Source organism: Sycon ciliatum, chromosome 13 (assembly GCF_964019385.1).
Source record: "Sycon ciliatum chromosome 13, ocSycCili1.1, whole genome shotgun sequence".
NCBI classification, from domain to species: domain Eukaryota; kingdom Metazoa; phylum Porifera; class Calcarea; order Leucosolenida; family Sycettidae; genus Sycon; species Sycon ciliatum.
This window is the reverse complement of record NC_088655.1, coordinates 4,563,995-4,708,173: the sequence shown is the minus strand read 5'-3', so window position 1 is coordinate 4,708,173 and position 144,179 is coordinate 4,563,995. Positions and strand designations below refer to the sequence as shown.

Sequence of the window (144,179 nt, the reverse complement as noted above, 5' to 3'; positions counted from 1 at the left end):
ACACGGAGACGAAAAACGAAACGGAACGAAATGGAACGAAAACGGGCTGGCCTCGAATCGTTTTCAAACCGTTTACACGAGAACGGCAAATCGTTTTGAACCGTTCACACGAAAACGGAAAACGGGCGAGCAGGCTGGAGTTAGTACGTGCTGGCTTGGCGCAAGGGCGGGAAGTAACACGTTAGTTGGAGTTGGTACGCGCTGGTGGTCGCAAAGGTCAGGTATTTCCCGCGAAATATAGTCCCGCGCGGAATGGTTTCCATGACCGCGCTCCGTTTCCAATCGTTTTCACTGTTTTCACCGTTTACACGAGAACGAAAACGTTTTGAAAACGTTTCAAAACACTTTGAAGTGCGTTTCCATTTCGTTCCGTTTAGGTATCGTTTTCGGGCGTTGTCGTGTAAACGATAGTAGTAAACACAACGATTTCGTTCCGTTTAGGTCCTACTTTGTTGTCGTGTAAACGCAAATCGTTTTCAATCGTTGTCGTGTAAACGCAGCCTTAGTCGATATGCAGCGTAGCACAGCAATAAAGCGGCCTGTGAAAAGTTTTCGAAGGCGCTGGACCATCCTTTAGTGGAGAGCACTGTGAGAAACTTCAAAAAGCGATACAGGTAGACTCCCTTTAATTCGAACCTCAAATTGCCAGGCACTTACTTCGAATTATCCAGAACTTCTAATTATCCAAATTCAGCCCCATGCACTGATATGTATGTCAAAATGCTTGAAATCGCATGCTGAATATTTTTTGCACATTTTTATTTGCATCAACGAAACATAGGCGGTCATACCGGTCATGTACAACGGATCGTCAAAACACTGGATCGACACAAAATCATTCCGACATTATCTTCATCTTCTAGTGAAGAAGTAACAGTCACTGCAGCTTTCCTGAAACAATTTCAACGGAAAAAAACTGAGCTGCCTAATCCTCGTCATGAAAGGCCGTCGGACAGCAGCACATCGTTCTGAAGAACGGAAGTGGAGCATAGGCATTGACAATATTTACGACAATCAGTGTTGTTGTGCGCCAACATCTCCGCGCACGAGCTGGCACGGCAAGAAAGGCCATCGAGATCCTCGAAGAGAGTCAGCCACCTGGAAGAAGTCGTCTTCAGTCAAACCTTTGCAATTTGCCTCGCACGGGCTTAATCAAATTTCGAGAGAAGGTGGGTTTCTTGAACGCTATAGTCGATCCTGCAGCGGAGCATCGATCGATTTTTGAGCTACTCTTGGCTAGAGAAGGAGAAAAGAATGAACTTCGAATTACAAGGATAGCAACTCAATCTCACTTCGAAATAAGCGTTCAAAGGATATAGCCAATGTACTGTAAACAGCTCTTCTGTATGAAGACTGAGTTCGAATTATCCAACCGGCGCACTTTTCGTACTTCGAATTATGCATTGGATTTTGACTTGAAGTGACTTGCAGAAGATCGGTACGACGAAAAAGTTCGAATTACACGGAATGTTCGAATTATACCGTATTCGAATTAGAGGGAGTCTACCTGTACTACGAAACGGTAAAACGAGTTCGAAATCCAGCGGCTATAACCTCCTTGCCTAGCTTACCGTCCGGGCGTCCGTCCGGATCTCCAACGATGGAAGTAGCACTGAAAGACAATCTCTGCAAATTTCGGCAAACCGTAGGTTTTCAGCAGTAGTTTGCGATTATTCCGACCGCGATGCGGCAAAAGAACATGGTTTACAGAGTGAAAAACGAATGCGTCGAATTCGACGCATTCGCATTATGTATGGCTGGTAAAGGGTTAAAATCGATTAAACGACGGGTTTCTCTTAAGCCCGCACAGTACAATACATTATACTATAATTAATTTTTGAATCCCCTTGCCCCCTCCCTTTCTCTGAAGGTTTTGATGTGTGATGTACGCCGGAAGCCATAAAGACATTATTGTGTTACATCGCTGTGCGCGCTTGCTGTTCCTGTTGTGTTTGCAGGAGAAGAATGCAACGGATTTCTAGTTGAAGTTCACAGCGATTTGCTGGGCTACACAGCTGCCAAAGAACAGTGCAGTTCTGGTTCACTATTCAATCCTGAGAATAGGTTCCACTCATCTTCATGTGCTTATAAGTACCTGGCATACAACACGATGAATAACAACAAACATTACCAGTACTGGACTGCTGATCCCAACAAGGTTTTGCACTTTCGACAAAACTCAAGTTGGTACGACGGCGTTTTGATCGACAGAAATGTTACTTTACGCTACTTGACAGCCTGTTATGGTAAGATTTAGATTGGGTGTGTTGGTTTCGGGGTGATGCAAATCGTAAACACCCCCTCCCCCCCCCCCCCCCCCCTCTCCCAGGCCATGCTCCTTCTTCTGGTTCACTTCCTGGGGTCCTCAGGGCGAGACAGCGATGATAACACCAATAATTATGGCCTCTAGTGACCCATCACATGCACATCCTCGCTGAACGATTGGGCGGTATGCAAAACAACACGAGGTGAATTTTGTTTCCAGGATGGCAGTGTGAGTGTGAGTGTGCTATCCGCGGCGTTGTGTGAGTGAATCGCTGGCTTTGCGTTTCATTCTGTACACGGCATACGGTGGGTTGTTGTTGTCATCTATCCGGCCTTTCTATTTTCTTCTCTCCCTCCTTTCACAGAGTGGCTGTTTGTTTCATATGCAATTGTTTATTTAGTATTTTAATTCCACGATGGCGTGATGCCAATAAGGAAGATTGATAAGTGTGATAAAACTGATACTAGCCAGAAACAGCTAGATGGAAATTAAGTTGATGTGATGAATTAACCCAGGGAGGCATTAACAATGGACATAACTTTTTTGCTTCCTCAGTATTTGTGGCCGTCCCGAAAATGCGCACTCATTTTCCAACATAACTTTGGTTCTACTTCACCGATTTTGAAGATATTGGGCTCGTTGGAAAGCTCTTGATGAGCGAAATACAATGAGCCCAAACTCGCCAATAGCACTACAGTCAGACCTCGCATAACCGCACACATCCGTTTTCCACAAAAATATCCGGATAGGCGAGGGAACCGGATAATCGAACACACATACTGTATGTAAGCATGGCATATGCTGTACATTTGTAACCAACTTTTTTCTTCCGGATGGCGAGGGATCCGGATAAACGAGGACCGGATAAGCGAGGTCTGACTGTACTCATTGTCCGCCAAACGCGTATCCAGCTCCAGATCTGAGACAAAATCAGTCTCCTGCAGCCATTTCACTGAATCTAGCTCGGAACTGTTCAAATTTTTTCGAGTAGCAGCTTACTTTGCCGTGATTTCGCGCCGCGCCGGTCCTGGCACGTGCCGCCAGTCCCGAAGCTGGGAAAATCCCTTTTTTCACGCACTACTGACTCGCAGCACGCAGCTCAGAAAATTCAAAATGTTCGATCGATCGCCGCTCACTCGAACTTCATCGGAGAGACTTCAAAGCTGTTTGAGGCGATAGCTGAGAGTTTTCTCTACCACCTAGACCCTTCGATTGTTGAATTTGGGCAAGATTTGGCAGAGAACCGAAAGTTTCCTGTGCCTGACTTGAAAGGGCGTGGAGTCGACAAGGGTCAGTCGGATTGTCCAGTCTATTGTCCACAAAACATACTATGCATTGAATGTACTATGCATTGAATGTAGTAACTGTCTTCACCACGATACGTTCTTTCACGGCGTAGAAGGACGTCCTGCCGACCCATCATTTGAGTCAGCTCATTAACCATTCTGAATGCCGACAGTGCGGTAGTCGGTATGTTGGCAGGATGCTTCAACACTTGTCCGAATGTATCAAACAATACGTCCCATTGTCCTTGTTGTCACAAGCGGCCAGGGCAAACAAGCCAAGCGTGGGAGGACACGAAAACACTGCTTGCCTACTGCTACACCTGCCAGTATTACAACACAACCAGGAACAGATACAACACCAGAATCGACAGGAGCGCAACACATGAATCTGGTACCACTCTTGACAACAACTGCGCGACATGGGAGACCGCCGGACCATCGTTCGTTATCAAACCTAACAGACGTGTTGAGTCGCTTATCTCAAAATTCAGTAGTCGTATCGCTTCGTCGATTGTTTTTATCGCCAGCTGAGAGTTTTCTCTTGCAGAAACATGTTTCGATTGTGGGAATCCACCGAGAACCGAGTTACGATAGTTTGAACGAGCCACTATGGACACGTTACTGACCGCAACTATGTGATTCAGGTTCACTGCACAGCATGGTACTAGGACGACGGCCATGGGACACACAACTCCTGTGAGTCGTACTAGTTTGATGCTCTAGTACGATGCTCTAGTACGACGCTCACGCTAAAGAGTTTAACCCTTTGCCGGTCTAACTCAATGCATGTGAGGGGTGGTCACGCAAATACATGTACACACAACCAGCAATAACTCAAGAACCATGTGATGTAGGTATGGGTAAACCATATATTTTCAAAATCTGTATGCCTGAACGCGTCCAGAAAATTCAAATATGACTAGGTCTAGGCAAGGATAGGGCCCATGGTAGCCTTTCAAGTTGAGAGAAAATACAATTGCGAATGGAATACACGAATATCACAGCACGAAGGGCATACCAAGTTCGTGATGGAGCTGAAGTCGTACGATAAACAATCAGGTAAGGGCTACGTCTTTACAAAAAATGTAGGCTCTCTACAATACCGGCATTGAACACCAACACCTCGCCATCGGCGATACGCCAGCAGCAGCAATTCCCATTCCACGATATCGCAGCTTCGGTTTGTTCATCTCAGGGCTGCTCGCGTCACATTCACTCTCGCTCAGATGAGCACTCAGGCGCGAGCTTACGCATGCCGTGATTCTCACGGCCAGGCGAATCAGCTGATCGCACCTGACGAGTCCTTGTGACAGTCGCTGTCGCCGTGTCGGCATCAAGAAGGCTTCCTCTCTGTTTGGAGAATTTTGTTTCTTCATTCGTGGACGATATATTTTTGAACTAGCAGGACTCAACAGAGCTCTTTTTCTCAACACACTACACTGCAAAACCTCCCGGGAGATCCAGCCGGGACTGGTGGTGTTACTGCTCTCAGAACGCTTGTCAAACACGGCCCCAAGAGATGCACTCGCATTCTCGAAATGCACGCATGGCGGATGGTCGTCTTTTCCAATTTCAACAAACTTCAGTCGATCGATTCGGCAAAATTTGTATGGTAAGCATGGTTGTTTTGTACATCGTCAGCAAGCCTTGGACCTCAGCTACGCGTAGAGCGCCATTTTAGCTGTCTCCTAGCAACAAGACCCCAAAAAATGAGGGCCAAACGTACCGATACTATAGTATCGGTTCGCTTATGGTAGACCGGTAAAGGGTTAAGAGAGCATGTCTGAGAAAACCAGAACATATGTGCAAGTCGGTCTCTCAGATTTTGCTCAAATTTTGCAGGTAGGTTTGCTTTGGGGTGTAGATCGACATTCCAAAGCCCGCGCAAAATATTTTGAAGGGAACCATGAGGTAATGTTGGCTTGATGGAGTTTTGTTCGTAGCTTGTTCTTGTAGGCTGTGCTGTGGCTCGTTTGTAGACCCATAAATCGTGCCAATATTGGGCCAATATTGAGGGGTATACCAATTTCATGGTTCCCTTCAAAGGATTTTGCGCGGGCTTTGGAATGTCGATGTACACCCCAAAGCCAACCTACCTGCAAAATTTGAGCGAAATCTGAGAGACCGACTTGCACATATGTTCTGGGTTTCTCTTAAGAGAGCATGTCTGAGGAAACCAGAACATATGTCCACACAGCTTTTTATTTATTTGTTTGTTTATGGCAGCCGGACCTCCGTCTGGCGCTATTCCGTATCTGTCCTGTAGCGTACCGTACCATCAAAGACAGCTGGCCACAAACAGCTGGCGACAATATTCAAATAGGGCTTTCAAATGCAAGATCATAATGTGAAGCAACTTGGGAGAATGAGTATGAATGCGAAGTGTATCGGGTAATGCATGTAGGGCGATTGTGCGGGTTCGAATCCCAGGTTATGCCTTAAAAAAAATAGGAGAATTGAAAAATTTATCACATCCCAATGCTTTTTGCCTAGGTCATTAAGGTGGTAGACGGTGTCGTATTATCCTTGACCATACCTGTCCTGTACCGTACCATACCATCAAAGACGGCTGGCCACAAACAGCTGACCACAATATTCAAATAGGGCTTTCAAATGCAAGATCATAACGTAAAGCAACTTGGAAGAATTAGTATGTATGTAAAGTGTACCGGGGATGTAGGGCGATTGTGCGGGTTCGAATCCCAGGTTGTGTCTTGAAAAAAAGGATAAATGAAAAAATTTACTATGCTTTTTTCCCTAGGTCATCAAGGCAAAAAAGCAGAGCGTAGTGCCCTGAGCTTCCAAGCTCTCTCGTTTATTTTCAGTCGGAGTGGAATAAAGAATCAGACTAGCAAGCCATGGCCTATATTTACACGATTTGCGGTTGCAAGCATTAGAATATGAAGCGGGACGTAATTGTGGTGGATGGAGTGAGCAAACACTATGTAGTTAATGGGTGTAGAGAGGGAGGTGGAGAGCGAGGCTATCGGCTGGATTCTTTCCAGCTTGTCTAAGCTGTTGTTATATCTGTTGCCGTCGCTGTGGCTGTTGCTGTTACCGATATTTTTTACAGAGGAGTATGATGAATGCGAGTATGGTTTTCATGACTGTGGAAAAAACCCTTGCATCAATACCGAGGGATCTTACCGCTGTGACTGCACTGATAACACAAACAACGAGTCATACCATGGTGCTCGCTGTGATGGTGGGTATTTTGCTGTGTGTGTGTGTGTGTGTGTGTGTGTGTGTGTGTGTGTGTGTGTGTGCGTGCGTGTGTGTGCGTGTGTGTGCGTGTGTGTGTGTGGATATATGTGTGGATATCTGTGTATGTGGTTTTTTTTGGGTTTTTTTCTAGAGCCACGTAAACCCGTCATGTGTGAGCCATGAATAAGGGGAGTGGTGGCGTGGTCTGGGATGCTCTGCCGACCTTGGGTCTCGGCTTCATCACAACCAGGTGTGCCAATAGCAGAGAGAGAAAGAGAAGGAGAGAGAGAGAGAGAGAGAGAGAGAGAGAGAGAGAGAGAGAGAGAGGAGAGAGGGAGAGGAGAGAGAGAGAGTGTGTGTGTGTGTGTTCTCTTCCCGAGTCAATGTCATTGTGTTCTACTTACATGTAGGGCCGCACCGAATAGGTCTTTGGTTTCAGGTAACATGGCCAGAAAAATACCGGTAGGTCGGCACGGCTGTCTTTTGTGCGATTTTACGCCACTTAACAATGTGGCCGCCGAAAATCTCGATTGGGCTTCAATGGCAAGAAAATTTGAATTTTCAAATCGTCAGAACACAAGTAGGCCATGGTTTCCCCTGGATTCTGGAGACGAGTCAGCCCGGACAGCCCGGGGAACACGCTGATCATCTGCGTCTTGTTTCAAGCTTTCCGCTCGTTCCTCACATGACTGCCTTTCCTTCAGAACATTTGTTCTGTGTTGTGCGACTTTGGCTTCGTTCTGGGATACTCCTTGTGTCGTCGCTGACAAACTCGGCTCCGCGTCAGGCGAAATTACTGGTCAGTCGGCGACAGGCATTTTTCACAAAAAAATTGCGCTTCACCTGCTGGGAGAGTATGCATGTACTCGAGTATCATCCTGAGCACGTTTTTTTCAGCTCCAGTAAAGCTGTATTTTTCATTGCAAAGCCGTCCTCGATTGTTGTGTTCATTGTTCAAACGAAGTGGACATTCAATCATGAAGGCAGAGGACATAGGAGCCTGATTGGAGTTTCTCCTGGCATAGGACGGCCACACAGAGACACTTTGGGATTTTTAGAATATAAAATACCGATGCTGAGATCAATTTGTGCGATATCAAATTGTTTGTGATCTACTACATCGAGCAGAACGGGATTCAAACACAAGCTTACCGACGGTTAGGCTGCCAACCTGACAGGACAAATGACACCATGTCCTTTGCCGCGACGTCCATCTCCAAAAAGAACTCCATCTTCGTCGTGAAAAGGCTTGAAATATTCAATATTCAACCGAGATTCGCGGTCTCACCCTTTCTCAGATCGAATAATATTTTGTTGTAGCAGTTGCAGGGCATATCCCCACCACTACTTCAACAGGGGATGGCTCCAAAGCATGCCTGGAACAAGCAATATCGAGGTTGCAAGCCACCCCTCTCAGCAAGAAATTCGAAATTTCAATGGTGGAAGATACACGGCCCAGTATCAGCGAGAATCGACCTTCGGGTGAAAATCATTTTTTCAGAATAAGTCATTTTCTGCAACGGCAAAAAACTCTTGCTTCGCGCTCTGCACATTCAAACAAAAAATTAGTTCATCGCAACAATGAATGCTTTTGATCGTCCCAGTAGCAGGAGAGTTCGCTCACGATGGCCAGCTAGCTACCGTCCGGCTCCGCCAGAAGTCATTGGATTTTCTAGGCAGGAATCGTCGCGCCTGATAGAGAACGACGACAGTTTCCAGAAGATGTTTTTGTCGACGCGCAATTCCTATTTAGCGACGAGAATTTCAACTTGATATAGGCGCTCCGCCAAAGGAGCTCTCTGCTGGCAAAAGTACTTTCTGACACCTGAAAATCGGCAACAGAGGTAGACGAACTGAAACGCCCTGGATCAACTCGAGTCAGGACGAAAGAGCGCTGCCGCTAGTGACATGGTCTGAATTTTCGCAGGCTCCCACACTGGACTCCGTGGTGAACACCAAACCCCTTGGACGGGGCAAGAGCTGAACATTGATTGATGAGCTATGAACTCTCTGCGCTCAGTGCTGGAATCATGGCGCACTGACTCGCATGCAGCCAGTTCCCACAGAGCTCAAATTTCACAGAGGTGCTGCAATGATGGACTTCCTCTAAATCGTGTATGACTATGAGATGAAGTGTGGGGTGTTAGAATGTTGTGCCTGTGTTGTATTCCCTGTGGGATGCACAGACTGGGACTCCAGGTGTAGTTGTAGCCACCCTCCCTCCTGTTCTGCACTTCTGTGGATTTTCAGCAGACTTGGGATGGCATTCAAACAGTTTTCATTGGTATGCAGTGATGAGGATTAAGGCCATCCATGCTCTATGCCAGAGGTTGCCCAAGAGTTGTTTTACAACAAAAACTGGATGGATGATTTATTACACTGTCCATTTTTTATTTATTTCACTGTAGGGGTGAAAGTTGGCACTGAGATCCCGAGTTCGAGTACTCTGATTTTCTCCGATCGAATATTCGAGTATTCGAGTATTTTTCATCTCCTAAAAATTGCACACCATGATACAACCCTGATTGAACCGAGTAGCAGTCATTTTTCTCGGGTATATTGGTTGGTGGGTCATTTGGGCTCTCTCTACTCGTGAACAAATGTTCACCACACAGCCTGCACATCACCATCTGCCGACTGCTGCCCTGAAACTGCAGATTTCTGTAGTAAATGCATGTACCATGTATGAACGAGTACTCTGATTTATTCCGAGTACGATTATTTTTGAAAAAACCGAGCGAGTACTCGAGTACTCGGTATAATTGGTTCACCCCCATTTCACTGTAACACATAGTATTCTGATTTGGAAAACACTGTGATAAATTGTTTTATCACATGGAACGTGATTGTTGCCCGTACTCCAGCGAATCAGCACCTTCTGCGCCGCGGGCAATAATACGCGATATTGCCTGCAAAAAAAGTTTATTTGCTCGCAAAAAAATAGTTTATTTCAGTGATCGCGTGACTACGAGTACGACGACTCTGTAGACTGTGCGACTCTACGACGAGTCGCAGTGCAGCATTGATATGAAGATGGAATTCTTTTTGGAGACGGACATCCCGGCAATGGACATGGCCTCGAACATCTGCCGTGTGGTGCTTGCAGGGATCAATTCTGTTCAGTCATGTTGGCAGCGTGACCGTCGGTAAGCTTGTGGATAAGATTCAGTTCTGCTCGAAGTGGTACTGTGATCACAAACAATTATTTGAAATAACACAAATTCATCTCAGCGTCGTGCGTTTTCGAATCCTCGCAAAGTCACTTCCTGTGTGTGGTCTTCATGTGCCACGCAAAACTCTTACCAGGCTCATCTGTCCTCTGCTTTCACCTTTGCTTGAACAACAAACACAACAATTCAAGAATGTTTTTGCAATGAAAAATATAGCTATCTGGAGCTGAAAAAAAGAAGAAAAATTGTCCTCAGAATTACACACCAGGGAGTCGTCAAATACTTGCACTTGTTGCAGTACTGTATTTGACAACTTCCTGATACACATGTAAACATGAAGTAACTCTTTGTGGTAGCACTCTTAATTTTTCAACTGAAATTATGATTCTGCTGTATTTTATTGTCGTTGCCATGTCTATTGCTATGACGATGCGGTGCCGGCACTTTTTTTTCTGTCTCCGTCTTTCAGTACTGTATACTCTCTGATGGCCTGTAGCAGACTTTTTGTTAGGGTGTAGGAGAAATATCTTCATTTTTCCTGTTTTGATAATGATAGCACATCAATATACATTGTGGTCATAATGTGTTGGCATTTGGGCAAATTTCAACAGCAGCCCAATGGTCTGCTCTGTGGGCCATGTGATAAATTTGTTATCGCATGGTTGCTGCGGGCCTTATGGCATATTATTGCCCCTCGAGGTTAGCCCTCGGGGCAATAATATGGCATAAGGCCCTTGCAACCATGCCATAACATATACGTATTTCCTGATATGTACCTATGCTTGTTTGAGAAGCTTCTGGGTCATCAATATTGCTTTGTTCGGTCTAATACTTTTGCCATGTGATCACAATGACAACAGCGGAAAAAAGTGATTTTGTGACAAATCACCCTAAGGTCCATTTCCGCAGATGCTGGGCCATACTATGAGGACAATTTCAAAAAGTATGTTTCGCGGAGCGATCGCTCAACCTACGTCATTCAAACTTTGCAGGATGGTCCAGACGTACATGCTAGGCATGGAACCACAGGGGATGATGCCATAGCTGACACACAGAGTCACACACGCAGCAGATTCGTGTGAACCGATACTAAATTAGTGGACGTCGTCATCGTCTTCCCGCTGATCTCAAATGTACTATGATGTGCTATTTCGCCTGACGAGAAGCCCGTCCCGATTTTGTCCCAGCTAAAATCGATATTTTCCCAAGCAGAGGACTATCCTCTGGTTGTATTCCCCAAGTGTCATTAGAATACGCGCGTGAACTTCTAAATACACGCGACGAGTCAGGAGCCTGTTTTCTCTTGATTTGGAAGACAAATGATGTGGCCCTTTAGTTGCTATTGAGTTTAGAAGGCTGCTTCCTGCTGTAAATTGCTAAGTCGGCATGTGGGATATTGTAGAAGAAGACAACAGCCGGCCAAGTGAGCTTGAAATTGTGATATCTACCCTATTTTGCGTTGAACGATTACGAAATGTCTAGCTTGAATGTTGTACACGCGAGCACGCCAAGCAGAGGCTGACAATTGCTGGCGAGATCAATCTCCAGACTGCCAGGAGTAGTTCGAGCAAGTTTGAAGTGGAAAGACAGCTAACTGGGCAGGCCAGGACACCTTTCCACCCTCTTTCTCTCTCTAATTGCCGAAAAGTCGAGTATCTTGCTCGAGCGCTTTCAAAACTTTTCTCTTGGTTTCGCGTCCCAAATCGTGGAACCACGCGAGAATCGACATGAGTTTCTTCCAAAAATGCAAACTCATTGGGTATTTGTACTATTCGCACAATGTTACATAAATCGCACTGAACGACGCCATATTTATAAGTGCCTGCGCATGAACAGCCGGGTCGGTGGGCTTCCCTTCTTTATTGCTGATATTTTTTATGCGTGTCAGACTGGTACTAGTACGAACATGTCAGTACACATCCCAGATGGAAAATGGGTGGTCGATAAATCAGGCACACTTCCTCTGTATACAAAAACTTCGTGACTTTTTTCTACGGTGTTTTTAGCAAGAACCCGCTCAACGAACGGTGCTGAAGGCTGCCATCGACAACCCGCATTCATGTCGAGGTAAGTTTAGTTGATCCCGAACAGATTCTCCAAGGAAGCCATGCGTGTGAGGTCATTGCCAACAGGAACTCACGAGTCAAGTAAAAAATGTTCTCGGTCGAAACTGACACAGTGACGCAGTGGTGCTCGCGGCTGGAACGTGGATTCATGCGGCACTCGCTGCCCTGAAGCTGGCTAGACTCTGTACTTACAGCACAACGGCGTGCGGCCTCATAGAATATATCTGATCTCTCTGCAGCATGAGAACATTAAGCTGTTGCGCTCACACAGCAAGATGAAACATTTCAGTCGCCGTGCAACCAGGCAGGCTGCGGATCGGAATGTTGACCTTGAAAGTTGGCATTCTTTGCTTCTCTCCAGTCAGACATCTCCTTTGTCGCGAAGGGGAATTGCAGGGGCCTCCTCGAAGCCGTTGTAGAATGCTGGGAGGAATATCACGCAGAGAAAATGTGAAGCGTGCGGATGTGCTTGTATGACCCATTTCACGGCATAGTGGTGGTCAAAGGTGGAAACGACTGAATATAGTGGACACCGAGGTGTACACAGCTCTGAAGACGAAGAGAAGGTAGGCAACGTCCCATGTCGGATCATCACTGCAGCTGATAAGAAGCTGAACTAAATGCGAGCGGAAGCAGCGACTTTTTCAGATGCAGAGTCAGCGTCATCAGGTGACAATGACACGAGCAAAGAAGACTCTGAATAAACTCAATCTCATTCTTCTGAGTTGCTTTTTTGTCTTTGTGTATGGCTTATAAATAGGTTAGATAATTCCACTAGTGTTATTCCAAGTCAAGCTGAACAATTCCAGAGCTGTGCGCGGCCTTAAAAAAAGTCACGAAGTTTTTGTATACGAAGGAAGTACATGTAGACTACATAGCAATCAACACCTCGATCAGATCGCCAGGAATAGTCAAACTGGTCATGCTCACACACCGAGCATAGCAGAGCTCCGAGACGTTGTGCATCAAAACATCGTTCAGCGATTGTTGCGGGGCAGGAACTACAGCTTGGCCTGTTGTCGAACGCAAAGAAAAAGAATAGGCGTCTGAATTAGAAATGAAGTCCAACATTATCACTCTTGCCATCACGGCTGTGGCTTGACCCGATTTCGGAAGCAAACACTGCTTTGAAGCGAGTGACGTGACGCCTTCTGGATGAAGAGTTTCAAACAAATTGCTCAGGGTACATGACTCGAACAATGCAGATGTTGACGACGGTTCAGCCGCCGTCAAGTGGCGGAACGTTTTGCCAGTAGAGTTTCTAAACTAAAACTTGTCAGTGTCAAAAATGTTACGTTTGGCAAATAGAACCACCCTGCAACGAATCCGACTCAATCGAGTCAACTCGAAACCGACCAGAGCCAGGAGAAGGAAGAAAGAGCCTCGGCCTTGGACATGTCATAAGGCGAAGTGCGAGAATGTAAATGTACGTGCATATGATGCACATATGCGTAAGTGCATACAAACAAACAAACAAAAACTGGATGGCGCTCAAAACATCGGTCGGTCGGGTTATCCGAAACCTAAAGCTTATTCGTTGCGGCCCACAGTCCATTTCAAAAAGATTAGCAATCAGGTTTTGGTCTTAAAATGTATGAAGACAAGGGAAATTTGGACAACAAAGTACATAGATTGGCTTGTTAGGACACGGCACATTGTTCTGTGAAGGTTTCGGAACAATTGGACCAACTGGAGTTAGAATTTCGGCCAGGTTTCCAGCCTTTTCCCATGGTTTACAATTTGCCCTGGAAGCCAGTATCGATTTGTTATCAAAACCCACGATTTCTCCTTTCCTTTTTGGCCTTGTGGTTATGAATGCTGTCTGGTGACCATGAAGTTGTGAGTTCAAAAATCCCAAACTATCTTCAAGTCAAACTTTTTTTCATTGTTTTGGTGATCACGCTGGTAGATCTACAAAAAGTACAAACCAACGAAAGTGGCTGCGCCAAACGACTTGTTGTTGGAGCTCGCTTTTCCTGCCGAACTTACTGACAATTGACTGGTTCACGCCATGTGAACACACCTACAACACTGAAACGGTGTGAGTGAACACGGAAGTCATTGCGCTGTGGCTACGTGTTGTTGAATACAACGGCCCATCGATCGATCGATTTCTTTTTGAGAATTATTTTAGTAATTCAAGATCGCCAATTTATTTGAATGCAGGAGTCAACGCCGTCTTCTATCAGCTTTCACAGGCGTCTGCTTTTCTCAAAATGCCGTCGAAGTCACACGGATAGCTTTGCCAAGTCATGGCCTTGGGAATGAGTCTGTGTCGATGTCGTTTTCGTCACGTGGTGAGAGTAAATTGCATCGCAGCTCAAATAAATTGGGCACGAAACGAATTGGGATCCATCCCGCGCGCCAATATTTACCACACTTTCGACATGTCCTCTCTGACTCCATATCGATACGAGGAAGAACTCGTTTGTTGTAAACCAGACATACATGCACCGACGTTAGTACGTTGTCATTTTTTATGCTTTCGTGCGGATTATTTCTTCGACTTCGACTTATAATGGAGATAATACGGTAAATGTAACATTTCTCTACATTGTTTTCTCTACATTGCAGGATGGACGACAATAGGTGACTTTGGCATTGCGGTGAAGGTTTTTCCAGTTAATCTCATTGTCCCAGTCGGGCCTCATACTTACAATGAAGCCGTTCACCGCTGCGATACTCTTTCTGGTGGATCAAGAGTATACTTCTACAATGGTATAGGGAATTTGGTGACGTCCTCCTTGAAAGCTCTACACGAAACTATTGACCTTGCTAATGACTCCAGTTCTTACTGGGTTAGGTACAATGGTATCGGTCAAGAATGCTTCGATATTCATGGTACAGATGCACCTAAACAATATAATTGTGAAACAAAAAGACAGGCAATGTGCAGTCGGCCTGCTAGTAAGTATAGACTTGGCAATGTATGTGTGTGTGTGTGAAAATATTCCTGAAGTCGTTAGCAGCTCAAATCAGTGACAGGAACCGTGATCTTCCCTACTCACTGATCATGCGCCAGCTTCGTGCCTGAATCAGTGTGTGCCTGATTCGCTGGAAAATTACTTGCCTGCGGGGGTCACGACACTTGTACCGCCGAAGGCTCATGGGTGCTGGTCATGGCGGTTTTGTGTTGGAGTGCAGAGCCCGTGCTCACCTGGCTGTTTAGCCTGACCTAACTGTTTCATGATAATATATATTATTGTCTGTATTTTTGTTGTAACAATTTTGCTATTATATATTGGTCATAAGTTGATGGTTGACTTACTCGTTTCCTTTGTGTGCCTTATCTGGTTTTCTCTTGTCTGGGTTGTTGGATGAGTTGGGTAAACGGTGCTGCTTGGATGATGTTTGCGGATGCGGGTTTACTCTTTGTTTTTGTTTTTGTTTTAGTTGACTTGATTCTTTTATTTTGTTTTCTAATTGGATTTTCCTATTTATTTGATTTGATTTTCCTATCTACAATATACTTGATTGGATTTATCACCATTGCCTTCTTTGCTTCCGCTTTTTGAATTCTTCATTCCGACACCCAGTTTGTTATCAAATAAAGTTAAAGTTCTCAGTAGTAGTAGTAGTAGTAGTAGTAGTAGTAGTAGTAGTAGTAGTAGTAGTAGTAGTAGTAGTAGTAGTTGTAGTAGTAGTAGTAGCAGCAGCAGCAGCAGCAGCAGCAGCAGCAGTAGTAGTCGTTACATAAAAATGTAATAACTTAAACACACATTCATATACATGTAGCTAATATGGTTTCAGGTAGAAATACAGCAAGAACAAAAAGCGAAGTTTGCACCTTTGCAATGTGTGAATATAGTGATGTGTGATAGTAATGTGGCGTGCTGGATGCTGAAATGATGTGTTGGCCAAGAATAGGTTGTTACATTCACACAAATCCAGGAGCAGCTGGAAAGCTTTATTCCGCTTTCCCCTGCCGTGACTGCCGATCGTAGTTTCCCTTGCTTTACGGGTGCCAGCCTTTGCATTGAAGTCACCCGTGATGTACAGCAAAGTGCTCGACTTGACTGTATCATATGCTTGCAAGAGTGCGTCATAGAATTTATCCAATTCATCCGCCGACTGTAAGCATCGCGAGCTCGCCGGTGCATACACGTTAATTATTGATAGTTCACCTCACGTCAACGAATAGAAAGACAATTTCATGGAGTCAGGAACACGCGGTTTATTTTATAGACATGCATGCGCAAATGATTGATAGATGAATGATAAGGTTGGAATTTATGGCAGACAATAAAAGTTTAACGAGGATATTCACAAAGTAAGTATATTAATGGCAGAAAGAGCTTTCCGGAAGGGACCAGGGACATCTATCACACTAAAATCAGAGGGGAGGGTGTATATATGTGTGTGTGTGTGTGTGTGTTTGTGTGTGTGTGTGTGTGTGTGTGTCCACAGCCACGACTCGCACTAAATATATCTGAAGCACCCAAACTACGGCTGCCACTAGCCACCGTTTCTCCCGGTTTACTCTGATTGATGACACGATAACACATAGTACTGTCTCTCTCGTTTGGGCTACGGCCATCGTGAGAATAAAGATAATATAATATAATGATATTATCTAGAAGAGAAAAGGACATATGGATACGAGATAAGAGTAACTGTCCATCACTGTAACATGATACTATATACAGTCAGAAAGTGCAATAACTAGGCACAACTGACAGAGTACTGAAACATTCGACGTCCTGACACCTAGCTTCAACACATCTCCGTAGCGCTAACCGACAGCCTTCCAACTTGGAAGGTTCAAGGTTATGGAAAGACCAAGATTGTCCAGTAACAATCGACATTCTTTGTTCCGTTGGGACTGTAGCTTTTGCTCGTTTTCGTTGCGCTTGCCGTCCCCTCTTTGGTCTTTCCATAACCTTGAACCTTCCAAGTTGGAAGGCTGTCGGTTAGCGCTACGGAGATGTGTTGAAGCTAGGTGTCAGGACGTCGAATGTTTCAGTTCTCTGTCAGTTGTGCCTAGTTATTGCACTTTCTGACTGTATCTAGTATCATGTTACAGTGATGGAGAGTTACTCTTAACTCGTATCCATATGTCCTTTTCTCTTCTACATTTATTTATGGCTCAACATCCGAGTTTCATAATGATATTATCTGTACATGTATGTGTATGCTGTTATGTTCGCAGTGTGGTACCGGAATGAGGATAATGTCGAGGAACAGGACACCACCCAGTCAGGTGTGGGCAATTCCAGGCTCAAGTGTATGCCAAATACATATTTTATAGAGTCAACCTGGTGGCAAAAAGACACGCTCAGTGCATACAATGAAACTGCTGGTCAATGCAAAAAAAACCTTGGACACACATTGCCAAGTGCAGGAAGTGTTCCGTGTCTGGTGGATTTCATGGAATTGCGAAATAAAACCAACGTCTGGACAGAAGGTGAAAGAGCTGTGCAAGCCAATGGAGAGTATCATACAACAACAACTGCTTCCATTGTTTGTGAGGGTAAGTTGAGTTAGCGTTCATGATGTAAGGCAACAGCCCAAAGAAGTAGGATTTTTACATTTTTTTATAAGAAAGTGTTTGGGCTGGCATCCCATTCCCGTAAGTCTGCACTGAACATGGGTGCCATCATCAGGTTGTAAGTATTTTGAGTAATACATGTTTTGCAATCTAGCTATACATCCGCATTCAAAGATGCAAACCCACACAATCAAGTAGTCACTTCCTTTCATCTATCTAACTTTTTCTTTCTCTTCTCTTCAGGATAGTACAGGGATAGTACAGGGAATGTTGGAAGTTTGGAAAAACACATAAGTATATGTTATCGCATGGTTGCAAGGGCCTTATGGCATATTATTGCCCCGAGAGGTTAGCCCGAGGGCCGTAGGCCCGAGGGCTAACCTCGAGGGGCAATAATATGCCATAAGGCCCGCAGCAACCATGCGATAACAAATTTATCACATGGCCCACAGAGCAGACCATTGGGCTGCTGTTGAAATAGCCCAAATGCCAACACATTATGACCACAATGTATATTGATGTGCTATCATTATCAAAACAGGAAAATGAAGATATTTCTCCTACACCCTAACAAAAAGTCTTCTACGGGCCATCAGAGAGTATACAGTACTGAAAGACGGAGACAGAAAAAAAGTGCCGGCACCGCATCGTCATAGCAATAGACATGGCAACGACAATAAAATACAGCAGAATCATAATTTCAATTGAAAAATTAAGAGTGCTACCACAAAGAGTTTCTTCATGTTTACATGTGTATCAGGAAGTTGTCAAATACAGTACTGCAACAAGTGCAAGTATTTGACGACTCCCTGGTGTGTAATTCTGAGGACAATTTTCTTCTTTTTTCAGCTCCAGATAGCTGTATTTTTCATTGCAAAACATTTCTGAATTGTTGTGTTTGTTGTTCAAGCAAAGGTGAGATGAGATGAGCCTGGTAAGAGTTTTGTGTGGCACATGAAGACCACACACAGGCAGTGACTTTGCGAGGATTTGAAAACGCACGACGCTGAGTTGAATTTGTGTTATTTCAAATAATTGTTTGTGATCACAGTACCACTTCGAGCAGAACTGAATCTTATCCACAAGCTTACCGACGGTCAGGCTGCCAACATGACTGAACAAATGATCCCTGCAAGCACCACACGGCAGACGTCCGAGGCCATGTCCATTGCCGGGATGTCCATCTCCAAAAAGAATTCCATCTTCGTCTCAATGACAATGCTACACTGCGACTCGTCGTAGAGTCGTACAGTCTACAGAGTCGTCGTACGATCGTAGTCACGCGATCACTGAAATAAACTATTTTTTTGCGGGCAAATGAACTATTTTTTTGTGGGCAATATCGCATATTATTGCCCGCGGCGCGAAAGGTGCTGATTCGCTGGAGTACGGGCAACAATCACGTGCCATGTGATAACTATAATTAGATTAAACTCGGATGGAGAGCCAATGATTAAATTTTATAAAGAGGACCATAAGTTTACAAGTTATCCGTTTTGTCCAACTCTAACGGTTATAAGCAGAATACTGTTGAGTCAATAATGTGCAACAATTAGCACAAAAACTGACTGACGAGATCCTGACATTCAAAGACCTGATGCTTAGCTGCATCACGTCTAGAATGCGCAAACCAGCAGCCTTCCAGCTTGGAAGGTTCTAAGTTATGAAGTAACGTAAGAAAGCGGAAGGTGAGCGCACTCTAGACGAAAACAAGCTAAGCACCACAGCGAACTAAGAATGTTAGCTGTGATGAATGATGAAGGACCACGGCACAGGACGGCCACAGCTCACTTCGAAAACGTGAAACGACCACCCAACTTGGGAGGCTCATGTTACAGTCGGCCTACCCTTATAACGATCACCTCTATAACCAGCCTACGTGATAAACTCCCTATTGCCATCGCTACTGCCTCAGCAAGCAGCTAAACTTTGATCTCTCTGTATCTGATCCCCGTGCCTGTAGTTATTTTTCTCTTATTGGCCACAGTTCATCGTGAGAATAAAAGATTTCAAACGATAATTATCACCCTTATAATGATATTTTCTGTGAAACCAAATCACTTCATTGACTTGTGTATACAATGCCTTACCTCTATAGCAATATTGCTATAACGATATTACCCCCATAACGATATAAAATGGGCTGACCAATCGACATTTTCCATTTTATAACAATGTCTAGCAGGGAATATGTAGAGCCCACTATCCAGGTAAGGCAAGCTTCACTTGATAAGTCGCTGAGACATGACGAAATGCAATGGTGGCACCAGTGGGCACCTTGCTGTGTACATAATGTGCATGCACATCAGTTTTTTTTAATGCCACGAAGAGTGTAAAAAATGAACAAAATCCAGGCATTATGACGCTGTGTCTGGGCTGTCAAGTAACATGCATACAGTGCAGTGTATGTGATGTGGGCACTCTCGATCTACTTGCACATGTATGATTAAGTCGGGTTTTTTTGTGATCGGCGTTCAGGCATCACTCTCAAGAAGGAAAATGCGTTAAACACCCAGCCTTCAAAGAAAAACGCTAATCAAAACCAAAGACTGCTACGCAATTGTGATTTTGTATAGCCGAAAGTGCGATGCAAAAACATGAGAATAAATTCATCCCTGTATGTACATGTGGAATGGAACTTGTGACGGACTAAAAAACATCGGCGCAAGCAAGGCAGAAAAGCTGGCAGACGCATTTGTAAGACAATTCTCGCCAAACCCTAGCTTCGACCTAGCTGCAGCTCTCCTGACGCCCTCGTTCTCCACACCTGACCATGAGTTTGATCTACCAAGAATAACTGAAGAAGAAGTCTTCCGAAAGCTCCGAACACTTCCGGCAAGAAAATCTACCGGAGGACTGATAACAAATAGAATCCTGAAAGAAACTGTGCCCGTGATCACGCAGTCCTTGTGTCAGCTTCTCAACCTCAGTCTTCGTCTCGGACAATACCAGTAGACTGGAAAAGCGCCACTGTTATCCCGATATTCAAGAATAATAGGCAACCGGCAGTACCCACCAGCTATAGACCAATATACCTCCCTCCGGCCATTGCCAAGCTCCTAGATTCGATCGTCGCGGAGCACCTGACGACGTGCCTATCCAGACATTACATAATCTCTGCCCACCAGTACGGTTTCGTCCGCCGGAGGTCAACACTGGATCAGCTCGAGATGCTGACATCTAAGATAGCCAAGGCGATGGACAAGCGCAGCACCTACCACACCCTGTTCCTTGACTTCGCTAAAGCGTTCGACAAAGTGCCGCATCCAGTCCTCCTCTACCATCTGGGCCCGTTTGCAACCCAGAACGCATCTTGGTGACCGGCAATTCACGGGCAAAGTCACTTCCTCCATATCCACAACCCACCCTATAGCCGCTGGCGTACCACAAGGATCCCATCTCGACCCTATCCTGTTCCTTCTGTACATCAACTCTCTCCCGCAGACCATCCCAGATGAGGATCACTGTCAAGTTTTTCTCTTTGCCGATGTGCGAGCACAACTGGTTGAAGTAATCCGCTTTGCTGTGCTTGAGGCTGCGAACCACCTTGTACACAACCCAATCCTGCACGGTGTTGGTTGCGCTTGGCTAGGGAAAGCCTCCTGTTTTGCTGTTTGTGCAGTCGCTTGTGGCTTGCCGTGAACCAGGGCTTTGCAGGCTGCTTTCTTTGTGGTCTGAGCAAACGTGTAGCCAAGTAAAGGTGGATGCTCTCGTGAGCGTAACTCTGCCATTAAAACCAAGCGCTCTCGATTGAGGTAGCTCCTTCTGAACATTCATACAGGGGCTGTGTCCAAAGGTCAGCGCGCATAGCTTCGAAGTTTGCACTTGCATAATCCGGAATAGATATGTCTATCTGGTGCTGCTCTCGAGGTTGGAGGAGTTTGACATTGCAGATGACTGGGCAATGGTCAGATAGTGGTGGGAGAACTGCAGGCTTAGTGACAAGATGGGGAGTGTTTGTGATGATGAGATCGAGAAGGGACGCGGAGAACCGGCCTGTTGGTAAGTAGCATGTCGGCGTGCCACTTACAATTTGGAGAACTCCCAGGTCATCTAGAATGGTCGAAAGCTGCCGACCTTCCGTGGAATCTGGATCTGATAGGAGCCAACTAGATAATTTACTTGGTCCGCATCAGCAATATCGTCGCTTATCGTTGGCAGCCATTTCATTCCAATTTTGGTTAGTAAGTTAGTTTACTAGTACCTGAAAGGTCTAGCTAGATTACGAGTGAATTTTGAGAGCGAAGGGGTGGGTGATTCTGATGGATACAGCACCGCACCAAAATAGATTATCTTGTCACACTGCGCAGGCAAGAGCAGCGCGAAGCACAAGAAAGTAACCGGCTACTCGGAATCAGTTCCATTTTGCAAAACGGCCGAGATCGCTCACCTCAGGGATCGCTCGCCAAGCTGAGATCGCAACTCCCTTACCTCCAGCTCAACGCTCGGAGTATCCTGCGCATCGTGGAGATTTGCAAGTACTGTAGCCGTCGTCATCGTTCAAAATAAATCTTGCAATAGAACGGCGACTGATTTGAACCAAACAGGCAGTCATGCTGCCCACGCGAAGTCCTATAGAGGTGATGGTCACGGTCGACTTTCCTTTAGAAAATAGCCAGGCAGTGGAGAGGAAGAGAGATGAGCTTGCGAAAGCGAGAGTGTCAATCCCGAGCAAAGATATGTGTCACCAGCGCTGAGAGCAGCGATGAAGAGGTCCAAATAGTATGAACCCTTTCTTGGACAATATAATTATTCCTCATGGCCAGTTGTCATTCTGTGCCTTACCTTCCATCGTACCAAGTTTTATCGTCTCAAGTGCACGTGTTGATGTCCAAAGTCTCAGTTCAAATTGTCGAAAGATAAGCGACAATATTGCTGACGCGAACCAAGTACAATTGAAGTCACCAAACAAGAGGAGTGGGACATGTGAATGGTCTAGGTGGTGAGTAACAGTGGCGTGAAAGACAGTAAAGAATGTATCTCGTACCGCAACGTTGCTATGTGGGGGTCTATAGAATGCATGGAAAACACATATAGGGTACTTAGAGTTGTCCCGTTTGTGGTAAATTAAACAGATGTCCTTTAGGGAGGAGGATTCAAGGTGAGGGCACCATGAGAAATACGGTATTAGAGTAGAACGAACGTAGATGGCTACCCCACCACCAGTAGACGAAAGTATTGAATTATTCCTATCGCGCCTATACAGATTGTAACCATTTAGTCTGAGCACAGTGTCCAGGAGGGACTGATGAAATCATGTTTCAGAGAGAAAAATGACATCTAGATTAGAATTATATAGCAGCTGTTCAATCACCGGCAGTTTGCTTACCGCACTTTGGCAGTTGAACTGGCCAACACGGAGACCCGAGAATTCCTATGCCTTGCTTTTTGCTTGCTCTTGCTGGGGAGTGGCGTCCCTGGCCAGCATCCTCTTCGCTTCAGCCTCAGAAACGGGCTTCCAGTCCTTCATGATGGTATCTCTTGGAAGACTACATGCAATGCCCATCTTTCTCAGGTCTTTGTACAACGGTAGTACTGCTCTTCGTGCTGCGCACTGCTTGGCAGTGAGATCGTGGTTTACATAGACGTTAGCATCGCCAATTTTTAGGCTACACCTTTGTTTCATTATCATGGTCTTTGTAGGAGCTGTTGTACGCACTCTAATAAGCCATAACTTGCCTCCTGTTACTGGTTGACCCAGTCTCTGTGCCTGCATGTCCGCTGCAGCAGCTCCTGGCACAAGGGACTGCAATGTCTTGGCAATATTCTCATCAGGTAGCTCAGCCATTCCGGAGATGATGACGTTGTTGCTGATCTCATCTTGCAGCTGCTGGTCTTGAATCAGCATGGGTTCTGCCTCGGTAGTGAGCCATCGGCTCAGGAATCGCCTGTGGGTTGGTCTGTCTGCTACGGTATCGCTTGCTGCATGCATACTACAGAGTGCGCGGGTTTCCAAGGCGTCCAGGCGCTGCTTGTGGTTGTACACATCAGTCTGCACAGTCGAGAGGTACGACTTGCTCTCTTCCTGCAGCTCGGTCAGTTTGACAACCCGCTTGACATTGTCCGCCAGGCGGGCAGACAGCGATGTACGGTTGCTCGAGTTCATCGTGCGTAGCTCTTCAAATTTATCTTCAAGGCCGTTCATACGGTGCTTCAAATCCGTGTATGCACTGTGCATTTCTTGCACCTCCTGTCTCACTGATCTCATTTCTCTCGTCATCTTTCTCCTCGAGGATTTCGGCCATTGCAGATTTGAACTAAGAAATTAAAACATCTATGTCAACAACACCGGTGGTGTTGATCACCTCAGCCGCCAAGTCTATGGACGGATCATCCACTTCAATCACTGCGGATGCTTCGATGGGATGCAGCTGGGCCGAGCAGCATGTAGCTTGACCAGGGCGCTTCTGGGTCGATAACCCTCCAGTGCGAATGTTGTCCGGTGGAGATCTCTCCGAAGCAGCACTTCTTCTACATGCGGGGGTAACGGGTTGACTAGTAGGCCTGCCCTGCATTGATACTGGAATTCTTGAAGCCATATTTGGTATTAGACACTGGTTACCGCTGAATTCTATCGGAGCTCAGAAACATGCAACCGTATTCAAACAAGTATTTATTGGTACCTTAGTTAGTTGGTGGACTCGATCGCAGAACTTGTGCCCACAATTTCCCATGTTATAGGGGAATCACACACACGGGTAAAATCACGGTTATGGGAAAGTTATTATGGAAACTATGGTACTGGGGGAAAGGAGGAACCTCTCGGGAAAAAATTGGCAAAGCCATGGCGTGGGCCTCAGGGCAGTTGTCATGGGAAAAATCCCATGGCTATACGACACTTGTGTGCAGATCTTGTGACCGATGGTCTATTCTAGGACGAATTTCCAACCGGTTACGGTCCAATGAAGAGTGGGGGGTCCCCCCGGAATTTTTTTCCAAATACAACCCAAATATGGCACTCGACAGCAATTTAACAGATTTCTTGGCGTTTGACCATTCACAGCTCCATTCACCAACAGAAAAGTTCGGGCGGTTGGAACTGATTTGTAACTTTTCAACCGGTCGCCAACAATTTCAACCGGTCGAAAACCGGTTGGGGCGGTTCTAGAAAATTCCTTGCTTGTCTTTGGCGAGAACTCTGAACCCGTAGTTGTATCGGTGCATCGCACCCTGCATTTGCCAGACAGTGCCCATCGAAAAATCATGCATGGCGAATGCAAAATATAGTACAGAAATGTACTACAAAAATGCAGTACAGATTATTTTTGAATTGCCCTGCCACAAATTCATAGCCAAACATGAGGCCAAGGGAAAACTGACCACGGGTGTGAACGGACCCACTCCGTTGACTGAAGGTCTGAACTTTTACCTTGTCCCGTGACCTCAGGTTTCCCCGTGAGTGTGAATCCCCTATTACTATCCAATTGTGTAAAATTAGTAAAAATGGAATATTTGGATGTCCCATAATTCCCTAAAATGAACAGTAAATTGCCAATTTTTGGGTAGTTCATCGACACATACCCTTCAGACTACACTGATGTCGTCTCGGTTGGAGAACGAGCTGACTCTTCTACGTTACCCTTGCCACGCCACACATCAGAGACACAAATACAGCAGCAGGTACGACGAAGAGATAACACTTGCAGGCACATGTACAACACTGACATCTTTGGATGAAGAACATTTCGGGCCGATTTTTTAACATTTGAGCCTGGTTCAGCAAAAACCATCACATGTGCAAAATTTTTGAAAAATATTTTGAGCTCCAAATTGATCCACAACCACTGATAACCAGTCTCAAGAAATTTTAGATCAATCACAGCACCGTAAGTGACCAAAAAATGCGGTACACCACATCTCTGTACAAATGTTGGAAGTGGCATTTCTGTGTAGGATGCAAGTATGAGCGTTGGTATGTGTCTGATCCTGTTAGGCATTGCCATCACTCAGCTGGCTAACAAGGAGGAAATTTATAGTCCTTGGGGGTGTACTCAGACACTGGCTTGTCCAAGTAAATCATTGGCTTCACTGACTATCGCGTAGCTAACGGCATATGGCCAAGTTCCAGGGGCTGATATTGCATCCACACCAGGCTCTGTACTGATGCTCTCCAAGCCCTTCACTTCCATGAAAACATATCTGCACACACGGAGTGCAATCACAGTAGCTGTGACTACTTAGCACACAGGCTCATGAGCATGAGGTACGTAGATCTACTAGGTGCAGATACATTCAACGTTTACCTGACCCTACAGGAACATATTTTTTTGAATTACTTCTTTGAAGTATTTTGGGAGCTGCTGCATGGACCAAAGAAATGTTTCAAGTTGCTCAGTGTCCAAGCCAACGAAGCAAATCTTGTCTGGCGCTAGCTCTCGTTGCTCTTCCAGTCGTGAATCGAGACGCCTTTGCTCTGCATCGTCACTGTCGATATCCGACAAACTTACTAGTGAAGGAGTCGTTCATCGCTCAACAATATCCACTCTAGTCGTCGTCATTCTCATCAGTGCTGCTTTCTTCTACACGAAGTCTGCAGCCTAGCCGAGTCGCTTTGCGGCAGGAGAGAGTCGTCCTCTGGAGCTCCGCGGCTTTCACCTGACTCCCTTGATGAGCAATCGCCATCCCAGTCATCACCAAAAAATGTCGTGTCGTGATTGGCGTCAACGACGATCGATGCGCGTGCGATGCTCGCACCCCACGATCGTACCTATTCGCCAGCCAAGCTCAGGTACGTGGGGTTTCCCAGCCGTGTCTCCTCACTTGCCTGGAGCTGGGGCTCGCCTAGCTAGGTAGTCACTGACAAACAAACAAACACGGGCTTGTCAGGCGGAAAGAAAGACTAGTGACAAGAAAGACAGAAAGGTGGTGGGCAGTTGTTAGGTCCGCGACTTTTCTTTCGCTCGACTTCAACGTCACTTTTTGATCAACTTGATATCAAACACAAGTGATGGTTTTCGCTGATCCGGGCTCATTTCTCACTTCCAGCGTGGTATCCACAGTACTGTTTGGCGTTACCATTGGGCTTTTAACCTGGCCTGTTCTAAGCAGGACTTGAGTGCTAAATCGCGGTTTTTTTATTGCTCAAGTGCTGATGTGCTCCCTTCGATATCAAAGGATGACAGGTCCACACTCAAGCATGTAGTCTATTTATCGTAAATCATCCAACTCTCAACGGATTTTCGAAATCGAAATACCTAGCAGATAGGGACGAGTGTCAGCTGTTGGTTCAAAAAACTCCCAGCTCTCTGCGATGAAGTTTGAGCGAGCCATGTGGGATCGAACCTTTGCAATTTTTCACTCTTTTGCGCTGAAAAAGATTTCATGATATTTGTGCAGAAAAGGGTTTACCCTTGTCCCTGCCACGGCTGAGTGTGACCTCACTCACTCCACCGGTCTCGCTGGAAAGCTCTTGGACCAAGATCATTAATATCGGTGAAATACAACTGATATTATGATCGAAAATCAAAGAATTAGTAGTCACATTATATCAAATTTTGTAACATGATTTGACCAGTAGCACTCTAAAGGGTTCAAGTACTGAGAAGATACTAGTACATTGTTCTGCTTTACTTTTTGCCGTACAGCTCAGCTGCACACGCAATGCTGGGACGGCACTGGTTCCAAATACAATGTATTTGCTTTTCCTCACTATGAGTTTACTTGGAAAGCAGCAAAAATCAAATGCGAGTATCAAGGTGGAAAGATGTTCGATATATCTCAAAACACCGAGTGTTTTAAGAACTTTCTTCTACAACTACGTTGGAGAATTTCTTCTCAATACATGTGGGCAGTGAACAATCATGAGAGAGGCTACGGAATGGACGAATGGTCATGGTTAAAGCCTGTGACCTTGCCAAACAAACGTGGAAATACTGTTGTTTGTACTTGTGAGTTTCAATATTTCAACTGCGGGGGAAAGTTACATGGGTACTTTTTGTGTGTGATGGCTTTACGGGTTATTGCACGGGTTATTTTCTTGCTACAAGAAGCGGGGAATTAGAATGTTAGTAGCACTTGAACAACTTTCTAAGAGACAAGAAGCCTATCATTGAAAGAAGAAGAACAAGTGGACACTCGATCAGCTAATTGTCCTGTCTTCAAGAGTGGCTAAAGCACTGACTACCATGCTCTATTCTTGGATTTCGCGAAAGCGTTTGACAAGGTACCGTACACTGTTCTTCTCCGTCAGCTCGCTACTATCATATCCCCTCAAGCCGTTTCTTGGTTCACCAACTACCCCAGAGACCGTTCCTTCTGTGTCAAAGTTCTCTCTGCCAAGTCGCCGACCCACCCAGTTTCTGCAGGCTTTCCCCAGGAATCTCACCTTGGCCCCATTCTTTTCATTCTCTACACTATCGCCCTTCCTCGCACCATATTGTCTGATGTCATTACTGATGTGCTCTTATTTGCCAATGACACTACTCTAGGGAGAGCAGCCGGAGGACCTAACCAACAACAAAATTAATGGTTCACCGCCTCCAGGCAGCCTCTGATGGCATTCTGCAGTGGGCTGATTCAGTCGGAGGGTGCTTCAACCCTTCGAAGTCTTGCACCATGCAGTTCTCTCCTAGGAGTCGTTCAGAACGTGCCCACCCTACTCACTCGACTCCGCACCTGAGAATGCAGAGAGATGACGTGTCTGATGTAACGACTCACCGACATCTTGGAGTCATCTTGGACTCTAACCTCGACTTCGCCAGCCACGTCGCCACCATCACAACAAAGTTCCGCCAGCGAGACGTCCTGCTGATCCACATGACCAAGCGTATCACCTCAGCCGTAGCCAGCCACTTGTACACTGGATATGTTCGACCTGCGGTTGAATGCACCTCATCCCTCCGGCAATTTTAACTCACCAAGAGTGGCACGTGTGATCCTGCGGCAGTATGGCGTGTAACCTCCTCAAATGGAGCCGAAAGCCTCACTTCTCGCGCATCTCCATTGGCCCAGCCTCGCATGGCGAAGACATATTCAGTGCCTTCTTGAGCTCCACCACCTTAGCAATAGCCAGATGACGACCCTGGAGGACCTAGGCTACACAGTGTCAAACAGCGCCAGGCGCCCCCAACATCTACTCCCACCTGCAAGAGCCAGCACACACATCCGTGCCACCTTTCTCTTTGTCACCACTGCCACATGGAACTCCCTTCTGGCTGCCATTCGTACTGTATCCAGCCCAAAATGTTTTACCGCTGTTGTCCGCACACACTTTGCTATCACTGGTTATGAGCCCTCTGGTTTCATTCCACGTAGAGTAGCGATGTCATAGAGCACTGTGTTATATTACTACCACCCCCGCATCATTCTATCTCCTATCTATATTTTTTTCTCATCAGCTTCTTCTTCATAAGCTGTTGATGGAGACTCCCTCGATTTAGGCTAAGGCCTGTGGAGAATCCATTAAAATACAAATGAGCTGCACCATGGCAAAAGTGTGCTTATGGCAACAATTTCACAAACTGAGTTATGGATACAGCGCAATGACTGAATTCTCACTGCTTCTGTTGCAAAAAAACGCATTCAAAAAGCTTGATAAATCGCAAGGAAAACTAATCGAATTGAAAAAGAAAATGTGCACTCTCATTATTGCATACTCAACTTTCAACGAGTTTTTCTCAGTTTGATGTCGCGTGCCATAAGCAACCTTTTGTCGTGTCGCGGCTCAAATACAATTCAAGAAGTTTCAACGGCTCAATACAATACTTTACTCTTTGAGGACTACCCCAAACCACCTGGATTCCTACCATTTGCAGGCAAAAATCGGTATTTTCAAATATTGATCTAGTGTCATAAAATTTGGTTCCAAGGGGTCGTCAATTTTTTTCGAAAAATTAAAAAATCCGTCCTCAGGCAAAAATGGGGTGGGTACCGTATTTTACCGGTTGTAAGTCGACCCCGGTTATAGGTCGACCCCCGTATCCGGAGGTCTCAGTTCTGCGTTTTACAGTTTTCACCCGAAAAGCACTACTAACCACTCCCTTCTACTAACACATCAACAAATCATGTAAACATTCCTTATTGGAGGGTATAATGTCCCAATTCTTGAAAAAGGCCAATAAACTCGCAAAAAGGTGCACACACGGTGCACTCGTGCATGCAGTGCAGGTCGTTTTTGTAAGATACTGATAGTTCCCGGTTATAAGTCGAATCCCGGTTGTAAGTCGACCCCCACCCTTTCTCCTTCTATTTTAAGTCGTAAAAGGTCGACTTACAACCGGAAAAATACGGTAGTCAAGAGCGCTGGCAGAATTTAATTTTTTGATTTTTGTTCCATTTTTTTACTTCAGTGACTTTCATACACTTGTTGGACCAGCTGTATAGTGCACTGTAGATAGTAGGATCGCAAACACCAGTATGATATACATGACTCTTCATGTAGTTGTAGGACGTGCATGGCCGTCACGTCGGTAGACCTACTACTCACTGACTTAGCTACTAGTACATGTACTTGACATAGGTGCAATCAGTGAACATGGGGTCAGGAGTTCTTATTTTCGAGCTGGGCATCGGTAAAAATCAAAAAATTAATGGGGAAAAATGGGGGTTGGTGAGTGGGTCAGAGACAATTTGGCACGAGGACGGATTTTTTAATTTTTCGATAATTACGGACGACCCCTAAAGAGGCATAGGCGTCAGTAGGCATAATTATATCCATTATAGAGGTCAGAATGGTAAATTCAAAATAGGTGTATGTAGGTGTATGTTGCGATTTGCTCCAAAAGTTGGGATTTTCAAAAATTGATATAGTGTCCTAAAGTTTGATTCTAAAGAGGCATTGACATCAGTGACATCATCCTCACTATCGCTGCTCATAAAGATAATGCTGAGGGCCCAGAACTCAGTGCAGAAGAAGCACACCAAACTCCAAAGCAATCACCATACAGGTTCCGCCAAAGCGGAGGTTCCGTTCGCATTTTTGGCGCAGCGAAATCCAAACTTGCCGCCAAAGCGTAAGTTACGCTTTGGCGGAACCGCCAAAAAAGTCCATGTGTGACCGCGGCCTGACTGCCCTTCGACGTCTTCGGCATTTTGCTAACTGTCCTTCGACGTCTTCGTCATTTCGCTATCTGCTAGGGTCCAGTGGATAATGCCAGTATTATATTCGGCATTATACGACTTTCCGAGCATCAGAGCATTATGGAGCATTAAAAAGGAACAAAACGAGCATTATGTGAGGTTTGAGCAGCATAACGAGTTTCATATTGGATAATATCGGGAGATCCCAGGTTTTTGGCAACAATCGGCGACAATCATGATCATGAGATGTCTGATGATTGGTTTTTGCCGTGAAACTCTGAGTAACAACGAAATAGCCCTATTTTACTCCCTTTGTGTACCTCTTGTGTACTACGCTCTGCCCATTCCGGGCATTTGAGCACTATGCGTGGTACCGGCGCTTGACTTTGTGATTGTGTAGACACGCAACACCTTTAGCACTAACGCTACATAACTATTGCTACATAAAAACGTTATGATTGTAGCGATGTGGTCAGGTAAATGACAAGCCATTTGTGAAGCATGCCCAACCGAGGCCGAGGCAGTTCAAGTGACACAAATCTGGAGAAATTATTTACGAGGTTTCTTTACTTTTAGAATAATGGAGAGCTATGGAGGAGACATTTGCGGAGTGAATATCAAACAGACGAAGAAGAGTTTTCTAGTTGTGCCAGAGGCTCTGGCGATAGCATCTCTAGCGACACTGATGCATTGCTAAATTTGGACCAGGATGAAGGAGCGAGTATGAACAGAAATAGCTCGTTCCAAAAGAACTGCCTTTGCCGAGTCCAGCTCAGGAGGCTCGAAAAGAACTAGAAAGAATTTCTCATGGTGTCAGTACCAAGTCGATTGCTCAGCAGCGCCGGTCCTACTTTCCTGATGAAGCACGTACAGTTACATGTAGTTGTGGACGGTTGTAATGCCAGGCCTACAGTGAAATGCTATCAGAAAGGAAGAGTATTGTGGCAAGCCATACGTCTACACACCATCTCAAGGAGAAGATGAGAGCACAAGCAAAGGATGTAGAGTGGCAAAATAACTTCTGACCACGTGTTTTCAGGATTTCCGCAAATGGGAGGGCTCTCCATCTGAGATCGGATCTCAGGAGCTGGCCTCAAGTCTGGTGTTTCAGATGAAGACATTATTCACAGAGTGGACGCAGTGAAAGCTTGTCTGCAGGCAGGAATACTATTTGCCAAGATTAACTTCATCCCAACAATGATCGACTACCTGCAATAATGGTTTCATCTCGCACTACATGGATAATTAGGGGAAAGATTTGTTACATCACTATTCTGCCACAACCCTGCATCAAAGTTGGAATGGAGAGCAATCAATGGAGAAGCGATCATGTCTTATAGTGCTAAGAAGTAGTGGAGCTCGTGAGAGATAAGGTGGCAGCTTCAGATGCAGATCGACGATATGCATAATTTCCTGGAAGTTTGACAATGTGCAGACTTTCTTCCATTTTTGTCCCAAACCAAGAGCATTATATCCCTTTCTGAAGCATTATCCGCTGGACCCTACTAACTGCCCTTCGACATCTTCGGCATTTTGCTAACTGCCCTTCGACGTCTTCGGCATTTTCCTAACTGACCTTCGACTTCTTCGTCAATTTGCTAACTGCCCTTCGACGTCTTCGTCACTTTGCTAACTGTCCTTAGACGGCTTCGTCATTTTGCTAACTGCCCTTCGACGTCTTCGTCATTTTGCTAACTGTCCTTCGACGTCTTCGTCATTTTGCTAACTGCCATTCGCTTAATAAAATACAATACTGTATAAGTATTGTATTTTTAGCAGGCCAAGGACAGAAACAATTACATGTATAAGTATTTATTTTTATTTTTTTATTTCACCTTCCCGTGGCCAGAGAATATAGGCCAATATGGAGGGAGGGGGGGGGGGGGGCGGTAGCCAGCCATGACAGTAAACAAAAACAAAGCCAAAAAATACACATTACTGGACGCAGAGAGAAACAAATCTGGATGAAGAATTAGTAGATAATAGAACACGAACTTCATGTTGGCCTTGAAATCATTTAGCGCACAAGACGATTTTACTGATAGAGGCAGGGCTAGCCAGAGAGAATAGGCAGCGAAAAACGGAGATCTGTTATAAGCTGATGTTCGGGCTTTAGGTAAAGTGCAGGGATTACACGTAGGACGAGTGGGAGGAAACCAGTTATATTTACGCAAGTGTGGTGGGGCTTTGTCAAGACGAATAGAATGAACCACAATACACAGTTTTCGATTCGCTTGACTGGAGATAGGGAAGGTGTTAAACATATCATACAGCTCGGCAGAAGGAAAGTATGATGGTTTGCGGAAAAGAACTTTCAGTATCCTGATATTGTGGATTTCCAGGGTACTCATTAACGATTTACTTAGTAGGGATAACCAGGCGGTTGAGCAATAGAGACAAATGGGGAGAATATAGCAATGATAAAAAAAGGCGAATGCATTCAAGCGGTAGGTGGGAGCAGGGAGAAACGAGGTAGCCAACAGCTTTGCCATCGGCACTCTCAACAAAGGAACAAGTTAGTTTCAAATTCCAAATAATTTCCCGATCGGCGCATTCTCCGAGTATGCTCAAATGTGGCCGGTTCTCCACGGGACCGACGCGGATCGACTACGACATGTCTCACCTTGACAAAGAATCAGACCGTAGTCGTCTGAGCAACATATGAGCGACTTCAAGCACCTAAAAATAATTATATTGACATCGCAATTTTCTCAAAAACGGATATACTCGTCTTTAGGAATCTAGCTATATCTTAAAAAACGGATATACCCGTCCTTCGTCCTCAAAGGGTTAAGGACTCAAGAAATTTCAATGAAAACTGAAACAAAAATTTTGTTTCAGTGTCCTTTAGTACAACGACGATTCCTGATGAGTGTTGTACGAAAACTTGTTTGAATCCATATATTTTTTCCCTACACCATTTCTTCATATTTTCATCGTTTTATTGCACATCGTCTCCACCGTTTTTACATTGCATGAATAAAGTACACAAATGTCGGTTCAGCTAGTTTTATTGATTGCGGTTATCAAATTATTGTCTCCTCGCCGTGTGTTTAAAAAATTATTATTATTATTATTATTAGTCTGAAGAGAGTGTTGAACGGTCTCTCCTGGGATGACGACTACACCATAGCTCAGTGGTTAGAGCATCGCTGGCTACAAGCGAAGGTCCCTGGTTCAAGTCCTGGTGGTGACAGTCAATTTTTTCTTCAGACTTTTCCCGTTTGTCTCTTTCCCTCAAACCAGTTAACATTATTATTATTATTATTCTTATTATTCTCGTATCCGTTCCCAAGAGGAACTCACGACAATGGAGTGAAAACATAAATCAAATAAAAAACATGGTGACGTGGAGATAATAGTGCTGCATACATTGAGTACAAAATAATACAGATACAATCAGTGCTTCGGATGCCTGTAGACCCCGATATAGTAGTGAGCACAAGCACCGTCCACACCCGTAAGACAGTCCATATGTTCATGTGATGGCCGAGCAGATGTTGCCCCATCTCGTTCAATCGGCCGCAAAGTCCCGGAATGTGTCTAGGTGTCGATTCGTCTTCAGTGCAACTGCAGTTAGCTTGCAGTCTCGCTAAAGGGTGGTTACCAGGCAGGACCGAGGTGCTCCCTTCCTGTGTTTAGTTGTTTCCTCTGCAGTTAGGTATGGCATCATTGCTTGGTTCCCTGGTGTGCAGATTGGTTGGCGTAGAATGTGCCTGAGTAACCGCCATCTAGCTGGCTTCGCAATTCCAGATATTGGCTCGGTGTTGGTGAGCTTCTACAGTTCGTTGTCATGTATAGGGTCAACGAAATTGCATTTGAAGACAAAATTGACTGTCACCACCAGGACTCGAACCAGGGACCTTGGCTTGAAGCCAGCTATGCTCTAACCACTGGGGCTCAGACCACCAAACTAAAAAAAAAACCTAGAAAGTTGATAGAAACTTGGGAATTTGTTCCTTGGGTAGTGCTTATGTTGATTGTCTGAAAAAATTGGGTGTGGGGGGGGGGGGGGCACCAATATGTTTGGCGTCATATGAGTTGTGTTTTGGAGAGGCGTCGATGCATGACGTTTTGCCATTTCCAATAAGAAAGAGCTGTTCTGTTTCCTGTTGAAGTGTATCTTACTCAGATTTTTTAGTCTAATCTATTCAGGCCACAACTATGACACATACCCACCATTGATAAATGTATTATCTTACTTTACTTAGGATATTACAACAAATTGGTGCATTCGCAATTTCAGAAATAAATTATTTGTATTTGTATTTATGGATGCTCCACAGGCCTTAGCCTAAATCCAGGGAGTCTCCGTCAACAGCTTATGAAGAAGAAGCTGAGGAGAAAAATATAGATAGGAGATAGAATGGTGTGGGGTTGTAGTAATATAACACAGTGCTCTATGACATCGCTACTCTACGTGGAATGAAACCAGAGGTCTCATAACGGCTGATAGCAAAGTGTGTGCGGACAAGAGCGGTGAAACATTTTGGGCTGGATACAGTACAAATTGCAGCCAGGAGGGAGTTTCATGTGGCAGTGGTTATAAAGAAAAAGGTGGCACAGGTGTGTGTGCTGGCTCTAGCAGGTGGGAGTAGATGTTGGGGGCGCCTGGCGCTGTTTGATACTGAGTCGTCATCTGGCTATTGGTAAGGTGGTGGAGCTCAATAAGGCTCTGAATGTGTCTTCACCATGCGAGGCGCGGCCACTGGACGTGCGCAAAAAGTGAGGCTTTCGGCTCCGTTTGAGGAGGGTACACGCCATACTGCCGCAGCATCACACGTGCTACTCTTACCTGCAGCCGTTCAAGGGTAGTAGCCTGAGCACTGGAGAGTTGAAATTGCCAGAGGGATGCCACCGGTCGAACTTATCCAGTGTACGAATGGCTAGCTACGGCTGGGGTGATACGCTTGGTCATGTGGATCAGTGGGACCACTCGCTGGCGGAACTTTGTTGTGATGGTGGCGAAGTGGCTGGTGAAGTCGAGGTTAGAATCCATGATGGCGGTGAATCGTTACATCAGACACGTCATCTCCCTGGATTCTCAGGTGCGGAGTCAGAAGAGTAGGGTGGGCACGTTCTGCAAGACTCTTAGGAGAGAACTGCATGGTGCAAGACTTCGAAGGGTTGAAGCACCCTCCGACTGAATCAGCCCACTACAGAACGCCATCAGTGGCTGCCAGGAGTGGGTGGACCATTTGTTGTTTGTTAGGTCCTCCGGCTGCTCTCCCAAGAGTAGTGTCATCGGCAAATAAAAGCACATCAGTAGTGACATCACATCAGACGATATGGTGCGAGGAAGGGCATTACTGTGGAGAATGAAAAGAATGGGGCCAAGGTGAGATACCTGGGGAACGTCTGCAGAAACTGGGTGGGTCGGCGACTTGGCAGAGAGAACTTTGACACAGAAGGAATGGTCTCTGAGGTAGTTGGTGAACCAAGAAATGGCTTGAGGGGATATGATGGTAGCGAGCTGACGGAGAAGAACAGTGTGCGGTACCTTTCAAACACTTTCACGAAATCCAAGAATAGAGCGTGGTAGTCAGTGCGCTTGTCGAGTGCTTTAGCCACTCTTGAACACAGGACAATTAGGTGATCGAGTGTCCACTTGCAGGAGACAAAGCCATACTGGTGGTCGGTAATTAATCCCTACCTATTGAGGAAGCTGGTGAGGTGCTCGGCGATGATGGCAGCCAGAAACTTAGCTATGGCCGGCAGCAGGGAGATAGGCCTGTAGCTAGCTGGCTCCGCCAGTTTGCCGTTCTCTTTGTAGATAGGTATGACTGTAGGCAACTTCCAGTCACTAGGTAGCTGCCCGAGGCGGAGACTACTGTAAGACACGTTATTTTATTAACGAGCCGGAAATTTAACAATTTCCCAAAAACGGGAAGACATTTTAACGATTATGGATTTTTAGACCGATGTCGAGCACAGTGAAGAAGTACGTACACTAGTACATCTAAACAACAGAACAAAAAAAAAGAAGAGTACATCTACTAGTAGTTTGCAATTCACTGCAACAGCACCATAGCATGGAAGTTCAATACAATATTAGTATGCAGAACAAAACAACAAAAAGAACAAGCAAAGTCAACATCCGTGCTTAGCAGTGCAGCACCACTATTACTTGTACATGTAGCAACAACAGAAGCGCGAACAGGATGTCCAGCAGTATATGTACCACACTCCAGACAGGTCCCTCAGAGAGCATTACTTATTTCAGACTGCTAGCGATGCCAGTCTCCTCAAAGCCACGCTAGACAGTATCATGCTGGTCTGCTAGCCAGGAGATGCTTGCTACGAGCCAACGGAAGTGAAGGGGCTTGATAGTGGAGGTCTTCAGATCGACTTTCACATGCTGGACATCCTCCCCGTTCTCTAAACTTGCAGCAACCTTCTCGGCATACCAGGCGCTGAACTGATCCTTCAGCTTTCGCTTGAAGGGGTCGTTCACGGAAACATCAAGAGGCTGCAGCAGGCCTGTGCAGCCAGCAGGTATATAGACAAGCTTCACGTTGTTATTCGCCATCTTCTCTGTGACAGAGGCACATCGGTGTGCTGCAAACACGTCCAACAGTAGGTACGCTCTCGCTCTGACTTCAGGTAAGGCAGCAACACCGTGTCAATGTACCGCAGAGTGGTTGTCTCATTCGACCAGTGGTTGTCTGAGTGAGTAACATCCCACCCTGCAGGGACATTGACATTAGGGTGGCACCGATCAGTCTTGCCAGCGTAGTTTAGCTGGGGAGGAAGGACTGTGCCACTAGCAGAGATGCTCAGCAGCACTTGTCATCCAACGCAACCACATCCACTTGACGGCTGCCCTCTTCTGCCTTGGTCCAGTGGTTCACTGGAACCATCTTGGCTCCTGTTTGGTCGCAGTTGACGACCATGGACTCCGGAATATTGCTTTCCTCCACTGTTGTCGTGACTCTTTCAAGAAACGTCGCCTTCACTTCAGGAAAGTCTGCAGGGAGCTTTCGCGCAGTCCTGGTTCCTTTACGCTTGACATATCCCAGGCGATCCAGAAAAGATTTGGCCCAGGACTTCGACAGCTCCACCTGCTCACCATGCTCCTTTAGCAGCGAAGGGTTCTTATGATTGACAATGCCCCTAGCCGCTGCGATGACAATAGAAGAGCTGATTGGGGAACCACTCGATCTAAGGCCACGAACAAGCTCCTTCGTCAGAGTGTCCAGCTCCACAGGCAAGACAAGCGGATGCCCTCGCTTTCCGCTGGAAAGATCTCGCATTGAATTGGCTTCGACTCCTTGACGTAGCTGACTCTGCAGGTTGCGTTTGAAATTGCAAACAGTGGACTCGTTCACAGGATATCCAAGCTCAGTGCAGAATTTTTTCACAGTACTTTTGTTGCCAAACTCCAGTGCGTTCTTGCCAATTTAAGTCCTAGTTTCTTCATTGTAGGAGAACGTAGTCGACCGCTTTCGCTTTCTACCAATACCAATAGAGACTGATGCAGACTCAGCAGCTGCAGCGGCGTCCTTTCCAGCAGCCAGGGCTCTCTCATTGTCAGAACGTTATGCTTCGTCCACGGTGCGAGGGAGAAAATACTTCGTGATCGACATTGCTACAACCAAAGCTCAACAACACTCTGAAAAACGAACTACTACTACAATGAAACTAAACGCGAAATCATGTTCTTCATTCCGACAGACCAGTACTGGACTTTCGTCTCGGTTCGCGCGATATCGCGATCCGTTGAACCAGCCCATGGTATGAACTGCATGCACTACATCTGCAGATCTACACAGTACACGTTCTTGCACTACACGCACAAGTACATGCATGCACATGTACGGTATGTACTGACGTACCCCATCCATCATACCATAGTACAGTGCACACACTGCACAGACTCCAAAAATGACTTGCGCGTCATCAACTCTAACGGAATTAATTTTAACGAAGAAATTTCATTCGTTAAAACGTTAGATTTACAGCCTCGTTAAAATATTTCATGTCTTACAGTGGTGTTTGTAGAGGTGGCAGAGGGACTGCGTTATCACGGGTGCCACTTCTCTCAGTATGACGTTTGTGATATCCCCGCCCACAGATTTGTGCGTGGGCAGAGTGCGCAGTTTGCGGAAGACTTCGTGCTGGGTCAGGGTCATGTTTGGCAATTGAAACTGGAGATCTGGTGTAAATTGTGCTGGCGGTAGGGTGGTAGCACACGGGTTTGGTGAGAACTGGATTTTGAAGCAACGGGCCAGTGCTTCTGCTTTAGAAGAATCACAAGCTGCATCTCAACAATCATCAACCAGGGTCAGGATGGTTGCCGGTTTCTTGCTGATCCGGGCAATTTTCTTGGCCTCGGCCCACCATTTGTAACAGTTTTTGTCACTATCAATACGCGAGCAAAGCTCTTCGAAATAGAGGGACTTGCTGCATTTAAGACTGTTTGTAAGAGCATTTCTCACCATCTTGTACGCTATCCAGTCTTCCAGGGCTCTCGTTCTCTGGGCTAATTTGAAAATACGGTTTTTGTTCTGGTACATTCGTTTGTGCTGGGCAGTGAACCAAGGCTTCGTGGTCTGCTTTCTTCTCGGCTTCAATGTTCGCATGGCCAAGTGGCGCTGGATACTCTCATTGGCATAGGAGTGCCTAGAGTGCCAGGCGCTTTCCAAACAACTGGCGCCATTTATACACTCTCGGAGAGGCTGCAACCAGAGGTCCGCTTGCATAGTCTCAAAGTTGGTACGTGCGTAATCTGGTACCAGTATCTGCAAACTGTCCTAGTCGTCGTTCTCTACCAGACGCGACGATTCCTACCTAGGAAGTCCAATGACTTCTGGCAGGATGGACGGCAGTTGGCCATCGTGAGCCAACGCTCCTACTACACTTGTAGGACGATATCATTTTTTAATTGTGGAAAATTTTCGTTTGGATGTGCACAGCGAAGCAAGAGTTTTTTTGCCGTGGTAGAAAATTACTTTTTCTGCAAAACATGATTTCCACTCGAAGGTCGAATCTCGCTGATACTGGGCCATTTATCTCTGCTTCACAACCCATATATTTCCCATTATTCGGCTATGGCTCTATTAGGAAGTTGGGTGTGTTTGGCTTACAGTTTGGGCTAAAGAAGTATGTATGCCAACGGGGTCTATGGCAAATCATTGGAACACTGTAGTGTCACTGATTATTATTTGTCCGTTTTTTTTCTATTTTGTTTGCAGTGAAGCTATATGCAAGATGTGGAAATATACATGCAGAGGTTATGGTTGAGAACACGAAGTACACTCAAAACAAAGAACGTGCTGCAGAACTTTGCGGCAAACGAAGTTTGTACAATCATTCGTTCCATGAGTCAAAGTGCATGTACGAATTCTTGCAACCAGTGACAGTCCACTATCGTTTTTCGGAATTCTGGACAGTTTTGGAAGATCAAGTTGTTGAAGTTGGCCAGCACGGCATGCTCCATGTTAAAACAATGAATGAAAATTCAACAAGTATGGTGGTCTGCATTGGTAAGTAGACTCTGTGTCTCTTATATGCTTCACTTATTTTCAAATAGTGAAGATTCCACTTTGGAACAAAAGCCAAAAGTAGACTTTGAAGGGCACACTGCGGTATTAATTTTACATCCGCATTCATTATTTCGGAGACGTTTGACCAACGTCGTGTTCCAGAGTACAGGCTTTAATAATATTAAAAACTGGTTGTTACATTGCTTTTACTCAGGCAACGACCCAAAGTTTGTCTTGAAGGTATCCGTTTTATGCAGAAAACTATTACGCATGAAAAGAGCATGACCAATCAAACTTGGTTTATTGAAACAAAAACTGAAGCCTGGGTCTTCAACCTTGTTCACCTTCGTCGTAACAATGACAGTACGCGATGCAGGGGCCTTTCGGGATGGCTGAGCTGAGCTGTTAACCCTTTAAGAGCCACAGGAAAATTTCAAAATTCTGCATTTTTCCGTGTTCCTTGGATCATAGATTCAGTTCTACTTACTCAATCCTCACAATCTAGGTGTTATGAACCCTCTGGTTCTCTAAAGTGTCAGGAACGAACGACCCCACACGGCACGAGGACAACTATTTATTCTCAAAAGTATATTTCACTTCCATCGACTAAAAACAATGAACAATGACTGACTGAATGAACAACTGAAAACTAACTGAATAACTAACACTAAAACCACCAGGTAGTTATAGCGTGAAAATGACAGCGTATATGAAAAAAGCATACACATACAACATACAACTACAGCGCACACAGCAAACCGCACATAGCACATGTAGCGAATACTACGTCGTAAACATCAGCGGTACGGCGGAGTCGGAATACAGCTGCATTGGAACGAACACAATGTCACAAGCGAGAAGGCCTTTCACTCTCGAGAACTTGTGGTTTCACAACATTCTCCCCACCAAAGGGCTTCTCACCGCCGTACAACAACTCACAAGTCAAACGATTTGGGGCTTACTACGCGTCATCTGCTGCTGCGGTGGTGGCCATGGTAGAATATCACTAATGCCCACCACTTCAGCCATCTCGATTTCGCGAAGCTTGCCGCTGTGGGCTGTCGCACACGACACTGTCACCGATCCACTTCGACATGAGGCAGACGCTGGACCAGACAACACACAACCGATAATGTCATAAAGCTCGACGATGTGGGCTGTCACCCACGACACGGTCACCGGTACACTGCTTCGACCCGGGGCGGGCGCGGAATCCGAGGACACACATCGGATCTCTGTGTTCCACCCAGTCTCGCCGCTTAATTCTTCCGTGCTAACCAGTAGTATCGCCCTTCTCATTTTCTCGGCTACTACGCCTTGCGTTTCTAAGTCTTGCGCCTCTAACTCTTGCGCCTCCAACTCTTGCGCCTCCAACTCTTGCGCCTCCAACTCTTGCGCCTCCAACTCTTGCGCCTCCAACTCTTGCGCCTCCAACTCTTGCGCCTCCAACTCTTGCGCCTCCAACTCTTGCGCCTCCAACTCTTGCGCCTCCAACTCTAGCGCCTCCAACTCGTTCGGCCGAGACTCCAGCTGTTTCTGAGCGTCTCCGACCGATGTCGTAATGCACTGTACCGACCCAGTGGGCCTTGGATCTGATCCTCCCACTGGCTTCGAATACTCTTCTGACCGCTGCTTGTCTGTAAGCAAAGTCTTACACGCCTTGTCCGGCGTCCTTCTGGGCGAGGCAAGCAAATCTCGCTTTGCTTCCTCATAATATGTACTGACGGCGATGCGCTCGTCCATCTTCTTGAGCTTTTCGTTTAACTCTGCGCGGAGCGCACACTCTTGCCGTCTAGCACTGCGCTCTTCAAACTCCTCGCTCTGTCGGAGCCTCTTCTCCACGTATTCTCTCAACCTATCGCCTTCAAATCCATACCGAATTCCGTTGGCGATAAAGCTGGCTTCAATGATCCATAGTTCCTGTGCCATGCTCGCTTCGTATCCTGGCGTGGTCGCCAAATGTTGTGAACCCTCTGGTTCTCTAAAGTGTCAGGAACGAACGACCCCACACGGCACGAGGACAGCTATTTATTCTCAACAGTATATTTCACTTCCATCGACTAACAACAATGAACAATGACTGACTGAATGAACAACTGAAAACTAACTGAATAACTAACACTAAAACCACCAGGTAGTTATAGCGTGAAAATGACAGCGTATATGAGAAAAGCATACACATACAACATACAACTACAGCGCACACAGCAAACCGCACATAGCGCATGTAGCGTATACTACGTCGTAAACATCAGCGGTACGGCGGAGTCGGGATACAGCTGCATTGGAACGAACACAATGTCACAAGCGAGAAGGCCTTTCACTCTCGAGAACTTGTGGTTTCACAACACTAGGGCTTCCTGGCAAGGTCTCCGCGATAGGAAGAGAATGAGGTCAATCATGATAGCCAGCACACCGTCTATCCAGCGCTAGATCGCAGCGACAGTACGAAAAATGCCCCAAATGCGTCCAATTGCGTCCCGCTCCAGATATTTCATTTTACTCGATCGTGGAGTTTCAATTTTTTCGCTGTGTACTCTTGACAATGTCAACAGTGAAACCCGTGCAAATTCGAGTAAACTAGCGTGACGAAAAGTCTCAAAATTATCAATACTAAAGTCGCACTGCGCGCTTTTGAAATTGCCGCGATCGCGGCTCAACTTACGAGTCATTTATCTCAGGAGCCGTTTCTTGCAGCGCTTCGCGGATTGTTTCTCCTGACAGGTGAGAGTTTTCTCTTTGCCCTGGATATTTCGATCACTGGATTTGAGCGAGATGGGACTAAGTTATGATCTTTTGAAGTTTTGTATTCAAGTATGGGGCGGCTAATATTGTACAATTCATAAGCGTGGGTGTGATTGTCAGTATTGGGAGCGTTAGTGTGAGTGTGAATGTATGTCTCTGTGTGTTTGGGCATTTGTGTGTTTGTGTGTGCCTTTGCTTCAAGGATGGTGTACATTTATCAAATATGGTGTGTTGTCATTCCACCTTGTGTTGCATGATATAGGTGCACCTCATTTGTTTTTCTCCTCAATACTACTGATGGCCCATGGCTGAAAATTAGATCGAGAAATTAGAAATATGCAGTGAAGAGACCACGTACTTTGTGAATGGTGTGTGTAGGGTTTTCAGTGTAATGGAATGGCTGCAGTGTAGCTTGTGCACATTAAGAAAATTATGGGCAAGTGTGAGAATACACACAAATTATGGGGTGCTAATAAGTGCTAAGTGCTAACTACAATCATACACAACATGTGTAAAGAATTCAGGATGGGTGAGTCAACAATAACAGGGGCGATATTTGAGTATTTGTATGCATTTTGATGTGTGGCTAACACACAACGGAAACACACAGTAACTACAGTCCATTCATTGGAAAGTAGCACTCTAACTTTTTGGTGTCTCCCACGTATACAGTTGCAGATATTTAAATTATATTTATTGGCTCATTATCCGAGTTAAATATTGGGAAAACAACAGTACAATCTGCATTGTGTGACCGGTGCAATTACTGTTTGCCCCATTTGAGGCCGGAAAAGTCCAAGGACAGGGAATTAGAACTTCGGATTGAGAGCCAAGGATTGATTTATAGTTTTTTTGTTTGTTTGTATTCTTTATTTAGTGTGGGAAGTCCAAAACAGGCCCTAGCCTAATAACAATGGTCCCACTAGTGAGGGAATGCTGTATATCTGTGCATAAGGATTAGTGAGTGTAACAGCAACTAGTAGGTAAGAAAAAGAGAAAGTAAGAAAAGGATCAGGAGACTACAAGTTACGCTATAATGTCCACTAATACCGCCAGTTACTTGACAATCAACTTGTGCGATAACATTGCAAGACACCGACTGACGATGCTGACATTCTACAACTAGCTGGCTCTCAGCTCCAGCACGTCTCGAATGCGCACTCACGATTCCCAGGATGCATAGCAACATATCACACAACTTGTGTGGCTCTAAAGTTTCAAAGCTCAATTGGAGGGGAAGCTAAGCAAACATGAACCATACATGGCCAGCAATCGAGGATATCTGAGAGTTGTAATTTTTGTACTCCTCCGAGGTGTGATTTTTGGCCTGGGCCAAGGAGAAGCCTTCTGCCGAAGAGAACTGAAGAAAATGGTTGTTGTTTCATCCTTTGATGTAATTTTATGGCTGCCTCCCCAAAGTCGCCACCATTATCAAGGGCCACAACAAAAGCAGGCTCAACCCAACCCCAGCGGACAAACCCTGCAACTGCAGGAAAAAAGAAGAATGCCCGATGCAGGCCAATGCGCATACAAGATGTTCTACACCTGATAGTCAGTTAGTTGTGTATAATATTATGTTCAATGGAGTAGAGGGGGAGTTACGTTTATGAGTTGATATTAACCCTTTACCGTTTGTACGTACAAATTTCGACCGCTCGCGGTCGATGACTTCTATGCGCACAGCGCTGGACTGGTTCACCGCAGAGAGCTGGGATTTTCCCTACTGGTAGCCAAGATGTACGCGCAGAGGGTGCCGACAATTTTTTTGTGTGATGCAATATAAAAAATCGCGAAAATCGCGACTTGAAAAATGCGCTTGGGGAAAGTGCGTACCCTGCGACTTTTGGTATTGCCTGCAGATTATTTCGACTTTGCTTGAGCTGGCCTCACGACTGTCTGCCCTGCTGTGCAAGCCATGGACGCGGAGCAAGCTCTTTCGCTTCTGGAGACCCTTCCTGACGACTCTGTCGCTGCCTCATCCAGCGAAGATGAGTTTGTGGAGCCAGACAATCCTGTTGAAAATATTTATTCTGACAACGACCGCGACGATGACATGGCGAGTGAAAGCAGCGCCAGTAAGAGTGCCATGGATGTCACAGACGACGACAGTGTCGCTGAGATGAGTGCCACTAATGGTGGAAGGGGACGTGGCAGAGAGAGAAAATTCGGCCTTGGAATAGGCCGTCGTCACGGTAGAGGTCGTGGTGTACAGGTACTATGTATAGCCAGCGGTGCAACCTGCACTAGTCAATATTTGCAATACTTGGGACAATGCTGACACCGCTGTGACTGGTAACACTTATGCATTCCACCCAGAGAACGAACCTGGTATCCACTTACCTGAGGGAGCCACTCCAGTGCAAGGATCTGATTTATTGCATATTGCAACAGTTTGCCCGATCGGCAATAAATCCAAATAATTATTAGTGCTAAATAGTGAAATCTGTGTTCGTTTTCTGGACTTGAAAGTTGTTGCATCGCATTTCTGAGGGTTTTTACTTTCAGAATCACCCCATTTTGTACATAATAAAAGTGAAAAATAAAAAAGTTACGGCATGAACAGTGACGGTCGGTTTTTGCTGTACAAATACCTAAAACGGTAAAGGGTTAAGGCCCACAATTATTTCAAGGAATGCACTGCATACTCGAGCCCAGTTACTTATCTGGTCGTAACTTTGGTGTCCTTTGACCGATTTTGGTGATCGTGGGCTTTCTGAAAAGCTGTTGGCCAGAGAAACACCGTGATAGCCAGCTATCCATCATTGAATGCACAGAATGATCAGCGCCACAGTGCGATTCGGCGCTCCAAACCCAGAATTGCGGGCGCCCAACTCAAATTCTCTGCTATTTCAACAAAATGTATCGCAGATCGCTCAGGTTTTAAAAAAAATGAGAGCTGAGGAACATGCCTTTGTGATGACATGAACTATCTGTAGCTGCTTCGGCCGCGAGTCAGGGAACCCCCAAAACTAGTTCATAATGCACACGCTCGAGCTGACTCTGCTTAGTGAATTAAGTTTGAATCTCAAAACTCCGCACTCCAACCTCGGACCGCCTTGCAGGTTTTTTGAGCCGATAAGTAGCTGAGACAATTCTAATGTCTATAGAATTTTGATTGTCCGATTTGGTCGAGGGACGGCCGAGTTATGCCAGGTTGCGCTTTGAAAATTATGCACTGTACATTGGTACGGATATATCCGTACTATGAGCCTCAAAGGGTTAATTAAAGAGCCAGCAACCAGTAGTTCCTGATAATTTCTGAAATCCAGCTCGAATGATCATAGGTTCTGAACCTACTGAAAGACAAGTGTGGATTGTGGCCAGCCATACGCTACTTTTGGCACATTGCAATTCAATTTTTTTTATTTAATTCTGTCTGTAATTTTCTGATGACTATTATGTTCTTCCTATTGCCGTCATCAATTTTTTCTGAATTGCAGTTTTCAGGTGCTCTGTACCAACTATTGCCGACGGCAATTCCAATGCCACTTCAATCGCATACTTTGAAACTGTTAGTTTTACTTGTAATCATGGCTTTTCGATGCACGGACCTGCAGCATCAAAGTGCAATACCTCTAATGGAAAGCTGACCTCTGTACCAGAGTGTTTAGGTATGCTCATTCAGTCAAATTGTTTGTGATGAATCCAGTCCTAAGAATCAACAGGTTTTTCATTACTTCACGTATGTCACGTGATTATCGCCTTGGAGTCAACCAATGGCAGATCAAACAGATCAAGGCTAGAAAGTGCAGTCCTGCCTGCTCAAAGGTGATGGAACTGGATCCACTGCCCGTCGTCAAGTGACGACGACGAGCGGGAACAAAATCCACTGCCCGTCATCACTTGATTTGGCACATTGCAATTCTAAATTTTTTATTTAACCCTTTATTACCGGATTACTTGCACAGCATGCACCAGGATTACGAATTTCAACACAATTTTCAACTTCACCAGGTCATAAATTAGGTCTCCTTCACTTGATTTTCACAATCTAGGGCTCGTTGGAAAGCTCTTGGAGAGAGCAACGCCAGGGTACCAAGCTCCATTATCCAGTCGCCACAGATCAGGCGCGGTACATAGCAAAGTCGTCTCCAAGCCTGATATGCAAGCAAATTCATCCCTTCAACGTCATTCCACTCTCCTTCATCGCAGAACGCTCAAATTTGTTTCAGACGATTCAAACTTCAGCTGACTATGTCATTATCATGTGCTTAGGCTGTGTTTACATGAGAAATTTCAACCCGGGTCGAGTTCAGCCCGGGTTGAAAGTCTGTACGACAGACAAAAGAGGTGAGCGTTTACATGAAGACAGTTGACCCAGGTCAAATACTGTTATGCCGCCAAAAGTCCACTTCTACAGTCCTGTATGGTCACGTGAATCCGTTCGCGCGAAATTTGCATCTGCAGTGCCGTTCAAACCTGGCGCGAGATACGCACAGAAGTACGTTTGTACGATTTTCTTGACCCGGGTTGATTTCAACCCTCCCCTTGGGGGGAGGGTTGAAATCAACCCGGGGCGAAATTTCAACCCGGGTCAAGCGCAATGCGTCATGTAAACGCGCCATTCATTTTATGCACATGGCAGGTTGAAATCTGACCTGGGTCGAACTCAACCCGGGTTGAAACGCTTCATGTAAACACAGCCTAAGTCGCTCGAAGAGCGCACGAAAAGGGATTTTTCCAAAAAATGGCGAAGTGATCGATCAAAAAAATTTGAATTTGCCGAGGTGCGAACACGGTGTGCGATATCTCTGGTGTCCGACATGGTAACTCTTCGGCGATTGTTGCATTGGATAGCTTGGAGTAGTGTTGAAACGATTTCACCGGATACTCGTTAGCTCGTTCGCCAGAAACTCGGCTCGTTTGTGCGGCCAGCTCGTTTGCACTAACGAACACCGTACACCGTACTCCGTACACATGGCAGTACATGTCGACCGGGGAGTCGTAAAATATTTTACGACTCCCTGGTCGATCGAGAGTCCAGTCCCGCGCAAAGTGAAAATCACTCGCAGTTACACTGACTGTATGCCTGCACGACACTTGAGTTGTTTCAGTTGTCGTTGCAGCTTTGGTGGACTCTACTGATGTTTTGTTCCGCATCTGCTGACCTGTCACAGGATATGCTTCGGTCACCTCTCCATTCGAGTGAAAGTAAAATAGTTACGCTCAGTCGTTTGGAAGTTTTCTCCCGCGATGCAGCGAAGACCAGGACTACTTGCAATCTTTGCAAAACGGTCTATTCTTACAAAGGCTACTCGACGACGGCGCTGAAAAGACACCTCGACACCAAACAGCAGTCCGAAGTGAAGCAGCAGCAACCCCAAATGCCGGCGGTGATAATTTGAACCAGCTGAAAAAAATCGAACTTAGAAAAAAAGTTATTCAAAAAATCATATTTGCCACATTAATGAAACTCATTAGCTCGCTCGATAGCTTGCTCGTTAGTGGAACTGATCGCTCGTTTGTTATAGATACGCTCGTTTCAACACTAGCTTGGAGTTTCCGCTACCAAATCGACCTTTCAAGTGTTGAATTCGCACAAGAAATGGTCGAGTTACGAAGATATTACTGGCCTGCAGACTTTCGATCATAATTATATGGTCGAAAGTCTGCAGGCCGGTAATAAAGGGTTAATTCTGTCTGTAATTTTCTGATGACTGTATGTTCTTCCTATTGCCTTCATCATTTTTTTCTGAATTGCAGTTAGGTGCTCTGTACCAACTATTGACGACGGCAATTCCAATGCCACTTCAATCGCATACTTCGAAACTGTTAGTTTTACTTGTGACCATGGCTTTTCGATGCACGGACCTGCAGCATCAAAGTGCAATACCTCTAATGGAAAGCTGACCTCTGTACCAGAGTGTTTAGGTATGCTCATTCAGTCAAATTGTTTGTGATGAATCCAGTCCTAAGAATCAACAGGTTTTTCATTACTTCACGTATGTCACGTGATTATCGCCTTAGAGTCAACCAATGGCAGAGCAAACAGATCAAGGCTAGAAAGTGCAGTCCTGCCTGCTCAAAGGTGATGGAACTGGATCCACTGCCCGTCGTCAAGTGACGACGACAAGCAGGAACAAATCCACTGCCCGTCGTCCCTTGGCGACGGGCGGTAGCCTCTGGACCGAGACAGAGCCTCAGTCTTCATGGTCTTTCATTGGTTACTTGCCGCGTGTTTCATAAAATACAAGGCACCGGATTGCTTGGAAAGAGCGACTAATTAGAAAACTAACAAGATAAAAAGCTGACTAATAAATAACTAAAGAGCTGGTAACGAAAACGTTCAAGTAGATCTAACCTGTGCCATTGGTGTGGGTGTTGAATGCGCAACTTGCTTTACTTATTGCGTTGATTTCATTTCCGTCTCAACGAAAACTGTTTAAGGTGGCTCATACCCAAGTCGGAAAATATAAATGGCCAGATCGATTTTGTTCAAAATTGCACAGGTCTTTAGTGTTACAGAATATTGTTACTTCCGAAAAATGGGAAGGATTGAAACACTTCTTCTTAGTTTAAACCCGATTTCTAAATTTTGGTATTTTGGAGCACTTTGCACAAAAACGCATCCCAGCATTTTGCCTCTACTGTTGTATTGTTCAGACTAACTGTTGTAGTGTTGCTATGTCCTCAATTAGCAAACACTATGCACCGGCAGATAGTAGAACACCTCTTCTAGCACTGAGGACATGTCCCCTATTATCCATTTTGGGTTTTCCTGAAATAAACAATTTTGAATTTTTCCACTCGACCATTCTGAAATACTTCCAAATTCATACCTGCGCAGGAAAGCATGCCCCTCCGCGACGGCCAGTCAGCAATTTCTACTCCAACACCACTCCCAACTCTGCAGAACAAAGTGTATTGTTGACTCTGACAAGGAAAAGCAGCGGTGATCACTTGTCACTCCAAACGACAAGCTTCTCCTTGCGCCACCAACATTTTTCGGTACAACAGTTGATGCAAAAGTGACTGAATTTTTGCGTGGATTTTACTGCAAGAGGAATGATGAAATCACGTGCCTCTTGACACAATAATGCCAGGTCTCGTAGATCATGGTTCAGCAGTTGTTCCGAGTCGCCTTGATCAAGCGCACCTGCACTTACATTGATCACCCGTTGATCTAGATCGGATCAAGTGCATATTGATGTCCAGCTCAAGAGCACACATGTGGTGTTGTAGGCCTTCCAGCCGGGACTTTCCCTCAACATGCAGCACAGAGGGCTAGGGCGAGTAGGGTCAAATCACGTTGTTCATGACGTCAGAAATCCGCCATGTGGGCGCGCCACATACCCCATGCAAACAGTGTAGGCCGCGCGCTGGTCAACTCCAAGCGACCTTGATGGTATGGAGCACGGTCATTCCTTGCTGTTGCAGATCTACGTGGATCGTATGTAGTATGGCTGCAAATATGTCTGCAAACGGTAGTTCTAGCCTAAGCCGCTGTTCAGGCACCCCCACCGCTTTGGAGTCACGTCGGAGGAAGGCAATCACCCCTCCCGCTGCCCGGCGCACAGCTACAGGAGGTTCGTACAGTGCCTCGTCTTCAGGAAATCATGAGGCCCCGTAGACATGATGAAGGAATTTATGACGTGTATGTCCGAGTAAGATGAACGGCTGGCAAACCTGGTGACTCAGGTTGCAGACCTAACCACGGAGGTGACAGCTCTGAAGGCAAGACTTGGTGATCTGGAGCGGGAAAAGACGGACCTTGCCGCCACGGTACGGTTTTTGACAGACGACGCCAGCAATAATAGTACAGCAGTGCAAGGCGGACCAGTTGGTGCACCATTGACCTCAAACGCGGCAAATGCAGGACCGGTAGTTCAACTCGAACCATACAACCTCTCCGACATCATTGCAGAGGAGGTTGAGAGGTCAAACCGTGCTACCAGCGTCATGGTACGAGGACTACCTGTATCATGGAATGGAACCCTATCCCTGCATTGCAGTACTCTGTTCAAATGTTCGACCTCTGACCTGCTGGGAGTCGAACGTTTGCGCCCTCGCGCTACTGAACATGAGACTCCAGCGTCAGGTCCAGCTCCTGTCAGGGTACGCTTTGGAAACAAGCGCCTCAAGGCGTCAGCGTACACGGATTGCCTCGGCCTGAAAGTGAATGGACATGATGTGTACGTCAACAACGACCTCGACAACAGCAAACAAAGCTGAAGGCAGTACTACCGAAGTATAAGCAACTTCGAGCCAAAAAGGTCAAGTGCTCTCTGCCTTATGACATCATATTGGATGACAAAGGGACACCTCTCTCTGACAATGCCATCCAGGATCTGCTGTCTGCCCAATAGGACATGTCAGGGAACCCCCAGCCAGACAACCGCACCGTCCTCAAAGTTGCTCATATAAACATCTGCAGTCTACGAAACAAAGTTCATGAAATCCATCATATCCTGCATGCCAATAAAATTCACATCATTATTAATGAAACCTGGCTAGACAGCTCAGTATCAGATTCCCTGCTGAACATCCCTGGATATCGGATATATCAGAACGACAGGAACTTGAGGGGCGGAGGTGTGTGCTTATACGTCATGTCCAGTCTCCACGCTCGTCTCATTATGCCCGCATCCAACACACATCTGGAGTCGTTGTTTGTGTCAGTTCACATTGCACGGGAGCCAGATGCGTGTAAGCTCCTCGTCAGTTCAGTCTACCGCCCACCGAGCTCTGGTACAGAATTTTGGGAACAGTACAGTGCCCAGCTGGATGGCATTTTCGTGGACAGCTCTGACCTGCCCGAGGCACAGTGGGTTGGTCAAAGACCATGATTGAGATACGAGAGGTACCTGGTTCAAGTCCTGCCTGGGAGCGGTTTTTCCAGCCGTGCTGCTACCCACAGTCAACTGGGAACTTGTGGCCAGGCACAAGGGGTACATGGATGCAGCTAATGGGGTCGTTTTCGGCACTTGTGCCAGTGGTTGTGAGACTTGCCCACTCACCCCCACCGTTAGGCGCTGCATCTGCCGCTAGGGTTTATCGGGTGTTAGCGGCCGTCGTGAGTTCCCTTCGGGAACGGATACGATAATTTACTTTTTACTTTACTCTGACCCGCTAGTTCTCATAGCCAGCAATCGCATGTCACCATGTACATTGAAAATCAACATAATTTTGCGAATCGATCTTTTTTTCAGGATCACTTTTCAACGAGGACGAAGCAAAGTCGGCCGAGCGAAGCCTAGAGGAAGAAAATCACCCTCTCCACTTCACCATCACGATACTGACATAGATACGAGATGAAACAACTAAAAATCCACAAGAAAACTGTACGGCCATCATCGCGCTGACTTTGGTGTGACTTTGGTCTGAGAATTTCTATCACGATCAAAAATGTACGAGGAGCACTCAAAAATAAGCCACAGAAGCACCTTTATCGCTCCCTACTCCTTTTTCAAGGCACAAAAGTCGACTCTCCACTTTCAAACCAGGAACCAGACATACCAGTGGTCCTTTTCAGCCGCTCCACGAGCGCAGGAAAGGTTCACCAAGGGGCGCAGAGCAGCATCCATTCCAGAAAAAGAGCTAAAATACGAGTGAGACTGCATGCCTGAGTACATGAGTACATGTATGAGTACATGCAGAAAATAGTCAATTTCAGCATTTCTGCTCCAAACAGTAACTAGCTTCGACTAGAAACAAAGATAACACCAAAGGATCAAACAACAACCATTTTCTGCAGTTTTTTTGCAGTTGGCTTCCTTGTGGTTGGCCCAGCACGCCAAAAATCACACCTCGGGGGAGTACAAAAATTACAACTCTCAGATGTCCTCGATTGCTGGCCATGGAGAGATTTGACCACGGACATCTTACAACCGACTCTGCATCATAATCATCATCTACTTAAGCTTTGTGCAGAACACCAGCTGCAGAACATTGTCCACGCACCAACTAGAGCGCCGTCAAACACGTGCCTTGACCTGGCTCTGTTAAACACTACCTTTCCATTGCTCAATCCAACGATCATTGCCATGTCAGATCTTACTGATCACCACCTAGTCCGCCTTGATATTGTACAGGTAGACTCCCTCTAATCCGAATACGGTATAATTCGAGTATTCCGCGTGATTCGAACTTTTTCGTCGTACCGATCTTCTGCAAGTCACTTCAAGTCAAAATCGAATGCATAATTCGAAGTACGAAAAGTGCGCCGGTTGGATAATTCGAACCCAGTCTTCGTACAGAAGAGCTGTTTACAGTACATTGGCTATGTCCTTTGAACGCTTATTTCGAAGTGAGATTGAGTTGCTATCCTTGTAATTCAAAGTTCATTCCTTTCTCCTTCTCTAGCCAAGAGTAGCTCAAAATCGATCGATGGTCAGCTGCAGGATCGACTATAGTGTTCAAGAAACCCACCTTCTCTCGAAATTTGATTCAAGCCTGTGCGAGGCAAATTGCAAAGGTTTGATTGAAGACGACTTCTTCCTGGTGTCTGACTCTTTTCGCGGATCTCGATGGCCTTTCTTGCCGCGCCAGCTCGTGCGCGGAGATGTTGGCGCACAACAACACTATTGTTGTAAATATTGTCTATAACTATGCTCCACTTCCGTTCTTCAGAACGACGTGCTGGTGTCCGACGACCTTTCATGACGCGGATTAGGCAGCGCAGTTCTTTCCCGCTGAATTATGTTTCAGGAAAGCTGCAGTGACTGACAACTTCTTCACTAGAAGATGAAGATAATGTCAAATGATTTTGTGTCGATCCAGTGTTTTGATGATCCGTTAACGTTGTACATGACCGGTACGACCACCTATGTTTCGTTGATGCAAATAAAAATGTGCAAAAAATATTCAGCATGTGATTTCAAGCATTTTGACACACATATCAGTGCATGGGGCTGCATTTGGATAATTAGAAGTTCCGGATAATTCGAAGTTTGGGCCTGGCAATTTGAGGTTCGAATTAAAGGGAGTCTACCTGTAATACCGGAAGCCCCCAGCAACCCAAAGAACTAAGGTTGTGAGAAAACCAGGAATAGCTACTATCAACTACTCTCAGTTTAATGCTGACCTGAATGATATGCTCGAGGACTCATCCTCATTTTCCACATTGGACAGTCAAACTCGCCCTCTTCTAACGTTTATCGCTGCTGTTACTGATACGCATGCTCCATCTACACAAGTTAGACTACCCCTCTGTCCCAAACCTAAGCCTCAACCGTGGGCAGCACCAGAGTTACGGAAACTGCTGCAGCGCAGAACTACTCTGCATCGTAGAGTCCTTTCGCAGTCTGGGAATATGGTTCTTTTAACCTCTTCAGCACGGCAGGGGTTTGTACCTGGCCCGCGGGCCGTTTTTCTTTAAATTTCACTTTTTTCTAAAATTCGATTCTAGCTTGTGAATTTCACCTAACAATGTGCATTTATGATTGTGATGACTTATTTCAGCAGTAAAGTCGGTGTGAACATACCCTATTGCACAGATTTCAATGCAAATCAGCGCAGCAAATTTACGTATTTCCAGCACATCTATAAAAGCAGGACAGCTATTACAGGGTTTACTGCATGCAGTATCGCTTCTAGCTACAGGTATCAACAACTGCTAGTCAGAATGATAAAATATATAATGTATACTCATGGTTCACCCTCTATATGTACATATTTACATCGGTTTAGGACAAGCTACATGTCCGCAAACTCGAACAAATTTGCGTTTAGGAACCACTCGGCAATTGTGGAACAGCTATCTTCCTCGGTGCGATGTCTCGAAGCACTCAAGGCAATACCCTGGGTTCTTCAGGCAATCAGCACACATCTGCCGCACATCTCGGCGTTTCCCGTTGGCATAGCAGAACACACACATCTTCTGCGGCTTCTCCTTCTTGGCAGTCGCTGGGATGAGCCGTAGAAAGTGAGTGTCGAGTGGCTTTGCGGTACCGGCTGCAGCAGCCACAGCTGTGGTGTGCTCTGTGATTTCCAACTTGCCCTCTGCTATCAAACTCTTGATGGCTGCTTTCACGAAGTCATAATGCGACATCTTCACCTTCATCTTGTGCAGATAGTATGCGTTTAGCAGGGCCTGCTCCATCAGGTGCGTGGCCAGTTTTTTATACCATTTTCTGGTGTTCCGAGCAGCAGTGTACACCGAAATCATCCCGTCGTTTTTGTCCACACCACCCATCTTCTTATTGTAATCCTGCACCAAATCAAGCTTCCGTACCGGCCAGCGCTGGAGATCGCGCTTGCCAGTTGCACTGACCGTGGCTGTGTGGAGCGTGGAGAGGAAATGTACCTCTTTCGTGTCATGTAGCTTGATGAAAATCATGCCACCGCCACAGCGATACAGGAACTGGCCTTTCTGGAGGCCCTTGTGCTTTGCCACCTGCTTTGGAAGGCCAGTCCTGTTCTTGCGAACAGTGCCGCAGACGCCGGTGTTGTGCTCAGCCAAGTGAGTAGCGAGTGGCACGCTGGAGTACCAGTTGTCGACGAAGAGCTTGTAGCCCTTGCCGAGTAGCGGGTCCATCAGCTTGTCGACAACGGCACCAGGCACTCCAAGCTTCTTCACCGTGTCCGGGCTGAAAGTGTCGTTGTCTTTGCCCGTGTAAATGATAAAATTGTGGAGATAACCGCTGTCCTCACACAGGGCATATATCTTCATTCCGAACCGTGCTCGTTTCGATGGAATGTACTGGCGGAATGAAATACGGCCCTTCCATGCCACCAGCTCCTCGTCAATGCACACCCACTCCTTCGGCACATACACTCGCTGAAAACGGTTTTGGAGGAAAGTCACCAAGGGCCGGATCTTGGTCAATTTGTCAGATTCGTCAACTTCATCGTTGTTGGCAAAGTGAAGGAAATTGAGAATTGATGTAAAACGCTCGCGGCTCATGGTGCGGTTGTAGAATGGTGTGGCTATCACAGGGTCAGTTGCCCAGTACTGGTCAATCTCCGGCTTGTTGACAATGCCCATGTTGAGGTAGAGTCCCAGGAAAACTTTCATCTCTCCAACAACAACTGGCTTCCACGAGCGGGCAAAACTGCGAGCTGGCAGAGTATGCAGGTTGGCATCAATAAATGCGCGTGCATAGCGATTGGTTTCCGTCACAAGATACTCAAAGAAATCTTCGTTGAAGAACAATTTCAGGTAGTCAAGTGGAGTTGGATCGTCTGGAAGCGGCATTTGGAGACCGGAGTTGCCAGTGAATGGCAGTGCGGTAGGTGCAATACTCTGCTTCACCCATATGCCTGGATGCATGTAATCACAATGTGCAGAAATTGTGTATTTCAGTATCAATTCACATATCTGTTGCATATTTATTTGTACTGCAGTACTTGGTGTCCATAACATCAACAGTGACATGCTAGAACGGGCACAAAAATATCTGCAATTCAAAATACCACTAAGTTAGCCCACCTTTGCAAAAATATAGTCAACAGCATGCAACAATGCATGAATATTTGAAATTTCAAAATTCAAAATTAGTGAAATTTTCAAATTGTAAATGCACCCAACTCACCTTCGCTTCCATCGTTACCTGCAGCTAGAACCTCGACAGCTTCCACATGCGACTTCAAGGACATGGCCTCGTCGCCAGCACTGGTGTCCTCCGTACCACCTGTTGCTGCTGCTTCCGTGCTCTCCATCCCCTCAACATCGTCAGTAGCATCACCAATTTCTGGCGACGCACTTCGTTCAGGAGATGAAGACACAGACTCATCTGCCGACGAAAAATCGCTGTCAGAGACAGTTGGCTCATTATCGCTATCCAAACTCAGCGTGACCTGCTCTAAAACTTGGTCGATCTCCTCTGCGCTGTATCTACGTCGTGCCATGGTTGAAAATGTCAACAAATTGTCAACAAATTTATTTCTAATTTATTTCCGCACTGCGCGACCTACTCTTGCCGTGATACGTGGCGAACTCCACGTGTACTTGTCGTGATACGTCTCCTGAACAGGCCTAGCTCCGCGTGACCACGGTACAGGCCTGGTACTACTACACGGAAGCCAAAACAACTGTAGGACGTGATGTAGATCGTATCACGTATATGTACGTGATCCGTGGACCGGTAGCATCCAGGATCACGTTCATTTACGTGATGCGTGCTAAAGAGGTTAAAAGCAACAGTATCGGTCTGTCAGACGCGAGGGGACGCTTCTGAATAGGAGACTGAAATCCCGTTTCCTGATGCACCAGTTCTCGGCACTCCGACGAAATCCTACATGTCAGTAGGCTTTTCTTAACAGTCTGTCTGGCAGGCGGAAAGTAAGAAATCAGCCAGTTGCATCTCTCAGTAGTCTGACAGAGACATTTGCTAACATAGTGCACGATCCAAGCAGGCCTACTGACACATGTTTACACCCAGCCACCCAACACCCAACTACTGCTGCTCGACTGTCCCATTTTCGACCCGTAACTGTGGCGCACATCACCCACACTGCTCAAAGCAACAAACACAAGTAAGTCACCTGGCTCTGACAACGTATTACCAGCCGTACTGAAGCATGGTCGTGATTCCATAGCAGTTTCTCTCACTGATATTATCAATTAATCTCAGAGCACAGGGTGCGTACCAGATATTTTCACGAATGCCACAGTCAGCTCAATTTTGTGTAAAATTTGATAATACCGCTAGAAGCAGTATGCGTAGTAGTCTACGGCCAAGATACCAGAAACCGTGTCAAACTCAGCACGGGGTTCGAGGTAATGTCAGCCCAGTTTTCAAATCAGGCGATGCAGAAAGCTCTACTAATTGCAGACCAGTCTCATTATTGCCCATATACAGCAAGATAATTAGAACGAGTTGTCTTGGAGCAGCTGATTGCATTCTTTAAGTTACACAACATCATGTACGTGCCTGACAATCAATTTGCCTACCGTACCAACAGCTCGTGTGAGGACTACCTAGCGCTAGTGGTCGATGAATGGCTCAAAGCCCTTGATAACAACGAGTACTGCGGCATAGTGTTTGCAGATATGAGCAAAGCTTTTGACCGAGTTAAGCATCAAGAGCTCATCGACGAGTTGAAGATGCTTGGCATTGCTGACACTGCACTTGCTTGGTTTGCAAGCTAGCTGACCAGACGCGTCCAGCAAGTAAGAGTAGGACAACAGCTAGGTGGGGCCCGCCCTTGCACAAGAGGCGTCCCACAAGGCTCCATGCTCGGCCCATTGCTATTTTGCATTTACACCCAAGATGCACCACAGTGCTTCCAATATGCATTGAATCAACTTAGTGCCGATGATATCACACTCTATATCAGGCACAAGTCCATCCAGATCATCACAACCCAGCTGAGTGATGACCTTGCCGCTCTGGATCGCTACCTAGATCGGAAGGGACTGGTGTTAAACCGGTCCAAGACTCAGTTTGTCCTGCTCCGGCGACCGGGCACGGAGTTGCCACCTGGCACCGCAGTCAACTGCCGGGGCACTTCCATAGTCCCATCTGCTTACGCTCGGTACTTAGGAATACTTGTTGATGAACATCTGTCTTTCTCAGCCCAAGTGGATTCAGTATGTGCAAATGTCAATAGGATGGTCGGAGCATTTGTCCATGCAAAGCAGAATATCAGCATTTTTGGCAAACGACTTTTCTATTTATCCATCATTCAGTCCACATTTGAGTTTGGCAGCACTGCATATATTCATTGCTTATCACAAACTCTATATGACAAGCTTCTTACTGCCAACCACGTAGCATTAAAGAGAATATTTTTGTTGGATAGAATGACTCCCACCACTCTTCTATACAGTCATACTAACTTGTACGCCCTTGAGAACGGCCTCAACTTCAAAACCTATGTATTTGTTTACCGCTGCCTTAATGGACTTGCTTATCCTCTTCTGCGAGACCGCTTTACCTTGCGCGCCCATGGTGCTCACACTGCAGCCACCACCTGTGGCCAAGTCACTGCTGCTCTTGTTCTGCCCCCCCCCCCCCCTCGCTAACACCAGATATGGCTTTAGTGCAATTTCATATTTGGGCACTGCCAGGTGGAATACACTTCCACCGGCTTGCCGCATGTCTAGTTCACCAGCTGAATTTTGCTCATCCATCAAATCATACCTAGGGTTCCCTGTAAAAAGGCGCTGACGCCTGTTGGGAATTCCCTAGTAAAAGAAGAATAAATAATAATACTTCGAAGTAATAATAATACGAACTTAAATAACCGATTGGAGAGATTTGGAGAGATTTTAATTTTTTGTTTGTTTTGTAGCCAAGGACTTTGTGCGGCCGTGTGCGGTGAAAATTTAAAAATAATATTTAAACTGAGAGCAGTACTACACAGCAGAGCACCTCCAGCACATACTGGTTGTGGAGCGAGGAACGCATTGCGTCCCTGCGTGAAGCTCTTGCTACCTGCAATCTGCAGTACGATCCACATCCCACTGACCCTCAGCCAGTAACCTCATTCTGGAACTTCTGGAGAGAACAGATACTGAAACTAGCTGTTCACCACTGCCAAGTGACCAGAAACAAATCCCCCAAAAATACTACGCCCACTCGTCCCTGGATGACGAAGGATCTCCTCAGCCAGATCAAAACAAAGCACAAACAGTTCCGCACCTACAAGGCGACCCGGCTAGACTCAGATTGGAAACTATACACAGCCCAGCGTAACCGTAACCGCTCTTTTGCAACAGGGAAAGTCCGATTTTGTCCAGCATACAACGTCAACGGGTACAAACCTCCACCGTCAACTGAAGCACCTGAAGAAACCGCCTAAGCAAACAATTCCTACACTATCGACAGCCAACTCCACTGCAGCCACGGCTATGGAGAAGGCAACAGCTCTCAACAAGTTCTTTATCTCCCAAAGCCAACAGTCCATCGACAAGACCGCCTGTACTACACCAGACATCAACACTACCCCTGTAACAGGTTTAATCAAACTTGAAAAGTAAGAGGCCTGGTTGAGCGTGCCTCGACCAGTTATATGCAAAATGTGATAGTATACATGTGGCAACGGCGCCAATGAAGGTGCTAATAGACAGGCGTAAGACGCATGAGGTGCGAGGGAGTGTAAAGTTGTAGAGACCAGGGGAAAACTGTTACATCATCCCCCTCCTATGGAGAGGAAGGAGCTTATAACCCAAATGCTCAAGTGGAATAGAGTACAATAAGCGCAAACACGTGCGAGACGAAAAAAGGCTTCGCACTGAAGTAACACAATAAGACGACTGAAACTCCATGCAAATAAAGTGTAATAAGCTCAACAAATGTGTAAGGTGAAACTAGAAGTTCAACTGCAAAACTCAGTGGGCAGAAGCCAAGGTTTTGTACTTCTGAAGTGGAACAATGTCATTACCAGATTCATCCAACAAATAATGTTCAGGCTCCCAAGTGGCATCAGAGTAGCCTTGCCACTTGACTAGGTACTGAAGCTGATTCTGCCGGCGGCGGTGACTGAGAATGTTCTCCACCACATAGCGGGCATGACCATCAAGGTCCGTGATAGGCGGAGGCGTAGGCTGTCTCCTATTAGGAATAGCGTTCTTCTCGTAGGCACGGAGTGCCGACACATTAAATACCGGGTGACAGCGGCTGGTATGAGGCAACTTGAGCTTGTAGGCATTCGGGCCGATCACATGGGTTATAGGAAAGGGGCCAAACCACTTGGGGCGTAATTTATGGGATGGTCGGTCCCGAGCTTCAGGAGTCAGGAGGAAATCCCGGTAGACCATTACCAAATCTCCCACCTTCAGCTTTCCCTCGACCCTTGTCCGATCTGCATAGAAGGCCTGACGAGCTTGAGCTGCCACTAGCGCATCTTGTGAGATCTTGACCGCATCTTGTCTTGCTTGCAACCAATCAGCTGAATCTCTGCCTCCCTGAATAGGGTTGAGGAAGTCGGGTGGCGCTCTGGGATTTAGACCGTAATTTAAGAAGAACGGTGTGTTTCCTGTAGATGATTGAGTAGCGCTGTTGATAGAAAACTCACAGAGAGGTAGGAGCATATCCCAGTTATCTTGTTTATGATTTACAAAAGCCCTCAGCACATCCTCTACTATTCTGTTTACTCGTTCAGTTAGGCCATCTGTCTGAGGGTGATTGGCAGTACTAAATGCTAGTTTCGTTCCTAAGCGATCAAACAATTCCTGAAAAAATGCTGCCGTAAATCTTGGATCACGATCACATACAATACTAGAACTCAAACCATGAAGTCGAAATACATGTTGAATATACAGATCAGCACTTCCTTTAGCGTCAATAGTAGAGGAAGTAGGTGCTAAATGTACACACTTTGTCAAGCGGTCTACAAATACATATATAGCATCATGACCTGTATCGGTCCTAGGCAAACCCATGATAAAATCCATCGAGATATCCGCCCACGGCTGACTGGGCACTGGTAAATTCTGCAAGAGACCAGTTTTTAGCTGGCCGCCTTTAACTCGTTGGCAGACGTCACATGACTTGACAAACGCCTTTACATCCAGTCCCATTCTGGGCCAATAGAAATATCTAGCGAGTCTGAAATAGGTGCGATCTCGACCGGGATGCCCCGCAGTCACACAGTCATGGTATTCTTGAAGCAGGGCGAGTCGGAGTTTGCTACTCTTTGGAATGCATAACCTGTTCTGTGGTGAAGATCTGAGATAAAGATAACCGGGTGTTTCATTTAGAAGGTAACGGTCGTGCAGATTGTCATGGCTTGAATTTTTCAGTCTCCTGATAATGGGAGCAAGATCCTTGTCGCACTTGTAACCGCTGACAATTAACTGCGCTAAGTCTGGATTAATCTCTAGGGTATGCTCTATGGCATTCAACTGAATGTTAGGAGGATAGGATGACCCGCCTATTTCAGAGTCACTGAACAGATCTGGACGGCGTGAAAGCGGGTCGGCAATGTTTTTCTTTCCTGGTTTGTGAAAGACCGTAAAGTCATAGTCAGCTAAAAACTCTACCCATCTTGCCTCACGCTTGGTGAGAGTCGGTTTGGTTCGTAAATAGACAACACCCATATTATCAGTCATCAGGTCAAAGTGGCGGAATAGATAGATTCTCCAGCACTTTAATGCAAATACCACAGCCAACGTTTCCCTCTCGGCCGCAGTATAGTTGCGTTCTGCAGCTGACAGTTTCCGACTACAATAGGCTACGGGATGCAAATCCATATCTTCTCCCTGCTGCAGGAGCACACCCGCCACGGCAAAGTCACTTGCGTCAGTTTCTACCGTGAAGCTTTTCTCAACATCGGCCAGTTGCAACACTGGCGCCTCGAGTAATGCTGATTTTAGAGACTCGAATGCCTTCTGTCTAGCAGCGCTCCATTCAAAGCGTGAATTTTTTCCGGTGATTTCTTCTAATGGACGAGAGATGGTCGAGTGTCGATCTATGAACCTTCGGAAATAGTTTGCAAAGCCAAGAAACTTCCTCACATCAGTTACTGACGACGGAGTTGGCCATGTTTCCACAGCACTTATCTTCTTGGGATCAGGGGAAATTGATGTGCCGTTGATTTTATGCCCCAAGAAGAGAACTTCTCTCACGCCGAATTCGCATTTAGACTGTTTGCAATACAGCTCACTATTTCTAAGTGTTTCTAGAACTGTTTGAAGATGATGCTGATGATCTTCCCAGGTCTTGCTGAAAACTAGAATGTCATCCAAGAATACTACAACGAATTTTCGGAGATGCGGTTGCAGAATAGAGTTCATGAGTGACTGAAAGGTGGCCGGGGCATTAGTCAGCCCGAATCCCATGACTCTAAATTGGAAGTGGCCGAACGGCGTATTAATGGCCGTCTTAGAAACATCCGAGTCTTGAATTCTGATTTGATTGTAGCCTGACCGCAAGTCCAACTTGGAGAAATATGCACTGCCCTGGATCGTGTCGAATAAGTCATCAATATTAGGAAGACAAGCTTTGTTTTTGATCGTAATTCTATTCAATTCTCGCCAATCGCACACCATTCTCAGAGTACCATCCGACTTTTTCACAAAAAACACAGGTGCACCGTATGGCGACTTACTTGGCTCAATGAATCCCTTCTCAAGTAATTCTGATAGCTGTGACTGGAGCTCGTCCATCTCTGGTTTCGGCAGGCGGTAGGCGGGTCGAGACGGTGGTCTGGCTCCATCTTCTATCTGGATTTCATGGTCGACTGGTCTCTTCGGTGGAAGCTCATTCGGCAGCTCGTCTGGAAATAAATCCTGGTACCTCTTGAGCAGGTTCTGGATGTCTTGTTGCTCTGATTCCTGGAGTTGTGGCCCGGAACGATTTTCCTCGTTTGCAGCAGTGACCCATGCAAGAAACCCCTCGGCTCCACTCCTCAGGGCATGACGAGCTTGTCGGCCACTGATAAACATGCTTTCCACAGATGGCCGGTCGGCTGTCGGCGGGTTAGCTGAAGGCAATTTGGCAACAAAGGGCTCACCGTCCAACTGAACTTCGTTCGTACGGAAGTTGATGCTGGGGTTGTTCCTTGTAAGCCACGGCTTGCCAAGAATAGCGTCGTAGCGAGTCAGGGGATACACAGTAAAGTGCTGTTCCTCACTGAAGCCCCCGACTGTCACCCTTAGCGTGCGTGTGGAAATCTGCGGGACCTCGCTGGTCGAGCCGTCCGCCAATGTTACGCTCAGCACTGCTGAGCTTGCATCCGTGTCAAGATGATGCTTTCGAACAAAACTGTCTGCAATGAAGTCATGCGTCGAACCGGAATCTATCAGCATCACTGCACGGCGACCGCCGATCTTTCCCTGTATGAGCAGTAGGTCGTGTTCAGGTTCATTGCCGACGCTGACGTTGCTGACATGACACCTTTCTGCAACGGGACAATTTTCTACAGCTATGGGTGTCTCCGGCTCCGTAGGTTCCTGGAGAGCAACGTCTTCAACCTCCAGAGCTCCGAACCGGTTAGCGACTGGTACCGGCGTGGGCGCTTGGGTCGTCGCCAGTAAGCGCACCCCCTTTCTTACTGGCGACCAGCGTTTGGGTAGCGCTGTCCACCCTCAGTACAGTCTTTAGCGAGGTGGCCTGGCTTCCTGCAAGCAAAGCAGTGTCCCATTGCTCGCAGTTGGACACGCTCTTGGTCCGTCAGCTTGCGGAGGCCCTGACCACGGAAGCTGGGCACGGAACGCGACTCTCTACTGGCTGGTGGCCCCGACGCCGGTGGCCCTGACGACTGCTCCACGGTGTTTGCTGCCATGACAGCTTGCTCCAGGGTACGTGGATGCTCACGCATGACCTGTCGCTGGATGTGCGGCACTAGACCCCTGACGAACAGCAGCGCTCTGGTGTGGTGGTCGATTTCCGGCACTTGCAGGCTGAGGCGAGTGAAAGCAGCAATGTATGCGTCCAGCGACCCGCGCTGCGCTGCGGAAATTAGTCCCATACGCGATGTTTCCTCGTTGTGCCGTGGTCCGTACACATCGCCAAGTGCCGCTTTCAGAGCAGGCCAGTCGGAAAACACTTGGTTAGCTTCCAATGCCGCTATCAACCAAAGACGAGCGTTTCCAGTCAAAAATCCTGCCGCGTAGTCGACCCTCTGTGCCGCATTTGGGAGTGCCAACGACCGTAGGGCCATGTCCATTGCAAACGTCCATTCTTTGAATGTAGCGGAATCTCCTCCAAACACAGGCGGCTCTTTCGTAAGGCGGGGTGTTGGCTCCCACGGTTCCGAGTTCGGATGTATCGTTCGGTTTCCTTGGCTAACGCGCTGAGCGGTCTTGATATCGTTTATCAGCCGAACGACGAGTACGAGGAGCGTAAGCAGAGCGACCAGAACACCTGCCAAAAGCAGAGTAGTAACCATCCTCTGCTACCAGTGTAACAGGTTTAATCAAACTTGAAAAGTAAGAGGCCTGGTTGAGCGTGCCTCGACCAGTTATATGCAAAATGTGATAGTATACATGTGGCAACGGCGCCAATGAAGGTGCTAATAGACAGGCGTAAGACGCATGAGGTGCGAGGGAGTGTAAAGTTGTAGAGACCAGGGGAAAACTGTTACAACCCCTGACATCAGTCATACTCTAAATACAATCGCAGCAACAGTGGAAGAGGTCGAGAAGCTTCTAAGAAGTCTAGACACTGGCAAGAGCCCAGGCTTTGACAACATCCCAACTCGGCTCCTGAAAGAAACTGCAAAGGAAATCTCCCCATCTCTCACTAGTCTCTACAATCTGTTCTTCAGAACCGGAGAAATACCACAGGATTGGAAAGACGCAACTATTACACCATCCCCAAGTCGGGAAACCCCTCCCATCCTACCAACTACCGACCCATCTCCGTGCTCAGTATAATAATCAAAAACACAAGAAAAAATAGTCCACTCTCGTCTGAACAATCACATAGCACCGCACTTACCCTCCAACCAATCCGACTTCAGGAAACAAGACGGGACCGAACTGCAACTCACACGGATCGTCCACCAGATATCCACAGTTAGGGATGCGGGGAAGCATGTTGTTACGTGTATCTTTGATCTCAGTAAAGCCTTTGATCGTGTATGTCATCAAGGCTTGCTGAAAAAGCTGAGCCACTACGGTGTCGACGGCAAGGCTCACAAGTGGCTCGAAGCCTACTTGACAGGACGCAGACAGCGGGTGCAGGTTGAAGGCACAACATCCGCCTTCATACCAATACCAGCGGGAGTGCCCCAGGGCTCGGTCCTGGGACCACTTCTGTTCCTGGCGTACACCATTGACCTGCCCACTGCCTGTGAAAATGCTACAACCTCGTGTAGCCAGTTCGCGGACGACACCGCACTAATTGCCATTGCAGGCAGCTACATTGAGTGTGAGGCTGCGGTACAAAGAAGCGTCGATGACGCAGCAGAATGGCTAGAGCGCTGGCACATGCTAGTCAATAAAACGAAAACCGTCATCCTCCCGTTCTACTATGCTAACCGACCCTCACCACGACTACCCGAAATAAATCTAGGGCAAACCCTACTAGAAACAGTAACACAACATCGTCACCTCGCCATCATCTTTCAGCACGACCTAAGATGGTCAGCCCACCTTGACTTTGTGCTGAAGAAAGCCGTAAAATCTTTTAATATTCTCTTTAGGCTCAAATCAACTCTACACACTAAATCACTGTCTCTCGTTTACAAAACATATATCCTGCCTATAATTGAATATGCATGCATTGCTGTCACCCCGCTCTCAATCGCAACCCTTGACCGTCTTAAGCAAATCCAGCGCAAGGCGGCCAGAATCTGCCTCCGTCTCCCCTCTACACTCCTCTGAATCATTCAACACTGCTCCATCGGCTCAAATGGCCGACAATGTTCTCTCGTCGCCAAGTGAAGCTCACCCTTCTTGCCCACTCCATAAAATACCAATATGCCCCACAACACATACGCATGCTCAACACCCCCGCTCAAGTTACGGTCCAGTACAGCCTTCGACACGCACGCACTTGGCACCCCCCACCCTCCAGAACCGATCGCTGTAAAAACTCCCCACTGTACAAGTCCCTAGAATACTACAATGCCCTCCCTGCTAGCATTCGTGGCGTCTCCTCCTGACCTGCTTTCAAACAAGAAATCTGCTCACTGCTGATTAAGTCAATCTGCTCCTGCAGCGCTCACCCTCTCCCATACTTGTAAAATTCAAAGTGATGTAAATCACTTTCCAACTGTTTAACCCACAATCTCACCTTCTCATCAATTTATCTCTTATTGGCGATGGTGCCATCGTGAGAATAAAGAATTCAAAAAACTCCTGGTGACTTACTTGCATTGGCAGTATGGCAGACAGCTCACTTGTGTATAAGACAAATAGCAATGGCCCAAGTACACTACCTTGAGGAACACCTCTGGAGAAATCCACAGGTGCCGACAGAATATCAGCCACCTTTATTTGCTGCCTCCGATTACTCAGGTAACTTGTCAACCAGGACAGAACAGTGCCCCCAATGCCATGTTGATGAAGTACTGTGAGGAGACGCTGATGTTGTACTCTGTCAAAGACTTTTGACATGCCCACCATAATCACACCAGTATGCTTGCTCTGAGATCGTGCCAAGAGCCAGCGATTCACTGCAAGATCCAGAGCGTCTTCCGTTGAGTGGGGCTTGTGGTAGGCAAAATGCGACGCCGGTAGCAGGTGGTGGTCCTGGAGATGGGCCATGATCTGCTTCTTGACACAGTACTCTTGAAGACGAGACACAATGGGCAGCAAAGAGACTGGCCGATAGTTTCCTGCGACTGCAGTGTCCCCGCTCTTGAACAAAGGGCTAACATATGACAGTTCGAAGTATGCGGGTACAGTACCACTTGAGAGCGACATATTAATGATTCTAGCAAGATGAGGAGCAAGAACACTGGCACAGCACTGCAAAACAATACCAGGAATGCAGTCACTGCCACTAGCTTTGTGCGGGTTGTCGCAGGTTATGCGCAAAGTGTCGCGAAGCGATTGCTTATGTTTGAATTTATGTTGTATTTGACCCTGTACTACTTTTGTTGGCATTCTTTGGCTACGCGCATGTATGATGTATGCTTCAGGTAGCTGCTAGAATGCTACACACAAGTTGTACTCAGCTACTTCAGGTACACATATCGCTACATTTGAATTGAACCAGCCGGCAGTTTATCATGTTTCTTTAGGCTGGCGTGATATTGTTGTGTTTAATTGCCTTTTGAATTAGTTATTGTTCTGTGCCCACTTGGGACAAGTTTGGAAGTAATTATTCTGGATATGTTTGCAACGAGTGTTTGACTTCTGTGCATAGAGCACACAGCTAGAGCTGCGTGTTGTAGAGAATCTTACGGATTGTAGCATCCAGATACTGTCCATGCAATGGTTCCCAATAGTAATAATTTAGTAAAAGTTTCAACCAGGTCACGACACAAAGTGATCACAGATTTTATGTGGTATAGATACTGGCCTAACGGTTATTGAAACCAGGATTGCATGAAGCCGGAAGACTTCCTTTAAAAATAATACAGTTGTTCATTTACATCAGTTTGAGAGTTGCTTTTGACTTTGCACAGAATGGAAATCTTGTGGTCCGCTCACGACAGAATATGCATTTGACCGCCATCGAAGAAACTTTACGGAAGCTGTGAACTATTGCAAGAGCCTTGGGAAGGGCAGCAATTTAGCAATTCCACGTAGCGACGCTGAGCTTCAGTGTGTCTTCAATACTAAACCAGCCCGAACTACAAACTGGATTGGCATTCGATCATATTTGGTTAGCCCAAAATTGAAGTTTGTATCAGTTGATCGTAACCAAACGATTACGTACTCCAAATGGGCCAAGGATCAGCCAAGTCCACCTGCCCGGATCACTCAACTGTGTGTATCAATGTGGTATTCACCTCCACACGATACCAACGGTGAATTCTGGGATAATGCCGAATGCAAGGCCAGACTCTTGAGTGTGTGTCAACAACCAAGTAAGTACGCATGTGGGTGTCCAAACACACACACACACATACACACACACACACATACATACATACATGCACACACATACACACATACACGCACGCACGCATGCACGCACACACACACACACACACACACACACACACACACACACACACACACACACACACGCACACACGCACACACACGCACACACACACACACACACACACCATACTGACCAACCACCAAAATCTCAATCCCTTGACACGACCTACAGAATCTCTGGATTTTGCTCAAAATCCCTGGATGGCACAAAAACAAGTGAAAAAGGGCCTTTCTCGCCAAAAAAAGTTCAACTCTGCTAGATCTGCGTACAGCACAGTTCAACCCTGCATTTTTTCGACCCTGCATTGCAGTTCGATCAGTCGGCGCCCAGCTATAAGCTAGCGCCTAGCAGGGTAGGGGCTGGATAGTTTAAAATGAGGTAGTAGATAGTTAGAGCGTTCCAAAATGCCCACGTCCGGTGAAAATCGCAGTTGGAATTCGGTCTCTACGAAAGTTCTAAAGAGGAACACGGGGACTTTCCACGTTCCACTGCACACGAAAACCCTCGAAGTTGCTGAGGCCCTGATTGAACATGGCTACCCAGATCTGATATCCGTGCAGCTGACCAGTAACTTGAGCTGCAAGGCCACGTTTTATTCCCGAGACACTCTGACACAACTTTGCCGAAACGGTTTCCATCTTATGTCAGTGGGATTGTGCGTCACTCAACTGGTGCCTGATTCCGTGGAAACCCAAATCCACGATGTGCCCATCTGGGTCCAGGACGACATTATTATCGAAAGCCTGGGTGTCTTTGGATCGGCCGTTGGGCCTCTTCGCCATGGATTTTTCAAGACGAAGTCAGGGCTCGCCATTGCCACTGGTATCCGCTTTGCCACATTCTCTCTTCGCCCCAACGTGCAGATTCCATCGTATGTGAAAACATCTACGAACAACTTGTTTCGTGAACGCTACGAAGGCCAGCCTGCAACCTGTCGTAAATGGTCCCAACCGGGACACATTGCTGCAGATTGCAAACTCACCACAGGAACGACATACCCCAAGTGAACCGCGCACACCAGAACAAGCGCAACTGCAACTGTCGGAGTGCAACCTGGTGAACTTACCATACAGATTGGAGTCCAAAACGAGTCGCCAGACTCGGCACGCTCCAGCAGCAGCAGGCCCAGCACCAGCCCGAGTACTCTCTCGAGTATTGGATGTAGTACGAGTGCAACTCCTGTGGGGTCAAATTTTGGACAACCCGCAGTCAGCACTGAAGTGTTCGACACGGATTTGAATTTGAAAACTACGAAAGTCGATGAGGGGACTACTACTGAGGTTACTTCAGCGTTGAAAAACCTGACAGATACTGAGCCAGACATGTCGTCCGCACAGGGATTGCTGTCAAGCATGACAGCACACCCCAGAACTCCCCTCGCGGACGTCGAAGTAGACTTTGCAGAGCGAGATCTAGAACGAACAGAGTGACTCCTAGCAGAAGTGGCATCAAACATCAACACCGAAGCAACACCTAAGCTCCAAAAACTGCTTTCGCTCTCCATCTATGATAAAATGTTGTTTTGTTGTTATTTGAATTCTTTATTCTCACAATGGCACCATCGCCAATAAGAGACACATTTATGAGAAGGTGAGCTTGTGGGTTAAACAGTTGGAAAGTGATTTACATCACTTTGAACTTTACTGCAATGTTTCTACCCTAGGGCAAAACATGAACAAACAACAACACAATCGGACTTGAGTCTACTTCAGGCGCGTCTGAACGAGTTTGGAAGTGGGGCGGCCATGGAAGGGGGTCCGGGGGTCCTCCCCCGGGAAAAAAATTTCAAAAATTAAAAGCCAATTGCAAGCATTTCCGGGCATTTGGTGCTATTTCAGTGTACGGTAACTACAATGAAAGACTTTTTGATTCTGCAAAAAACCAAGAAGATGCTACGATCGGGGACAAACATTACCCTCCCCGGGGAAAAAAATTCAAAAATTGAAGCCAATTGCAAGCATTCCCAGGCATTTGGTGCCATTTCAGTGTACATGGACTTTTGATTCTGCAACAAACCACGATCGGGGACAAGGATTTGCCACGTTTGCGCTGAGATCATCGCGCTTTGTTGCAGTGTGCTAAAAAAAAAAAAACGGCCGAAAAAGTGGGGCGGCCATGGCCGCCCCGGCCGGTGCGGTTCCGACGCCCTTGTACTTGGTATCGAACTGACTTACAACAAAAACATGAAATCAAAGAATACAAAAGATCACAAATAAAATAACATGAACCTACACTACGGCTGCGCAGCCTGCAAGGCGCGACCTACGTGTACTCAAGATGCGCACTACACAGTACGCATTACTGGGTCTGTGGTATGCATACACCACAGTCCTCCCTTCTAAATGAAAGCACACGGGACAATCAGAATCAAGGTGACCATGTATCAATACTAACTAACAACAACCAACAGGGTAAAGCATGTTGACCGTTCTAAAAGAAAACACCACATGGCAACACAAGCGGTGCTAACCTGTCCATCTCAACAGCAGCAATAATAAAGCTACAAAATACAAAATATACACAAGTCACAGGTTCAAGCGCAAAGGCGGCCTGGAAACCCGTTGCGATCTCCGCACTGCAGGTACCACCGGGGTTCCTTCGGATGACAGTGGTGCAACAGGCATTGGTGATGACACCACAGTAGGTTTGACTTCTGCTTCAGCTTCTGTCTCGGTGGATACTGCTAACTCAACACTGGTTGCAACAGTTGCTGGTGCCGTCTCTACTGGATGCTCCGGTCGTAATACAGTTTCCGACTCCTCCTCTCTCCCCGGCACAGTCGTGAACGTGGGATGTCCAGGTCGAATCTGGTCAATATGGCGCCGCCCGCAACAAGCGTCTGCGGTCTCCACTACATACGACCTCGTACCATAACACTCAGATACTGTAGCAGGAATCCAACTTGGCTTGTTCGGTTTCCGATAATCTTGAACGAGCACTGACTCTCCCAGCTGGAACGTGCGTACTTCGCGTGAGGGTGAAGATTTCTGTTGTGCTGTTTGCTGTGCTGCCACCCGGGTTCGTACATCCGGGCGTAGGAGATCTAGTCGTGTGCGCAAACGTCGGCCCATTAATAGGTTGGAAGGTGTTTCGCCGGTAGTTGGGTGGACCGTGTTGCGATAGGAGATCAAGAACTTGTACGCTGCTTCCTGACAAGGCATCGCATCGGGGAACGCCTTCATTGCACGTTTGTAGGACTGGACAAACCGTTCTGCCAGCCCGTTGGTGGCAGGGTGGTGTGGTGCTGACATGCGGTGTCGGATACCATTCGCGCGCAGGAACGCTTCAACTTCTGCGGCGACAAACTGGGGCCCATTGTCGCTGACCAACTCCTCGGGACAGCCGTAACGAGCAAATACGGTGCGTAGACTCACGACCGTTGCCTGAGCTGTGGTGGATCGAAATGGCAAGACTTCCGGCCACTTCGAGTGTCCATCCACAATGACCAGCCACATGTGTCCTCTTAGTGGGCCAAGGAAGTCTATGTGGATGCGCTCCCATGGTCTACTGGGCCACACCCATGGGTGCAGAGGGGCCTTCTGCGGGAGATGTTGTGCTTGCTGACAGCCAAGACAGGCTTTGACCGTCTGCTCCAGAGCAGCGTCAATCTGGGGCCACCATATGTGGCTGCGGGCGAGACTTTTCATGCGAACAATGCCGGGATGTCCGCTGTGCAACTCTGCTAGAATCTCCGCATGATGGGCTGATGGCACAACGACACGATTGCCCCACAAGAGACATTCCATACTTAGACTGAGCTCGTTGCGGCGATTAAAGTATGGTTGCAAACTGGGCTTCGGACAGGCTGCTGGCCAGCCAGTCTCCAGATATCGTAGCACTTCGGACAACAGAGTGTCTCGACGTGTACTATCACGAATCTGTCTAGCTGTGACTGGCAGTGGATCTGTGAGCGACGTCTAGATATCCTCGACCGCGTCGTCACCAGCGTCACGAGTTGGTGCGCCGACCGGGAGACGGGATAAGCCATCTGCATTGCAGTGATCCTGAGTCCGCCGATAGAGAATCGTATACTGATGTCCTGCAAGAAACATAGCGTAGCGCTGTAGCCGGGCCGCAGTCATTACCGGGAATCCTTTCGAAGGGCTGAAAATTGATACCAGTGGCTGATGATCTGTCAGTAGCTCGAAATGCCAACCATAGACATAGTTGTGGAATTTCTTGACTCCCCAGACAATGCCCAATGCTTTCTTGTCGATCTGCGAGTATCGCTGTTCCGTGGCTGATAGCTTCCTGGACGCAAATGCAACAGGTTGTTCCTCACCGTCAGGCAACACATGTGATAACACAAAAAGCTCGCCAGGAGTAAGAAGCAAGTTTTGAAGCTCTGAGTGTCGTGACCACGTCCCCACCCTAGAAGCATATATGCACTGCTATTCTAACTAGTATTACCTATCTAGCATGGATGACTCCCCAGCGCCAGGCAGCCCAAAGCCTGAGCCCCCAGAGCCACTGTGGAGGTCGATGTTGCCGGCCGAATTGAAGGCCAATACCGTAATATTTGTCGACGGCCTCGCAGCCCGTTTGCTAATTGAGGACGTAGCTCGCTGTTTTATCAGCGCTTGTAATTTGGCTATTTTCAAGACGATCATTTGTGGCGTCAAGGGATGATTGCCCTCGTCTTCTGGGATGCTGGCGTGGCTAAGTGGTGCTGCCCCAAGAACTCTTCTAAGGTGAGGTAATGTTGGCTTGATGGAGTTTTGTTCGTAGCTTGTTCTTGTACGCTGTGCCGTGGCTCGTTTGTAGACACATAAATCGTGCCAATATTGGGCCAATATTGAGGGGTATGCCAATTTCATAGTTCCCTTCAAAAGATTTTGCGTGGGCTTTGGAATGTCGATCTACACCCCAAAGCAAACCTACCTGCAAAATTTGAGCGAAATCTGAGAGATCGACTTGCACATATGTTCTGGTTTTCTCAGACATGCTCTCTTAAGGCTTTCGGCCAAACGATGGCACCACACAGCAGCTATCTCGGTTAATCCATCAGATCACCGATAAAAGAGACGCCGAGCAAACAGTAATTGCTTGCTTCTTCGACCTATCTAAGGCGTTTGACCGGTTGTGGCACCAAGGACTGCTTGCAAAATTGGCCCACCTCGGACTCGATGGCAAATGCCTCCAGTGGCTTGCCTCCTATCTCACCAATAGACGACAACGTGTGCAAGTGGAGAGCAGCAAATCAACCTGGCTAAACATTCCAGCGGGGGTCCCCCAAGGCTCTGTCTTGGGGCCGCTTTTGTTCACGGCCTACACAATTGATCTGCCAACCGCCTGCATAAATGCCAACACTGAGTGCAGCCAGTTTGCCGACGACACTGCCATCATTGCCGCTCACGAGAATTTTCTAGCCGCAGAAGAGCACCTCCAGTCAGCTGTGACAACTGCGGCACAGTGGCTGAATGATTGGCATCTCCTGGTCAACGAAAGTAAGACCACTGTCATCCACTTTCACCACACCAACCGGCCACCTCCCAGACCACCATCAATCACACTCAACGATACCAACCTCACTGTGGCCTCAAGGCATCGCCACCTTGGCCTCCTCATACAGCAGAATCTATGCTGGAACTCGCATGTTGACTACATCTTCACTAAAGCGACCAGGAAGATGTTCCTTCTCCTGCGACTACGCAATTCCTTAAACACTTCTGCTCTATCCTCCATCTATCTAACCTACATCCGCCCTATTCTTGAGTATGCTTGCACTGTCCTCTCACCCCTCCCCGCAACCCTGAACGACCGGCTTTAGCGCATCCAACGGCGCGCTGCTCGCCTCTGCTTGCATCTCCCCCTCTTTGAACACAGAACCCACTCTGTGCTGCTGCACCGACTCAAATGGCCATCACTCAGCAGCCGCCGTACCCTCTCCCATATCCTTCTTGCACATAGCCTGCATCATAGATATGCACCACCACACCTTCTTGCAATTCACCTACCCCAAATACAACCCATTCGCACGCTCAGGTTCCCCCGAACCTTTGAGTTACCCACAACACGTACAAACTGGCTAAGAGACTCCCCCATCTATGCTTCTCTTGATCTCTTTAATAGCATCCCACCCAGCATCCGGCAAATCAACCCCAGACGAGATTTCAAAGCAAACATCCTACCACTTGTCATCTCTTCCGTATGTACTTGCTCACATTGCTCAGCACATCTATAGCTCCATTGCGCCCAGCCTACGTGATTAACTCCCAATTGGTATTGCCATCGCTACTGCGTCAGCAAGCAGCTAAACTTTGATCTCTCTGTATCTGATCCCCAGGCCTGTAATTATTTTTCTCTTATTGGCCACAGGCCATCGTGAGAATAAAAGAATTCAAACACTGCACCCAACCCATATGGCGATGCATCGGTTGCAAGACGAAGTGGAAGACTTGCATTGTAGTGCATGAGCACTTGGTCAGAAGCCACGAGTTGTTTGATTCTCACAAAGGCATCTTGGCATTCCGCGGTCCACTGGAACGGCTGATTCTTCTGTAACAATGCTGTGATCGGGCTGAGGACCGTTGCCATATCCGGCAAGAACCGCTGATAATACGTCACCAGACCAATGAAGCTTCTGACTTCAGAGACGTTCTTAGGTGGCAATGCTTCACCCACTGCATCAATCTTGGATGGCAACTGGTGTAGACCTTGGGCGCTGATAGTGTGTCCACCATACTGAACTTGCTCCTTGAACAACTCATACTTGCTGGGGTTCACCCGGAGTCCAGCATCGGCCAGGCGCTTGAGGACAGCTTCCAGGCAGCAGATGCTGGTCGTCATCCTCTCCAGTCAGAATGACATCATCGATGGTGCATTCAACTGGTGACAGGTCTCCCAGCAGCTGGTCCATGGCACGTTGCCACAAAGCTGGTGCTGATGCGATGCCATACGCCAGTCGATTGAGTCGGTACAGTCCCAAGTGCGTGTTCAGCGTTAGCATTGGGCGTGACTCTTCTGCTACCTCCATCTGAGTATATGCTGCTTTCAAATCGAGCTTCATGAATCTCTGACCACCCGACAATGAAGCGAATATGTCGTCGATGAGTGGGAGCGGGTGTTGGTCCACTCGCAACTGCGGGTTGACGGTGACCTTGAAGTCACCACATAGTCGAACGGTGCCATTAGGTTTCGGAACGGGCACAACTGGTGTGGCCCAGTCACTCCAATCGACACGAGACACTATTCCAGCCGCTTCCATTCGTCGAATCTCAGCTCCCACTTGGGCTTTTAGCGACAAGGGTAACTGACGAGCACAGAGGAATTTCGGCTTAGCATCTGGTTGCAGCGTCAGTTGAGCGGTAGGCAACCCTGGTCATCTCCAAATACTTCCGCATACTTGGTTTGAAGTTCTTTCACGGCTTCCATCACTGTGGGCTTGTTCTGCGCCTGGACCATCTTTGATGGCTGCCCAATCCAATGTCCACTGCTGCAACCAATCACGTCCAAGAAGCACAGGGCCAGGACCGTCCACGACATGCAGCTCCGCACTCGCCGTCTGCTGATTAATCGTCGCTTGTTCTGTGAATACACCTTTGGAGTCTAGCTTTTCTCTGGTGTACGTTCTGAATTTCACTGAACTGGGACGCAGCTTATGTTTGTCTGCAAAACGTCCTTGAAACACCGACAGAGGCATCAAAGACATAGCAGCACCAGTATCTACTTCCAACTGGACAGTGACGCCGTTCAGGATTGCCTTCGTTCGAATGGGTGGTGGTGGACGATCCGTTTCCACTCAATATAGAGCCTCATCGTCACTGGCAAACAACCCTGTGGACTGCTCCACTTGGTGGACTGTAGCTCGTGCTGACTTTGATGAGCTTGCGTCTCGTGTACTCTTCTCCTCTTGTCGACTTACAAACTCGTTGAATGTGACCACGTTTGTGGCAAGATCGGCACTCTGCATCCTTGAATCGACAAACAGCTGCCAGGTGGTCTGTACCACCACAACGGTAACAAGGTTGATTGGGTTTTGTACTCGACATGGTCACTTTGTGTACACTGGTACCCTCTGCCACAGCGTTGGACTCTGCAGACACTTCAACTGCGTCCTTCGCTGCGAGCTCCTGCGCTTTCGCGATAGAGACAGCGTTGTCAAATGTCAGACTGTCCGTGGCTAATAATTTTCTGCAAACACCAGCACTACGTAGTCCGCAGACAAACCGGTCCCAGAGGGCCTCAGGCAGATGAGCCTTGAACTCGCAAGTCCGAGCCAAACGCCTGAGTTCGGCCACGTAACTGACAATTGATTCTCCTTGCCTTTGATTATGCTGGTATAAACGGTACCTCTCACCAATTACGAGCGGCTTGGGAGCCAGATGATCTTTGAGAACATCTTTCAGTTCTTCGTACGACTTGCTGTCCGGCTCGTCAGGAGCCAACAAATCCCTCAGCAAATCGAAAGCTGGACCACCGATGACAGTTAGCATCGTGGCCTTTTTCAAGTCGTAGTCTACAATTTTATTCGCCGTGAGGTAGTGCTCAAGACGAGACGAGTACGAGGCCCACTCTCCCGCAGAGACATTGAACGGTTCGAGGGAACCAATGAGCGTCGCCATTCTTCTACAGGTTCTACAAGAACCACTTCGTCGCCAATGTTATGTTTCTACCCGAGAGCAAAACATGAGCAAACGACAACACAACTGGACTTCAGTTTATTGGTATCGAACTGACTTACAACAAAAACATGAAATCAAAGAATACAAAAGATCACAAATAAAATAACATGAACCTACACTACGGCTGCGCAGCCTGCAAGGCGCGACCTACGTGTACTCAAGATGCGCACTACACAGTACACATAACTGGGTCTGTGGTATGCATACACCACATTTACAAGTATGGGAGAGGGTGAGCGCTGCAGGAGCAGATTGAGTTAATCAGCAGTGAGCAGATTTCTTGTTTGAAAGCAGGTCGGGAGGAGACATCACGAATGCTAGCAGGGAGGGCATTGTAGTATTCTAGGGACTTGTACAGTGAGGTGTCTTTACAGCGATCGGTTCTGGAGGGTGGGAGGCGCCAAGTGCGTGCGTGTCGAAGGCTGTACTGGGCCGTAACTTGAGCGGGGGTGTTGTTGTTGTTGTTTCAAATCTTTATTCACACGATAGCCAGTGGCCAATAAGAGATAATAGTGTAAGAAAGGAGAAAGAGTGACAAAGAATTGGGTGGGCAGGGCGTAGGGGTTAATGACTACTTAAGTGTGTGGGCAGGGGTGGTCGCCACACGAGCATACAGAGTTGTGTACTTAAGTGTACGGGCAGGGGTGGTCGCTACACGAGCATACAGAGTTGTGCAACAGCAGGGATATCTCGGATTTGAAGGGAGTACGAGAAGGGATTTCGCGAAGCTGGGCAGGCAAGCAATTAAAGTAATGAAGGGCCTTGTACAGGGTAGAATGGAGACAGCGGTGAGTCCGCGGAGTTGGCAAGTGCCAAGTACGAGAGCGACGTAAATTATACGAAGGTTGCACGTTGCTAGCAGTATGCAGCGAGAGTATATGTGGTGGGGCATAATTATGGCGCAGAGAATGCGCGAAGAGTATATGTTTAACTTTAAAGCGTGAAAATAATGCTGGCCATTTGATGCGATGCAAAAGGTGGGAGTGTTCTAAGTGTGTGTAAAGGGGAAGGTGGAGACATATTCTGGCGGCTTTCCGCTGGAGTCGTTCTAGCCTGTCAAGGGAAGTGTGGGACAACGGTGTGAGAGCATTGCTCGCATATGAGAATATAGGTACACTCGGACGTCTCTTATCCGGGCACCTTGGGACCGAGTACTGCCCGTATCTCAGATTTGCCCGTATCTCAGAATAACTCATCTACCATGTATCATATCACTTTTTGAAGAAGTTTATTTGGAACGTATTGCACATGTTCAGGATACAAAAGGCACCCATTGATAAAAATGTGTGGATTACATAGGTTGGCAGTGAAAAATAAGCACTTCCGAATACGGAAAAAGTTCAAAACCCCCAAATTCGAAGTATTTGTGCTATAGGAACTCAAGCTAAAGGTGCCTGGTAGAGAGACGTGCCCGTATCTGAGGCGTCCGGATAAGAGGCGTTTGAGTGTAGTATGTATGTCTGATAGATGTGAGATAAAGAATCACTGGTGAGTGTAGAACTTAGTCTAAAAAGAATATTGAAAGACTTGAGTGATTTTTTGACTATGTATTCAACATGCTCCGTCCAACGGAGGTCATGCTGAAAGATTATTCCGAGGTGTTTGTGTTTTTGTGCTACGGTAAGCGGACTATTCCTGAGGGTGATCTGGGGTAGCTGTTCAGGGGGGCGGTTATTGTGGTAGAACGGGAGGATGACTGTTTTCTTTGTGTTAACCAGCAGGTGCCATCTTTGAAGCCAGTCTCCAGCTGCTGTGACACTCTGTTGTAGGTTTCGGGTGCAGTCTTGAAGAGTTCTCGCTATGGAAATCAGAGCGGTGTCATCTGCAAATTGGCTACATGTTGTGCCGGGATTCTCACATGCGTGTGGAAGGTCTATGGTGTAGACGAGGAATAGAAGCGGCCCAAGAACAGATCCCTGATGGACACCGGCAGGGATCTCGAGGAAAGGCGATAGGTCGCCATCCACCTCGACCCTTTGCTGACGCCCCAACAGGTACCGTCGGAACCACTCCAGGGCGTTGCCCTGGACACCATAGTGGGAGGGTTTTGCTAGAAGGCCTGCATGCCACACACGATCGAAGGCCTTGCTTAGGGCCGGGTTCCACTGCGGCTCCGCTGCTCCGCGGCACTTGGCTGCATGCAGCGGAGCAGCGCGGATCCACTGTAACTCGCTATTCGCGGTACCTCGGTCATGGTCCACACTTTTTGATGACGTTTCACCTGTGTTGTGAACCCTCTGGTTCTCTAAAGTATCAGGAACGAACGACCCCACACGGCACGAGGACAACTATTTATTCTCAACAATATCTTTCACTTCCATCGACTAATAACAATGAACAATGAATGGAACAACTGAATGAACTGAACTAACTAACACTAAAACCACCAGGTAGTTATAGCGTGAAAATGACAGCGTATATGAGAAAAGCATACACATACAACATACAACTACAGCGCACACAGCAAACCGCACATAGCGCATGTAGTGTATACTACGTCGTAAACATCAGCGGTACGGCGGAGTCGGGATACAGCTGCATTGGAACGAACACCATGTCACAAGCGAGAAGGCCTTTCACTCTCGAGAACTTGTGGTTTCACAACATTCTCCCCACCAAAGGGCTTCTCACCGCCGTACAACAACTCACAAGTCAAACGATTTGGGGCTTACTACGCGTCATCTGCTGCTGCGGTGGTGGCCATGGTAGAATATCACTGATGCCCACCACTTCAGACAACTCGACATCGCGAAGCTCGCCGCTGTGGGCTGTCGCACACGACACTGTCACCGATCCACTTCGACATGGGGCGGACGATAGACCAGACAACACACAACGGATAAGCTTGCAGATCTTGGCTGTCACACATGACACCGTTACTGGGCCACTGCCTCGTGGGGCGGACGCTGGACCGGATAACATACATCTAATTTCCATGTTCCACACAGTCTCGCCGCTCACTTTTTCCGTGCTAACCAGTAGTATCGCCCTTCTTATTTTCTCGGCTTCTACGCCTTGCGTTTCTAAGTCTTGCGCCTCCAACTCTTGCGCCACCAACTCTTGCGCCTCCAACTCTTGCGCCTCCAACTCTTGCGCTAACTCTTGCGCCTCTAACTCTTGCGCCTCGACGTCTTGCGCCTCTACGTCTTGCGCCTCTACGTCTTGCGCCTGCACGTCTTGCGCTTCTACGTCGTTCGCCTCTACGTCGTTCGGCCGAGACTCCAGCTGCTTCTGAGCGTCTCCGACCGATGTCGTCATGCACTGCACCGACCCAGTGGGCCTTGGATCTGATCCTCCCACTGGCTTCGAATGCTCCTCTGACCGCTGCTTGTCTGTAAGCAAAGTCTTCCACGCCTTGTCAGGCGTCCTTTCGCGTGTGGCAAGCAAATCTCGCTTTGCTCCCTCATATTTACTGCTGGCGATGCGCTCGTTAATCTTCTTGAGCTTTTCGTTAAACTCTGCGCGGAGCGCACACTCTTGTTGTCTAGCACTGCGCTCTTCAAACTCCTCGCTCTGTCGGAGCCTCTTCTCCACGTATTCTCTCAACCTATCGCCTTCATATCCATACCGAATTCCGTTGGCGATAAAGCTGGCTTCAATGATCCATAGTTCCTGTGCCATGCTCGGTTCGTATCCTGGCGTGGTCGCCAAATGTTGTGAACCCTCTGGTTCTCTAAAGTATCAGGAACGAACGACCCCACACGGCACGAGGACAACTATTTATTCTCAACAATATCTTTCACTTCCATCGACTAATAACAATGAACAATGAATGGACAACTGAATGAACTGAACTAACTGAATAACTAACACTAAAACCACCAGGTAGTTATAGCGTGAAAATGACAGCGTATATGAGAAAAGCATACACATGCAACATACAACTACAGCGCACTCAGCAAACCGCACATAGCGCATGTAGCGTATACTACGCTGTAAACATCAACGGTACGGCGGAGTCGGGATACAACTGCATTGAAACGAACACAATGTCACAAGCGAGAAGGCCTTTCACTCTCGAGAACTTGTCGTTTCACAACATTCTCCCCACCAAAGGGCTTCTCACCGCCGTACAACAACTCACAAGTCAAACGATTTGGGGCTTACTACGCGTCATCTGCTGCTGCGGTGGTGGCCATGGTAGAATATCACTAATGCCCACCACTTCAGACAACTCGACATCGCGAAGCTCGCCGCTGTGGGCTGTCGCACACGACACTGTTACCGATCCACTTCGACATGGGGCGGACGCTGAACCAGACAACACACAACCGATACTTTTACCAAGCTCGCCGATGTGGGCTGTCATACACGACACGGTCACTGGTACACTGCTTCGATCCGGGGCGGGCGCGGAACCCGAGAACACACATCCGATCTCTGTGTTCCACACAGTCTCGCCGTTGACCTCTTCCGTGCTAACCAGTAGTATCGCCCTTCTCGTTTCCTTATCTTCTACGCCTTGCGCTTTTATGTCTTGCGCCTCTAACTCTTGCGCCTCTAACTCTTGCGCCTCTATCTCTTGCGCCTCTATCTCTTGCGCCTCTAACTCTTGCGCCTCCAATTCTTGCGCCTCTAACTCTTGCGCCTCTTGCGCCTCTACGTCGTTCGGCCGAGACTCCAGCTGCTTCTGAGCGTCTCCGACCGATGTCACCATGCACTGCACCGACCCAGTGGGCCTTGGATCTGATCCTCCCACTGGCTTCGAATACTCTTCTGACCGCTGCTTGTCTGTAAGCAAAGTCTTACACGCCTTGTCCGGCGTCCTTCCGGGCGAGGCAAGCAAATCTCGCTTTGCTTCCTCATAATATGAACCGACGGCGATGCGCTCGGCCATCTTCTTGAGCTTTTCGTTAAACTCTGTGCGGAGCGCACACTCTTGCCTTCTAGCACTGCGCTCTTCAAACTCCTCGCTCTGTCGGAGCCTCTTCTCCACGTATTCTCTCAACCTATCGCCTTCAAATCCATACCGAATTCCGTTGGCGATAAAGCTGGCTTCGATGATCCATAGTTCCTGTGCCATGCTCGCTTCGTATCCTGGCGTGGTCGCCAAATGTTGTGAACCCTCTGGTTCTCTAAAGTATCAGGAACGAACGACCCCACACGGCACGAGGACAACTATTTATTCTCAACAATATCTTTCACTTCCATCGACTAATAACAATGAACAATGAATGGAACAACTGAATGAACTGAACTAACTAACACTAAAACCACCAGGTAGTTATAGCGTGAAAATGACAGCGTATATGAGAAAAGCATACACATACAACATACAACTACAGCGCACACAGCAAACCGCACATAGCGCATGTAGTGTATACTACGTCGTAAACATCAGCGGTACGGCGGAGTCGGGATACAGCTGCATTGGAACGAACACCATGTCACAAGCGAGAAGGCCTTTCACTCTCGAGAACTTGTGGTTTCACAACAACCTGCCTGCGCGCGCGCGCGCGCGCGCGAAATCAAACAAATCCTCGTGTTCTGGCCTGCGCAACGAATTAATATTTGAATTTTAAAATTCTGGCGTACAAAACAATGCAAAGTACGGGAAGCAGGTCGAGCCGCGACCGCGGCTCGCAGTTTTTGGTCAAGAATCGTAGCGAAAGCTCGCGGTGAGCCGCGGACTCGCTGCTCCAGCTCGAGCCGCGGTCACTATGGTAATGATGACGTTTCAAGCCGCGAAAGATGAGCAGCGGGGCAGCGGAGCCGCAGTGGAACCCGGCCCTAAGATCGAAAAAGCAGGCATTGACGTGTTTCCCGTCGTCTCTCGCAGTGGAGAGGGTATGGACGAGACGGGCGAGTTGCTGCTCAGTGCCGTCTTTCTCACGGAATCCGGACTGCAGGTTGGGCAGGTGGGGTGTGATGTGCTTGTAGAGGAGTTGATGTGCAATTTTTTTCTTGGATTTTTGATGTAGTGCTCAAGAGAGAGATGGGTCTGTAATTTGTTGGTTGGGTTGGGTCACCGGGCTTGGGTACTGGAGTAATGGTGGCATCCTTCCACTCCCGTGGGATTTCTCCGGTTTGGAACGATAGATTAAAGAGGGACGATAGCGACGTTGCAAGTTCCTTAGCCGCTTCTTTGAGTAGGCAGTTTGGAATAGAGTCGAACCCGGGGCTTTTATTGGTATCAACTCCGCGGAGGAGTTTTTCGACCTCAGCTTGGGAAGTCGAGATTTCTTGAAGGGGACTGAGGATGTCAGGGGTGGTGTTGATGGCTGGAGTTTGCTCATCCGCATTGGCCACGGACAGCTTGCTCTGTGAAATGAAGAATTCGTTGAGGGCAGCGGCTTTTTGTGCTGGTGTCGTTGCAGGAGTTGCTTGGCTGACGAGTTCGGGTATGCGTTGTTTTGTAGCTGTAGTTAGGTGCTTCATGAGGCGGTGTAGGGAAGTAGAGGAGGCTGTTGAGTTGTTTACGAAATCCGATTTTGCACGACGCAGGAGGGTGGTGACACGGTTTCTTTGGGCAGTGAACGTGTTCCAGTCATCGGGCGAGCGTGAGTGGAGGTATATTATTCTGTGTTTTCTGTGCTTATCCTTGATCTCTTTCAAGAGGCCCTTTGATATCCATGGTCGTGCTGGCACGTTCTTCCTGTCCCAAGGGGGGTGAGTGCGAGTAACTTGGCAGTGTTCTTGGGCGATGCTCAGGACTTTGTCGTGCCAGGATTGCCAGAAGGTGTCAGCTGGGCATGGGTCGTGTTCGTTTGGATGGTGGTTGAGATTTGTGCGTGAAAGGGCTTCTCGAAGAAGGTGGATAGTTTTTTATTTTTTTATTTTTTTTTACTATGTTCACATTCCCAGCTCGAAAATAATAAAGAAAGACAATGATACTGAGACGAACGTGACAACTATTGAGCAGGGGCTGCACCGAGACGCAGCAGTGATGGTGGGGCATTGATGGCTCTGCCGACCTGAGGTCTCGGCATCACGGCCAAAAACACGCACCAAAAACAAAAGATAGAGCTGTACGAGTCAGCAAAATGAAAAGAAAGGAAGGGTTAACATCAGCGAGTGTGCGGGAGAAACTGTGAGACTATTAACAAATTACAAGGGCTGTTACTGAGAGGAGCATCATCATGGCTGATCATGGCGAGTCGGTTTTCTGAGCCAGTTGTGGTGCATAGATAGGGATAGAGGAGAACGACGAGAGCATCATCATAGCGAGTCGACCGCCCAGAACCAGTTTGTGCTTCGCAGATGGCGATAAACATTAGTTTTGAATGCTTGCATTCCCTTGCTGTGGGGAGGCTGGGACAGAAGAGCGGCGGGGAGGGAGTTCCAGTCACTAATACTGCAGTGTGGGAACGAGCGCTTTAATGCCAGCGGGACAGATGCAAGCAGCTGGTGTTGGAGCTGGTGGTCATGGCCAATGACGCTACCATGCTCGCTGCGAGTTCTGGGGCTGGATGAGGGGAAATAGCGCGGTGGCAAAACAGAAAGCAGCTGCGGAGGGCCAGGCAGGTAATGCAGCTTGTATAGGCAGGCAAGCGAGGCAACAGTACGACGGATGGCCAGGCTAGGTAATAGTGCACCTGGACCGATGATTCGCAGAGCACAGCGTTGGATATGATCCAGGCGTTGCAGGTAGCTGGGCGGAGCACCTATCCAGATGAGGGGGGCATACTCCATAACTGGTCGAACAAATGCCTTGTATACTGTGGTGTGGCCGGCTGGGGAGAGAATGTGCGCTGCACGGCGCAGGAAGCCCAGGCGTTGTTTGGCTCGAGTGGCAACCTTCCGGAGATGAGTGCTGAATGACAGCTTCGAGTCAAAGGTCACTCCAAGTAAAGAGAGAGCCTTCTCCTCAAGGACAGGAGTGCCGCCGAAGACAATGCGAGGCAAATTGATGGGGTTCTGCGGAGAGTGGCGGTCATGGCTTGGGACTTCGACGGTTCGAAGGAGATGCGCCATCTGCGGCCCCACTGATGCAAGCGAGCAACAGAAGTCTGGAGGCTCAATGCTGCGTCGGCTGGGGATGTGTCGAGGGATATCAGGCTGTACAAGGTAGTATCGTCGGTGTACGCCTCTAGGTGGGCTCCGGGTGACAGGGTCTCTGAGGCGTTTTTCACGTAAATCAGGAAGAGTGTAGGGCCGAGTATGCTCCCTTGGGGAACTCCTGCTGATATGGTATACAGCGATGAGGTTTGGCCGCCCACCAAGCATTGAATGGACCGTCCACCTAGGTAGGAAGAGAGCCAGGTATGCAGGGGGCCGCCAATGCCAAGATGGCGGACTTTGTGGAGGAGGCCAGCATGGGACACACGGTCGAATGCTCCGGCAATATCCACGGCTAGAATACGTGCCGCACCGCCTCGGCCGACGGCTGTGATCCAGGCGTGGTGTAGAGCCTGTAGCGCATCTGAGGTCCCGAGGCGGCGACGAAACCCAAACTGGTGGGGTGTCAGGAGTTTGTAACGCTCAAGGTGATTCATGAGCTGACGATTGATAACGCTCTCCATGATCTTAGAGATTATGCTCAGCAGTGAAACTGGACGATAATTCCTTAGGGCGGATCGTGAAGATCGCTTGTGGATTGGAACCACGCTGGCAGTCTTCCACATTTGTGGCTGGACTCCGTGCTGGAAGCAAAGAGCAAAGAGCTGACACAGTGGCTTGGCAAGTTCTCTGGCGCATTCCTTCAAGACACGAGCGGAAATACCGTCGGGTCCAGTCGCCTTTGAGGCATCCAGGCGAGCTAAAAGCCGGTGGACTGCATCCGGGCGAAAGTGGACTGTCGTTAGTGGAGGTGCGTCAGCGAATGCCGTGTCCGGTAAGTCCATCGTGGTAAGGTCGCGGCCTTGCACACTGCACTTGCGGGAAAAGAAACGTGCGAAAGCCTCCGATTTCTCATAGCTTGTGGCCCTCTCGCAACCTTCACTATCAACAAAGTGCTGTCTGTCCATGACCAGAATGTGGTGCTTCTGGATCGTGGAGGGGAGTTGTTAATTATGGGGAGCAGTTGATTATTGATGTGGCCACTGATAGTAGTGTGATCGGATGCGCCAAACGGTGGAAGTGATTGGATATGAACATCATTGCTGTGGAGTGAGGAGATAACAAGGTCTAGACATGAGAGAGGTGTTTGTCGGTGGATGTAAGTAGGGAATCTGACATGTTGTGTGAGGCCGTATGTGTGTAGAAGAGTTTGTATGTCGTCCCCAAGGCGATCTGTTCTGTCTGTGGTGAGCCACGCACTGTTCTTGGCATTGAAGTCTCCAAGTAGTAGGTTGTTGTTATTGTTGTTGTTGTTTGAATTCTTTATTCTCACGATGGCACCATCACCAATAAGAGATAAATTTATGAGAAGGTGAGATTGTGGGTTAAACAGTTGGAAAGTGATTTACATCACTTTGAATTTTGAAGTATGGGAGAGGGTGAGCGCTGCAGGAGCAGATTGACTTAATCAGCAGTGAGCAGATTTCTTGTTTGAAAGCAGGTCGGGAGGAGACGTCACGAATGCTAGCAGGGAGGGCATTGTAGTATTCTAGGGACTTGTAAAGTGGGGAGTCTTTACAGTGATCGGTTCTGGAGGGTGGGAGGTGCCAAGTGGGTGCGTGTCGAAGGCTGTACTGGGCCGTAACTTGAGCGGGGTGTTGAGCATGCGTATGTGTTGTGGGGCATATTGGTATTTTATGGGGTGAGCAAGAAGGGTGAGCTTCACTTTGCGGCGAGAGAACATCGTCGGCCATTTGAGCCGATGGAGCAGTGTTGAATGATCCAGAGGAGTGAAGAGGGGGAGACGGAGGCAGATTCTGGCCGCCTTGCGCTGGATTCGCTCAAGACGGTCAAGGGCTGCAATTGAGAGCGGGGTGACAGCAATGCATGCATATTCAATTATAGGCAGGATATATGTTTTGTAAATGAGAGAGAGTGATTTAGTGTGTAGAGTTGATTTGAGCCTAAAGAGAATATTAAAAGATTTTACGGCTTTCTTCAGCACAAAGTCAATGTGGGCTGACCATCTTATGTCGTGCTGAAAGATGATGCCGAGGTGACGATGTGTTACTGTTTCTAGTAGGGTTTGGCCAAGTTTTATTTTGGGTAGTCATGGTGGGGGTCGGTTAGCATGGTAGAACGGGAGGATGACGGTTTTCGTTTTGTTGACTAGCAGGTGCCAGCCCTCTAGCCATGCTGCTGCGGCATCGACGCTTCTTTGTAGCGCAGCTTTGTACGGTGTCGTCCGCGAACTGGCTACACGAGGTTGTAGCATTTTCACAGGCAGTGGGCAGGTCAATGGTGTACGCCAGGAACAGAAGTGGTCCCAGGACCAAGCCCTGGGGCACTCCCGCTGGTATTGGTATGAAGGCGGATGTTGTGCCTTCAACCTGCACCCGCTGTCTGCGTCCTGACAAGTAGGCTTCGAGCCAGTTGTGAGCCTTGCCGTCGACACCGTAGTGGCTCAGCTTTTTCAGCAAGCCTTGATGCCATACACGATCAAAGGCTTTACTGAGATCGAAGAAACACGTTACAACATGCTTCCCCGCATCCCTTGCTGTGGATATCTGGTGGACGATCCGTGCGAGTTGCAGTTCGGTCCCGTCTTGTTTCCTGAAGCCGGATTGGTTGGAGGGTAAGTGTGGTGCTATGTGATTGTACAGACGAGAGTGGACTATTTTTTCTTGTGTTTTTTTGATATTATACTGAGCAGGGAGATGGGTCGGTAGTTGGTAGGATGGGAGGGGTTGTCCAACTTTGGGATGGGTGTAATAGTTGCGTCTTTCCAATCCTGTGGTATTTCTCCGGTTCTGAAGGACAGATTGTAGAGACTAGTGAGAGATGGGGAGATTTCCTTTGCAGTTTCTTTCAGGAGCCGAGTTGGGATGTTGTCAAAGCCTGGGCTCTTGCCAGTGTCTAGACTGCTTAGAAGCTTCTCGACCTCTTCCACTGTTGCTGCGATTGTATTTAGAGTATGACTGATGTCAGGGGTAGTGTTGATGTCTGGTGTAGTACAGGTGGTCTTGTCGATGGACTGTTGGCTTTGGAAGATAAAGAACTTGTTGAGAGCTGTTGCCTTCTCCATAGCCGTGGCTGCAGTGGAGTTGGCTGTCGATAGTGTGGGAATTGTTTGCTTAGGCGGTTTCTTCAGGTGCTTCAGTAGACGGTGGAGGTTTGTACCCGTTGACGTTGTTTGCTGGACAAATCGAACTTAGCCTGTCGCAAAAGAGCGGTTACTCGGTTACGCTGGGCTGTGTACAGTTTCCAATCTGAGTCTAGTTGGGTCGCCTTGTAGGTGCGGAACTGTTTGTGTGTGTGTTGTTGTTGTTTTGAATCTTTTTTCTCACGATAGCCAGTGGGCAATAAGATATAATAGTGAACTCTCTCTCTCTCTCTCTCTCTCTCCATCTCTCTCTCTCTTTCTTTCTCTCTCTCTCTCTCTCTCTCTCTCTCTCTCTCTCTCTCTCTCTCTCTCTCTCTCTCTCTATCTCTCTCTCTCTCTCTCTCTCTCTCTCTCTCTCTCCGAGAAGGGATTTCGCGAAGCTGGGTGGGCAAGCAATTAAAGTAATGAAGGGCCTTGTACAGGGGAGAATGGAGACAGCAATCAGTCCTCGGAGTTGGCAAGTGCCAAGTACGAGAGCGACGTAACTCATACGAAGGTTGCACTCTTGCTGGCAGTATGCAACGAGAGTATATGTGGTGGGGCATAATTGTAGTGCAGAGAATGCGCGAAGAGTATATGTTTAACTTTAAAGCGTGAAAATAATGTTGGCCATTTGATGCGATGCAAAAGGTGGGAGTGTTCTAAGTGTGTGTAAAGGGGAAGGTGGAGACATATTCTGGCGGCTTTCCGCTGGAGTCGTTCTAGCCTGTCAAGGGAAGTGTGTGACAACGGTGTGAGAGCATTGCTCACATAATATTTATGAGAATATAGGTAGTATGTATGTCTGATAGATGTGAGATAACGAATCACTTTTTTCTTGGATTTTTGTTGTAGTGCTCAAAAGAGAGATGGGTCTGTAGTTTGTTGGTTGGGTTGGGTCACCAGGCTTGGGCACTGGAGTAATGGTGGCATCTTTCCACTCCTGTGGGATTTCTCCGGTTTGGAATGATAGATTGAAGAGGGATGATAAGAACAGTGCAAGATCCTTATTTTCCTTAGAAACTCATGGGCGATCGTTTTTGATTCTCTCCTGGCGGTTTGAATTCGCTGCAGTCGCGACTTTCAGCAACCGCATCATCCAGAAACTCGTGCAGCTGCGCAAGCAACATGTCGTCCAGTTCATTGATGTATTTTGCAGTCGTCGTAGCTGCGAGGCTTTACATCAAGCCTCTGCGAAAGCTCCGTATCGTCTCCAGTGACACTGACAGTCCACTAGTGGCCCATAGATTCGTACAACACAGGTAAGGGATAAGCGCGCATGGTCGAACTGTATGACACAGACTGTCAGTGCACGGAACACAGTGATGAGAAGTGATTTTATTGGTGCGTGGTGGTCTGCCTGTTCGCCTCATCTGAAGGTATCGTTTGAATGTCGGGTCAAAACTCCTACAGCTACCATTCTGGCAGTTGCACTGCACGAGGAAGAGGCAAAGGCGATCGTCAAAATCGGGCCTAATGATTGAAACAATCAAGGAAGCGCAGCGTAGCTTGAAGGCGACAAAAAAAATATCAATGTTTTGCACGGTGACGCACTTGCAAATGCGCCCAGTGACACCATCAGCGATGAAAACTAGAAGGTCAGCCCAACAGACGATACAGTAGTTATCTATCTACCGTCCCTTGGTTGATTTTTTAGTTCTGGTGCGCATTTGTACAAATGCTTGAGTTTTGAAGTGAAGTGCACATTCCTAAGTCGGATCCAGTAAATAGCAATAATATGCTGCAAGTACATGTACTCATCCCCAGTTTTTATATACTGGTGTGTACGTATTCTGATAGGCATTTGGTCAGCTTCCAAGGAACAACAAGGAATGGAATATTGGCTCTTTACTGATTTTCGTCGTACTCAGCAAGGAGCTAATGAGTACTGTTCAACTTTATCCCAAACTGGTAAACTTGCACGTCCACCAAGTACTGATGACTACAATGCAATAACTAAACGCTTTCCCATAGAGCAGACTTCACTATTTTGGGTTACTGGTCTGGATGGCAACTGTGTAGCAATCCGCACTGGTGAAGCTCCGTCTGATCAGCACAACGAACCTTGCTCAACTGTCCTCCCATTCCTTTGTGAACGTTGGGAAAGTAAGTGAAAAATTGATAATGCTGCAAAAGAATCTCTTCTAGCAGTCCTCTAACATGGTATAATTTAGTACCGGGCAGTGGTGCCTCAGGAGGAATGACAAGGGGAAAGGGAAACATCATTTCAGGCATGAAGCAATCATGCCGATTACTCATCACTTACTCATTGTGATCGTACTCGATACTTGCTAACAATAGAGAGGTTTGATCTCTGTCACTACAGCCACTGTCCTGTCCTGTTGTCATCAAGTGCTTGTTCACACTATTGTTAAACAGCTCAGCACAATGTTGTAGCCTGAAAGCAGTTTAGTCCCACCACTCCTCACACCTCTTTTAAACAAAATACAAAAATAGATTTTTGTTTTTTTGTTTACACAGGTGAGTGTGGGTATGATGGTCAGTATTGTGAGCGTTAGTGTGAGTGTGAATGTGTGTCTCTGTGTTTGGGTATTTGCGTGTTTGTGTGTGCCTTTGCTTCAAGGATGGTGTACATTTACCAAATATGGTGTGTTGTCATTCCACCTTGTGTTGCATGATATAGGTCCACCACATTTGTTTTTCTCTTCAATACTGATGATGGCCCATGGCTGAACATTTGATCGAGAAATTAAAAATACGCAGTGAAGAGACCACTTACTTTGAGAATGGTGTGTGAAGGGTTTTCAGTGTCATGGAATGGCTGCAGGGCATCTTGCGCTCCTTCAGAAAAGTATGAGCAATCGTGAGAATAGAAACAAAATATGGGGTGCTAAGTCACTGCTAACAATTGACCCAAGATCTGTAGACAAAGATGAAATCTAACTACAACCATGCACCACATGTGTAGATATTTCAGCGTGGGTGGGATAACAATAGATAACAAGTGGACCGCTGGGCAGAACTAACGACGTGCTGATATCCTGCCGATCAGATTTAGTGGGAATGTGTTCGGTTTTTATTAATTTTTTATGTAAGTTTGGTCTCATTGTGTGGATATAGACAGGTTCGAAAACATACTAGCCCTGCAAGTACAGGGTAGGATTTCCAAACAATTATCTCTAAATACATGATGACATTCAGGATGTGTAATCGAATTCATGGTTATGTGGGTGGGTTGGTAATGGATGAATCTGTCTAAGGATTCATATTGAACACATCTTCCGTTTGACAACAATTATGAGGTTTCGAAAGAGGAAACAATGCAGTGAGCATACAAAAGTTGTTTGTGAAAGTAATCCAGAGCTCAACTGAAGAGCGGAGTGCTTGCAACAATTTCTTCTCACACATGGTTTCAAATCTTTATTCTCACGATGGCCTGTGGCCGATACGAGGGAATGGAGTGAGATTTACACCATATAGAGAGGTGTTCTTGTTCTTGTTGCGTATCCAGGACCAGAATGCAGTGGTTTTCTAGTGAGCGTTTACGATGCTCTGCCAAACTTCGCAGCTGCCAAAGAGCAGTGCGGCTCTGGATCATTATTCAATCCTGAGAATAGGTTCCACTCATCTTCATGTGCTTATAAGTACCTGGCATACAACACGATGAAGAACAACAAACATTACCAGTACTGGACTACTGATCCCAACAAGGTTTTGCACTTTGGACAAAACTCAAGTTGGTACGATGCCGTTTTGGTTGACGGTGATGCCACTCATCTCTACTTGACAGCATGTTTTGGTAAGAGTTCGATCAGGCACTGGTGTGTTTGTTAACATTACTGGTCTTTCAGTACGAGTATGTTTGTTACCCTACAGTACTCCAATTAGAGGGCTGAAACGGATATTTTGAACCATCCGCCATTTACCTTCACAGAGTAAGCATGCATGATGCTGCAAGCATTTGAACAGAAAAAAAGTAGATTAAGTACAGTAAGGAGGTGGTAAAACAGTGCAAAGAAGAAGATAGCTAAAGTAAACAGCGAAAATGCGTGACCTATACACAAAGCAATAATGATACAAAGGTGCAAGTGCAAAAAAACTCAATAAGCGTGGCATGTAGTGCGACAACAAGAGACAACCACTGGACATATTGCGCACTTGAACAATACAAAAACCGATAATCATAAAAAATTGCAAAAAAACTACTAGTTATGTTTGCTGAAAAAGTGTTGAAAATTCCAGCATGCACATGATAGAATAATATAGATTATTCGTTCGATGAAGGACGAAATTATTCGAAAGATTATTCGTTCGAAGATTTCGTGTTTGGTTTATGGTCCTGTCAACTGGGCCTTTGAACTTTTGGGAAATGGAGGCCAAGGCTACTACCATCACACTGACTAACTTGATATATGAAGTGATTTGGCTTTTTTTAACATGGTTGTAAAATGACGTTTCTTCAGCCACTTCTAGGCAAGCTACGTCCAAATAAATTGTTGCAAGTGGAAGTGCTATCCTTCATGCCTGTTGTCTCAAAAATGGGAATGATCCCACTTTGGAAAGTGTCTTGAATCATGTCCTACTTTCATAGTTTTCTCAGTGTTCAAATAATTGGTGTGTCATTTTTTAACAAATTTGTAAAATGGCATCACAAACTGGGGTATTCGGTCATCAATGTTCTGAAGTTGATAGATCTCACTTCAAGGAATGCTAGTGGATGAAAATTAATCTGTCAACTGCATTGCATGAAGTAGAAGTTGCGACTTCGGCGATGATTTTGTTTAGGAATGGGTTTGCTTCCACACTGGAGCTCGCGCTATTCCGCCGACGACTTGACACTTGACTGACTCACGACTGCTATCCAGAGAACACGAGAAGTCCATCGAACCTTCGACTTGGCAAACCTGCAAGAAAGCACCACTCCCTGCTCAATACACAGTGTTTCGGGGAATTCACCCCTCATCAGTTGAGCTCGAGTAGGCTGAGGAAGATTGTGCCTGAAGAGCACCACTTATATAGTGCTGTCCAGGCACAAACATCACCAGAGATACAAACTTACAGAGACACTCCGTTTCCAGTGCGGCAAACACCTCGTGAACACCAGATAGCAGTGTGAGTCAGTTATCGCTCCTGGACGGTGAGAACAGACGTAGAGGACCCTCGATCATTCACTACGCTGCCACCTCCAAACAAACTGGTCGAACGCCCGCGCTGGGCACAACAATACGCGGACAGGTTTGCCGAGTCGAAGGTTCGATGGACTTCTCGTGTTCTCTGGATGGCAGTCGTGAGTCAGTCAAGTGTCAAGTCGTCGGCGGAATAGCTCGAGCTCCAGTGTGGGAGCAAACCCATTCCTAGACTGCATTGTATGCTGCCGCAAAGTTGTGTTTTTGTATTTGTAACTAGTGGCTGTGTCATACGGTAGAATTGGATAGGTAGCATAGCATCGCAGCAATGTTTTCGTTCTCACAGAGTGTATCCCGTGATCTTCTGTTCTTCATTGTTGTCTTTAGTGATGGCAAGACGGCCTGACGTCGTCCAAAGGCCCTGCGGAAGCAATTCACTGCCCTCCTCGTCCATTCAGGGGCTTATTTTACACATTTTACACAGCAAAGCGCCCACTACTAGGTATACCGACGTGGCAGGGAGAATTAAATTATATGCACCAAATTTTCTGGTCAAATAAACTGGCTCTCATTTGCCACCACCCATGTTTCGATACAGCCATCCGGAGCAGAGAAACAGCCAGAAGAAAAATGCTAAATGTTAAAAAAGCCAAATCACTTCATAGTGCCAAAAGAAGAAGCTAAGCGTCATATGTCTCGCAAGTTCTCCCAAATTGTGTAAAATACGGAAAAGTCGGCAATTTTAACTGAAACATTGTGCAGAAAAGAAGAAAAAACAAGACCCATTATGTAACAAAGCTGGATTCGTACCTGCTACCTCTCGCACATGTCGCAGGGGCTATACTGTAGCGTTGGTCATGCGTTGGTCACGCTACAAGCTCAAGCGCACTGTTCAATACGATGTTCGCTACAAGTTCAGCATTTGTGTATCGCTCAGCGTACTGTTCAATACGACGTTCGCTCTACCATACAACGGTCGCATGACAGTACGTTGCTGTTTGTGATTATTTTCCATAAATTGCATTTATTTTATCTTTCACGATGAGTTCAGAGTTTTACTGCTGGAGGCAGTTTTGCCGTTCTAGAGGGAGAGAAAATTGTTAATAAAGTCAGTTTCGAGTTGTTAGGTTGTTTTGCCTCCAGGCACGCTACAAAATTGGTGGCAGCGGTAAAGTTTTGTTCTAGTTGCATGTTTTCCGACGTAATGGCCGCTACACATTTGTGACAGCCGTCAATTTTAGTTTTAGTTTTCATCCACGTTTCGCTGAAGGAGCACCCGCCATCACCCGCCGCTGCCCCAGTTCCGCTGCTCCTGTCGCCCGCCACAACTAGCCAGTCATGATGGCAGCCAGCGTGTCTCTAGGGATTGGGCTCCATGACAGATAGTGCTAGCGTCTCAAAGGATGGAGCTCCATGTACATTGCCAGTGTAAGCTAATTCCAGATATGGCATTTTCTTTCCTGTCTTCCTTCAGTCTTCCTGTTCTCTTCAGTCTCGCTTTATGCGAGCGTGTGAATTCAGTTTAGTCTCGTCTGATCATGGTGAACCACGGTCTATCTAATTAATCTGGGACGATGTTAAAATATAACATAGTGTATTCAGTTCGGTTCCGAACTGCGGTTTTCCTGGCGGGTTGCGCCAGCGTTTTACAGGAAGTGTAATGAGGTTTCCCTTTTTAATCCGTGAGATAGTTTTGACCCCGGTGTGCTTCTATTTTTATGATTTGTTATCAGTTCATTTCTTCTGTCTACTCTTTAAACGTTATAATTTCTGATATTATTTGCCATTAGCATCCCCCCACCTCACAACAGAGCAACGAGTTTTGCATTAAGCTGGGAGTGCCGATTCGAGCAACTGGTATAATGGCTCTACTTGGAGCCCCTAGATGGCTCGCAGCTGAGCCAGCAAATGACTCCGCATGGAGCCGGCAAATGACTCCGCATGGAGCCGGCAAATGACTCCGCATGGAGCAGGCGAATGACTCCGCATGGAGCCGGCAAATGACTCCGCATGGAGCCAGCGAATGACTCCACATGGAGCTGGCAAATGACTCCGCATGGAGCCGGCAAATGACTCCGCATGGAGCCGGCGAATGACTCCGCCTGGAGCCGCCGAATGACTCCGCATGGAGCCGCCGAATTACTCCACATGGAGCTGCCAATTACTCCGCATGGAGCCGAATGACTCCGCATGGAGCCGCCAATGCCTCCGCATGGAACCGCCAATGACTCTGAATAGAGCCGCCAGATGCTAGATATATAGAGATGCATAACCAGTTGAGAGCATATATAGAGATGCATAACCAGTTGAGAGCATATATTCTCGTGGACTATACAGATACCGTCACGTGTGCGCCAGAAACATGAGTTGAGCTAGTGGGTGGGAGGGTGGGAAGGAAATTGTTTGGGAACACCTGTTCCGCAAACAGGGATCAGATAAAGAGAGATCAAAGTTTAGCTGCTTGTGGAAATAGTAGCGATGGCATTAGGGAGTTTATCACAATGGAGCTAGATGTGCTGAGCAATGTGAGCAAGTACATCCGGAAGATATGACAAGAGGTAGGATGTTTGCTTTGAAATCTCGTTTGGGGAACCTGAGCGTGCGAATGGGTTTGTTGTTCTTGCTGTTCTAGAGGAGTTTGATGAATGCACTGAAGGTTATCATGATTGTGCAGAAAACAGTCGTTGTATCAATACTGATGGTTCATACCGCTGTGAATGCTTCGATGATACCAGCCTCAACGGAAACTATGCTAACCGCTGTGACGGTGAGTGGTATTTGCTGCTGGTGAATTTGGGTGTTTTGTGGTGTGTGTTACTTGCCAGTACATAAAAGAGAGGACTACTAATAAACATATAATCTCAAAGTTAGAGCTGGCTCTTCCAGACCGGATACTAGTAACTTCACACTTGACTGACTCATGACTGCCGCCAAAGCACAACGTTAGTGAGATGGCTGCAGGAGACCGATTTCGTCTCAGATCTGGAGCTGGACTCGCGTTTGGAGCGTGTTGTGGCGGACAATGTGTAGTGCTCTAGGCGAGTTTGGGCTCATTGTATTTCTCTCATCAAGAGCTTTCCAACGAGCCCAAGATCTTCAAAATCGGTGAAGTCGAACCAAAGTTATGTTGGAAATTGCGTGCGCATTTTCGTGACTGCTATAAATTCTGCGGAAGCAAAAAAGTTATGGACTCCAAAGGGTTAATGAGTGCAGTTAGGCTACTAAAAATAACATTCTGCAGGGATTGATACCCCCCCTCCGTGCCGACCTCAGCAGAATTTGCGTCAGCACTGTCACATTCAAGTGAGAGATACCTCACTCGAACGATAGCAAATGTCCTTCGCCTGGACTCTACTTCAAACATCGACGCATTTCTTCTTTCAGAAAATATGAATTGGATCATTTCATGGTCAGGCGAAATAGCACGTCAGAGTACATTTGAGACCAGCGGGAAGGAGATGACGACATCCACTATCTGTGCTGTGTGTGTGACTTTGTGTGTCAGCTATGACATCACCCTGTTGTTCTATGCCTAGCATGTAGGTCCGAACCATCCTGCGAAGTTTGAATGATGTAGGTTGAACGATCGCGTGGCCAACCATACATTTTGATATTCTCTTCGAAGTATACCATTTCGAATTTATTGCTGAGAGGGGTAGCTTGCAACCTCGATATGGCTTGCTTCAGGCATGCTTTCAGGCGAAACCCTGTTGAAGTAGTGGCGAGGATCTGCCCTGCAATTGCGACAACAAGAAATGATTCGATCTGAGAAAGCATGAGACAGCGAAGCTCGTTTGAATATTGAGTATCTCAAGCCTTTTTAGACGAAGATGGAGTCCTTTTTTTGGAGATGGACGTCGCGGCAAAGGACATGATTTCCGACTTCTGGCGTCTGGTGAAGCCAGGAATCATTTGCCAGTCATGCCGGCAGCATAACCGCCGGTAAGCTTGTGTTTGAATCCCGTTCAATTTTGATATCTCCCAAATCAAACTCTACATCATGCGTACGGTATTTTATATTCAGAAAATCGCAAAGTGTCTTTGTGTGGCCGTCCTATGCCACGAGAAACTCCAATCAGGCTCTTATGTCCTCGGCCTTCTTGAGAGAATGTCCACTTCGTTTCAACAACGAACATAACAATCGAGGATGGCTTTGCAATGAAAAATACAGCCATACTGCAGCTGAAAAAGAAGAAAAGCATGCTCAGGATGAGGCTCGAGTACATGTGTACTCTCCTGGCAAGTTCGGTGGATGTCGCTCATAGATGCGTTATTTCGCGTGACGCGGATGTACGGGAAACCCAGAGTGTGCAGCTCGGATGGGTTGGTCTCACGGCCTACACTCCGTGTTACTAGCGAGAAAGCAAACACACATTTGCCAACAACTGGGTTATGTAAACTTGTGTGTGTGTGTGCATTTGGTACACACACCAACTAGCAGAAGCCCAATGCAATGCTTGGCAATGCAATGCTTGGCAATGCAGTGCTTGGCAATGCAATGCTTGGTAATGCAATGCTTGGCAATGCAATGCTTGGCAATGCAATGCTTGGCAATGCAATGCTTGGCAATGCAATGCTTGGCAATGCAATGCTTGGCAATGCAATGCTTGGCAATGCAATGCTTGGCAATGCAATGCTTGGCAATGCAATGCTTGGCAATGCAATGCTTGGCAATGCAATGCTTGGCAATGTAATGCTTGGCAATGCAATGCTTGGCAATGCAATGCTTGCCAATGCAATGCTTGACAATGCAATGCTTGCCAATGCAATGCTTGCCAATGCAATGCTTGCCAATGCAATGCTTGCCAATGCAATGCTTGGCAATGCAATGCTTGGCAATGCAATGCTTGGCATCGTAAACCGTGGATATCTAGATATCTATCTAGAGCAAGAGGTGATGTGTCAGTTAAAGCTGTATAATGCTAATCACTAACACCAAACATTGGTATACAACTGCCCCTTTTGCAGGCTTGCACACTGTGTCGCAAACTCATGTTGGCAATTTACCTGAACAAAACTAAACCTGATCTGATCTCCAGTTGTGAATTGGCAGCGCTGAGGGAAAGAGCATGTGGGTTTAAAATTCCAACCGGCAAAATATTCTAGGATATGGAGACAGCGCACCGATGTTTGTGTAACATGTCAGCCATTTTATAATATTCTTGAAACCTTAGGTGATGAGATAGATCTGCATGATTCAAACAGCTGTATGTAGGACTTACTTATACTGCTATCTACAACTGCTTGGAGTCATTTTGCTGGTTAGCTGACGAAGGTGGCCTGCAAAGCGCAGGTAGTGGGGACTTTATACAAAATAATTATAGATGGAAAGCTGGTGCTTACCCTTCTGACTATACAGTAAGAACAATTGAATACTTGGTCCGCCAAGTTAAAATTGGCACTTATCTTCGCACCTGATTTTTCGGTGCTCTGCCTGTGTCATACGGCATGGAACCACCGATTCACCATCCAGACATAACCATTTACTATTTCATGCGACAACATGGTAGCACAAACCTTCACAGAAGTTAAGATTGGTTTGTTCGAGTCTTTTTGACTGGAGCTGTCACCGACGAACACTTCCGTCAGCGAAAGGAAACGCTGCAACCTCCGCTCGAGTCCGTAAAATAGGTCAGGATGTTTGCATTTCAGAGCGATGAAGAATACAATTTCTTCCTACTTCCAGCTGTCTGGTGGCAAGGATTGTTTACCCCGGGGAGGTATAGAAAAGCTGAAAAAGCGATTCGCGAGCTTGAATTTCAGTGCTTGCACAGTACAGCGCCTAGTGAAGGGCTATCACCAGCAAATGGCTGACGAAGAAACTGCAGCTCTTGTCTACATCTCCAGAAAGTGAGACTAATCTGGCCGACACACTCTGAACCTCACAGGGGACTGGGCAATGGAGCTAATTACAATACACACCAAGTCTTGAGGGAAACCCTCCTGCAAAGGACTTTCAGGAAGCTAGCCAAAAAGGATGGTGCAGGGCATTAAGACTTTGTAGATGCAGGGCGCACAGGTGCTACATTAAGTGGAAGCTATCACTGCGCTGCATGCACAAGCACCAGCAGCTCGCGTGGGTGCTGATCGGCAAGCACTTCGAAAGTACGACAAGAGCAAGAGGCGAAAAAGGGCACTGATGTGGCGTTGCCTTTGTGTTTCAAACAAAGGCATTATTGCGACGAACGTAGATAACTCTTACAGCCAACATGCGAACAGTCTCACTCACCTTCTGAGCGGCAAGGCGACAGACACGCACTGCCTTTGAGCGTGATTCGAGACCAGCAGAATTACCAAGTAATATTATTTATTTTGAATGTTACCACTTGAACTGTACTCATATCCCTGGTTCCAGTAAGGCCATCATTTTGTATATCTATGTTTTGCGTCAGTTCAACTTCCAGAATCATATGCGAGAGGTGGAAAAAAATAAAAAATTGCAAAAAAAATAAAAAAAGCTCATCAGGTATAGCACTGTACATAGCACAATACAGTAGGTATCGGTTATAGCGTGGGTGTTTGAAAAACGACATTCTATTCTTATTTCCGATATTTCTTACACACGATAAATCAAGTGTGACATATCATATGCATGTGCGCAGGGGCAGGAAGATCATCGTACATGCAACGCAGTACTTCTGTACATGTGGCTGGTCATAGTCCCATAGGCTTACCATGTGGCCATGCAAAATGAGTTACATGGCCACAACAGTTGAATCTGCAGCACTACGACGCAACGAGAGTCACATCAGAACGGCATTGGACAGATGTTATTACTACATGCGATACACTTTGTACTAATCTGGCATGTTTCGCTACAAAAAGTCCATTCTTAGGACCGATATATTCCACTATGGGATAAAATTGCTAGTAAGAATAAATGTGCACTTGAAATCCATGTTATGATCATGAAAACATGAGAGTTCATTCTTGTAGGCAGTATATTCTTTTACACGACCACGCTATAACCGATACGCACTGTACCTTGTGCATGTTGTGCATTCGAAAGAAAAATCCTACATCCAAGCACAACATCTGGGTTATCACTGCAACTTATCAGCGTGAGTAAATATTCACTTTGGACAGAGGAGGCAACCGTTGGTGCCCATGCTTCGCTGGACTATTGTACTCAGACTTCAGCAGCGGTGCAAAGAGGTCCGGAGCGACGCATCCTCTCAACTTGAGGCGAGCGATGCGGTCTGGTGTAAGCTCATAGAATACTGCTCGCAGATGCCGAACAAACGATTTACCAACGTTGGCCTTGAGGCCATTTCTGAATCCCAGCTTCGCCGTATGCAACCAGTCAACACTGATGATTTGCACAATTGTACACTCACTGTGCATGTTCGATTTTTATTTTTATTTTTTCCGAAAAAAGGCAAAACGTATGCGTGCGGACGACGCGAAACATAGATACAAAAAATGATGGCCTAATATAAAGTGTTCGAATATTCCTTGCTTTGCCATTTTACTTTCCTTGTTTTTTTCCTCTGCACCACAGGCTGGAAGAGGATATCTAACTACTCTATGAGTGCAAAGGTGTTCCGGGGGGTTCCTCTAGCCCATGATGACGTCTGGCCATTTTGCACTTCTTTTTCTGGCGGATCAAGGGTCTACTACTATTATGCCTTTGGAAAGTATGTTGCACTGTCCCGTGACAAGCTGGCAGATACGTTTCATCTTGACAATGACACCAATAGTTACTGGGTGATCACTGACCAGTCCAACTTGACTGGTTGCCCATATATGATTGGCAGAAATCCAGTTGCTGGTGGCAACTGCGGAATAAAAAGACATGCAGTCTGCAGCCGGGCCTTGAGTAAGTATAATAATTGTAGTTCTCTGTCAAGTGAAATGTCCTTGCTTGTACTGATATTTTTTACTTTGTGCATTGGTTCGGCTAACAGCGCATGGTGGTGACCAGTTCAGGATGTAGTAGAAAAGGTGGAGTATGGCCAAGACCTCTGTCGCCGCATTTTTTTAGAAGGCCTGTGTATTTAAGGTGGCTCGTACCCAAATCAAGAAACTCGTCTTTCGCGCATCCTGCTGCGCAGGGTGATGTCATGATTAATCATCGCATTTGGTGTGCTTCGATCGCGGAATGGAAGTCGCGGGAACTAACTTTTACTTCAATTCAAAAATTTGATTTTCACTGTAGTCAAATGCAGTCAGAAGCAGTCGAATTGTGTGAAGAAGCCAAGTTAGTTACTTGTGCCCGTGCTCGTAATTTGCTGAGATGGTTCAGCCTGTAAAGCCCTCCTCTGGAGCCTCTTTGTCACTGAAGAATTTGTGGCGCGGCGGTGCCTTTGAAATCAGTGTAAGTGTAAGATTTCCTGGACTTGAGAACTACGATTACGACAGCCCTGAGCGAGATCAAACGATCTTTCATTGTGTTGCCAGGATGATGAAGGAGTGTCGACTGAGGAAGAGACGGTCTCGATATCCTGTGTAGGGTCGCAGAGTTCACAGCAGGTACGTACATTTTGCTTTGGTGCGCAACTTGTTTTAGAATGGCGTCCAGTGGAAATTGTGTTCTGTGTTTTCAAATGTTGATGTATTCTCAGGATGATGTCGCCCTGCGAGAGATCAAAGTACTGTGAATGCTGATGCTATTGGTGATGCTGTTGGTGACGGAACGTCCGCTCTGGTTGATGAACAGACGACCGATTCAGGTCTTTGGAAATGAGACCTTTGAAAATATAATATATGTTGTACGTTACCTTTAGCCGGCTGCTCTACACGTTCTGCACACCTATGATTCTGCACTAGTGTTGGCCTAACCTGCCGCCCTGCTGTTGCCGTTTTGTATGAAAGTTGTTACTGGAGTACCCTTTCTCAGGCATGTATGATTATACATCTACAAGTACACCCTTCAAAGCGGTGAACCCCTTGATAGGCGACAAGCCTCTGGGTCATCCTAATAAAGATGTTATTATTATTATTATTATTATTATTATACACAACCTGGAGATGATTATACTTACACATGTAATTAAAAACATTGGAGTAGAACCTGGCAAACAAGTGGCACAAGATTGCACATAGCCACCCTTAAGTTTGTACCTGACTGAATTCTCGTAATTATATTTTCAACGCTGCCCACTACAGTCCATTCATAAAAAAATGGGTCCTGGCTCTGGCGAGCTCCCGTATTTGGCGATTTTTCGTGATTTCATCGTACACAGTGCAGTGCTGCGAACTTTGAAATTTGAAAAAGGGTCCAAAAAGGGTGCCTGAACTGGGGTTCGAACCGCAGAATGCACTGTTGCAGGCGGGGTCAAACGGCCTGGATTTTGATGGTTTTTCCCAATTCGGTGCTTTTGGGGCAAAACCTGGCCGAAATCCTATTCTTCCTATGGCTTGCTTTTTGGACAAAAAAACTTCAGAAACATAATTGGAAGAGGATTCCATATGGGATTGCAGAAAAAAATTCTAAAAAAACTCAACGTTTGACCCATTTATGGCCAAAAGCTAGAAGTTCATTTTTTTCTGAATGGACTGTAATGCAGAAATATCACAGCTTACAATCTCACTTTTTTCAATCTACCTTTTAGGTCTACGAAGTCGATCCACATTATTAGCAGAGTTTTCAGACTGCATTAAAAGTTGGACCGGTCTTCCCTTGCATGCTCTCTCTCATGCAGCACACGATAGAGTTGGATTCAGAGACATCATTCACAATTCTCTCGCTGATTAATGCCTCTACGATCACTTTGTGATTATGAGTTATACATACATACATACATACATACATACATACATACATACATACATACATACATACATACATACATACATACATACATACATACATACATACATACATACATACTACAAGACAGTAGTATTGTGTATGCGTTCGACACAGTATGCAACAGCCATTGATCAATATGATTCAGAGCACCATATTGTTGAATAGATCAATTTTTTTCTTAGTGAAATGTAACCATCAACTACAATATAGATTCACATAGAGAGCCAAGGCTACACTGTCAACTAACACAACCAGTTACTAAACAATTAGCTCATGCAATAACATTGCACGACACTGACCGACGGTACTGTACTGTTACGGAAGCGTAACTTGTAGTTCCTTGGTCTTTCTCTTTTGTACAATTTAGATGATTGCCATAACTGTGATGTGCAAGTGTATGCTGATGTCTGCATTGGCAAAGACAACTTATGGAATATGCTACATGTACACCTTTTGGTGATTGTACGGTTGCCGAGGCGTCTGAGGCGTCTCCTCTTCTCGACGGGCGGAGAATTGTTGATTTGAGGTACCTTTGTGAGCAACTGAATAATGGTTGCACTGTCTGTGAACGCAAACTCTCTCTCTGTCGTACTATGTGGGAAAAGAGAAATATGGTCTTGGAAGTATCCGTGAAATGAAGTGCAAACGTTTTGGTAGCCTAACTAAAATGAGATGGTCCAAAACACACGCTCCTTTTCAACGGTCAGAAACGTGGGCACAAGGCATATGGTATCAGTTCTAAAGCCGTGCTGGCTCTTATGTCTTCAAGGGTTGGCTAATGCCACACAAGCTAATGCCTTCCTGGCTGGAATAAATATACCGACAGCAAGCTGGAAATCTATAAAGAACAGAGAACGGGAAATGGGTACTGCTGTTGAACGAGTTGCTAAAATGAGTTGCAAAGATGCATGTTCACAAGAGCGTAGTCTCACCCTCCAAGAAAGTACACAACACAATGGAACATAACCACTGGCCACCTGGAACATGCAAGAGCCATGCGCGGATGCATCCAGCGGAGTTGCTTCCCCATCCTGTGCTGAACAAACACAGCCTCAGAGCTCACCAAATGCAATTCAAGCATCTGCAAGTCAAATTCCGGAGCAGTGTAATATTGCAAGCTCAGTCAGCACACCATGCCCGTGTCCCTATGCTAGCACCACTGGGAATGCCGGCACAAACTCCAGAACACATTTGCCACAAAGTACACTGGTTGCCGTTCAGTCCGTTGGTGAGGTCACACCTGGGCCAACAACAGTATCAGAAACCGAGAAAGTGAGAGTAATCGGCAGCTACGACTGTGGGTGGGTGAAGAGAGGTCGTGCCATGAACAGTCGCGTTGGTGTTGGAGCCTTGACTGGCCGTCACAGTGGGAACGTGTTAGGCTATGACAGCCGACTAAGGGATTGCCATATTTGCCGTGATGCTGAAAAGAAGTGTGCCGTGGCCAAGGCATACGACTGCAGGAAGAACTGGGAGAAGTCCTCCAAAGCCATGGAACCCGATATTGTCGTAAGCGTGACCAAAGACAGCCAAGGTAATGGAATTCAGCTTGCTACGATGATGCCATTTGGTGATGCAGCCACTATTAAGAGAGTGAGAGAAGAAGCAGACGCTGATATCGACAAATGGGCAGACCTCTCTCACACGAAGAAAAACTTTGGCTCAAAGCTAGATTCCGCCAAAACACAGCACCCTGAGCTAAAGAATAGTAAAGTAACAGCCCTTGTCACCAAGTGCTTTGTGGACAGCATCAAATGTTGCTGAGGTTCGCAGCAGTCTTCTGAATGTCACTAACCACGTATATGGCTGTCATGATCTGTGTGGTGAATAGTGCAACGCACGAAAGCTTCCGGATTCCACGAATTACCAGTACAGAGGCCTACCTCGCGGAAAGCCCTTGCAGTCACCAGGATTGTGCAAGTTTTTGGAGGAGCTCTTCGAAAAGCAGGCCAACAATGCTGAGAAACTAGCTTCCTGCGGCAGTTCAAACCGCAACGAATCCTTGAATTTGGCCTTTGCGACTGTGGCATTCAAGAGATTACACTTTGGAGATTCTGAAGCTCACAATTTCCGGCTTGGTTGTGAGGTGGCCTCCAAAAACATTGGAGCATCGTATGTATGCATTGTGAATGAGTCGGTAGGACTCTCTCCAGGGAGTCACACTCAGGCGCATGCAAACTCCATCGAATCCGCTAAGCAAATGCACACATCGAGGAAATGGACAAGACAGTTTTGCTGGCGCAGATTAGAACTGAAGGACAACCGAAATTCATCGCAAGAATCGAGAAGGGACGCAGTACCAATCCAGGAGTTCTGCTACCGACATGGATAGGGTAACCACGGAAACTCATCCTCCCTTTCGGGATCTGGCGTACCAACCTATTGCGACCGGTAGTCGTGTAATTGTCTTCGATCTCGAGACCACTGGGCTTGACCAAGGATGTCAAATAACTCATTTGGATAACCCAAGCACATCATTTTGCAGGTATGCGATCCCTACATACGGAATTGACAAGTGAGCTTCCGAAGTAACGAAGCTGACGCCTGGGCGTGCAAGCGGCAAAACCATTCTTCTCCATGGATATGAGAGGGTTCCTGCCAGCTACTGGCTTGTAACTGCTTCAGTTTTGATGCCAGAGTGCTTGGGGACCAAGCACCTGATGCTCTACTGTCCCATGTGGACAGATTTGTAGACAGTTTGCCTGCCTTTTGGAAGAAGCATCCAAATTTAGAACAGCATACTGTCACTGAGTTGTACAGCAATGTAGTTGGAGGTGAGCCTTTTTCTGCCTATGATGCCATGGAGGATGTGATGGCCCTGGCCAAAATTGTCCGGAAAGCAGAACTTGACTCTGATTCACTTCGCGCTAGCAGCTGTACCATCAACTCGTACAAAGCACAGCAGGCACATCGTGCATCAACAAAGTTGAGGGCAAGCACCTTTGGGAGAATGGTCAGAACCAAGATCATGACAAACTTCATGGCCAGCAAGGCAGGCGACAACGGTCTGTCCCTCGCTCACTTCAAGCTCAGCCACCATCGCAACGGTATTGACGGTGTCCGGAGCTTGTTCACGGACAACATTGAAGGAAAGGCAATAAGTAGAATCAGCGAAGCGGACATTGGACGTAGTCATGAACAAAATAGAAGATGGATAAAAAAAGTCGGATAAAAAAGTTGCCGAACACGTTTTCCAGAGACATTCGTCAGGGAAATACGTCTCAATACTGAAATCTACAAGTAGCAATAAACGATATACGTGGAAGAGTGCGAAATGCAGTATGTGAAAGAAAATAGGAGAGAAGAAGATGAAGTGCGAAAGACAAGAGAAGTGTGAACTAATAACAGGGGTGGGCTGGTGAGAAATAATAACAATGTGAGACTCAGAGAGGGTGAAGTGTAAGGAGTACGCGCATGGGTATGTGGGTGGGTGTAGGTGTGTGTGTGAATGCTGAGAGAATAGTCTAAGTTTGGTGACATTTTCTTTCTGGATGCATAGTTCGTGGTTTTGTTTGCGAATGAAAACACCTTCCAATAGGACGTTCTTCCTACCCAACTAATTAGCCATGTAATCTACCACTTTGAATGTCGGCATTGTGTTAGCCGATATGTAGGAAGAACCCTTCAGCACCTGAACGCACTTGTTAAACAACATGTATCACTGTATCTATTATCAGACAGTGCTAGAGCCCTACAGCCTAGATGAGGCCGACCAACTAAGCCCTTGAAAGAGACTCACATCCGACAAATGACTCGGCGCCAACTTTTATCTGAGATGACCACACGATTAACAGGCAGCCCAGGTGCTAAACACATCGACCAATAACACGCAGCATGACTCGATCAACACGAATGAATTCCACCAATGGACATGGACCTGAACCAGCAATGGACGTGACAACAATATTGACGGAGGATGAGGATCGGCAGACCACGGACGATGAAGCGTACTGGCAGTGATGGAGAGCAGGATGAGGGTGTTGAGGCCAACAGTGGACAGGTGCAAGGTGAGGGTGATGATGCTGGAAAGAGATCCGCAATAAAGAAACACCTGTTGTCCAACAGTCAGTGCCGTTCAGTTTATGATGACTCTTGTTTCACAGTTTTGTGCCGTGCTCGTAGGTTTAGTGAACTTAAAGTATTGGAAGCTGTTTTCATTCGCAAACATAACCCCAGCATATGCATGCAGAAAGAAAATTTCACTTTTATTTATTTTTTATTTTTTATATTATTTATACGAAAGTCCACTATATTCCCGAATATGTGCGAGAAGTGGTGGCGGGGCCAGGCTGCTCTGCCGACCTCAAAGGTCTCGGCGTCTACGCAGACAAAGCGCGCCATAATGCAGTGAAACCATGAAGAGGGGAGGAAGAGGGGAAATGAATAATAGTGAGAAACAAGGACAATGGGTAGATGGTCGTGAGAGAAGCAGAGTGAAAGATAACGTCACATTGTGGTAAGGGGGAGGGGGGGGGAGGATGCTAGTGAGGCACTGGTCTAAACCGTGTCATAGGGCGTCGGTGGCTGCACTAAACTTAGACTATTCTCTTAGCATTTTATAAAATCGATTTTGGAAAACTTTCATAACTTCGTTGTAGTGTGGCGATGACAGCAGAATTTGTTCTCTTTGTTGCCTTTGTATTTGTTCATGTTATTGTATTTTCTCCATGCAGATTGGTTCTATGACCCACTCAAATGTATGCCAAACACTTACCTGTTGAAGGTGCCGTATTACAAAGACAATTACGAAAGCCCGCAGTTACTTATACACACCTTAGAAGAGGCAAAAATCCGTTGCAGGGCATTTGCCCTGATCTTGCCAAACAATCGTGCTTGCCTTAGACAGTACATGACAGCCAGTCAGGTACCAGGACTTGCCTGGCTGGGGAATAGCCGCGCTATTGATAGTGACGGACGTGAACAATCACCACATATGGCAACAACAATTTGCGAGGGTAAGCTCTGTAATGTATGTAGGGAGCAACACACTCTTCCCCTAGTATCGCAGAAGTCGCACCAACTTCTTCTTCACAAAGATACATAATGCATACATATACCAGAGGTATTGTGAGTGCGTGCATGCGGTAGGGATACTTAGATGACATCAATACTTTCTCTAGCCTTGTCCTTGCCCCATTGCTGTGGCGTGGCGTGCCCATCAGTGGAGTTATAATTTCAAGTCTGCCTGTAGGTTGTTGATTCGGGGTTGCCTGCATTCGGGCGGTTCAATAGCCAATTGAGTCGTATTTCCAAGATTTCTTCTCAACCGCTCTCTCCTCCTCCAAGGGGAGACCCACGCAGCAAGTTAAGCAGTGTACAAATAGATTGCATGTGTTTTTGTTTTGTTTTGTTTTTTCTCTCTACAAAATCCACGTATCTCCAGACACTGGGGTGAATAATGGAGTGTGGTGGTGGGGCCCATTAAGCTCCGCCAACCAGAGGTCTCGGCTTCATAGCTCCATGGACGCACCAAAGGGAAATTGGGTAGGGAGGATTAAATTGAAAAAGAAAACAGAAGAAAGAAAATGGAAAGACTGTATTGCTCAGCGAGCAAAATAATAAGTTGAGTATTGATGTGAACGCTGTTAGACTTTTAAATTCAAGAGGAGACTGTCTGTGAGGATAGATTACATGTATGTCCAAGCAGGGTAGGACACTGTACCCTCTTACTTGCGTATGCTATGAGTGGCCCAGCGCCAGTTCCTTCTGAGGAGATGGTGATAAGCTGTCGTCTTGAACTTTTGGATGTTCTTTGGGTGAAATGGGTGTAGGCGTGTGTTTGTTTGTTTAGCTTTATTTTACTTCACCAGAAGCACAGGCAAACCCTGCCTCTCACTGGGCGTATTGCCACAGTTCTCGAACAATTACAAAGCCTCTGGTGTGGAGTAAAAGGACATATGGATACGATTTAAGAGTAACTGTCCAGCAGTGTAAGTTACCTAGTTAGATACTATGTACAGACAGAAAGTGCAACTAGTCCATCACAATGTCATGTATGAGGAGTACTGAAGGAGTTTGGCTGTTGGCGTGTACAATTCGTTTTCGCAAAGCTTCCACCTTCTTTACTTATCTTTGATATTTATGACTCACCCAAGTTGGGTGGTGTGCTGCTTGTGTGCTGCTTCGAATTGTAGTTAGACCGCTTTGTCAAGTATCCTACTGGCCTCGTCATCGTCCACTAACAATCAACATTCTTTGTTCCGTTGGGACTGTAGCTAGTGCTGATTTTCGTTGCGCTTGCCATCCCCTCTTTCGTCTTTCCATAACCTTGAACCTTCCAAATTGCAAGGCTGTCGGTTAGCGCTATGGAGATGTGTTGAAGCTAGGTGTCAGAATGTCGAATGTCTCAGTACTCTGTCAGTTTAGTGCCTAGTCTTTGCGCTTTCTGACTGTATATAGTATCTGGTTACAGTGATGGAGAGTTACTCTTAACTCGTATCCATATGTCCTTTTCCTTTCTACATTTATTATTTGCTCAATATACGAGTTTCAATGAAATAAAAGTAAATCCATCCAAAACCAAAATCAATTGTAAAGTTAGCAAATGTGATTTACTTTGGAGCTTGAAGTAATACACAACGAAAATTAAAATCAACGATTAGTAAATGAAGATCGACGTACATGTATTTTTATCAACCTTTAAAACGCATTGCGGGTGTTGCTGGACTTTAATTGCTGAGGAAGAGAATCCCATAATTGGTATGCCAGGAATACAGGCGAGTGGCTCATGGAATTGTTTCTTGCAATCAGGAAACGAAGCGAGCTCCGGGTTATATTCATACGCTCAATTTCATACGGCTATTGTGTGTTTCGTTTGTTTTGTTCTTGGCACCTATAAGGTTGGCAGCTATAGTACTATAGCGGCTATAGTGATCAACAAAAATTCATTTTCATTTGCCATAACTAAGTATACACAGTTGCCGCGTATAGTAAGAATCGTCTAAAAAACAGAGAGGTTCCAGGCTGTCCAAGAGAGTGCTCAATACCGAGTGGTAGAGCTGGTTCAAACAATAGGAGGACAGAGGAAGTGTTTTAACTCAGAGTTTCACGCACTAAGCGATCATCAGATGATCATCAGATGATCGCTTAGCGCGTGAAACTCTGAGTAAAAACACTTCCTCTGTCCTCCTATTGTTTGTAATAATCGTCTATAGTAATATATTGCCTAAAGTGATCAAATTCAATTCTCGAACTTTACAGAATGACCACCACGCATGCTCTGCGAGCAGCCCTGGCATCCACCACGATCGCGACAAGACCAAGGAACACATGAGTTGTCACTTGACACCACTTCAAATACAATTGTAATAAAGATAGCGTCGAGGAAGAAGTTCAAGAAGAACTGGTCGCGCTGTCTACAGTGCGATCAAAAAATCGTGGTACGTCACAAATCAACCTTTTCTCGAAAAGATAAGAAACCCCTAAGGATCATTTTGCTGATTAACGCCCATATTGTGACTGTGAATATGCCTAGACAACTAGCTGGGGAAAAGTTGCATTTAGATTGAACATTATTTTTGCCTCTTTTTTTCCTTTTCGTAATGTCCACCATCATAATGTTCACCGCATTAATACTATTCATCGCATTTTATCATTGGCTCAACATCCACTTTTCAAAGAATTTGCGACTTCGGCGGTATCAAGAGTGCATGAAAACCAGAGTGTGCAGCTCGGATGGGTAGCTGCCACGGCGGAATTCCGTGATTACATCATTTTAGTGATGTAGTGCGCACAAGCAGGTTTCAAGCAACGCCCATATTGTGACTGTGAATATGCCTAGACAACTAGCTGGGGAAAAGTTGCATTTAGATTGAACATTATTTTTGCCTCTTTTTTTCCTTTTCGTAATGTCCACCATCATAATGTTCACCGCATTAATACTATTCATCGCATTTTATCATTGGCTCAACATCCACTTTTCAAAGAATTTGCGACTTCGGCGGTATCAAGAGTGCATGAAAACCAGAGTGTGCAGCTCGGATGGGTAGCTGCCACGGCGGAATTCCGTGATTACATCATTTTAGTGATGTAGTGCGCACAAGCAGGTTTCAAGCAGGTCTCTTTCTGCACAACTGCGGCTCAGTTGTACGCACTACGCCATTTCCCGCCTCAGATGTGCGCCAAATATGATGTAATCACAAATTCCTTCTCTTCAAGGATTTGAACAAACGGCGAGGAGACAACAATTTGATAACCGCAATCAGTAATACAAGCTGGATCGACATTTGTGTACACTGTATTCATGTATTGTAAAACTGTGGAGACAATGCATGCATACATGAATACAGTGTACACAAATGTCGATCCAGCTTGTATTACTGATTGCGGTTATCTTCAAGGATTGTACAGGGAATGGCTCAAGTTTGAAAGACTAAAACGTATATAGCGTAAAGATAATGAGATAAAAACACTCGTAACAAGGTGGGAAATTATCAAGTTCGGAACGACACAAAACTCGAAGGAAATTAATAATAGCCACAACAACATAGTGAGCACATTAAGATACACTGTTACCACCTCGACGAGGAGTAACACCAAACAATGGCAGCGGCAACGCATTTTCTTTCTGTACGCAAAGTGGAGGATCTAACTTACGGATACACAAAGCTTCTAACACAGGCAAATGCAACGCACATCTACCACGTAACAATATTGAGAAAACATTATCACTGTACAACTCACGACAATTGGTACGGGCTGATGTTGCTTGATTGACGAAGTGCACAAAGGGACGCAAAGGGACGCAAACTTTGAATCGAGCGGATGTATGTGTTCGTATAACGTGGTCAGCTTATTTACTAACGTGCCACTGCGGGAAACCATTGACATCTGCGCAACAACACTGTACCACAATAAGTCCACTACTCCGCCGGCTTCGAATGAAAATGAGTTTGTGAAACTCATGTTAATGGTTATGTCTGGCGTTGAATTTTCATTTGGCAGTGTTATGTTTAAACAAATAGATGGCTTTGCCATGGGCTCGCCGCTTGGTCCTTGTTAGATGTACAAATATCACGCAATACTAACACTAGGAGTTTAGACACCATTATCTATAGGAAGCCAGCTTTCACTGGCCTCTATATTCCATGGGGGAGCTATACTCCAACGAAATCGAAGAGACATCTTGTGAAAGCGCTAGTTTACCGTGCACATAGAATATGTCCCCTTCATCTATTGCAGGACGAATTAGACAGACTGATATCAATATTACGAAAAATGGTTATCCAAAGGCATTTCTGGCCAAGCTCATCAACGGAAAACCGGCGACAGTCAAGCCTATCCAATTTGGACCTGACCGTTGCCCAGTGTTGCTCTGTTTACCCTGGGTTGGTGCCGGTTCTATGCGCATGCAGAAGGATGTTCGTGGTATCGTATGTCCATATTATTCGTGCGTCAAGCTGTACGTCATATATGGGACAGTACATGCGTTCAGTGTGAAGAAGGACGTTCTACCTACCCTTAGTCCCTTTAATATCTATAGCTTTCAATGCCGACAATGTGAAGATCGGTATGTAGGTAGAACCCTTCAGCACCATGGCGCACGCATTCGTCAACATGTGCCGTTAAGTTTTGTTCCGCTTGATGCGAGCGAGTGTTGTCCTCGCCGTGGTCGTCCTCCAAAATGTGCTGTCCAGTCCATCTGTGGTTCTTCCTCTTCCGGTGAAGATTTGACTACATGCCCTTCCTCCTCTGTGTGCGTAGGCCAGGGGCCAGCTCAGAAGAGCGTGAGAGATGGTGAAAGACAGACACGTAAACCACCGAAACTGACAAAGGATCTGTAGGTGTCGGGAAGGGTTACGCGAAGCCAAGTGAAAATACAGCCTGGTGAGGACGCATGTACAATGACAACGGAAGTGACAACAAAAGTGAATATTGGAAAATGCTGTAGACCGCGAAAACGAACCTCTACATCGGACACCGGACAAGTTGGAGTAAGTAAGAAGCTCAACAGGAGACCGCAATGGAGGAGACGTAGCTGAAAAGACACTGGGCATCGCACACACATCGGCCATTGTCAGGAAACGTGGAAGGCCGTGAAAACAGACAGAGACGGATAGTGGTGGTGCCGCGAAGAGGCGAGATGACGGGACATTGGAGGAGACAACACCCAACGGAGCTAGGAATCGCACTTCGTCAATCAAGCAACATCTGTCAGCCCGTACCAATTGTCGTGAGATGTACAGTGATCATGTTTTCGCAGTGTTGTCGCTGCAATTTGTTGGCATTAATTTGCTCAGTACTATTATTTTCATAATGCAATGAATATAGCTAAATGCCCAGTCCTATCACAACCATGGGGACGAATAATGTATTCCAGAAAGTTTTCTTGTCACAATTATCAATGGAATTCGCGACTAAAGTGAATGATGAAACTACAATAGGATTTATACACTTGGAGTGAAGCAACGAGGATACAAGAACAGTAAGAAAATAGCGCAAACTTGCACAGGTAAAAAAACTATACAGGTGAGAAATGATAGGAAATTCAGCAAGTGCAGTGTGATAATGGACATGCATATGCAAGTGTGTGTCAGTGTGAATTTACTGGAATAGTGTAAGTGCGGTGACATTTTCTTTTTGTTTACAAAGATTTGGATCACGAACGCGAATGTAGAATGCTTCTAGGACTTTCAACTGCTTGAAACTACTTGCAGAACGAACAACACTGAACCAAGAATCATCATAACTTGCACATGCATGTCCATTGTCACACTGCACTTGCTGAATTTCCTATCATTTTTTTCTCACCTGTATAGTTTATTACCTGTGCAAATTTTTCTTACTATTCTTGTATCCTCGTTGCTTCATTCCAAGTGTATAAATCCGATTGTAGTTTCATCATTCTCTTTAGCCACGAATTTCATTGATAATTGTGGCAAGAAAATGTTCTGGAATACATTATTCGTCCCCATGGTTGTGATATGAGTGCGCATTTAGTTAAAATTATTCATTGCATTATGAAAATAATGATAGTGAGCAAATTAACACCAACAGAATGCAGCGACAATTTAGTAATGTTCATTGCGTTATTAAGATTATTGTCTCCACGTCGCCTGTTTACATAATTATTATTATTGTCCTTCGAGTTTTGTGTCGTTCTGAACTTGATAATTTCCCACCTTGTCACGAATGTTGTTATCTCATTAACTTTACGCTACATAAGTTGTAGTCTTTCAAACTTGAGCCATTTCCTGTACAATCCTTGAAGAGAAGGGGCCGAATAGAAGATGGGACCGAAAACGTTCGGATACTTTTGACAGTGCCTTATTTGCCTGGATGTGTGTTTGCGTGGATTCTTGCGACCCAAAACTTACCTTCGTTTTGTAAAGTATTATACGCCTCCGCCCTCTTTCAGAAAATATTTTAAATACCATTATTATTATGTACACAAAGACACACAAGACAACGATGATTGGTTCAGCCATGAAACTCTGAGTCACAACGGAATTAATTTGCCAAGGTTTTCATCGTGTGCCATTGTGTATGCTGCTCTGCCTGAATCAGGCATTGAGCACTCTTGCAGAACCAAAGCATATTGCCTCTGTGCATTATTATTATGTAGGAAGTTGACCTGCACTGTCACTAATGTTAACTGTTGAGTGAATGATTCCTCTGCTTTGCACTGTTGTACAGCTCCTTTAAGAGTGCTTTGCGAATTTCAGCCTGCCAGGGCTGCTGCTCAAATAGTCAGATTATTTGCTCATCCGTTCAATGAGCATACCTGGAAAGCGGCAGACATACGGTGCAAATATCAAGGTGGAAATTTGTTCAATATATCAGATTATAAAAGAACCGAATGTGCTAAGGACTTTCTTGTAAAGCTAGGTGTCATGATTAGTTCTCCATATATATGGGCAGCTAATGACCAAAAAATGGCCTACTCCATTGAGAAAGCAACATTGTTAAGCCGCGTGGACCTGGACACAGCACATGGACGAAGTGTAGTTTGCGAATGTAAGTCTAATCATTTCACTCGTCCGGAGAAGGATTATCGTTTGTGTATGTGCATGTGATTACTTATGTTTAAAGCTTGAATTAAGTTTGCTTGTTTGTGTGCACGAGAATCAGAGTCCGCCTTGCTTAAACCGGACCAATTCTCTGGTCTTGATGGATTTGGTTTGGTTTGGTTTTATTATTTCAGTTCGTTGCCTCAACAGTACAAAGTACCAATATCAAGAAGGACAAACGAAAAGAGAAAGAAAAACCAGATCTGCAGAGCAGAAAGGAAGTTGTAGTAGGATATGTTGGACTCAAACAATAGGAGGACAGAGACAGTGTTTTTACTCCGAGTTTCACGCACTAAGTGATCATCAGAAAACAGTAATGAGAAATCTGGATCAGTATTGGTTTATATACTCACAAAGCAAAGTGTAAATAGCTGCAGCATGGACTCTGTAGGCAATCGGGTCGCTATAGACAGTCGGACAGTCTAGTATGAAGTATAAATCCAGCACCCAGCTCAGCGGCCTATAGAAAATTTGGATGTGGCCGAGTACCTGTCAGCTCACTCTATAAAACCCTGTATAGAGGAACTGATCCGGAAAGGATGAACCAAGGGACATATCAGCTGTATACAAAAATGACAACCCCATTGCTGTACATAGAATTTCACCATTTCAAAAGTGCTACATATAATACCATTGTAGCCAATCTTGACATGTCAGATCAAAATGCAAAACTTGAAGACAGTGAACATTAGGTTTGTTTGATCATTTTTGAACAAAAACTGAAAAGCAAATTTCTGGTCTGTGGTCATATTTTATCATGCTCTGGTAGAGCTTAAAACATTCCCGGCGAAACCGGGAAATTCCCAAATCGCATCCATTTCGCAGCTCACGCAACTGTTGCAAGTGAGCCATCACAGAAGTTGAGCTTCGTTCAACTTTCTGAATGCGACAACGGATGGAGAGTATGATTTTGACATTTTCTGCGGCAAAGCTGCACAAAGGTTCAAAAATGGACTCGGATGGAGAGCCAAGGATAAATTTATAGAAAAAGAAAAAGGACCAAGGTAGTACAATGTACGTTATAATGTCCACTTACACCACCAGTGAGCAACCAAGATGTGCTAGAGCTGTTACCCAGTTAGTTGTACAACGTCAGTACCGTCGGTCAGTGTCGTTCAATGTTATCGCATAAGCTGACTATTTAGTAGCTGGTGGTGTTAATGGGCATTATAGCGTGACTTATAGCTCCTTGGTCCTTTTTCATTTTCTATAAAGGCTCAATTATTACAAGAAACTAACTCTCCTCCTCCATGCGCTCTAAAGCCGACCATTGCTACCCTTGGTAGCCATTACTCACACCAATAACTTCAAACAAATTATTGCTTGTAAATTTTAAAAGTTGCACCAGGCCATGTGAATACCATGGTGATGTACTCACCTGCATTGAACTTGGCGCCAAATTAGCAAGGCCACGTCCCATCACTGACTTCTTCTGTGAATGATATTTAGCGAGATCACATTGAACGCCCTGTCACAGATCCCATTGCATCACGCCTCTCTTCGCAAAAAGCTTCTGCGAATCCTTCACTTTGACAGTCAGAACAGTGACAAAATAGCACCTAAGAAAGCGCCAGTGGTGCCAACTACACCCTAAGACGAGCATTACAAATGGTTTTATCAAACAGCGGTGGGGATAACGGAACTACAATGTCAAAACAGTGACACTTATCGCACATGCTTCTTCCTTGCACACAGTTCAGGCTTCAGCTTGGCAATATACTGCCTCCAGCACAGCACGTTGAGACTTATTGTGCGCACACGTGTTGATTATAAAGTGTTTGTGAACTCTGTGTTTGCACACTGCACTCAGGCAGGCTGGTGTCGAGGTGTCGACGCCTGGTGACAGTATACAGTTGTAAGAAAGCGCCAGTGGTGCCAACTACACCCTAAGACGAGCATTACAAATGGTTTTATCAAACAGCGGTGGGGATAACGGAACTACAATGTCAAAACAGTGACACTTATCGCACATGCTTCTTCCTTGCACACAGTTCAGGCTTCAGCTTGGCAATATACTGCCTCCAGCACAGCACGTTGAGACTTATTGTGCGCACACGTGTTGATTATAAAGTGTTTGTGAACTCTGTGTTTGCACACTGCACTCAGGCAGGCTGGTGTCGAGGTGTCGACGCCTGGTGACAGTATACAGTTGTAAGAAAGCGCCAGTGGTGCCAACTACACCCTAAGACGAGCATTACAAATGGTTTTATCAAACAGCGGTGGGGATAACGGAACTACAATGTCAAAACAGTGACACTTATCGCACATGCTTCTTCCTTGCACACAGTTCAGGCTTCAGCTTGGCAATATACTGCCTCCAGCACAGCACGTTGAGGCTTATTGTGCGCACACGTGTTGATTATAAAGTGTTTGTGAACTCTGTGTTTGCACACTGCACTCAGGCAGGCTGGTGTCGAGGTGTCGACGCCTGGTGACAGTATACAGTTGTCCCTCTCTAACCCGACACCTTTTGCAATGGCATTTTCTGACGGATAAAATAAGGGTGCTGGATTATCAAATACTGCCCTCCTCCTATCAACATACATGTTTGTGTCGTATGTCAAAACGTAGGGATTTTCTGTGTCAATCGAAGTACTTTGTGGAATGCATGTCTCTACCATACAGTTGGGAATATACTATGCACTGGCATAGGATATTCCCATGTGCACGTTACATGCGTAGTGTATGCTACAATGCTCCCTGATTCTTTTAAGAAAATAGTTCATGCGCTGACCAAACTGACATAACTGTGCACCGGTGCGGTATGCGATGTACAACTGCTGGATTAGAAAATCGAATAATGTACACTTTGAGTGATTTGTTGCAGAAAATCGCTGCAGGAGGCGGAATTCAAGTGGCGGATTGAAGCGTTGAAAATGAACTGAAAAATCCGTTTTGCCAGAAAGGGTGCTGGTTTGCAAGGCTTCTGGATAAACAAGGGCCGGATTAGAGAGGGACGACTGTATTTGCGAGTCCTTTTCTCCTGCCTTCTGTCCGGGCTCTCAATCCTCTGAGGAAGCTTAGAACACATTCTGTCTCTGTGTTTTTGTCTTACTTTCCTTACAGTACCCTTAATGACAACATGTGGAGACGTACGCTTCCGGGTTGTGGTCTGGAATGAATTTTATCGTTTCACGAAAGAACACGCTCTAGAACAATGCAACGGGCACTTCTTTTATGAACCCTGGTTCCAGCGGTCCACATGTTTACACGAATTCTTGCAACCGGTGACAGTCCACTTCCAGGATTCAGATTTCTGGACAAATACACCTAACCAATCTATAGACTACCAACATTCCACCGTCCATCTCAAACCAGTCGACGACTCAACAGCAGAACGAATGGTGCTCTGTGCATGTAAGTAACAACTCAGCCCTCCTTCCTTTACTTTTTTTACCTTGATATGAGTGTTGCATATCAGTACATTTCCACTACAAGTTGTAGCCATACGCAATCAGAAGTTGCGGCTTCGTCGGTATTAGTCATGAAGCTGGGTTTTTTGGCCTAGTGGTTATGAATGCAGTCTGCTGACCATAAAGTTGTTGGTTCAAATCATTATTTCGGTGAACAAGTCAAATAAGTTGGCTGCCCCAAACGACTTGTTGTTGGAGCTCGCCCTTCCTGCCGACTGCCTGACACTTTACTGGCCCACATCATGTGAACATACACAAAACACTGAAACGCTGTGAGTGAGTAGAAGTCATTGCGCTGTAGCTACGTGTTGATTGTACAGGCTCATTGATCGATCGACTTATTGTTGAGAATTATGTTAGTATTTCAGAATCGTCATTTGTTTTGAGTCTAGCACCTTCCACAGGAACTGCTTTTCTCGAAGTGTCATCGGAGCCACCCGGATCGATGGCTTTGCGAAGTCATGGCCTAGTGAATGAGTCTGTGTCCATGTCGTTTTCGTCACATGGTGAGAGTAAATTGAATCGCAGGGACGCAGCTAAAAGAAGAAAAAAATGGGACTCATGCTTCAACATTTATTACAGTTTCGAGTTGTCCTCTGTGACACTTCATATTGATGTGAGCAAGAAGTTGTATGTTGTATGCCAGACGTACATGCACGTGAGGGTGCGAATTTTGGTTTTTCATGCTTTCACGCAGAGTATTTCTTCGAGTTCACGGCGAGTTTTTCCAGGCAGCTCATACGGTGAGACGGAAAACTCCCCGCGTGATCGCCGGGACTGTTTTTGTTCCTATTTTGCAACGCACAGTAATCCGGCGGACACACTCTGAAGCTCGTTGAAGACCTGGCAATGGACCTGATCAAAATATATGCCAAGTCCTGAGGGAAACTCTTGTGCAAATGAACTGCCGGAAAGCTTGCAGAAAAGAACTACCCCTACTCCAGAGTCTGTGCGACAATGGTGCAAGGTGTTAGGTTCAGTACGCAAAGGTGCTACATCAAGCAGAAGCTATCACTGCGCTACAAGCACCAGCGGCTCTCGCGGGCGCTGATCAGCATTATGAAAAGCGCAAAGGGCGATTTGAAATGATAGTGATGTTGTCGGCGACAAGGACGAGGACAATGGCAAGGACGGTGCGAAGGGAGCACATCATATGCGGGTGCACAAAAAACGCTTTCGCTCTAGCATGGCTCTGCTAGAAAAGTAGAATTTGTTAATGGCTGCCCTGGCTAGGTCACGACTGCGCCGTGTATTATAACAACTGCTCCATCTTGTACTGCAGCTCTGTTACCACTGCTCATGTTCATGGAGCGACCGAGCTGCATTCGAACCATATATTCTGTTCGCGGCCCTTTACAGACGAACAAAGCCCTAGTCGAGACTTTTTGAGTGTCTTTCGTGACGATTCTCAAATACCACCCGAACATTCGACTTGCTGATGCTCGGTGGTACTGAAGTCAATATATCTAAATATGGCTCAAACCGGAAAAAATGAAAAAAAGATGGTGAGACTTATAGTCGAGTGCAACTTATAACCGGGGAATTAAAGTAATACTAAGTATAAGGGTGCGTTCTTAAATCCTCTCGGAAAAGTTGGAGACTCTCCGAAAAGTTCGAGAGCTGTTCTTATATCCTCTCCAAATTTTAGGAGGCTATCCAAAGCTCTCCAAGCTCTCCAAGCTTCAGAGGTGGTTGAAACTTGGAGATTCCCGCAGTTTGGGATCAGCGCATGCGAACTAGGCTAAAAGCCAAGTGTTGATCATGAGTGTACGCATTTCCCTTTTCGCATACGCACAGCGCATACTATTTTCGTGGCACTCAAGATCGCGGCCCCTTTGGCGCTTCATTTTGCTTGACATCTGCAAAATGTCTCCGAATTCTTCGAGACCCGTTCTTGAAGAATCCCAGTTTCTTCGACTTCTCTTTTCTTCTTCTCCTAGAAGCTAGAGAATTTAAGAACGCACCCTAAGTTGAATGGCTTCGTCTTCCCTTATTTTGAGCTGGTTCAGATACTGATGTAAACATGTCGACTATTAATTAATGGCAGCACAGGTGTCACCATCAATTGCTGTGGCTAGGGTGCTAATGTCGTGGACTGAGGCAGACATGCCCGTGGTGTGGACCTAGGCTTTTTCAACTGCGTTCCATGCGTCCATACTGTCCAATGACATTGCCCCGTAAACGGTTCTGCCAAACATGTCATTTGTTTGTTTGTTTCAAGTCCTCTTTATTTTACTTCATGCATTAAACGGGAACTAGGCCCAATAACACACAGGCAAATGTGGAAGGAAAGAAGCAAAGGAGTGATGTGCCTTGATGGTTTTGTATGCATTGGCCAGCTTGTGGAAATGTATTTATATGTTGTCGTGTTTCACGTTTCCAAACAGGGGACGTCATCAACCGCTGTTCTCCTGATCCCTGTCGGCCCAGGGGTTTTTGTATTGACACAGTTGGATCATACCATTGTCGTTGTGTTGATCCTTACTATGGAGAGCATTGTCAATGTAAGTTCTTTACACTCTTAGAATGATTTGTGCGAAATCATGTTGTCTAATTTACGAAAATGACCATCCTCCGGCATTATATTATGCCACGTGACTTGACTTGAATCAGTTTGGCCATACAGACACATGTCACTGACCGAGGGACAAACACGTCGCCTGTGTTAACGTGAGAGTCATCGACCTGCATTGAGAGGCAACTCAACATGTCTAGCTCACATGCACCTGTGTAGCAGAACACCTGCTTGAAGCCAGCTTGAACTGCTTGCTATGCTCTTTGTCAGTTACATGATATCCTAGTACCCCCAAAACTTAGCCAAGAAAGCAACCAATGTCAGCTGTGCACTCTTGTGCTACACTGTATGAAAACACATAACCAGCACTAGGCTCCTGATGAGTAGTACCTGAGAACAATTCACAATCACATGCCTCTCGCTTCTGTGCAGGTGGTGGAGGAAGTAACCAGCACACTATCGATGTGGAATGTGAGGCTTTACAAGCAGTAGGAACAGCAGCAACCAGAATGAACAAGTAGTTGATCTAAATGGTGGCAAACACACACCTGGCAATATGGCGGTAAATACACGCCCGTCCAAACGCACTCTCTGCAACGTTCTGGCACAGAGCTCTCCTTCTCACCACCACCATTATCAGTTCGCACCTGGCGCCTAGTCGATGCATGGCTGGTGGTACCCGACATAGCAGGCTGGTACATCAGACAGCGCATAGGACATTGCAAGTGTATGGAAGCAAAGAAAAAGTATACGGAAGTACAGTATACTGTATATAGAATACATGTATGTTGATCCTGACACATCTAAACAAATGGCAAGTCCTGAAATCATGAGCACGTGATTTAAGTATTAGAACCTTTTTTTTAATTGTCAGAGTAGGCGTGATATGTATTGCGCACTAAAAGGCAACACGTTTGCAGAAAGAGTAAGGTGTGGGTGACCCACCTTTCAGTTTATGTGTGAATGTCCTCTGCTTCAGCTTGGTAAGGGTTTTCTGTGAATGTGGCAAGCTGCCAAAACAGCTGACAACTTAGCAGCACGCGCATCCGACACGATGGAGATACAATGATCTAAGTAGACAATACACTCACACATGCACAATATACACACACATACCCTATACCATGCATGCATGATCACAGACAGGGTTTGGTATTTGTCTACTGTCAAACGGGAAATTTTGTGGTTATGATGTTTTAGGGTTTTTATCGAATGTAGTGTTTTCGCTAAAGATTTTTCGCACCAATCGAAATGTTTGCATGTACATGTAGACTAGAGCACTATTAAACAATGCTAACCTCTGAAACTTGGATCTGTACAATATTTCATCCCAAATTGGTCCTTATTCATGCCAAACTTGACAACTTAACTGAGTCATTATTCATGTATTGCATTCAGCAGGAATGGTGGTTTCTTGCAGGCTTGAAGAGTGGTAGGTGCAATGCCTAGAACCGATCTGCCCTTTTCTCACTTCCTTGTATTGGTTATTTTATTTTTTAATTTATTATTTTGATATTATGCCATGAAGTGCAGAAAGTAAATAAATAAATTCAGTGTTGACGAAGACTCGATCATCTTGATTTTGATTGTTTGTTCAACTTGCTATTTTCTTTTTTCCAACACAGTCACAAGAAAACCTTCTCACAAAGGTACGCACACATCTGCTACTGTGTTTGTTTGCCTGTTTTGTGTAGGCTTTCAAGTAGCTGTACATATGACTATGTGTGTGTGTGTGTGTTTGTGTGTTTTGTGTGTATGTGTGTGTGTGTGTATGTCCCATATGGTGCAGTGGTATGTGCAGTCGATTTCCAATCGAGAGGTTGCGGGTTCACTTCCCGACGATTATGGTCGCACACGTCTTTCTTCTCTTTCTCGGACTCTTCCTGACTTTTCTTTCATTCTCCTGGGTGGTTACCAACAGCCAGTGTATGCCGGAGTATGTGGTGTGGTGTGTGTGTGTAGAAAAAAAGAAAAAAGAAAAAAGAAAAAAATGGAAAAAAATGAAAAATAGGGATTCACTGGCCAGAAAAAGTCACTTCAAACAGCTGTGTGGTGGATACCAGGCTAAAAATAGTGGCGGTCAATTCATCAGCCTTGCAAGCTGTTGAATGGTGTAATCCCAGCACAAGTTGCTATGTCTAACATAGCTGTTCGCTATCATCGCTTCCGCGATGGGCATGTCTGAGGTGTCTGAGGTCTGAGGTGTGTATGTTTGTGTGTATGTATGTTTGTGTGTGTGTGCGTTTGTGTGTGTATGTACAGCGCTGGCAACTAAAATCCGACCCCCTTGCCGGCGCACGCGCCGCCAAGGGGGTCGGATTTCAGTTGCCAGTGCTGTGTGTGTGTGTGTGTGTGTGTGTGTGTGTGTGTGTGTGTGTGTGTGTGTATGTATGTGTGTGTGTGTGTGTGTGTGTGTGTGTGTATGTATGTGTGTGTGTATGTATGTGTGTGTGTGTATGTATGTGTGTGTGTGTGTGTATGTGTTTTCTCCTAGCTGTGTGTGAGTGACTGTGTGCACACACAAATGGCAGATGGTGTGCGGTGTCTAAGTAGACATTGTTCATGTTGCAGCAACTGGATGCGTCATAGTATGTTTGGAAATGGCTTCTCAAGTTTGCCTACTTGGTCCGCGTCAGCGATATTGTCGCTTATCTTTCAGCTTTGTTTATATGTCGCCAATGCTCACTTGGCAGCCCATTTCAACACAATTTTGGTTAGCAAGTTAGTTTACTAGTACCTGAAAGGTCTAGCTAGAGTTCGTGTGGATTTCGAGAGCGATGGGTGGGTGATTCTGATTGATATAGCGCCGCATCAAAATAAATTATCGTGTTACGCTGTGCAGGCAAGAGCAGCGCAAGCCACAAGAAAGGAATCGGCTACTCGGAATCAGCTCCATTTTGCTGAACGGCCGAGATTGCTCACCTCAGTGATCGCTCGTCAAGCTGAGATCGCAGCTCCCTTATCTCCAGCTCAATGCTCGGAGTATCCAGCGCGTCGTGGAGATTTGCAAGTACTGTACGCGTCGTCGTTGTCGTCGTTCAAAATAAAATCTTGCAAAGAACGGCGTCTGATTTGAACCACAAAGGCTGTTGTGCTGCCCACGCGAAGTCCTATAGAGAAGGCGACCGTCACGATCGACTTCTCTTTAGAAAATTGCCAGGCAGCGGAGAGGAAGAGAGGTGAGCTTGCAAAAGCAAGAGAGTCGATCCCGAGCAAAAATATTTGTCACCAGCGCCGAGAGCAGCGACGAGGAGGACCGAAAACAGTAGGAACCTTTCCTTGGACAATAAATTCCTCATAGCTAGTTGTCATTCTATACCTTACCGTCCATCGTACCAAGTTTCATCACTTCAAGTGCACGCGTTCATGTCCAAAGTCAAGTTCAAATTGTCAAAAGATAAGCGACAATATTGCTGACGCGGACCAAGTAGTATTCATACACTTGTTTCTGTACTGTTATTTGTGGAGCAGATAATACTCTCTTGCTGGGGCCCTGTGGATGCTGCACGACACGGACTACATGTTTGGTTAGAAGCACAGGCAACACCTGCCTTCTTACTGGCCGTATTGCCACAGTTCTCGCAAAATGATGAAGACATTGATATGTGAAAAGGGAAGAGCAGGATAAATAATTGAGAGAACGAGGCATGAAAAAAGAAAACGGAAACAAATCAATGAGGGAGTACTACTAGTAACGTTTGGTGTATGATGTCACCATAGATAATCAACTAGCACTGTTTAGATGTTGCAGCAGCTACGACGGGGACAACATGGCCGAACACAGTGCTAACCCCACCGACAGGTCCCCACCACGTATCGGCTTGCGTGGGTGGTCCTGAGTCAAGTGGTGTGCTTCAAACACTGGGATAGACACTAGCCAGGGGAATGAGTGTCTGTTGACCTGTTCCATACAGTACCATTGTCTTTCATACAGTACCATTGTCTTTCATACAGTACCATTGTCTTTCATTTTTATTTACGAGTTGGGTAGGTGAACGTAGTACTTACTCCGCGCCATTAAAATTTTCGCTTCGCACATCGCAATATTTGTGACTTGGCTTGTCTAAGTCAGACTGTCGGAATCGCTGTTTTCTGTGTTCGAACACTGGTGCGACACTACCTGCGCAATGTCTACTTGTTACTGAAGCCGTGGTGGTCTCGGACTTTGTTGGAGCTCTCTTCCGCACCAAGCAAATTCATAGCGCTCCGCACTATTCCGTCCCAGAACGCATTTCGTTTTCTGGAGTTCGTGCCGTCCCACATCGTTCGCGTGGGCATTTATCAAGGCTGCAAGCTCGGGAATAAGAATCTTGGTATCTCTCCTGAATACGAAATGCTGAAGTTGACGATGGCATGAACAAAGTGGTCTCAAATTCTTAAAATGCGCTACTTGTGGCGCATGTTGCTGCAAAGGTAGCAGGTCTGAAAACACCGACAAAATCAGTGAAGCACTTGCCAAGGAAAGAAGGTGCGGAACTGCTTACCATATACCTCTGGAAGTTCGTTACAGTGTACTTGAAAAATGCTAACTTGCTTTCATCGCCTGCCACCTGGAGGCATGGATCGCTTGATTCGACGAAGTTCCTTGACCTGAATTTGAACGCGCGTCTTCTTCAGCGTATTGTTGAGTGCTGAAGGGTCTGCCTCAAACTCTGATGAAGCGGTCGACCTGAGCTGAAAGTACAGCGAAGCGGTAGGCCACAAACTAACACTTGGTCAGTCGACAATGCTCTGCCTCAATTTCTAGCTGATTTCTTTGCCCTTCGAGTGGACAAAATAAATTCGGAAAATCGCTCTGGGAAGCGACAATTTTAATGACGCGGAGGAAGTAAAAATAAATAATAAATAAAAACCAGTCCCTGCACATAATGAATAGAGTTTGCAAGGCATACTTGCTATCACGCTCTTCGAAACAGTTTCTTCGTGACCTTCTAAACGACCTGTAGCCATATTCACAATTTTACCGACTTTACAGACCTTCCATATTCGCTTGTCTGTGTGTGTGTGTGTGTGATTGTGTGTTTGTGTGGGTGATGGTGTGTGTGTGTGTGTGTATGTGTGTGTGTGTGTGCATGCGTGTGAGTGTGTGTGTGTGTGTGTGTGTGTATGCGTGTGTGTGTGCGTGCGTGCGAGTGTGTGTGTGTGTGTGTTTGTGTGTGTGTGTGTGTGTGTGTGTGTGTGTGTGTGTGTGAGTGTGCGTGTGAGTGTGCGTGTGTGTGTGTGTGTGTTTATACATGTGGCCCATGTGTGTGCAAATACTTGTGTTGAGTATGAATTAAACCCAATATTCTCCAGACACAATTCACAACGGGACAGGTAGGTGGAACGACTTTTATTAGGGTAGACGAAGAGACGGAGACAAAGACGAACTACTGCGACTACATTATGATCATTGACGAGAGCGAGATTATTGAAGAGAGAGCTCGACTGAGAAACAACGCAATAACGGGCCTGGGTAGCTATGGCAAACATGGGCGCGCAAGTAGCTACCCAGGCCAACGGAACGAAGGGTGAGTATGACGTAGTACGGGTGCATGCAGGCCGGCCAGCTTAGGAAAGGTTGTAGGTAAGATTGTACGGGAGGAGGCACCTAACACTTGCGTGCATGCTCATGTGTATGCATGTGTGTATATTGGTGTGTGTGTGTGTGTGTGTGTGTGTGTGTGTGTGTGTGTGTGTGTGTCCACATTCGGATAGATATGTGGATACTCGGCAGCATAAATAGTACATCGGTAGAATATCTCTTCCCCCAAGGAGTGACTCGCAGCTGGCAGGGAGCTCAGGACTATTGTACGTCTCTCGGTAGACTGTCAAGCCTGGCGTTTCAATCAAGCGATGCGGATCATAGCTTGCTCATCCAGAAATACTCTATGCCCAAAGAGTACGAGTACTGGGCAAGAGATCACAATGCTGATGTCTGTGCAGTGTACCGTGCTGGTGGATTTCAATTCAGTCTCCTCCACTACCAATGTAGTATTGCTCTACCATTCCTTTGTGTTCGTCCGAAAGGTGAGTTCATGCTGAAAACGTTGCCACGGTATTCAAATGCAATGCCTCATCACATTACATCACATTGCAGCTCGGATATAAAGAAAAGCAAATAAAATTCGACGGGTTCGCATACGGGGCAGGTCAAGAACAAGGAGTCGTGCAACTCCCTGGCCAATAACCACCTTTCCGCTTCCGTGGGATGCCACCACCCCATGATCAGGCATCAGATGCGGCTCCTAAAGGATGGGGGAGGATAGATCAGATCCACCAACCGTAGGCCAAAGGCCTAAATCCCATTTGCCACATCCATGTTTTACTCATGCCAGGTCACGAGTTCCCAATTAACTGTGGGTCGCAGCACGGTTGGAAAAAATCCTTCCTCTTCCAAGCAGGACTTGAACCTGGTACCTCTCGTTTCTCAATCATGGTCTTAGACCAACCCACTGTGCCTGCCTGCTACATGTACGAACAATATTAGAGAGGTTTTGCATTCCGAATTTCGGAATGATTTTCGACTGTGCTTTTCCGAAAGAAGCGCGTGCCGAAAAACGGCATTTTCAGTGTTTTGCATTCCGAAAGTCTGATTCGACTTCGTTTCCAAGGGTTGCCATGCAAAACAAAATGGAGAGCGTCGAAGGGGTTGAGCAGGATCAAATCCATGTGCAGTTCAAACTGAATTTGGGTGCGGGTCGAAGACGAGGACGGACTGATGGTGGACCGAGTGATCCAACGGCTGAAGACGAGGTTGTCGAACTACTGTCTTGTGCTGTCAGTAGGCTCCATAGCAAAGGAAGATAGAGTGTGATGAAGTGTGAGAAGATCTAGTCAACATGGCGAGATCAGCGAGAGCAGCAAAAACCAGCAAAAATCAAAACTACATACGCAGAAAAATTTCAAATAATCGAGAGCAGCAGAAAGCAAAAATACAAACATGAAAAATACACTTTTTTGTATTCAAATATGCACTCCCAAACATGAAAGAGCCGAAAATCCATTTTCGGAAAACCATGCACTTTCGCCACCACACTTCCGAAAGTTCGACTACTTTTTCGACTGCTGCCGCCACATTCCGAAAATAATTCCGAAATTCGGAATGCAAAACCTCTCTATTATTAATACTTTGAAGTACGGTAACTACTGTATAGAAATAAGCGACGTGGACACTATAAGCAATTGGATTGGATTGGATAGGCTTTTTTTAATGTCGAATAACTCACAGCCAGTGGGTGCCTTATTACATGAGATCGAGTTCAGGCACACATAAATATAAGGAAAAAAGGAAAAAAATAAATAGAGCAGGAGAAGAGACAGCAGAGGAAAGATTACATACTTATTTGATCAGTGAGCATAGTCAGTCATTGAATTTTCAGGTGGGATAAAGTAGTGGTCCGGAAGAGACCGGGTTTCTCCAGTGACCATACAGATGCAGGCAACATATTCCAGAGAATGGGACATTGATATGAAGGGCTGTTTGTGGCAGCGGCAGACGTGACCCTCGGGAAAAGAAGCAGGGGAACATCTGTGCTCCTTGTTCGACGGGTGTGTGACAGAGGAGTAGCGCGGTCATGAAGAAGACAGTACAGACAGTACTATTAATTACACAAAAGGTTAGCAGAAGGAGTTTGCGGCAATACTTTGATTGCAGGGCTTGCATTCTGAGGCATTCATGAAGAGGGGGGAGGGGGATCGCAGTCAGGAAGGGAGCAGAGCAGACAACATGCACAGCTCGCTGGAGAAGTTTCAAAAGACGATAACGTCGTGCAGAGGAAAGGGAAGAGGCAAAGCTGTTGCATACGAATGTTGGAATGTGGGTAAAATTATACATCTCAATAAATACTCTCAGTTCCGCAGCCATGCCACAAAACAAAGAAGTCTCAAAAGAGGGTTTAACCAAAACAGATTTTCTTGTCACTATCTTCAGTGGATTTTCGTTACTGAAGAATAGTACTCTACAGCTCTTTTGAGACCTCTGTGTTGCATGACTGCGAAACTTTTATTATTCATTGCTTTCATTAGATAACTACTCAATTTTAATTTTTTTAAATCCTGAAGGCCGCTTCAGGCAACTTCATTATACAGCTTGCATCCTACCAGTATATTGTATGCAGGCTACTAAACTATCCTCAAGTAAGTGCTTCATTTCACACGCAATTCAGTCATTTCGAGAATGTTTCGGTTGTCGGGGCCATTGCCAGGAAAGACTCGTGATCGTGCAAGGCAAGTTGGGCCTTTCCCCCTTTGGCATTGGAGTTTTTGCAGGCCTCGGGCTGCAAAGCGCTCGGCGCAAACTAGAGTAATTCGATCGGATCTCTCTCACTTGACAATACGTGTGTATGATACTGTTCTTAAAACCCTTTGCTTTTTTTTCCCTGATTTTGTGTCACCTTACATCTAGAGTATGATGAATGTAGCCATGGTGATTACACATGTCACCATGGCGTTTGTGTTGACACGTACGATTCCTATACGTGTGAGTGTGAGACAAAATACACGGGGGAGACGTGTTACGGTGAGATACATGTGTGTGTGTGTGTGTGTGTGTGTGTGTGTGTGTGTGTGTTTGTGCTCACAAGTATGCATATGCATGGGCGTGTATGTGTGTGTGTATATGTGTGTGTGTGTGTGTGTGTGTGTGTGTGTGTGTGTGTGTGTGTGTGTGTGTGTGCGTGTGTGTATGTGGAGCCCAGGATAAATCATTATCCAGGACTAAACCAAGGTACTGGGCTGTAGGGGTCACACAAAGTTTCTCGCCATTGCAGAGCACCTCCGGTTGTATTGCAGCCGCGCCTCGTGACCGGATGAAGAGCAACTGAGTCTTGGAAGTGGTGAGGAGCAGGCCAATGTCCTTCAGCCAGGTAGCAAGGTTTGTCATGGATTGCGTGAGGGTTCTGCACACTACAGCAGGATCAGAATAGGAGCAGTCGATGACAATGTTAACTGCAAATTCTTGGTGCTGTACAGACAGTGCCAGTATAGTGTGGAGTTCACTAGTGTAGAGCACAAAAAGCAGTGGCTCAAGGACTCTACCTTGTGGAACACCACGGGGGCAACTGGCGGCTTCACTAACAGAGTCCAGAACTTTGACACTCTGGAAACGCCCTGAGAGGTAGTCAGTGAACCATTCTAATGCAGTTCCAGCTATACCAAGGGAAAATAAAACTGTAACTAGACGTTCATGCTTAACACGGTCGAAAGCTTTCGAAATATCAACGAACACTGTCCCAGTGAACTCTCGTTTGCATCTAGCGGTAGACCATCGATTAACAGCAAACACAAGTGCATCCTCAGTTGAATGTTGCTTGCGATAAGGAAACCGGCTGTCGGGCAATAGCTGGTGTGTCTCCAGATAGGCAATGAGCTGTCTCTTAACCATTGTCTCCAGAATACGGGAGATAATGGGGAGGAGAGACACTGGACGATAGTTGTGGGGCAGGGTTGGGTCGCCACTCTTAAATAGGGGACTGACATGTGACACTTTGAAGGTTGGCGGAGCCTGTCCAGTTCTAAGAGACAAATTGATAATGCTGGTGAGATTCGGTGCAAGAACAGAGGCATGTTGCTTGAGCAGGAAACCGGGAATCCTATCACTGCCCTTGGCTTTGCTTGCATCCACTGATTTCAGGCATGACTCGACATCTGTCAACGTGACAGGCTGGAATACATTTAAGCTGCATTGGAGGCTTGGGCCCAGCGGCAGCTGGAGGTGGGGTGGACGTGTTGGATCATTCACTACTCCGCCAAACACTCGACTTAGCTCTGGCAAAGGCGCTTGAGGGATTTGCGATTTCTTCCTTCTGCCGGTGACAGTATTTAGTACCCTCCAGAGTTTCCTCTGGTTGGTAGTTTGGCATTGGGTGGTAAAATACTGGTAGCGCAGTTTCCCATCAAGCTTCCTAGCCACAGAACGAGCTGACTTATGTTCCTCACGTAATCTTGCATTCCCCTGGTCCCGCATCAACTTCCGGTGTAAGCCATTGCGCTTCCGTACAGCCACAACTAGTTCATTCGTTAGCCATGGGCATGGGAGACGTCGATGAGCACGCTGAGCAACTAGAGGCGCATGGTGGTCTAATGGTGATAGAAGAGACTCAGTGAAAGATGTAATCATGTCCTCGAAGTTGCCATTGTCAGGAAATGCCTGCTGATTGCGCTGGACGTACTTGCTGAAGCAGCTCCAGTCAACGAGGTGCAACCGCCGTGTGGCCGTTGGTGCTGATGAGCTGTGCTTCGGCACTCGAATATGCAAGTGGGCAAGAATCGCAAAATGGTCACTCATGTCTAAATATACTGTTTCACAGCTGCCAACCGGTGGAGCTGATGAAAGGAGTAAATCCAGCAGCGTAGCTGAATGGGAGGTCACTCGAGTGGGAGATGTTACATAGTTGGAAAGGTTGAAGCGGCTGATAATAGAGCGCAGAGGTACTGCAGATGGCTGACCCTGGGCAAGGTCCACATTGAAGTCGCCGACAATCGTGGTAGACTTTTGCCGGCCTTCCGCAGCTCGCTCGATGTTGTGTTCTAGTGATGCCCAGAAGGCAGCTGGGCTGTTAGGTGGCCGGTAGCAGCAACCAATAACATGGGAGTCGTGGCCGGGAACCACAACCCGGTAGCAGCAACCAATAACATGGGAGTCGTGGCCGGTAGCAGCAACCAATAACATGGGAGTCGTGGCCGGTAGCAGCAACCAATAACATGGGAGTCGTGGCCGGTAGCAGCAACCAATAACATGGGAGTCGTGGCCGGTAGCAGCAACCAATAACATGGGAGTCGTGGCCGGTAGCAGCAACCAATAACATGGGAGTCGTGGCCGGTAGCAGCAACCAATAACATGGGAGTCGTGGCCGGTAGCAGCAACCAATAACATGGGAGTCGTGGCCGGTAGCAGCAACCAATAACATGCGAGTCGTGGCCGGTAGCAGCAACCAATAACATGGGAGTCGTGGCCGGTAGCAGCAACCAATAACATGGGAGTCGTGGCCGGTAGCAGCAACCAATAACATGGGAGTCGTGGCCGGGAACTAAAACCCGGTAGCAGCAACCAATAACATGAGAGTCGTGGCCGGTAGCAGCAACCAATAACATTGGAGTCGTGGCCGGTAGCAGCAACCAATAACATGGGAGTCGTGGCCGGCAGCAGCAACCGATAACATGGGAGTCGTGGCCGGTAGCAGCAACCAATAACATGGGAGTCGTGGCCGGTAGCAGCAACCAATAACATGGGAGTCGTGGCCGGTAGCAGCAACCAATAACATGAGAGTCGTGGCCGGTAGCAGCAACCAATAACATGGGAGTCGTGGCCGGTAGCAGCAACCAATAACATGGGAGTCGTGGCCGGTAGCAGCAACCAATAACATGAGAGTCGTGGCCGGTAGCAGCAACCAATAACATGGGAGTCGTGGCCGGTAGCAGCAACCAATAACATGGGAGTCGTGGCCGGTAGCAGCAACCAATAACATGGGAGTCGTGGCCGGTAGCAGCAACCAATAACATGGGAGTCGTGGCCGGTAGCAGCAACCAATAACATGGGAGTCGTGGCCGGTAGCAGCAACCAATAACATGGGAGTCGTGGCCGGTAGCAGCAACCAATAACATGGGAGTCGTGGCCGGTAGCAGCAACCAATAACATGGGAGTCGTGGCCGGTAGCAGCAACCAATAACATGGGAGTCGTGGCCGGCAGCAGCAACCAATAACATGGGAGTCGTGGCCGGTAGCAGCAACCAATAACATGGGAGTCGTGGCCGGTAGCAGCAACCAATAACATGGGAGTCGTGGCCGGGAACTACAACCTCAAACCATAGTAGTTCCATCTCAGTTTCCAGATCGAAGCGGCGACGAACAGCCAGGAACTCGTGGCAGTATACAGCTACTCCACCACCAGGTCGATCTGGTCTGTCTTTGCGAAACAATTTGAAATGTGGTATAGCTACTTCACCATTACTGATATCGGGCTTCAACCAAGTTTCCGTGATTCCAAGGAGATGTATATCTCTGGAGGACACAAACTCCTGGACCTCAGAAACCTTCCTCCGCAGGCTGCACACATTGAGGAGTGCAGTGGTCAGAACGGTCATAATGGTTGTGACTGAGATGCAGTTTGTTGACCAGCAGCATGGTCTGACGCAGAGTCCAGATATTTGTCAAAGTTCCAAATTCTGCAATAAACAGGCGATGGCCAAAATTTCCGCTGGAGCAGTGTCTTGGAGCTGGCGTGATTAACAACAATTCAAGCTGAGATGCTTTCCTCGTTGCGAAATATTTTGCATTCATGGATGGTGACTGGAATATTCGTAGCTGAAGCTCGCTGTGCTATAAACTTGCTAAGGTGGGCGCTTTCCATGACATGCGGAGATAGCCAGCAAAAAGGACCGCTTTCTTGCCTGTAGGCTTTGTGTTCGAGATGAGCTGCCATGCCAGATTGTCAGGCTCATCCTCGAAACAAGGCAACAGCTTGCGTTCTTGGACGTCCGCGTTTTGAATCTTCGTCCTGGGATTTGAAGTTCCACGTGTCGATCCAAGACCTCCACGAGATCTACGGGATACACTACGGTATGCGCAGTCTTCCTCTGATCCCGAGTCTGTTGCTGTTGAGCTGGGTTGCTCACTTGCACCAACGGCCATATCGGGTGTGTTTGCTTGCACGAGTTCAAGAAGGTGTGAACTCAAGTCCGTACGGGTACTCGCTTTGCTGGTTGCTGTCTGCGCGAGTTCAAAAAGTTGTGAACTCAAGTCCGTCCGTGTACTAGCTTTGCTGTCTGCTGGCTGCTTCTTCCGACGTGGCTTTCCCTTGCTCTTGTTGGTCTCGTCATGGCCGACTGCCTTCGCTGCCACCATTGAATTTGTTGTTGATTTGAGTCAGTATTTCATTACTTGGACGATGCGATCACCACGGCAAGTAATGATTATGTTAGCATTATAATAGTTATGAGACATGAAAGTACTGATGAAAATCGTTACTTTACACTCTGTACAAGACATTGGCAACTTTTGTTCTATGTTCTCAGATAATTTCTTCCGAATTGGTCGAGAACTCACAAATCTACCGCTTCTGAATTTTGACAAAATACTCGAAATAATCGGATACTCGATCGAATATTATATATAAGTGATCGATTGGTCAAAATAGATACTCGGTTCACCCTATCTCTTAGCAAGATTACTTAGACTAGAGTGTGCAACTCGGAATAGTTCCTGTTGGAGCGTATCCCGTGTAGTACGCCATTTCTGACGGTATGGTAAGCCACAGGTATGGTATATAGCTGCGTAACCAGTCACGGTGGTGCAGCTCACTGAGTTTGTCCTGATTTCGGTTTTGGATACGGAGAGCCTGGTGAATTTTCTTGTCTGCGGATGTACGCAGCGTACGCAGTCACACAGAAACACCGACATCCTTAAACAAAAGCTTCCCATTTCTTTACTTATCTTTGATATGTATGACCCACCCAAGTTGGGTGGTGTGCTGCTGTGCTGCTTCGAATTGTAGTTAGACCGCTTTGTAAAATATCGTACTGGTCTCGTCATCGTCCAGTAACAATCAACATCCTTTGTTCCATTGGGACTGTAGCTTTTGCTCGTTTTCGTTGCGCTTGCCTTCCCCTCTTTGGTCTTTCCATAACCTTGAACCTTCCAAGTTGGAAGGCTGTCGGTTAGCGCTACGGTGATGTGTTGAAGCTAGGTGTAAGGACGTCGAATGTCTCAGTACTCTGTCAGTTTTGTGCCTAGTTATTGCACTTTCTGACTGTATATAGTATCATGTTACAGTGATGGAGAGTTACTTTTAACTCGTATCCATATGTTCTTTTCCTTTCTACATTTATTTATGAGGATATAATGTAGTCATGAAAGGGCACACACATCAGGGATAAATATGAACTAGAAGAATCCCTGCCCGCCACAAAGAGCTTTTCTCTCACTTGACGATACGTGTGCATGATACTGTTCTTAAAACCCTTTGCTTTTTTTCCCTGATTTTGTGTCACCTTACATCTAGAGTATGATGAATGTAGCCATGGTGATTACACATGTTACCATGGCGTTTGTGTTGACACGTACGATTCCTATCGGTGTGCGTGTGAGACATTATACACCGGCCAGACTTGTAACGGTGAGATACCTGTGTGTGTGTGTGTTTGTCTGCTCGCATGCGTGCATCTGTATAGTCGTGTGTGTGTGTGTGTGTGTGTGTGTCTTTGCATCGGTTGAGCCACCGGTACCAACATGTGAATGGTACGATGCAGCTCAGAACCGTCCGGAGTGGCGTACCATTGCCCGTCGACCACCCAAGGCACCATCTGTTGCTGGCTACGGATGCACCTGCGGCCGCACGTTCTGTCGAAGCGGCGACCTGAAACGCTATTAGTCATTCTGCCGTGGACTAGAGAAATACCAATGCGCTATCATTGCTACGCAATGGGCAAGGTCAAGGTCAAGGTGTGTGTGTGGGGGGGGGGGGGTGTGTGTGTGTGTGTGTGTGTGTGTGTGTGTGTGTGTGTGTGTGTGTGTGTGTGTGTGTGTGTGTGTGTGTGTGTGTGTGTGTGTGTGTGAGTGTGTGAGTGTGTGTGTATGCTGCACTATACACCACAGAATCTGTACACTATGGCCAATGAGTTTAGCTCATGCGCATCTGACTGGGGCCTGATAGTCAGTATCACAAAGACCAAGGCAATGTCGGTTAGACCAGGTCGGGTGTGTGCAGATCTCCCTGTCCTCGGTGATGATGATGTTTTCAGTTGCCAGGATAAATTCACCTACCTTGGAAGCACCATCAGTTGAGATGGTCAGCTGGATCATGAAATCGCATCCGTTTGGCAAAGGCATCGCGTGCGTTTGGCAGCCTAGCGGACCCCATCTTCGCAACACGTCACTGTCTCTTGGGACACGGCGCTATGTGTACCAAGCTTGAGTCATGATGGTTCCGTTTTATGCGTCAGAGACCTGGACGTTGAAGGCCCCACAGCTACATTGCCTGGAGGTATTCCATCACCATTGCATGCGAGTGATTCTTGGTGTGTCACGGGACCAGCTATGGCAGGAGCGCATTTTGTCAGAGGAACTAGCCCGTCGTTTTGGTATGCCGTCGTCAATGGCGGAGGTCGTACACTGTCGCCGTTTACCCTGGCTTGGCCACCTTGGGCGAATGGAGGATGCCCCTCTCCCCAAGCGTGTTATGTTTGCTGAGGGACTCAACACAAGGCTCAGACACGGTCCCAAGAAACGTTGGAGCGACATCGCCGCTGCTGATCTGAGTGCTCGGTGCGTGACAGGTAACTGGTGCGACTTGGGGCAGGACAGACAAGACTGGCGCCTCATGTGCAATCGTCCCTGGCCGGCTGTGCCAAAGCCTAGAGTGTTCAGTTGGGGCTGTGGCAGGGACTTCCGTTGGCCAAACGATCTAACTCGCCACAACTCCTGATGCTATCATTGCACAAAGCAATGGGCATCCAAAGGTCCAAAGGTGTGTGTATGTGTGTATGTGCAGCCCAGGATCGACCTTTGTGGAGATCGAGTGTCGTTGATGTTGTGCCTCCACCACCACCATCTAACCCAACTGTGCACTGCAGTGTTTGCGACCGCCATCTTAGTGCGTCTGGGTACAAGCGGCATAAGTGCAGTGCGGCCCGTCAACTTCCTGTCAGCCAACAGCCTGGTGCAAAGTCGTGTCAGCGTTGTGGTAGATAGTTCAAGAGTGCTGGTGGGCTGAAGGTACATAAGTGCCGTCTCGCAGGTTCCTCCCAACAGCCTTCGGACTCGACTCGATCCTGCACCTCGCCTAGTGCTTCAACACCAACATTGTTGCCAATTCCACTGCCCGTCATGTAATCGGTGCTTTCGATCCGCTGCTGGATTTAAATGGCACAATTGCGAGCTTGGCAAGCGACCAACAGCGAGGGAGCGTTTTAAGTTCAAGTTCTGCTGTGCGTGCAGCGAAAGATATCGCAGACAGCAGGATCTGCAGCGGCATGAGGCCGGATGTTCTGATGCGACGCCGTGATGCTACTCCTTTGTTCCCCTCCTCATAAGGGCAGCTTAGCCGTTTAACGGCAGTTGTTTGTCAAGGTCAAGGCCAAGGTGTATGTGTGTGTATATTATATATGTGTGTGTGCGTTTGTGTGTAAGTGTGTGTATAATATGTATGTGTTCATGATGTTGAGTGAACATGAGCTACTGTAAAACGACAAACTTTCGCGGCGGCTTAATTTAGTGTTTTGGCAAACTGGACCAGTTAGCGGCGATTAATTTTAGCGATTTTTACCTTCCACCGAAAATCAAAGAATTTTTACGAAGCCTCGGAGTGCTGGGCGCAGAGTGCATGAAGAATGAGAGAAGAAATCAAAGAACGAAAGAAGGAATCAAGGAATGTAAGAAGAAATAAAGGCATCAAAGGCATAAGGTAAGTACTAGTACTGGGAGAAAGGATGGCACGTTCGAAGAGGGATCATTGGAAGACTTTCTCTTCGAACTTCTGAGCCACTGCGATACTCATCGCGATAAAATTCAGAAGACTTCTTCGAGCAGTACAACACTATAATCTACGCAACAGCAAGCTGGCCAAACGCTCCAAGAAGTTCAACAACACTCTCCACAACACTGAGACATTATCCAGTCGATCGTTTTATTCTCTTCTGGTTCAAGTCGCCGTACTCCAACGACAACTGGGAAGACTAGTGTTGATACGTAACTTTCGACAGCTGCTCGATTTGGACTGTAGCCGTGCAAGCATCGATCAGCGCTAGTCCAGAGTCTGTGCAGTGCATGTACAGACAGTGCACAATCGATCATCGACGCATCGCGTAGTACATGTATACATGATTGTACACATTTCTTATTCGCGTGTCAAACTAACTTTCGCGATTCGGCCCTGCTCGCGAAAGTCTCGAAAGTTAATCGCTCACGAAAGTCGCGAAAGTTAATGTGTTTTTTTTGTATTTATATCATTATCTCATGGCACATCATGATGACGGCCAGTAAAACTGAGACAAAGGTGAAAGCCAACCACAGCAGTAAAACAGATAAAAGAATACAAATAAAAGGCAAAGGAGGAGACAAACGAGCAGGATATACATGAAACCTATAATTGAGCAGAGATTTTAGCAACAAAATTATCCTTCGACGTGCTGGTCTTGGCCTGCATTGGTAATGTTGCCCAAAACACATAGCCAGCAAAGATCGGAGATCTAGTGAAAAGGGTGGAGGCAGCGCGTGGGAGACTGAATGAATTCCGGGTATTCCGTGTTTCGGAGAACCAATTATAAGCCTGCATGTGCAAGGGTATTTTATTTAGTAATATTGTGGAGAGCGCTCTCCAAACTGCCGGAGATAGACTAACTATTTATTGCGTTGATTACATTTTTATCTCCACGTAAGCTTTTTAATTATTATTATTATTATGTATGAGAACACAGAGGTGGTACTTGTGTCGAGTGGAAAGGGGACTGATCTTGGCAATTTCGTAAAGACTAGCGGAGGGAAAGCGAAGATCTTTGCTGAATAAGATTTTAAGGAGCATGCGGTTATGGGTTTCTAGCTTGTTCAATACAGTAGAAGTTATGCCAGACCAAGCAGTATCACAGTAGTCAAGTAAGGGCAATATATAGCAACAATAAAACAAGCTTTGCAAGAAAGAGGAAGATGTCTACAGTGGGCTTAAAGAGCCCCAAGGATGGAGCTTGTGCGCTTGCCGACATGCTGCACATGGGGTGACCACGACAATTTAGAGTCAATAATAACGCCAAGATGCTTATGCTCTTCAACAATACAAATAGCAACACTTGCAGAAGGAAAACAAAGTGGCAGGGAAGGGGGAGAAGGGGAAATGTACATAGCTGCCGTTTTATCAACGTTTGGCTGCAACTTCCAATCATGCATCCACGTTATAACCTTGCCAATGCTATCTTCCATGGCTTCGTGTAGTCGTATAGGGCAAGCATTGGAGCAAAGCAGAGCTGTGTCGGCCGCGAAAAGGCTGACACCAGGGGCAATATCGGGGAGGTCATTAATGTACAGGAGAAATAGCAGTGGCCCAAGGATTGAACCCTGGGGGACTCCAGAAGTTACGGGTAAAGGCTCCGATAACACAGTTGAGAGGCGTATAAGCTGATGTCGGTTAGAGAGATACGATGAGAGCCAGCCGATAGCCTTGCCATCAATGCGATATACTGTTCGCAGCTTAGCTAAGAGACCCCTGTGCCAAACAGTGTTGAAGGCCTTTGCAAGATCGAAGAAAACTAAACCAACATGGTTATGGGCGTTCCGGGCAGTGTGGATGTCTTACACAAGGCGGGTAACCTGGTACCTGGTGGAGTCACCCTGACAAAAGCCCGACTGTGCTGGCGAAAGTGAAATGCGAACATGATCATAAATGATGTCATATACAACACGTTCGCACACTTTTGATAAAGTAGAGAGCAATGAGATAGGGTGATAGTTGCTGGGGGTGGTGCGTGGTCCTCTATTTTCTATTTTTGTAGGTGGCCACGACTACCGCAGTTTTCCTTCCACACGGCTGGGAATTTCCCTTCGCGAAATGAGATATTCAAGATATTTGACACAGGATAGGCAACAGACGGAGCAAGAGATCTCCAAACTTCGTTGGTAATTCTGTCTTGACCAGGGGACTTGCCAGTTTTCAGATTACGGAGATATGTGAAGAGGCTGACTGATATTCACTGATAGAAAAAACAACAAAATGGTACCTCATAAATGCCTATTGACGCTATTTTATTTTCATGTCCAGAAATCCATACACTGAAATTTAGGCCAAAAAAAATAGCATATCAAGAATGCCCTGCTATCAAGTCTAAGGGATCACAGCATAAGCAAATGTGACATATTTGGAGAGATGAAGGATTACGCCATAGAATAAATACAAGAAAATCCAAAAAATCTAAAACATGCAGCCAGTGGGGCTCTATTTTATTTTGATGTCCAGAAATTGCTATTCACCTCGTACAATCTCGCTCCCGTGATGCTACCCGTGCCCTTTCCGTTATCCTGCGAGCATCTTTGATGCCGGACAAGCAGCGAGTGATGGACTTAGCCGCAGAGCGCGGCGCTTCGAGCTGGCTACCGTGTCGACCACTGAGCCGATGCGGTTTCGTCCTCTCCAAGGGTGAGTTCAGAGTTGCCCTCAGCCTTCGCTACAACTGGAGACTTCCCAGGATGCCGGCGACCTGTGGCTGTGGCAGTCCTTTCTACATCGCACATGCCCTGCCGCGCCCAACAGGAGGTTACCCCTCCATCCGACACAATGAGATCCGAGACGTCACTGCTGGCCTGCTGAAGCGTGTCGCCACGAATGTCGCAGTGGAGCCTCACTTACAGCCTCTCCCCGGGGAACAACTTCGCCTCTGCACTGCTATCACTGACGACAATGCTCGTCTGGATGTAGCAGCCAATGGAGTGTGGGGAGGGCGGTTTGAAGGCACATTTATCGATGTCAGGGTCTTCAACCCTTATGCGCCTTCAAACCAGTCCTCCTCCCTCCCGGCCACCTACGTCCGTCACGAGAAGGCTAAGAAGCAGTCCTACAAACAGCGACTCCGTGAGGTGGAGCACGCATCATTCGTGCCTGCAGTGTTTTCCACCACGGGTGGCATGAGCAAGTGCGCCTCGTCTCTCTACAAGCGCATCGCACCGCTGCTGGCGGAGAAGACGTGCGAGCCATACTCGACAACCATGGCCCTTATCCACTGCCGCCTTAGCTTTGCCCTTGTGCGTGCTAGCGTCATGTGCATCCGTGGGAGTCACTCCCTCTTCCCCTCGCGTGCACCGGTGGCCTGCCCTGCCTCTCTCGTGAATGCTGGGGCCGTCGTTGTACGAGTGTAGTCCTTTCCTGCTCACATATATCTCTTATAACTTATAACTCTTCGCGCGCGACCCTCATGTCCGCATATTTCCCCCTTATATTTTCCCAGTCCGTAGGTATTTTACTACTCCGTGGTTTTTTATAATCTTCTCCTTAATTAAACCATGTCCTCTTCAATAGCGTTATAACTGTGTGAATGCAGTTTCATTCCAGAAAGGGTGCCCTCATGTTGCCAATCGATGTTTACACCTTGACCAAATTGGATCAGGCAAGGGTTGTGAGCAAGAAGCAGTAATCGTTTGTGTGTGTGCTTGTGTGTATGTATGTATGTATGTATGTATGCATGTATGTATGTGTGTGTGTGTGTGTGTGTGTGTGTGTGTGTGTATGTATGTGTGTGTGTGTGTGTGTGTGTGTGTGTGTGTGTGTGTGTGTGTGTGTGTGTGTGTGTGTGTGTGCGTGTGCGTGCGTGCGTGTGAGTGCATGTCTGAATGGATCTACATGTGGGTTTCATTCAAACAGAATTTTTGGACTTGTGTGAATATGACATGCATGAATGCCCTCCGGACACAACTACTTGTCACAACTTGGTGGGTTCATACTATTGCCGCTGCAAAGATACATACTATGGCGCGAACTGTACATGTAAGTTTTTTTGTTTGTTTTTTAATTCATTATTCTCACGATGGCACAATTGCCAATAAGAGAATACGTTTATGATAAGGTGAGATGCTGTGAGTGGGGCTGCGGGTTATGCAGTTGGAAAGTAAGTTACGCCACAGGGCTGACAGGGCAGTTAGCTTTTTTCGAGCTCCGTAGTTTTTCGCAGGTTCTGTAGGAGCCAGCCGGCAGCAGGCCGGTCTGGAGCAGGGTAGGGACTGGATAGTTTAAAATAAGGTAGTAGATAGTTAGAGCGTTCCAGAATGCCCATGTCCGGTGAAAATCGCAGTTGGAATTCGGTCTCTTCGAAAGTTCTAAAGCGGGACATGGGGACTTTCCACGTTCCACTGCACACAAAAACCCTCGAAGTTGCTGAGGCCCTGATTGAACATGGTTACCCCGACCGGATATCCGTGCAGCTGACCAGTAACTTGAGCTGCAAGGCCACGTTTCATTCCCGAGACACTCTGACATGACTTTGCCGAAAGGGTTTTCATCTCATGTCAGTGGAAGTGTGCGTCACTCAGCTGGTGCCTGATTCCGTGGAAATCCAAATCCACGATGTGCCCATCTGGGTCCAAGACGACGTTATTATCGAAAGCCTGGGTGTCTTGGGTGTCTTTGGATCGGCCGTTGGGCCTTTTCACCATTGGTTTGTCAAGACGAATTCAGGGCTCGCCATTGCCACTGGTATCCGCTTCGCCACATTCGAGCTCGTTTGTATTGAGCTCGTGCAGTGCCCAAAATAGGTTCAGTGACTCGTGCACGAGAAGACAGCGAGTCGCATCATGATTGCCATGGTAAATATGGCGGAGAGAAAATTTGAAAGATCTTTCTGCACAATTTCTTCATGCAAAGACTTTTTAATACAAACCCGCGAACGTTCGAACGTCATGGCAGCACATCATCAAGAACTTTAAAAGCGGGATTCACAGAAGCTTTTTTGTGATGCGACACGCGATGCGACGCGATCTGCGATGGACGCGTGCGATGCGAACTCGCGAAATACCATTCACAGAAGAAGTCAGTAAAGCGACAACATCTTGCTGATTTGGCTACGTCACCATGATATTCGCGCAGTTTGATACAACTTGTACAAATTTATGTTGCGTGGGGTGCGACATGGCTGCGATTTGGGGTTTTCCAGGTTTTGCGCCTGTCGCATCGCGTGTCGCATCGCAAAAAAGCTTCCGTGAATCCCGCTTAACTGTTCCGACCGTGACAGGGCGTTGCCGATGTCCTGCCAAGCCTTATTCCCTTGGGGTAAGGCAAAGACGTTTTCATGTCCAGAGGACAAGATCAAGTTCAGCAACTTGATGTCATCTAAGACTGCAAATTTCCGAATTCTTCTGCATTCTACAGGAGTTTGTCCAGAGGGAGACACGCGGGTGGAGGGAGCGTTGGGGGAGCCTGCACTTCACTTTACATTGCAGAAAAAGGAAAGGAAAAATTCTTACCAAACACAGCGAAAGTGAAAACGAAAGAATCTATAATCAACAAAGATGAAGAAATTTCAAAAAAGTCAAAACGTTTTCACACTTTCTCGGAGCTGCATACAAATCAGACAGGCCGGATTCGTAAAAACGAATCTTCCGAACGAGATGTCAACGAGACTCTAACCCGGACCGGGTGTCAGCACTCGTTTCGTTCATGAAAAACGAGTCACTGAGCCTCTCTATTCTCTTCGCCCCAACATGCAGATTCCGTCGTACGTAAAAACATATACGAACAACCTGTTTCGTGTACGCTACGAAGCCCAGCCTGCAACCTGTCGTAGGCTGTGTTTACATGAGAAATTTCAACCCGGGTCGAGTTCAGCCCGGGTTGAAAGTCTGTACGATAGACAAAAGAGGTGAGCGTTTACATGAAGACAGTTGACCCGGGTCAAATACTTCAAAGTACTGATATGCTGCCAAAGGTCCACTTCTACAGTTCCGTATTATCACGTGAATCTGTTCGCACGAAATTTGCATGTGCAGTGCCGTTCAAACCTGGCGCGAGATACGCACAGAAGTGCATTTGTACGATTTCCTTGACCCGGGTTGATTTCAACCCTCCCCCAAGGGGAGGGTTGAAATCAACCCCAGGCGAATTTTCAACCCGGGTCAAGCGCAATGCAACATGTAAATGCGCCATTCACTTTGTGTACATGGTGGGTTGAAATCTGACCCAGGTCGAACTCAAACCGGGTTGAAATGCTTCATGTAAACACAGCCGGAGATGCTCCCAGCCAGGACACATCGCTGCAGGTTGCAAACTCGCAACAGGAACGACATTCGCCAAGCGAACCGCGCACACCAGAACAAGCGCAACTGCAACTGTCGGATCGAGGAGTGCAACCTGGTGAACTTACCGTACAGACCCGAGTCCAAAATGAGTTGCCAGACTCGGCACGCTCCAGCAGCAGCAGGCCGAGCACCAGCCCGAGTACTCTCTCGAGTATTGGATGTAGTACGCGTGCAACTCCTGTGCCTGTGGGGTGAAATGTTGGAGAACCCGCAGTCAGCAGTGAAGTGTTCGAAACGGATTTGAATTTGAAAACTACGAAAGTCGATGAGGGGCAGGGAGTCCTCAAATACCGGGAGTGGAAACGAGATGCGCGAGCGTGATCCATGCTCGCCTCGCGCTGGAGCACCCCGATTTTTCCAAATAATCTTTTTTGTGCCACATTCACCAATTCCGCGGGATTTTCAAAATGTCAAAATTTATTTTACAAGTATCAATAAAAAATTTAGTGGTCGAAAACACACGATAGGCTCAAGAAACATGTGAAGGCGCTGCATATTTGGCAGATCAGAGGTCACTGGGGTGAGTTGTACACGCATTCTACCTGTACTCCAATACATCAGGCTCTCAACACCCCAAATGGCCTGGGTTTCTGTGTAAAATTGCAAAACTCCCTCGACTTTGAATGCAACAAACTAGCGACAGGACACTCAGGGTTCTAGCCAGGTCAAAATTGAAGGGGGTGGGCATGGGAAACAGTTACCCAATATCCCATTTTTCCACTTTCCATTGTCTTGCCGCGCCAAATGCAACGTATGGGGCGAATCCCTGACTTCACCCCAGACAAATATGCCTGAATGAACCATCTATGCATGAAAAACACGAAAATCGGAAAATGAGT

General features: G+C 46.6%; 2 protein-coding genes and 3 long non-coding RNA genes across 5 annotated transcripts in view; all 5 read left to right on the top strand.

The window, feature by feature from the left end:
* The first annotated feature begins 6,630 nt into the window (after positions 1–6,630).
* Positions 6,631–27,361, top strand: LOC135830014 (uncharacterized). The gene is made up of 4 exons (XR_010555970.1): positions 6,631–6,757; positions 14,567–14,899; positions 17,142–17,462; positions 27,065–27,361. It is a non-coding gene; the product is annotated as an uncharacterized LOC135830014 (long non-coding RNA).
* A 21,100-nt stretch (positions 27,362–48,461) lies between these two features.
* On the top strand, positions 48,462–89,902 carry LOC135829746 (uncharacterized). Its single transcript, XR_010555907.1, has 3 exons — positions 48,462–48,598; positions 67,634–68,038; positions 89,623–89,902. It is a non-coding gene; the product is annotated as an uncharacterized LOC135829746 (long non-coding RNA).
* Positions 89,903–91,303: 1,401 nt separating this feature from the next.
* On the top strand, positions 91,304–118,036 carry LOC135829071 (uncharacterized). Its single transcript, XM_065341477.1, has 6 exons — positions 91,304–91,582; positions 95,542–95,676; positions 100,411–100,728; positions 107,337–107,618; positions 114,298–114,618; positions 117,738–118,036. The coding sequence occupies exons 1-6, from the start codon at positions 91,447–91,449 to the stop codon at positions 118,034–118,036; spliced, it is 1,491 nt and encodes a 496-aa protein (XP_065197549.1). The 5' UTR covers positions 91,304–91,446.
* Positions 118,037–120,482: 2,446 nt separating this feature from the next.
* LOC135829745 (uncharacterized) lies at positions 120,483–129,093 on the top strand. Its single transcript, XR_010555906.1, has 4 exons — positions 120,483–120,588; positions 122,225–122,248; positions 126,297–126,608; positions 128,986–129,093. It is a non-coding gene; the product is annotated as an uncharacterized LOC135829745 (long non-coding RNA).
* Positions 129,094–134,588: 5,495 nt separating this feature from the next.
* The window catches only part of LOC135829744 (fibropellin-1-like), a 28,658-nt gene continuing 19,067 nt past the window's right edge, over positions 134,589–144,179 (top strand). Inside the window, exons 1-2 of the mRNA XM_065342134.1 lie at positions 134,589–134,692; positions 140,915–141,037. Coding sequence (XP_065198206.1) covers positions 140,941–141,037 — 97 coding nt within the window. The 5' untranslated portion in view covers positions 134,589–134,692; positions 140,915–140,940. The remainder of the gene's footprint in view (positions 134,693–140,914; positions 141,038–144,179) is intronic.

Excerpts from the sequence above, each read along its gene's own strand:
- LOC135829071 (XM_065341477.1), top strand. The coding sequence starts at position 91,447 with ATGAAGAACAACAAACATTACCAGTACTGGACTACTGATCCCAACAAG. Across the intron at positions 95,677-100,410 it reads CTATGCTAACCGCTGTGACG|GCTGGAAGAGGATATCTAAC; the intron begins GTGAGTGGTATT and ends TCTGCACCACAG. Across the intron at positions 100,729-107,336 it reads AGTCTGCAGCCGGGCCTTGA|ATTGGTTCTATGACCCACTC; the intron begins GTAAGTATAATA and ends TTCTCCATGCAG.